This window comes from Diabrotica undecimpunctata, chromosome 1, assembly GCF_040954645.1.
Source record: "Diabrotica undecimpunctata isolate CICGRU chromosome 1, icDiaUnde3, whole genome shotgun sequence".
Taxonomy (NCBI): Eukaryota; Metazoa; Arthropoda; class Insecta; order Coleoptera; family Chrysomelidae; genus Diabrotica; species Diabrotica undecimpunctata.
Window position 1 is genome coordinate 102,027,770 of NC_092803.1, and position 144,179 is coordinate 102,171,948.

The window sequence follows — 144,179 nt, forward strand, 5'->3', positions numbered from 1 at the left end:
GGCTTTACTGACTGATTTTTTGACAGTTAATCTGAAGAATTAGCTTCATATTGGTTATCATTGTTTTTGGCGTGGTAGTCCATTTTCTAACAATCTACTAGTTTACACTGATTATATATTATAAATGCATTAAAAAATATTTTTCAGGTCGATTCCATTTATAGTGAATAGTCTAAAGCATATTTGACAGGGTAGATTATTGCATAAATTGGAATTTTTTTGGAGAGTCTTGCGAACCACTCTACTAGTTGAATAGTTATATGCCAGACTGATATTTGTGTGTCAAACTGAAGAACTATTCTTCAACTGAATACTTTCCTTGCCCTGTAGTACCCATTTTGAGACCTATTCTCTTTACAGTTTTTCTTGGTGATGCTATTAGATCATTGACTGACTGTGAAATCTTAACATATGCAGATGACAAAAAAATTTTTTGTAAATTAAACAAATTTTGTTTTTGTTGTTATAAAATTTGTTTCATATTCGAAACTATTCTGATTGTTTTGGGCTACAGAAATCTTTGGACAGTTTTACGAAATGTTTGGTAATGATCTAATTTAACGATTTCTTGGGCCTATGGTATTTAATTTAAATTTGGATAGTATTTTGATAGAGAGGGTAAATAATGTCATAGATCTAGGTGCGGTTTTTCAGAGAAATTTATCCTTCGATTCGCATATAGATCTTATATTTACTCAATCATGTATCAAAGTAAAAAGAGTTGAAAGAAGATATCTGATCTACTGTTCTTGTAAATTGTGTAGACCATATTTTTATTCTGTTATGATCCAATTTCTTGAATCTGGCCGTAGCCCAGTGGCAAGATATTGGCTTCATAACCAAGAGCGCAAGAGTTTGAATCTCGGCACCAACAACGACATTTTTATTTCTAAAATGATACGAGCCGTTCACCGTGCTTCGGAGGGCACATTAAGCCGTCGGTCCATCATGTTTGCACCGACAATACTACTTGAAGCAGGGTTAAAGATGCAAACAGCGCCGGAACCTGCAATACTATATTATTATTATTACCACATGACATGAATTCGTTTAACTTATGTATCAATAGCTTTAGGTAGTATTTGAAATACTGAAACACAAAATGCAAAATGATACTTTGTGTAAATAAATGTCTACTTATTTATTTTATTCATGTATATTTTATTTTTATCTGTAATTTTATAAATTGTCTATTTCGATAATGTGGCTTTGTGTATAATTTTGACAGTGGAATTATTTATTTATGGAAATAAATGTGTATAATATCTAATGTAATATGTAATGATAACTGTAAATTCCTGTAAACATTTATTTTTTATTTCCCAAAATACATTCCTAATATGAACAGGATGACGCCGTTTTTAGTACTTCGTACGATGGCGTTGGACGTCAAATATACATTCTCAGCGCTAAAATAGATGTCTGAAGGACATCTTAAAAGTCCTTCAAGTAAGTCCACCGGATGTCCGATTAAGGTCCAGATAACGTCCCTATACGTTCGTGTGCTATTAGGGATTTGTGGAACACTGAATAGAAACTCAGATATGAGCTATATTTGGGCTCCAATTAAAAGATTTTACAACCCACAATACTTACACAGTAAAAACTTCCCAACAAACTAATTTCTGAAAGCATCTTCGGAAAGAAAATCGATCGGCTTGCCATATAGACCCAGATTTCAAACTAGAAATTAATAATCATACATCTAAACCATTGTCTATGAGCGAATTACAGCATTGTATTAAATACAAAAATAACACAGCACCTGGCAATGACAAAATCACATATTCAAAGATAAAGTACCTACCAGTCAAAGCACAAAAAAATTTTACTTAACATACAATGATACACTAAAAGGCAAGACCATCCCTTAAAGCTGAAAAACACAAATCATACTACCATTTCTCGAACTGACAAGAAATTCGGAACTAGTAGACATCTTCAGAGCAATAGCTCTTTCATCATGTATGGGTACAGTAATGAAACAGATTATAAAAAATAGACTAAAGTGGATAGTGGAACAAAAAAAAAACAATTAATTTATTTTAATCAGGATTTAGAAAAGGAATGGGAATTTTAGAATAATATTGCAATTCTTAGAACCTACATTCAAGTCGCCCTATCAGAGAACAGAGATGTACTTGGAGTTTTCGTAGACATAAAGGCTGCTTATGACCATGTCACCATTATAAAAAAAATGTTTGAGTTAACCTTACAATTGAACGAGTGGACTGCAATTCCCTAGCTACTCGTGGGAACAATATGAAAAATAATATGGAAACCAATATTCCCGAACAACCCGTAGTAGAAAGCCCTGAAGGCACTACTATACAGATAGCGAAGCCGACCAAAAGGAAGGCGGTCAGAGTCACCTCCCTAGAGGAGGTGGATCCAATGACAGACGAGGAGGTTATTAAGGCCAGGCTGGCCGGGGCCTCCAAGAAGAAAGTAAGGGATCTGGTGGGAAAAGGCCAGGATTACATTGAAGCCAAGCGCTCGGTGATCAAGGCCAACCTCACCAAGGTGCTTGGACGACAAAAGGGCAATCCCCCTAAGTCCAAAGAGAAGGCGGAGCAAAAGCTGGGAATGGCTACGCAAAAGTCTACAAAGAAGCGACAAAGGTCGGACCACAGTACGCCGCCAGCGGAAGCCAAAAAGAGGCCGAGGAAGTCAGAAATGACTTTTACACAAGCCCTTTGCTCGGCAAAGGTGGCTGTAGTATGTGATGGCTTCCCTGGAGTCAGGATGGAACCCACAAAGCTTAAGGCAGTGTAAACATCCATCTTGGAGGCTCTGGAGAGAACGCCAGAAGAAGGGCCGCAAATCAGGCTGCTAAAGAGCACGTTCAAGCCCGGTTAGCTGGTAATGACGTGCGCGGATAGTGCAAGCGCACAATGGCTCAGGGACACTACTCCCACTCTGAAGCCTTGGGAAGGTGCAAGCCTCCAGGCTAAGGACGAGAGTGAAGTCGAGAGGCCGTGTTCTTGCACTGTCTACATCCCAGACGAGGACGGAAAGAGGTTAGAGGCGGAAAGTGTGCTGACTCGATTAAGGGTCAGCAACCGACAGCTCAACACCCTTATATGGACCGTTTTGGGCAAAACACCTGCAGAAAAAGGGCAGGTATGGGTCCTCTCAATGGACAAAGAGTCCTTTGAGGAACTCAACAAACTTCAAATGTGTCCTTACTTTGGCATCGGAAGAATTAAATTCCGTGTCAAGGATGATGGGTACATTAAGAAGGTTGCAGAGGCCGGACCATCGGGGTTGCAAGGCGTAACTGCCGCAACCTCGGCAGTCAAGGCTAAGCAAAAAAGAAAAGAAGTAAAACCTTCAGAGGGGCAAAGCTCTAAAGCAGCGCCAAAGAAGGTTAACACTTCGACCAAACACAAGGCTCGACCTAAGGATGATAAGTCGAGGGAAGGAGCTAAAGAAGGAATAATCCCGAAAGAAGTCCATACCGACTTGCAGGGGAGTGGTACAAACCCGCCCAGAAGGCTAGAAGCCACTGAGCGGGTAGCCGCTCCCATGGAAGGGGTAGAGGACACGGGAAAACCCGAAAGTTAGCCTTCAGTTTAGAGGTTTGAAGTGTAATTACTCATGACAAGACTACTTTTTGCACTGTACGATAGCTCTAAAATGTGCTTCTCCGCGTGTTCTATACCATAGAATAGAAATCTGAAATTTGAAAAAAATTGACATGTCTGGTTTTTTCCCTGTAGTCTTCAAATGATAACATACAAAATGTACATTCTGCGTTCAATTATCATAGCTTGGAGCCTGAGCAAGCTAAACAAACAGTACTTTCGGTTTGAAAAACAATATATTCCAGAGGGTTAACTCCTCGCACTTCTTTTACTAGTAAAAAGTCGTCAGTGTTTGTAAAACGCAAATTGAGTGACAATCAGATCTGTCAATGGCGCGAAATTCAAATAAAAGACTACAATATATGTATATATATGTATATATATACATGATAAGTCGAGGGAAGGAGCTAAAGAAGGAATAATCCCGAAAGAAGTCCATACCGACTTGAAGGGGAGTGGTACAAACCCGCTTAGAAGGCTAGAAGCCACTGAGCGGGTAGCCGCTCCCATGGAAGGGGTAGAGGACACGGGAAAACCCGAAAGTTAGCCTTCAGTTTAGAGGAAGGCAGAGTAAAGGTCCTGCAGGTCAACCTTCATCATGCTAAAGCTGCGTCGGCGGTTTTGTGCAGAAGGTTTGACATGAAAGGCCTGGACTTGGCCCTACTGCAGGAACCATGGCTCCACGGAGGGAAGATTGCAGGCTTGAAGCCGCAACAAGGTAAGTTACTATACGATGCGAAAGGAGAGACACCTCGAGCATGCATTGTATATGGTAACGAAGTAAACTGTACACTGATTCCGGATCTTTGCTCCAGAGACTTTGTTACAGGTATTTTAACCGCTTCCACCAAGGAAGGTAGTAAAAGATGGTTGGTCTGTTCTGCCTACTTCGCTGGAGAGAAGGTCTTCCGCCCAGGCATAGTAGAGGACGTTATAACCTACAGCCGAAGGGAGAACCTTCATCTAATACTGGGATGTGATGCCAATGCCCACCATCTGGCATGGGGGAGTACGAACATCAACAGTCGAGGTGAGTCTTTACTACAGTTCATCTTAAGCATGGGTTTAGAAATAGCCAATATAGGAAATAAACCTACCTTCGTTACGGCCACGCGCAAAGAAGTCTTAGATGTAACACTTTGCAGTGAAAAAACGTACGATACTATAAAGAATTGGCATGTGTCAGAGGAACCTTCATGTTCCGACCATAGGCACATTCGATTTGATTTAATTACTTCGACTCGAATGGTGGCAAGGTTTAGGAACCCGAGAGAGACGGATTGGGAAGGCTATAGAGGCTCACTCGAGAAGTCTCTTGAGGGAGGAATCGGCACCATAAAAGATACGGAAGATCTCGAACTGACAGTCGAAACGGTGAGGGGAGCTGTTCTGGCCGCTTACCAGGAGAATTGTCCAGAGAGAGAAAAGAAAGGAAAGAAAAACACACCCTGGTGGAATGAATACTTACAAAAGCTTAGGGCAGATGTAAGAAGGCTATTCAATAAAGCCAAATTCCACCAGGACTGGGCCATTTATAGAAAAAAACTGACGCAATATAATAAGGAGATCCGAAAAGCCAAAAGAGACTCGTGGCGAAAGTTCTGCGAGGAAGTCGAACAGGCTCCCGCATGTTCCAGAATCCACAAGGTCCTGGCTAAGGATGGTATTGCGAATCAGGTCGGCCTCTTGAAGAAAGAGGACGAAACGTATGTAGAAACCCTGGAGGAAAGCTTAATAAATCCTTCGGTAGAGGTAGCTCATCCCAGAAGGCCTACTAAGGCGGACTGGAAATTAGCTACCGACATCACGAGACCGGAAAAAGTCAGGTGGGCCATCAATAAATTCCAGCCATACAAATCACCTGGAATGGACGGGATTTATCCAGCCTTGCTACAGAAGGGACAGGATGTGATCATCCCGCATCTAACAAAGATCTTCAAAGCTAGTTTGGCATGGAGATATATTCCAACCGCATGGCGAAGGGTGAAAGTCACATATATCCCCAAGGTTGGTAGGGTAATGGACCAGACCCCCAAGTCATACAGACCAATAAGTCTATCCTCTTTCCTAGCAAAAACGCTGGAAAGATTGATAGACAGGTATATTAGGGACGACGTGCTGATGGAGAATCCACTTAGCGATCGCCAATATGCATACCAGCCAGGAAAGTCAACTGACTTGGTGCTGGATGATCTTAACAGACTGCTCTCAAAGTCGCTAGATGACAAGGAGATAGCGGTGGCGACGTTTCTGGACGTGGAGGGAGCGTTTAATAACGTCTCCTTCGAGTCTGTAACGGACGCGCTTAAAAGAAGAGGAGTTCCTGCCTTCATATGCGAGTGGACAAAGGCGACCTTAATAAACAGGATCATTGTGTCCTCGTTAGGTGAAGCCACTATTGAAGCGAAGGCAGGAAGCGGTTGCCCACAAGGAGGAGTTTTATCCCCATTACTGTGGGCTACGCTTATGGACGACCTACTTAATACACTGTCCAGGGAGGGTTTTTACTGTCTGGGTTATGCGGACGATTTGGTAATTGTAGTCCGAGGACGCTTTACCAAAATAATTTCGGAGAGACTTCAAGTCGTTCTGAGGATGGTGGACAGCTGGTGTGAGGAAGAAGGCCTGAAGGTTAACCCTAAAAAAACATTCGACCAGAGGCTGACATGGAATGCACACATTCAGAAAGTCACACAGAAGGCCACTATGGCCCTGAACACATGTAGACGAATGTGTATTAAGAATTGGGGGTTAAATCCTAAAATGAACCTCTGGTTATACACAAGGGTTATAAGGCCCATGATAACTTATGGTTCAGTGGCGTGGTGGAACAAAACGCAACAGTCCGGGGCGATTCGATTGCTCAGTAGCACACAAAGGCTTGCATGCTTGAGTGTTACAGGAGCCATGAGAACAGCCCCAACGGACGCGCTAGAAGTTCTGCTAAACCTACCACATCTGCATATATACATACAGAGTGAAGCCAGATCAACAGTTCATCGGTTGATCCAAGGCCAAGCTCCAATAAGTATGATGCAGGGAGCTGATAACTTAAGGCTATACCAGGACATAAAGGCAGACCCCGTTCTAGGAATGCCTGTAGACCGAATGGTTACGAGGTATAGTTTTAACAAAAATTTTCAAATTACAATAGCAAAAAGAGAGGACTGGGAAACTGGTCCGCCGCTAACAGCAAACTCAATATGGTATACGCTCCAAAACGGATACAGGTACAGGGGCTGGAATATATGGCATAAAACCAAGGACGGAAGTCCGGGTATGTCTAGGAACATACGCGACCGTATTTCAAGCCGAATTAGCTGCTATACACAGGTGCGCTATGGAACTAATTGGCCGAAATGTAGATAACGACTCCATCGTTATCTATTCGGATAGTCAAGCGGCTCTAAAGGCTCTCAGTTCGGTACAGGTCGATTCATGGCTGGTATGGAACTGTTTGGATGTCCTCTCTCAGGTGGGAAGTCAAAACAGGTTGACACTTGCCTGGGTGCCGGGACATAAGGGTCATCGTGGCAACGAGAAGGCCGATGAATTGGCCCGAAAAGGCGCATCTACGCCACTGGTTGGTCCGGAACCCTTCTTTGGAATCGCAAATACGATAAAAAGGGCAGCCATACACAAATGGGTGCAACAGAAGTCTCTTGAGTGGTGGAACAACTCACCAGGACAGAGGCAGGCCAAACAGTTCATCAAAGGACATTCGGCTAAATTTACAGCAGACTTACTTTCGCACAGACGCAGGACTGTCAGAATGATAGTGGGTCTGCTCACTGGGCACTGTAGACTCAATAGACACTTGAGTCTCATAGGCCTGACAGAAGAGGACACCTGTCGTTTCTGTCTGGAAGAAAAGGAAACCGCTCTACACGTTCTGTGCCATTGCGAAGGTCTCGCACGAATGCGGTTTCTAGAACTCGGAGAGGAAAAACCGGAAGCACCAGGCTACATGAAAAGGCCACTACCAAGGCTGTTGAGTCTCATTAAGAGGACCAAGCTAGATGAAGTGCTTTAAAATAAGGGGGAAACACAATAGATCTGCAAAGGTCGCAGTGTATCAGGCTCTATTGGCCGCCCCATTTTCTACATTCTACATTCTACAATTGAACTAATTAATATCATATTCCAATCTTCTTCATAATAGAAAAATATATATTAAAGACATTGAAGAAAACCTTGTAGGACCAGGCTACAGAACAAAAAGGTTACATTAGTGATCACCTCTTAATCCCTTCCTTTTCAACTTCTACATCAACTCAATTTATGACATAATTCCAAATGAATGTGTTCTACTATCATATGCAGATGATCTAGTTTTATTGAGTAAACATTATAACCCTACTCAAGGAACAACACCTACAAATTTAGTCCTAGCTGACATACACAACTGGCTGAATACACACAACTTCTCAATTTCGATAAACAAATTTGGATAAGCAAAAACGAGTAGCATAGATACATAAGTATCCAGATATTCATATAATCAGATTATCCCATACAAACAATTTAAATTGGAACCCATATATTGACAACATTAAAAGTAAAGCCAGTAAAGGAATTAATGTAATGAGATCCTTCTGTAGAGTTTAGTGTGGTGGAGACCCTACAACATTGCTTATAGCCTATTATGGACTGGTAAGATCTAAGTAAACCCTACAAAAACTAGACACCATATAATATCAAGCACTGAGGCTAATTCTAGAATGCATGAAGTCGACCCCCCACTATAGCCGTGTTAGCAGAAATGGGAGATATGACTCCAGAATTTAGAAGGAGATGGCTAGCAAAAAAATCCATATCAAAAATTTATATCTAGCAAAAGCATCCACTGTAGGAGTAAACAAATGAAGTAAACCAGGCATGTAATCACAACTTTGGTTTCTGGAGACAGAAAGAGCGTCCATACTTAGTAGAAACATTAGATTATCTAAAACAATATAAAAAATTGTCCACAAAACAGATGTGATAGCTAAACATCAATAAAACAGGTATCAATCAAAATACAATATTTAAAATAGTAACTGAGAAGTTATCTAGAAAATATATTTTTGTTTACACTGATGCATCAAAATTCGAAATTAATTAGGAAATACAAACTGTTTATGGAGTGTATATCCCTGACATAGGTTTTTCATTTTCATCCAAGCTGACGTCAATAAATATAAGTACAGCAGAAATAGTAGCAATTAACCCATCAAAGCCTGAATTAATTTTTTTGTTAAACTGGTGGTTTTTTACCAAGTTTAGTTTAGGAAAAATACAAATAAGCAGAAAAACCTATTAAATTTTATTTGTTTATCGAATATATGACATTACAAACTGTGACTATATGTTAACACTAGGTCAAAATACTATAAAAATATTATAAGATTTGCTCTTTATGAAATATGACAAAGCATTCAATGCAGACTCCAATATCGCGTTTCTCACACTGCGTACGTCCTACTGAGCAGCACCCTTCTCGTTCTCCTGCACACCGCCTTCGTTTTTTATTAGGAACAAGTATAATGAGATGGTTAATACCATCTTATCATCGTACCTAATGCTGTCAAAGATTCTATTACAAGATAGACTATATCTACTTGTTGTTGGTCTACCAGGTCTAATAGGAAGGTTTCTGAATTTGGTAAGGTAAGTAGTAGCGATTTCACATCGAAAATTTAAATTAGTTGTTGGTCTTCCTGAACACTTATAAAGTGTCCACGAATTTTGCACAGCAGCATCAATTAACCGTGTAAGTATAATAGACCAATACCATTTCTTACTACGAATACTTATACGGTATCTTGTTAAATCCTCATCAATTATATCAGTGCCTCCCATAAACTTGTTATACATTCCATCAATATGTGGGCGAGAAACTTGGACAATTGATTTTTCAGAATGTAAATAACGTTTTACTTGTTAAATAGGATGCACACCATATGAAGTTGATGCCATTGTTACGACGGCGTTATCCATCTATGTTGTCAACATAATACCATCTTCCTTGTCAATTTTTGAAACCAAATAACCTCAAGTTTGCTTGGACATAGTTTTTTATCGACAAGTGGAACATCTTGTGGAATTCTGTTCTCTCTTATTGTTCATGTGACACCATACCCTTTTTCTTTTAAATACACCATTAAATTGAATCCAGTAAAAAGTTTATCTACATAGATTTGGTAAGGCAGCTTTTGTTGTGGCAAAGTGTTTAACATCGAGACAAGGTAAGCGAATCTTTCGAATTTGTACTTTTCCCTTAATAGATCTCAAAATTTACAAGGTAACTAGTTTCGGAGTTAAGGCATCATACTTTATAACCGAATCTTATCGGTTTTCCCCTAATGAATTGTTTACAATTATGGCGACCATAATATTTCACCATCGACTCATCATAATTCATATTTTCAGTTGGTTGATATAATATTTGAGAAAAGAATTTTGTAATTTTTTTATTACTGGTCTCAATTTCCACATTTTATCATTCAAATCCATTTGCGTATTATCAGCACAACGCATTATTTGGATAAACCTGTCGTGACACATTACATCCTTCACCATTGTATTGGAAATGTCTGCTCCAGTGTCCCAATAAAACATATTCCAGGAAGACTGTTGTATCCAGACATAATCAAAATACCCAAAAAACATTTAAGCTCGTCCAAGGTAATCTTCGGATCACGACAATTCACAAAAAGAGCGTATTTTCTGGTTTCGTCTAAAATATGGCCTAACATTTCGTTATCGAAAAACAACTCAAATAAATTTATAGGGCTCATATTTTTAAATTGTGAGTAGCCTGCTTTGGGAAAGTCGGATGTTTTTACAAAATCTCCATCGATCCAAGTTCTTTTAGTATACTTTTTCCCTTTCGTGATTTCAAAAAACTAGTAGTAGGTTCTGAATCAAGTGATGACATACGTGGTGTTTGCTCGTCTTTCATCTCATTAAAAATGCTTCTTATGGTGCACCATCAAAATAACCCAGATTGGATTCTGCTAATAATTGTCTTTGGGACAGGTTATCTACAAATCCACCATTATCCTCGTCAGCCGAATCTTCATCAGTCAAAACATTTAGATTAGGTGGACATATATATATATATATATATATATATATATATATATATATATATATATATATATATATATATATATATATATATATATATATATATTGATTTATAGTATCAGCAATCGGTCAGGAAATAAAACTCTATTTGTTCAGTCTCAATATTTGAAAAATATATATATATATATATATATATAGATCTAGCGGTTAATGTGAGCTCCGTACTAAAACGGTATTATACGAACTCTAGGAGAATATACACCGAGTATATTATTATCTAAGTAGCGCTTTATGTAGACTCCGACCAACGCATAGGATCAAGTAGGCTCCGTAATACGTTAAAACATTTATGGGATCCGTATACACCTATTCGGGTACAAAACTTAGCTCCTGCAATGTTGCCAATAATTTTATTAGTCGTAGATTTTCAAATTTTACAGCAGGTATATTGTGGGACTTGAAATTTATATTAATATTCATCAATTTAGGCATCGAAGAATTTCATAGATACTTGGCTAATGTAGTTAAAATTTTTATAATATAAATTGTTAAACGACATATAACCTTATATTACTTTTATGTTTAATAGGCAAGGTAGTAATTTATATTACTTGCTTTAATTATTTTTAAACTTAAGTAAGCGTCTATTATAAACTTGGAAAGTTTTCATTTTTATTCATTAGTATTTTCTTTTAATGCATCGCACTGAAACATTTATCATATAAATGTACGTATATCGAGTGGAGTTTTCGTGTAACAGTTTAAGAAAGTAGTAATACTCTAATATTTGTTACCACATAAAATTATAGAAAACTCTGTACAGCAGGGAGATCTTAGTAACTTTTCGATTGCTACAGTTTATGACGTGCAATATTTGTTTCATATATTAATAAAATTTAAATTACAATAATTTATAAATCACTTTATACATTGGTCACCGTTAATAGAGGTCATCGTGAGTGCAAAAAGTAACAACGAGTACGAAAGATATCAGGCATCAGGGGTGGTATTTGTAAATCTAAATACCGCTTACGACACCTTAAATTAAAGGGAATTTCTATAAAAACTATATGACATCCCGTTAGATAATAAACTCCCTCATTTTAATATATTAAAACTGCTGTATATAGAGATTCGCGGATATCGGGTAGGAACTCCTTTTTGAACAGTCCTATCAGGGAAAGTGAATCAATCCCTGCCTTCCGCAGATTCCATGTGTTTCCTGGCCCGGGAAACTAGTACCTGTTAAGGGTCCCTTCTCCAGGGTTATGGATGAAGACCACACCGGCATCCAGGGCGGAGAAGAAGTCTTCACAACGTTCTGGAGGGCGGAGGTGGCAGCCCAATGGTTTTAGGGTTTATATAAAATCGAACCTGGAAAGCGGTAGCTGGTCTTTCAGTATTTGTATTAAGCGGAAGTCATGTAGGCCAGAACGGTCAATACATAACAGTACCCGGTGCGGTGGTAACCACTTAAACAGCATGTACACAGCGGTTTAGAAATCCAAGGGAATGACTACTACACTATTTTTCCCAGGTTTATCAATATAGCTGAGGAAAAAAGCTGTAGAATAGGCACATGGAATGTACGGAGTTTATATGAACCCGGAAAAACACAGAATGCCATAAATGAGATGAGAAGACTGCAAATATCAATTCTGGGTATTAGTGAAATGAGATGGCCCCGATCTGGTCAATGCCATGTGGATGATCATGAAGTGTATTATACAGGAGAAGACAGTAATTATCATCGTAATGGTGTAGGATTCATAGTCTCAAAGGAGGTTAGCAAATGTGACAGGGCGATATGCCAGGTATCTGAACGGGTCATAATGATTCAGTTGAACGCGAAACCCAGAAATATAAATTTAATACAAGTGTATGCACCGACAGCGGAAAGTGAACTGGAAGAACTTGAAAAGTTCTACGCCGATGTAAAGACTGTCACTGACCAACTCAAGACTAGATATCTTACTATTATGATGGGTGACCTTAATGCTAAGATAGTAAAAGGCAGACAAAGTAACATTATTGGATGTTATGGACTGGGCGATAGAAATGAAAGAGGAGATTATTTCTCAGATTTTTGCAAAGAACATCATCATCATCATCAATCAGCCCTGAGTTGTCCATTGTTGAACATAGGCCTCCTCTAGACTTTTCCATCTGCTTCTGTTCTGCACCTCTGCTATCCAATTGGTCACGATTCTTTTGAGGTCGTCGGTCCACCGCGTTGGGGGTCTTCCTCGGCTTCGCTTGTCAGTCCGTGGTCTCCACTCAAGCAATTTTTTTGTCCAACTGTCGTCTTTCATTCTTGCAACATGTCCTGCCCATCTCCATTTTTGCCTTGTAATATGTTCGATAATGTCTACCACTCCAGTTCGTCTACGAACTTCCTCGTTTCTTTTTCTATTTCTTAAGCTTATTCCAAGCATTGATCTCTCCATCTTTCGTTGTGTCCTTCTCAATTTTTCGGCTGATGTTTTTGTGAGAGTTAAGGTTTTTGCTCTGATCGGTATATTTGTTTTAAATACGTCTCTCATTTTTCCGAATGCAGCCCAACCCAGACTTATTCTTCTGAGTAGCTCGCATGTTTGGTTATCTCGCGTTAACCCTATTTCGTGACCCAAATACACATATTTTTCCACAAGTTCTATGGGCGACTTTTCGATTTCTATTAGCTCATTGGGGACGAGATTGGTCATCATTTTTGTTTTTCCATAGTTTATTTTTAAACTGACTTTCTGGGTTACTTGCTGTAGTTGTTGTAGCATAACTCTGGCTTCTCCTAAGTTGTCTGTTATAAGAACAACATCATCGCCATATCTAAGATGATTGAATATCTTTCCATCGATGCTAATACCCTTTGCTTCCCACTCTAGCCTTTTAAATGCGTACTCCATAACTGTTATAAATAGTTTTGGCGACAAGGTATCTCCCTGCCGTCCCCCTCTGCCAATTTTTATCTTCTCAGTCATGCAATGGAGGTTAACGGTTGTTGTCGCATTCTAATCTGTTTGTCAGTATTCGAGTAAAGAGCTTGTATAGGTGGTTAAGCAAACTAATTGGAATATAGTTTTTGAGATTTGATTTATCCCCTTTTTTGTGGAGGAGGATTGTAACCAAATTCTTCCATTTACTTGGAATGTTTTCACTATGCAGACATAGATTAAAAAGTGTTTGGATTCGAGACATCAAAAGTGGACCTTCTAGTTTAATTGTCTCAATGACTACACCATCTTCCCCCGGAGCTCTATTATTTTTCATATTTTTGAGGGCATGTTGAATTTCCTCTCGTGATATATCTGGTATATCCTCCGATCCTACATTATGTACCTTTTGTATTGGTTGTTCGATGAGCTCTGAAATAACTTGATTTTTATATAATGTTTCATAGAAACTTTCCACTATATGTAATATGCTTGGTCTATCTGAGATAATATTTCCATTTTTGTCTTTAAGTTGGAAGATTTCTTTTTTGCCATTTTCCATTTTTCTCCTCAATGCTTTCATGCTTTTGTTGTCTTCTATAGTTTTTATAATTTTCTTGTATTTTCTAATATTCCGTCTGATGGCTTTAGAGATTTCTTTATTGGTGCTGTTTATATCTTGTGAGTCAACATTTCCTTGACTTCTCAGCATTCTACGGTCTTCCATTTTTTGTTTCGTTTCTTTACTAATTTTTTGTTCTTTTCCATGTTTAGGGCCAGATTTTTCCTGAGCTTGTGTTAATGTATCCACTATTTCTTCGTTTAGGTTATTTACGTCTTCTCTTGTTGTATTGAGAAATCTCTAAATTGATTTAAGACTGTAACATCTTTGACTATATGTTTTTTGTCAGTGATGATGAAGTCGATCTCATTTTTTGTCTTACCATCGGGGCTCTTCCAAGTCCATCTTCTATGGATCTTCTTATAGAGCAAGCTATTCATTAAATATAGATTGTTTTCTAATAGAAAATTTAAGAGTATTTCGCCCCTTTCGTTTCTACCTGGTGTGCCAAAATTTCCGAGGGCATTTTCAGCTGGGTCAGTGCTTATTCCTATTTTGGCATTAAAGTCGCCACATATTACCGTAAAATGTTCTTGGTCTTCTGAAACAGCTGTGTACAAGTCATCATAGAACTGTTATATTTCTTTATCAGCATGACTCGATGTTGGTGCATAGACTTGAATGATCTTTATGGAGTAACGGGTGTTTAGTTGTAATTTTGCAAGTAACGGGTGTTTTTTTTAGAGGTATAGAACTTTAAAGTGGAATAAAACAAAGATTATTTTTTATATGAACAGGAAATTAACTTTATTTGAAAGATAATTTTTTGACATTATATTTTAAATATGATTTCTGGCATATGACCACCAAGACTGGCTCTGACGTAGTCTAATCTAAAGGTCCAATTTTCGACGACTTTTTCCACTATTTGTGGCCGTATATCGGCAATAATGCGGCGAATGTTGTCCTCCAGTTCGTCAATCGTTTCAGGCTTTTTGGCATAGACTAGCGACTTCACATAACCCCACAGAAAATAGTCTAACGGTGTTAAATCGCACGACCTTGGAGGCCAATTCACGGGTCCTAAACGCGAGATTATGCGGTTACCAAACGTTTCCCTCAATAAATCCATTGTGGCACGAGCTGTGTGACATGTTGCGCCGTCTTGCTGAAACCACAGCTCCTGCACATTATGGTTGTTCAATTCAGGAATAAAAAAGTCAGTAATCATGGCTCTATAGCGGTCACCATTGACTGTAACGTTCTGGCCAGCATTGTTTTTGAAGAAGTACGGACCAATGATTCCACCAGCCCACAAAGCACACCAAACAGTCAATTTTTCTGGATATAGTGGTTTCTCAACATACACTTGAGGATTATCTTCACTCCAAATACGGCAGTTTTGTTTGTTGACGTAGCCATTTAACCAAAAGTGAGCTTCGTCGCTAAACAAAATTCGCTTATGAAAGTCGGGATCAACGGCAATTTCGTTTTGGGCCCATTCACCGAATCTACGCCTTGCTAGGTGATCGTGTGGCTTCAATTCCTGCACGAGTTGAATTTTGTAAGCACGCAAACCAAAATCTTTTCGCAAAATCTTCCATAAAGTGGATGGACACATATCCAACTGCTGTGCACGATGGCGTATAGACTGATTCGGGTCTTCCTCTATACTACGCTCAACAGCAGCAACATCTTCTGTACGCACTGTACGACGTCTCTGTGGATGCGTATTATCATTAAGAGTGAACGTGGTGCGAAAACGTTCCACAGTTGATTGAATTAATTGCTCTGATGGGCGATTATGTATACCATAAAATGGACGTAGTGCGCGATACGTATTCCGAACAGAACTATGATTTTCAAAATAAATTTGCACAATTTGAAAGCGTTGTTCAGGCGTCAGTCTATTCATATTGAAATGTCAAACTAAAGTAAATAATAATCACCTGACAGCTGTCAAAATGGCCGCCCCTTAAAAACGTGTTGCCAACTTCTATTTCTATACCTCTAAAAAAGACACCCGTTATAACTCTTGTGGAAACTGCTTTTACTGATATGATATTCTCAGCTAGTTTTTTATTAATAAAGAGCCCAATACCTCCATTCCCATCGTTTTCTCCGACATGATAGAAAATGTGACCGGATTATGTGGTTAGGCTTTCTCATTTCCTTCTGACCTCAGCGACTCCAACAATGTCCCAATTGATTTTATTAAGTTCAGATTCCATTTCTATGAATTTTTCTTCTGATAGCAGGGTTCTTGCATTGAAAGTTGCAATTTTTAGAGATATATATCTGTTAGATGGTTTTCTAAAATATGTCAGAATTTTGTCCCCCCAGAATCCGTGGGACTGACTGAAAGTCTATCAGTGTAGGATTCTGAATTTTTCTTTCTACTCACCTGGGGTAAATCCGTTTTTGTATTTGTATCTGACATAATAAAGGGGTAATAGCAATTAAAACGTCACGCTTGCTTTGCGTGTTGACGAGTTTTTAGTTCAGCCGCCCATTATGGGTACAGACGCTGTTGACAACCGCCCAATATGGGTCAGACGCTATCGGTTTGATTTTATACCATCCCTAAAATCCAGGGATGCCACTTCCGCCATCCACGTCGTACCGAAGATCTTCTTCTCCGCCGTGCCTACCGTTGTGGTCTTCACCTGTATCCCTAGGTAGGGGTCCGTGTTATACCCCACAGAACTGGGTCCCGATCTGGACTTGACCATCTATTCACTCCGGCCTACTGAAATGATAGATGCCAATCCCCGCGACATGGACGCGCCAGATTGGAGTTACCCACGTAAGCGACAGAGAAGGTGGCTCTGTGCTCCGCAAAGAACATAACCTATGTATAAAGAACACCTTTTTGAAACTACATAAACGGAGATTATATACATGGAAATCTCCAGCAAACACTTCCCGTAATATCGTCAGAAATCAAATTGACTACATAACTATCAGTGAGCGTTACAGAAATGCAGTAAAGTCTGTAAAAACTCTTCCCGGTGCCGATGTTCCATCTGATCACAATCTGTTGTTAGCAGAAATAAAATTAAAACTTAAACGGATAAAGTAACAACGATCCTATAACAAACTGGATATGGATTTTATTAGGAACAATAGCCAGATGATTGCAAACAATTTAGAGAGCAATTTTGAGAATTATGAACAACAGGAATCCATCGAGGATCATTGGAACCAAATCAAAACGATTATAAGCAACTCAACTCCAAACTTAAAAGAGAGCAGTCAAAAAAAGCAACAGTGGATGAACGATGAGATTTTGAATTTGATCGAAAAACGACGCAATTTTAAGAACCAAAACGTAGAAATGTATCAAGTAATTAATAAAGAGATAAGGACTAAAATAAAATCTGCAAAACAAACATACTTCGAAAACAAATGTTTAGAAATTGAAGAATTACAGGGAAAACATGATTCATTTAAAATGTATAAAAAAATAAAAGAACTGACAGGTCAGAACAAAAAACAGGCAAATAATATCGTTGATAGAGACGGAAAATTGACTATCACTAATTCGCATAAAATAGACAGATGGAAAGAGTATATTGAGGAACTGTTTAGTAATGAAAGGTCCGAGCTTGAAACTAACGAAGTAGTTACAGGACCTGACATAACTATGGACGAAATTGAACAAGCAATACGATTAGCAAAGACCCGAAAAGCGACGGGACCAGATGAAATACCGAGTGAAATAATAAAGTGCTTCCAAAGTTCAGGTAAAATATCTCTCCTTCATCTGTTTAATAAAATTTATAAAACTGGCTATATACCAACGGATTGGCGGCTGTCGATTTTTGTGACGATACCTAAAAAAGCAAATGCAAAAAGATGTAGTGACTACCGAACCATCAGTTTGATGAGTCTCAAATTTCAAAAATTCAACTTTTATACCACTTAAAAGAACATAGTGAAGAATGACGGTACGCTGATCTATATCAGGTGTTGAATCAATAATTAGAGAGTAAAATTTCGCTTTCTGTAATTTGTTCACTCTTATGAGTTGCAAATATTTCAATACAATAGAAATAAATTCATCACATTGTAGGGATAAATAATTTATTATACCAATCTTGCAGTTAGATTGAACTCGATAAATATTCCAAAGCACGTATTTAATTACCATTATTTTCACACAAAATCATTTTTACCACGAAACGTTAAAGTGTAAGAAATAAATTTGATTGTCGCTACCATAGGTAAAAGTACTTCCCTTCAATATATTTTTTTCAAATATTATTTTTAAACACGTGCATAGTAAATAAGAATGGGAACAATATACCCTCGCTCAACAGTATTAATACAGCGTATTGGCACGTATGTAATATAATCCAGAATATATTACATACTAAAAAATACTTTGTCTAAGTAGCCATTGTCAAGATCAATAGCGCCGATATAGGTAGTTAAAATTTTGAACACTTATTTTAACTGTTTATTATCCATGTAAACGACTTGTGACTGAAATTACAAACTTATTTACTCTGCATAAAGAGACTCTTTATTACCTACAGTTATTAGTACACAAATCTGATTCGAAATATCGTCGAATAGTATATAAAAATTAAATTTTTTATAAAAAGTAAATGATAAGCCATTACTTAAGGGGTCAAAAGAAGGAGGTTTGACGAAGATTAAAGTACTAATGAGACCATTGTAATCGGACGTACACTAAGGAATGATTAACTAATTAATCGGCTAATTATTCAATCACCCGTTTAATATGATTTTGTCAAATCGAACCTTTTAGGATAACCTATTCTAATTATGTTTATAAAAATTGAGGGCATGGCATATCTAGAGATAAAGAAACTTTACTTCACTAAAACTCATAGGTAAGACATGTGTCTAACACAAATGTGACGTATTTCTAGTGCAGATAAAACCATGTGATAAATAGAAAAGTATTATCTTTGCCGGCAAAGAAGCAAAGAAAAACTCAAAGTGAGAGAGGAAAAAACCAGTCAGCTGAGAGAAGTTTTGGAGAAGCTTGGATCTACCATCTACATCTCTCTTTCTCAAATGGCGCTACAGCCCAAATCGGGCCTTGGTCTCCTCCAAACTATGTCTCTAACCTTGTCGGTCTCGCGCCGATCTTCTCCAGGTTCTCACGTCTAGCAAATTTTGCGCGTCCGCTGCCACTTCATCCTCCCATCTTTTCCGTGGCCTTCCTTTTGGTCTTGCGCCCTGCATTTTACTATCAAGGGCTCTTTTTGGCAATCTTTCTGTCTCCATTTTTACTAGATGACCAGCCCAGCGAAGTCTCTAAAGTTTAACGAATTCTGAGATCGGTGTCTCTTTGAACAGTTGGTAGAGTTCATGGGTATACCTGGATCTTCATATTCCGTTTTCGTTAATAGGTTCAAATATCTTCCTTAGGACTTTTCTTTCGAAGACTTCCAGTTTTCTTTTTGTCTCTTCTGTCATCACCCATGTTTCGCATCCATAACATACTATTGATCTGATAATAGTTTTGTATTTTCGATCTCCAGTGTGCGTTGTTGGAGCGAAACACATGATCGAGTGAGAAATAAGCTTTGTTTCCCTTTACTATTCTTCTTTGGATTTCTGGTTCTTCTGTTCCATCCGTGTTTAATGTAACTCCTAAATATATGAACCTTTCTACCGTTTCATTATCGTCCTCTAATTCAACTGTGCGTCTGTTTCCCCTAGCTCTTGCCTGTGTTAACTTTTTTATCTTTTAAATATTTATTTCTAGTCCGGTCTCTTTTGCCTTTGATTTTAATTGTGAATATATTTCTGCCGCCTCTTCTGTTCTGCGAGACATGATGCTGATATCATCGGCATAGGGCAATCTGTATTGATTTATTTGTTAGGAGATTACCTCTTCCAATAATCAGCTGTCTTATCACATATTCCAAGGTCAGGTTGAATAGTGTCGGTGCTAGCCCGTCTCCTTGCTTTAATCCTTGGGCTATCGTAAAATTTTCAGTGAGCTAATTTTGGACTCTGACAGTTGCTATTGACGAATCCTTTGTTGTTTTTACCAGTCGGATGTATTTTTGGGGGATATTAAAGCTCTGCAATATCTGATATAACTTGTTCCTATTAATTAACTAGTAGGCTTGTTTGAAATCTATGAATATGTTGTGGACGTCAATGTCGTATTCTCACGATTTGTTTAAGATTTGTTTCACTCTGTTCACTAATTCACTAATTTTCGCATTTCAGTTTATCCCCTTTTTTATAAATTGGGCATATAATCCCGGTTTTCCAATCATTAGGGATCTTTTCATCATTCCAAATCTTGTTCATGAGTACATGCATTTTTCCTACTAGGTGATCGCTACCTAATTTATATAGCTCAGGGGGGACGTTGTCAATACCTGGAGCCTTATTGTTCTTTTGTGCTCGTATTGCCTGTTTTACCTCTTCCATCGTTGGGGGTTCTATATTTTTGGTGTCTCCCTCATTGTGATGCATGTCAATATAATCTTCATTTTCTTGTGTCCCTAAAAGAGTTTGAAAATAGGTTTTCCAGACTGATTTTATTTCTTTTGGATCACTGGTTATTTGTCCTTCTTGATTTCTGCATAGATTTGTTCGGGGTCTATATCCTTCTCTTAAATTGCGTAGATATCTGTACGCCTGTCTTATATTGTTGCTTTGAACATTTTCTTCCATTTTCTGTATATTCCATTTTCGTATTTTCTTTTCTCTGTTCGGAATATTTCATCTGTCCTCCGTCTTGAATATTGGTAACTTGCCTTTCTTTCTCTGGTTCTTTTTTTCATATATTTCTTGTGTTCTTCATTTCTTTTCTGTATGGCCTTTTTACACTCGTCATTGAACCATTCCCTTTTTCTATTTTTCTTTTTCATGCCTATGATTTTTCTTGCTGCGTCAATAACTTTTGTTTTGATTTCTTCCCAATGTTCTTCGGTGCCTAGTGCTGTCAGTGTTTGTGTTATTTCTCTTTCATAGTTTTGTTTGGCACCTTGTTGTTTCAATTTTTGTATATCTAGCTGTTCGGGTTTTTAAATCTTGTATGCTTGTTGCGGCCCGTTTGTCTATCAAGACATGATCAATTTGGTTAGCGTTTGTTCCTCCAGGCATAATCCATGTCGCTATGTGTAAATAGGTGACGATAAAAGAAAAGCTTTCTATGATCAGTTAGGTGGTAGACTTAGAAATATTCCAACTAAGAAATGACTCATAATAGAAGGTAACTTCAACGCTAATAGAGGCTAATTAGACAGAGTAAATGAACATATAGATGGAGGATACGGCATTGGAACTAGAAATAACGCAGCAGATAATATACTGGAATTAGCAGTAGCACTAGGTATGGCCACTGTTAGTAAATGCTTTTAGAAGAGAGAAAGCCAACTTACCAACCAATAGAAATATTAGAAAATCAGTTTAAATTCATGCAAGGCAAATCAACAACGGATGCAATTTTTATCATAAGGCAAGTAATGGAAAATTAATGTTAGAACAGGTGAGGGTAAGACTGATAAATTTCATTTAAGAATAGTATTGCATCAGGGGTCAGTGCTAATCCCTTATCTCTTCTAATTAGTGTTGGAAAAATTAACGAAAACATGTCAAGGAGATATCCCATGGTGCCTGATGTATGCTAACGATGTGGTGTTAGTAAGAGATAAGGAGAGAGAATTCAATTAATGATTGAGACAATGAAGATGGGCGCTTGAGCAAAAAGGTACTAAGGAAGACAAAAACAGAGTATCTAAAGTGTGCATTTAAAAATTAACTTCAACTTTACTTTAAATCAAGTTGTAATGTTGACTGGTGAAATTATTGAAAAAAAAATCGTTTTAGGTAGGAATCTAGATTTGATGTTACAAAGCAATGGGGAAATAGATGGAGATATAGTAGACTCAAATAAGGATGGATAAAATGGAAAGAAGCAAGTGATGTCGTGTGTGATAGAAAGGTTCTTACGAAACTGAAAGGTAAATTCCATAATACGGATATAAAACCGTAATTGGACAGTTGAAAAAATAAGAACAATGAATGCATTTGAACGAAATGACAATGCTTAGATGGATGGGTAGCTTAAAAGGAAAATATTAAATTAAAAATTAAAATATTAGGAGAAGTCTAGGCGCAGCACCTCATCTATGCAAAAATGGGGAAGCATAGGTTACGATAATTAGGGCATGTTGATCGTCGACACGAGAGTCATGCAATACATAGGATTCTGGTTTTTCAGGTCCCAGAATGTAGTAGGAGAGAAAGACCGAAAAAGAGATGACGGGAAACGAATAGGAGAAATATGTGTATGAAAGAAATTCATCTTGATATGGCGAAAGATAGAAAGATATCCCTGTATATAAGGATAAGGCATAAAGGGATAAAGGCAAAGAGAATGGTGATGAAGAATCAGTAAATATGGTGATACTTGCATATATACATAATTTTTCAAAATAAATGAATCGCTTATTTTTATTAATTATTCGCTACTCGAGTTATTCAAAATATTATATAACAAATTGTTCATATTTGTTAAATCAGTAATGTTAAAACTGTTTGAGAAACACCTAGTTAAGAACCACCTTAAGTTAATGAAACCAATAATAAAAGAAAAGAGCTGATTCCAAACCGATAATTTTTATTCGAAGATAAAAAATATCCTATGATTAATTGAATATACAGAATTATCGATATAGGTAACTAAGTGAGAAACTTGTTGAGAAATACGTTTTAGAAAAAAAAAATTGTGCTAGTCTTTTTTGACATAGCTTAGGCCTTTGCTAAAGTATAGCATGGGAGTTTAACCTGCAAATAGTATACCTACATGGTCATAGTTGGAAATGACACTGTCATACTCACAGTATTTGACAACAGCAAAGTAGCAGCAAAAAAATTATAACTGTTATTAAATAAAATTCATATGTACTTAAAATTGGAAACCTAAACTAAATGAGTCCAAATTATTGAACGTCAAGTTTATACATCTGAAAATCTAAAACATTAATTTTACAAAAAACGATGTCTAAATACCTTATGCATCTTCCACAAAATACATGGGAACTTTACTTGAGACTTCTATGGTATATGTTAAAAAAAGGGAGGAACTAAGAAAAGTTATCAGAAAATGTATCCGCAACTCCTATAGTCATTAACTTGGTACTGATATCTCTGCTCCCCGATTTTAGCAAGCAGTCACCAAAGCATTAAAGCTGCTACATTCATGCTTCCTATTATCCAACGATTAGTCAGTCCAGGAATATATGCATTATTATGGTACTGATATTGCTGCTGCCCCTCATAATTAAGTAGAATATGCAAGGAAGTTTTTGGCAATTTAATAGGGTTTTTGTGTGTTACAATATAATTTCTTCGAGAAAGTAAAGAATATCTATCCGCTATCCTGATTTATTCCATAGATTAAATATTAGAATACTATACAATAATGCTATTACCAGCAAAAAAAAACGGTTTAATAGTAACGAGAAAACCAAATAAATGTTCATTAACAGACAAAAGAGACGATGTAAAATAGGGCATATAACGTAACAATAGACCCATATAATTTTGAAAAATTTGAGCGTTCTAGATATCGCAGATAACGTTGTCACATAAGAGACAAAAGGGAAAATTCAGGTAGCAAACTGATAGATATGTATAACCTCATAATACTTTTAAATCCAGAAGTGTAATACATACTACTAAAATCAGGATATATAAAACAATGTAAGTAAAACTCAGGTATTAATTACATCAGGATTGCTAGAAAGATTGCCCTCAGTCAGAAGTGTTTTACGACCGGGAACTAATGCTAAGGTCAAACAGGTATATAAAAATTGCACCGTCGTACAAGAAACGAGATCTCAACGATAAAGTTATTGTTTTGCACTTTGTATTGATTTGTGATCTGATTCATAATAGAATTATATATTTCTCTAAGAATTCTTCTTTCTGCGATGCTCAATCGGCTCTTATTTTATTTTTTCATTGTTCGTGTTTTACTTACATACGTAGATTATTATTTTTCTTACTGCGGGATGTATTTTTGGATTTAATTTTTTGCTTATAGTTAAAGTTATACTGGTCTATTGAAATATTATGTCCTATTCTGTTTCTAATGATAGTCTTCTTATGATAGCCATATATTTTTTTATTATCGTTGATTTGGAGGACCCTTTTTCCGATTTTTTCTATTGAATGTATTAATGTTTTTTTCTCACTAATAATTATACTTGCTACTATGTTAAAGTCATCGTCAAAAGTCCCTATAATATGAGGACCTTAATTATTAAACTGTGAGATTTTCTGTATTTGCTTTCCGGGCGATGCTCTTCAAAACGATGGTAAATACGATTGGAGACACGGCATCTTCATGTTTGAGGACACTGGACATTTGAAAGTAAGTTGGCAGTTAATTTCTTTAGGTATGCCTAGTTCTTCCATAGCATTTTAGTTACAATCTTATAAATATATCATATGTTTGTTTAAAATCTATAAATAACTAGCTTAATGTTTTTCTTATTCCCAACATTTTTAATTAAGTATATAATAGTGAATATTTGATCAACGGTTCATTGAATTTTTCTAATTGCACATTAATCTTTCCTAATTTTACATTTGTGGTTGCTGGATGTCAAAGAAGACACCATTTTCCATAGCGGGTGCTATGATTCCAATGGGGTAAAGTACAACCTACATATTTGTTGCCAAAATTACTTTGCTGCTGTCTCGAGTACCGTTTACTGGTATATGAATTTTGTTACGAATTTATCTTGTGTGCTGAACTCTATTAAATCTTTTACCGCGAATTGAAAAGCATGTTTTAACCTTTATTTGTAACATTTATCGTTATTTGTCTAATATGTATACAAAATCGTCCTAATATTTGCGTTATACATTGATATTTATGTGGCAATTAGCTGTAAAGTCATTAGTCTTTCTTGTCGTATCATATTTTCTTGGTTTTTTTTTTGTAGACAAGCGGTTTAGTTTGTGTAATATAATATCCCCAATTCGTTTTATAATATTTAGTTTTCAAAACAGCTGTTCGCTAATTCGTTCACCTTTTTTAAAGCACTTTGGGTTATGATTATTGGATTTTACTTTTTAAATAGAGTTTGGAATGGAATCTTCCTGTTTGAAATCAATGTACATTTGGAAATAAATCGACAGTTTTGCTTGAAGTCTTACTTTACTTGTAGATTATTCCTTGTTAAATTAATTAGTTTATTAGGTAAGCCTAGTTCTGCCATGGTATTTCATAGTTTTATTCTTATGATTATATCAGTGTTTGTTTAAAATTTATAAATAACTAGTTTAATTTTTTTTGTATTCCCAACATTTCTCATTAACTGTCTAATAGTGAATAATTGATCAACGATTTATTAAGTTTTTCTAATTCCACACTAATATTCACCTATTTTATAGTTCACCTATTTACTCAATCGTTTTAGGTGTATTAGAAAAACTACTGTACATTCTAATAATTAATAGATATATATATATATATAGCTTATATCGCTATAGTTTATGCAGTACATTTTATTACATATTCCTTTTGTGTATGGGTATGCTTTTCAGCAAGTTGGTACTTGCTCTTACTTCTAAATTGACGCATCAGCCGTTTAACTGCCTGTACTGAACTTTCTTCTTCATTTTGCAAATATATATAAAAATGATTAAAAACCACTCTGACATACCGCTGATTGAAATGTTGGATACCCTGGCCTATACTATTCAATCAACGAAAATACTAAGATCACACGGGGAGAATATTATGGGTTATTTCTGGTTTCGTCATAATTGACACTGAAATTACTAACAAGAGAGTGCTCTCACTTCCACATGTTGAAATTGATATATAGTACCAACAGATGCCATATTATACCATGAGTACTAATAAAATAAAAACTATCAAATTAATGTCAATTTCATTTAATCAAACGTACTAACCTTAGACATGGTCATTTAAGGAAACACACCTCAAAAATATTGACAATAAATTAAAAATATCTTAAGGGTTATCAAAACCAGAGTACCAGAGTACCAGAGCAGCAAAGCTCACAGCATGAGAATATTGCCTCGTACTTTTATATAGCAATTAGTTCTCACAATTTTATAGTTTTTCGAAAAATAAACTCCGATTCGAAGATTAAAACGTCAAACAAAATGTAAAAACTTATTCATATTTTAAGATATAAAATCTTCAATTTAGATATTGAACATTCTTAATAAATGTATAATCTAATATTTAAGCCTGTTTATCTTTTACAGACTTGGAAAACACTGAACAGGCAAATATTTATTCTTTAATGTACTAGGTTCTAAAAAAAGTGTACTCAAAACGAATAAATATTATCTACCAAGTGTTTTATTCCAGTTTCATATGAAAGCACCAGATATTAGATATTATAAATTTCATAGGTACAAATTTGAGATAAAAACCAAATGATAGAGCATATAGTGAAATATAAATATCTTATAATAGCTGTATCGAGCGAGGATAAGGTTATTGATAAGAAAAAAAAGACCTATCGCTGCGGAAGTGAGAAAGTAATTTTCAAACGCAAAGAGCACTTTAATTACATTAAATGAAATATGCATTACAATCTATTATGATACACATATATTCGTACCGCAGAAACAAGACAATTAATAAACATGTTAAGAGAATCTTAATAATAACCAAAATTTAACTTTTAACACACAGAAGAAATAATGATATACAGAAGATATATAAATTAAAAAACTTTATCCACTTATTGTACGCAAGAGAGATACTTCTAGAAAAACTCAAAACGATCGAAAATATATACCAAAACAACACAATAAAAGTAAAAGTAAAAGAAGAACTAACCGACCCTATTGAAACTGACAATGGCATAAGACAGGGATATTCCCTGAGTCCTTTATTGTTCAACCTGATTATGGATGAAATAATAAAAAAGTAAGAACTAAAAAAGGATACCAAATGGAAGAAAAACAAATTAAAATAATCTGCAATACTACTCTTTCAAAGTAAAGATGATCTACAACGTATCCTGCACCAATTTCATATAAAATTTAACATGTTAATTTCCCCAAAAGAGACAAAATGCATGGTTACAACAGCAAATTTACTAAGATGTTAATTGGAGCTGGAAGGTCAGATAATAGAACAAGTGATGGAGTTTAAATATCTAGGCATTACATTATCTAGCTACGGAAAGCTCGAAACTGAAGTGGAAGATCCAGTGAATAGAGCAAACAGAGCCCCAGGCTGCCTAATAACGATACAACAATACGAAGAAATAAAAATATCGGGAAAGAAACGAAAGGCAGAATTTACAAAACAGTCATCAGACCAATAATGACATACGCGGCAGAAACAAGACCTGACACAGAGAGGACAAAAAGGGTGTTAGAAACAGCAGAGATAAAAGCACTTAGAAAAATTAATGGTAAGACACTATGGGACAGAGCTAGAAGTACAGATATACGACGTAGATGCAAGGTGGAGAACATCAAGAACTGGTTAAGAAATAAAAGAGTAGAATGGAACAATCATATAAGCCGAATGACAACAAATAGAGTAGTAAAGACGGCAAGAGACGGTTAACCCATAGGAAAATGATCAGTAGGAAGACCACGAAAACGATGGAACGGCAACTTACTGGAGGCACATTGAAAAACAGACAGAGTCATGTCTATATAAAAAGAAGAAGAAGAAGATACAAAGGATAATCATTAAAATAGCTGCAAGAAATATAAAATAAATCAGTCGTATTAATGTAGAATAGCAGAGGACAGAGTGTTTAGAGAAAATAATGAATCAGTCATATTAATGTAGAATAGCAGAGGACAGAGTATTTGTCATAGCTTTGGACCCCAAGTGCCCAATTGAAAAAACAAGTTACACAGGTCGTTAAAAAAAGACGGAACTCTAGAAAGAAAATAGAATAGATTTAAAAAAAAAGAAAAAGCATAAACATGTCTTTTCCTACTTTTTTAATATTGAAAATACGTAAATAGAACATTGAATTAAAATGTTACCTTTGATATCTGTGAGAAATCTATCACCTGAACAGTGGCGCCGATGTATGTATTTGAAATTGTTTACACTTATTTTAACTGTTTATTTTTTTATTATCAATAGATGAGTTGCGACCGATGTTACAAACTTATTTATTTTCCACAAAGAGGCCCTTTAATACCTAAAATTATTACTATACAAATCTGATTCGAAATATCGTCAAAAAGTAATACACGGCATGTAAAATTTAAATTTTTAATAAAAAGTAAAGATTAGGCATTACTTCTGTGGTTCAAAGAACGAGCCTTTACGAAGATTGAAGTACTATTAATCGGCTAATTCTTCAGTCACCCCTTTAATATGATTTTGTCAAATTGGTTCTTTTTAGGACCAACTATTCTAATAACATATGTCTATAACTGTTAAGGGTATTTCTAAAGATCAAGAAACTTTACTTTACTTAAACTTATCAGACATATGATCTAAACACGAATCTGACTTATTTCTAGTACAGGAAACACATATAGGGCCTAACCTAGGGTATTTGGTATACAGCTGATCGTTAAAACCACATTATAGATATAGACATGCTATTTCTGTCAAAAAAGAAGCAAAGAATAACTCTAAGAAGAGAGTTATTCTTATATTGTAGAGTAAGAAAGGACAAAACCAGTCAGCTGAGAGAACCTTTTAACGATGTTGAGCTTGAATCCGCCATCTACATATTTAATGAAAAATAATACAACTACCGACATTAAGGATCTGAGCACAAAGCTTATTACGAAATCTGGACCAAAAACACTACAATGGCTTATCCGGATGATGAACAACTGCATTCAAATTATGGAGATACCCAAAGTCTAGAGACAAGCCAAAGTTGTAAACTTGCTTAAACCTGGCAAAAACTCCAACGACCACAAAAACTATCGGCCAATATCTTTATTTTGTCAGCTATTCAAAATATTTTTGCACAAGATCGTTAATATGATATCACCCATATTAGAAGAAAAACTTAAATTAAAAGGCAAAAGTGGCTATAGATAGGGAAGATTATGTACATCACAAATACTAAATCAAAGACCAGTACGACAAATATCGGGTATCAGGGGTGGTCTTTTTCACTCTAACTGCCGCTTAGGACACCTTAAATTACAGAATATTTCTCCAAAAACTATATGATATCCCCTTACATAACAAACTCACTTATTTTGTCTCCGTATACCTACACAAGAGAATATTTTTTGTATCACACAATGGTAAGAATAGCAGTTGAAGAACAGTCTCGCTTGGGGTAGCATAAAGGCACCTACACTGTATAACATTTACACAAACGAACGATCCATACCGGTAGATACTAGGAGTTCTATTAAATAGACGATACCCCTATTATATATAAAAATAAACTATAATTCAATTTTCAGCCAAAACCCCTGAAAAACTAGTGTGTGCTCCTTTAATTTCCCTAACATAGTAGCTTTCACAAAACTGAACATTTTCCTTGAAAATAGTTTGTATCGCACACTACTACCTATTTTAACACAAAAATATCCACTGAAGCACTTAACCGTATTTATTTTGAGATAACCTTCTATCGAGATATCCTATTTAGTACACAAATAAGACCAGAACTAAAATAATAAAAAAGCTTTATACAAGATATTGCAGAAGATTGGATAAAATAAAAGTAGTTTTTATTAATCGGATGCTTACATAAAACGTACAAAGACATACTCACGTAAACAAAATATATTACGAAATTTCTGTAATTACTAAACTAATAAAATAACTAATGTAACTAATAAAATTATATTAAATAAAAAAACAACATTATTTTTAAAAATGCAGAAAAAATAAAATTTTCTATGCAAGCGAACATTCCATTAAATAATAAGCCCAAATCCTTTTGTATCTATATACCTGTTTTTTAAAGAACCAGTTACCTTTTAGTACGTAGTTATACCAGGTAATACGATATCCTCTGTTACACAGTGAAATGCGTATGACATTACACTGTCTGCAAACAGTAGATAAAAATAAGGAGCCCATATAAACCGTTCAGAGTATATGTTGAAAATATACGGTATAATCGCACAGTTGCCAAACTCTCAGAGCTTACTTAAACCGATAAACGTATGGTTGAAATATACAATGAAGAAGATCTGAACGACCCCTATAATATATACACGTGAACTTAACGATATACATTTATGATACAGGGGAATTTACGGGCTCCAAAAAATTTTTACAAATTATTAAACTCTACATGTTGATGAATCGACAGAACCAATATTATGGAATGGTCAAGTGAGCTCCGTATATCGGTATCCACTTGACCACGGAGCTCAATTGAACCTGAATTTTAACATGGGCGGAGTTCACTTTATGCCGTAGATATATATATATATATATATAATATATATATACATATATACATATAGGTATACATACATATACATATATATATATATATATATATATATGTCCACCTAATCTAAATGTTTTGACTGATGAAGATTCGGCTGACGAGGATAATGGTGGATTTGTAGATAACCTGTCCCAAAGACAATTATTAGCAGAAGCCAATCTGGGTTATTTTGATGGTGCACCATAAGAAGCATTTTTAATGAGATGAAAGACGAGCAAACACCACGTATGTCATCACTTGATTCAGAACCTACTACTAGTTTTTTGAAATCACGAAAGGGAAAAAGTATACTAAAAGAACTTGGATCGATGGAGATTTTGTAAAAACATCCGACTTTCCCAAAGCAGGCTACTCACAATTTAAAAATATGAGCCCTATAAATTTATTTGAGTTGTTTTTCGATAACGAAATGTTAGGCCATATTTTAGACGAAACCAGAAAATACGCTCTTTTTGTGAATTGTCGTGATCCGAAGATTACCTTGGACGAGCTTAAATGTTTTTTGGGTATTTTGATTATGTCTGGATACAACAGTCTTCCTGGAATATGTTTTATTGGGACACTGGAGCAGACATTTCCAATACAATGGTGAAGGATGTAATGTGTCACGACAGGTTTATCCAAATAATGCGTTGTGCTGATAATACGCAAATGGATTTAAATGATAAAATGTGGAAATTGAGACCAGTAATAAAAAAATTACAAAATTCTTTTCTCAAATATTATATCAACCAACTGAAAATATGAATTATGATGAGTCGATGGTGAAATATTATGGTCGCCATAATTGTAAACAATTCATTAGGGGAAAACCGATAAGATTCGGTTATAAAGTATGATGCCTTAACTCCGAAACTAGTTACCTTGTAAATTTTGAGATCTATTAAGGGAAAAGTACAAATTCGAAAGATTCGCTTACCTTGTCTCGATGTTAAACACTTTGCCACAACAAAAGCTGCCTTACCAAATCTATGTAGATAAACTTTTTACTGGATTCAATTTAATGGTACAATACTTACCTTACCAAATTCAGAAACCTTCCTATTAGACCTGGTAGACCAACAACAAGTAGATATAGTCTATCTTGTAATAGAATCTTTGACAGCATTAGGTACGATGATAAGATGGTATTAACCATCTCATTATACTTGTTCCTAATAAAAAACGAAGGCGGTGTGCAGGAGAACGAGAAGGGTGCTGCTCAGTAGGACGTACGCAGTGTGAGAAACGCGATATTGGAGTCTGCATTGAATGCTTTGTCATATTTCATAAAGAGCAAATCTTATAATATTTTTATAGTATTTTGACCTAGTGTTAACATATAGTCACAGTTTGTAATGTCATATATTCGATAAACAAATAAAATTTAATAGGTTTTTCTGCTTATTTGTATTTTTCCTAAACTAAACTTGGTAAAAAACCACCAGTTTAACAAAAAAATTAATTCAGGCTTTGATGGGTTAATTGCTACTATTTCTGCTGTACTTATATTTATTGACGTCAGCTTGGATGAAAATGAAAAACCTATGTCAGGGATATACACTCCATAAACAGTTTGTATTTCCTAATTAATTTCGAATTTTGATGCATCAGTGTAAACAAAAATATATTTTCTAGATAACTTCTCAGTTACTATTTTAAATATTGTATTTTGATTGATACCTGTTTTATTGATGTTTAGCTATCACATCTGTTTTGTGGACAATTTTTTATATTGTTTTAGATAATCTAATGTTTCTACTAAGTATGGACGCTCTTTCTGTCTCCAGAAACCAAAGTTGTGATTACATGCCTGGTTTACTTCATTTGTTTACTCCTACAGTGGATGCTTTTGCTAGATATAAATTTTTGATATGGATTTTTTTGCTAGCCATCTCCTTCTAAATTCTGGAGTCATATCTCCCATTTCTGCTAACACGGCTATAGTGGGGGGTCGACTTCATGCATTCTAGAATTAGCCTCAGTGCTTGATATTGTATGGTGTCTAGTTTTTGTAGGGTTTACTTAGATCTTACCAGTCCATAATAGGCTATAAGCAATGTTGTAGGGTCTCCACCACACTAAACTCTACAGAAGGATCTCATTACATTAATTCCTTTACTGGCTTTACTTTTAATGTTGTCAATATATGGGTTCCAATTTAAATTGTTTGTATGGGATAATCTGATTATATGAATATCTGGATACTTATGTATCTATGCTACTCGTTTTTGCTTATCCAAATTTGTTTATCGAAATTGAGAAGTTGTGTGTATTCAGCCAGTTGTGTATGTCAGCTAGGACTAAATTTGTAGGTGTTGTTCCTTGAGTAGGGTTATAATGTTTACTCAATAAAACTAGATCATCTGCATATGATAGTAGAACACATTCATTTGGAATTATGTCATAAATGGAGTTGATGTAGAAGTTGAAAAGGAAGGGATTAAGAGGTGATCACTAATGTAACCTTTTTGTTCTGTAGCCTGGTCCTACAAGGTTTTCTTCAATGTCTTTAATATATATTTTTCTATTATGAAGAAGATTGGAATATGATATTAATTAGTTCAATTGTAGAATGTAGAATGTAGAAAATGGGGCGGCCAATAGAGCCTGATACACTGCGACCTTTGCAGATCTATTGTGTTTCCCCCTTATTTTAAAGCACTTCATCTAGCTTGGTCCTCTTAATGAGACTCATCAGCCTTGGTAGTGGCCTTTTCATGTAGCCTGGTGCTTCCGGTTTTTCCTCTCCGAGTTCTAGAAACCGCATTCGTGCGAGACCTTCGCAATGGCACAGAACGTGTAGAGCGGTTTCCTTTTCTTCCAGACAGAAACGACAGGTGTCCTCTTCTGTCAGGCCTATGAGACTCAAGTGTCTATTGAGTCTACAGTGCCCAGTGAGCAGACCCACTATCATTCTGACAGTCCTGCGTCTGTGCGAAAGTAAGTCTGCTGTAAATTTAGCCGAATGTCCTTTGATGAACTGTTTGGCCTGCCTCTGTCCTGGTGAGTTGTTCCACCACTCAAGAGACTTCTGTTGCACCCATTTGTGTATGGCTGCCCTTTTTATCGTATTTGCGATTCCAAAGAAGGGTTCCGGACCAACCAGTGGCGTAGATGCGCCTTTTCGGGCCAATTCATCGGCCTTCTCGTTGCCACGATGACCCTTATGTCCCGGCACCCAGGCAAGTGTCAACCTGTTTTGACTTCCCACCTGAGAGAGGACATCCAAACAGTTCCATACCAGCCATGAATCGACCTGTACCGAACTGAGAGCCTTTAGAGCCGCTTGACTATCCGAATAGATAACGATGGAGTCGTTATCTACATTTCGGCCAATTAGTTCCATAGCGCACCTGTGTATAGCAGCTAATTCGGCTTGAAATACGGTCGCGTATGTTCCTAGACATACCCGGACTTCCGTCCTTGGTTTTATGCCATATATTCCAGCCCCTGTACCTGTATCCGTTTTGGAGCCGTCCGTATACCATATTGAGTTTGCTGTTAGCGGCGGACCAGTTTCCCAGTCCTCTCTTTTTGCTATTGTAATTTGAAAATTTTTGTTAAAACTATACCTCGTAACCATTCGGTCTACAGGCATTCCTAGAACGGGGTCTGCCTTTATGTCCTGGTATAGCCTTAAGTTATCAGCTCCCTGCATCATACTTATTGGAGCTTGGCCTTGGATCAACCGATGAACTGTTGATCTGGCTTCACTCTGTATGTATATATGCAGATGTGGTAGGTTTAGCAGAACTTCTAGCGCGTCCGTTGGGGCTGTTCTCATGGCTCCTGTAACACTCAAGCATGCAAGCCTTTGTGTGCTACTGAGCAATCGAATCGCCCCGGACTGTTGCGTTTTGTTCCACCACGCCACTGAACCATAAGTTATCATGGGCCTTATAACCCTTGTGTATAACCAGAGGTTCATTTTAGGATTTAACCCCCAATTCTTAATACACATTCGTCTACATGTGTTCAGGGCCATAGTGGCCTTCTGTGTGACTTTCTGAATGTGTGCATTCCATGTCAGCCTCTGGTCGAATATTACACCTAAGTACTTGGCCTGACTTGTGAATGGGATTTCTACTCCCTTGAGCACTAGTGGCTGTAAGCCTTGCAGTGCTCTTTTTCTGGTGAAGGGAACAACAGATGTTTTTTTAGGGTTAACCTTCAGGCCTTCTTCCTCACACCAGCTGTCCACCATCCTCAGAGCGACTTGAAGTCTCTCCGAAATTATTTTGGTAAAGCGTCCTCGGACTACAATTACCAAATCGTCCGCATAACCCAGACAGTAAAAACCCTCCCTGGACAGTGTATTAAGTAGGTCGTCCATAAGCGTAGCCCACAGTAATGGGGATAAAACTCCTCCTTGTGGGCAACCGCTTCCTGCCTTCGCTTCAATAGTGGCTTCACCTAACGAGGACACAATGATCCTGTTTATTAAGGTCGCCTTTGTCCACTCGCATATGAAGGCAGGAACTCCTCTTCTTTTAAGCGCGTCCGTTACAGACTCGAAGGAGACGTTATTAAACGCTCCCTCCACGTCCAGAAACGTCGCCACCGCTATCTCCTTGTCATCTAGCGACTTTGAGAGCAGTCTGTTAAGATCATCCAGCACCAAGTCAGTTGACTTTCCTGGCTGGTATGCATATTGGCGATCGCTAAGTGGATTCTCCATCAGCACGTCGTCCCTAATATACCTGTCTATCAATCTTTCCAGCGTTTTTGCTAGGAAAGAGGATAGACTTATTGGTCTGTATGACTTGGGGGTCTGGTCCATTACCCTACCAACCTTAGGGATATATGTGACTTTCACCCTTCGCCATGCGGTTGGAATATATCTCCATGCCAAACTAGCTTTGAAGATCTTTGTTAGATGCGGGATGATCACATCCTGTCCCTTCTGTAGCAAGGCTGGATAAATCCCGTCCATTCCAGGTGATTTGTATGGCTGGAATTTATTGATGGCCCACCTGACTTTTTCCGGTCTCGTGATGTCGGTAGCTAATTTCCAGTCCGCCTTAGTAGGCCTTCTGGGATGAGCTACCTCTACCGAAGGATTATTGTCAATGGATGAGCTGGGAAAATGTACCTTGGTGAGCATTATTAAGCTTTCCTCCAGGGTTTCTACATACGTTTCGTCCTCTTTCTTCAAGAGGCCGACCTGATTCGCAATACCATCCTTAGCCAGGACCTTGTGGATTCTGGAACATGCGGGAGCCTGTTCGACTTCCTCGCAGAACTTTCGCCACGAGTCTCTTTTGGCTTTTCGGATCTCCTTATTATATTGCGTCAGTTTTTTTCTATAAATGGCCCAGTCCTGGTGGAATTTGGCTTTATTGAATAGCCTTCTTACATCTGCCCTAAGCTTTTGTAAGTATTCATTCCACCAGGGTGTGTTTTTCTTTCCTTTCTTTTCTCTCTCTGGACAATTCTCCTGGTAAGCGGCCAGAACAGCTCCCCTCACCGTTTCGACTGTCAGTTCGAGATCTTCCGTATCTTTTATGGTGCCGATTCCTCCCTCAAGAGACTTCTCGAGTGAGCCTCTATAGCCTTCCCAATCCGTCTCTCTCGGGTTCCTAAACCTTGCCACCATTCGAGTCGAAGTAATTAAATCAAATCGAATGTGCCTATGGTCGGAACATGAAGGTTCCTCTGACACATGCCAATTCTTTATAGTATCGTACGTTTTTTCACTGCAAAGTGTTACATCTAAGACTTCTTTGCGCGTGGCCGTAACGAAGGTAGGTTTATTTCCTATATTGGCTATTTCTAAACCCATGCTTAAGATGAACTGTAGTAAAGACTCACCTCGACTGTTGATGTTCGTACTCCCCCATGCCAGATGGTGGGCATTGGCATCACATCCCAGTATTAGATGAAGGTTCTCCCTTCGGCTGTAGGTTATAACGTCCTCTACTATGCCTGGGCGGAAGACCTTCTCTCCAGCGAAGTAGGCAGAACAGACCAACCATCTTTTACTACCTTCCTTGGTGGAAGCGGTTAAAATACCTGTAACAAAGTCTCTGGAGCAAAGATCCGGAATCAGTGTACAGTTTACTTCGTTACCATATACAATGCATGCTCGAGGTGTCTCTCCTTTCGCATCGTATAGTAACTTACCTTGTTGCGGCTTCAAGCCTGCAATCTTCCCTCCGTGGAGCCATGGTTCCTGCAGTAGGGCCAAGTCCAGGCCTTTCATGTCAAACCTTCTGCACAAAACCGCCGACGCAGCTTTAGCATGATGAAGGTTGACCTGCAGGACCTTTACTCTGCCTTCCTCTAAACTGAAGGCTAACTTTCGGGTTTTCCCGTGTCCTCTACCCCTTCCATGGGAGCGGCTACCCGCTCAGTGGCTTCTAGCCTTCTGGGCGGGTTTGTACCACTCCCCTGCAAGTCGGTATGGACTTCTTTCGGGATTATTCCTTCTTTAGCTCCTTCCCTCGACTTATCATGTATATATATACATATATATACATATATTGTAGTCTTTTATTTGAATTTCGCGCCATTGACAGATCTGATTGTCACTCAATTTGCGTTTTACAAACACTGACGACTTTTTACTAGTAAAAGAAGTGCGAGGAGTTAACCCTCTGGAATATCCTGTTTTTCAAACCGAAAGTACTGTTTGTTTAGCTTGCTCAGGCTCCAAGCTATGATAATTGAACGCAGAATGTACATTTTGTATGTTATCATTTGAAGACTACAGGGAAAAAACCAGACATGTCAATTTTTTTCAAATTTCAGATTTCTATTCTATGGTATAGAACACGCGGAGAAGCACATTTTAGAGCTATCGTACAGTGCAAAAAGTAGTCTTGTCATGAGTAATTACACTTCAAAGTTTCGGGGTACTGGGAAAAAACCAGCTTTGTCCATGCGTCCAGTGAAAGAACCAGATATGTCACAAGTTTCACGGTAGATAGCGTTCGATTGATTTAAAAATTATTATTAAACAATGCGTGTTTCAATAATAGAAAGTTTTTTTGTAAGAACAAACATTTGTGAAAATCGAATATAATTATTTTTCTGAATGATTAAATGTTCAACAAGACATTTATGCATTGATATAACATAACGTAATAGAAAGACTCGTTTTGTTTCTTGTAAAAATATTAACAGGCAGGTATAAAAAGTTCGCATTATTCACACATTAATTTCACAATATTCCGATTCATACATTATATCGTAAACAATAAAATCCATGGGCTTCGTGAAAAAAAAATTACATATCCCATCCGTGGACATTCATACTTAGAGTGTGACAAGAATGTTGGACTGTGGAATCTAAAAATGCCTTTTGAAATACCAAAAGAGTTTAGAGACATGATCAAGGTGTCCCGCGTAAAGCCGTCTCCATTCATCGTTGTGAAAGTAACACGAAAAATAGTTTTGGAATGGAAATCATTTTTGGACAATAAGTATGTTCCAAAATGCCCTTTCAAAACTCAGGTTTTGAAAGAGGTTGTTGCCACATCAGAGCACAGTCGACTTATAAATAATCGATCTTCTTACAATGGACCATTCTTTTCAAGCATCTTGAAGAAACGAATGACCTTAACAACTCCGGAGTTGAAGAATGGAGAATTTGAATTACCATTACCAGCCTACTCAGGTAAGGTATAAGGTATCACAAAAAATTATAATATTATTCCCTGTATGTTGTTTCAGGACCCCTCGCAATTTCAAAAGCCAAGCACAGCGATTTAATGAGCCTTATGAGATTCTGTGGTCCTGCAGCTGTGGACTTTTTCTCCGTCTTACCTTATAATTAGTCGTAACAGGTAAATTATCATTATTATAATTACTCTTTTTTTATTTCTTTATTTAACGTCGGCGTCGATCTACTTCTGCGATTAAAACTAAACACCGACGCCCGGAGCACGCTTCCACCAACGGAAAATTTTGACGAATGCCTTGGTGTTCCAACCAAAGGTAGGGCTCTTTAACGAACCATGTTACAGTAAAACCTGTGTTAACGGCCACCTGTCAAAACCAGCCACTTGTACTAGCCGGCTAGTTTCAAAGTTCCCCAAACCAAAATTTGTGGACTACAAAACCTGGTATTAGCGGCCACCTTTTTATATCGGCCAATAGTTCTGTCATTTTTAGTGACCGTTATTGACAGGTTTTGCTGTATTTATTATTATTGTTCTGAAGCTATCATTCACAATAGAAATACTAATCAAAATGAAACCTATTTTCATTATTGAAAGTATTGACAATTTTCTGTTTCAGATAACTAAGCTGGTTCTTTCAATGGACAAATTGCGGTTGACAAGAATTTCCTGGATTTTTAAAGAGTGTAACACATTTTTCTGAATAAAAACAGTGCAATGCCGTTCATGTGTTTTTATGGAGCAATTTTGACTCCCTAGTTTTATTATACGTTTCAATGTAAGACACATTATGGTCTTCAAAGTTAAATATGCGTTTTTCTCGGTTTTATGAAGTTTTGACATATCTGGTTTTTTCCCTGTAGTCTTCATTTAAAATATGATTTAGTATTAAATCTTCTATAACTTCACCATTTGCTTCCACTGATAATGCTTGTTCTAAAATGTCTTCCAGATTTCTGTAGAAAAAATTTGAAACCCAAAATGTACAAAACCAGACAAAATATATAGCTTGGGTGAAAGAAAACAAAAAAAAATTATTTATTTTGCTGTCACATACGACATTTGACTGACAGTTGCCAACTATTAACGTGAAGCACCAATTCGACCATTTGATAACCTTATAATTACATATCCGTTAAAACTTTATACCGTAAACAATAGCGTTTACGTGTCAAAATAACGGAAGGATAAAATTTTACTTGATAACTCTCTATTATACGCTGATTATATGACATATGACAGAAGCTGGAAACAAATGAGAAGCGTTGTAAAGTGCTATTGGTGGCACTGACAGACATAGTAATTGTTTCTGACATTATTGACAGTATGACAGTTATTATATAGAATGGACCGTAGGAGTGATGACGTAGATTTTATTGACATCTGTCAGTTTCACTTTCCAAACAAACCTTGTTTAGTGTGGATAATTTGTATTTTTCGTTATTTTTTCATTTTTTTTTACAGAATCTTTCCGCTTTTTTCAATATCTAAGTATTCTAATAGTTACTACAACAATTTTACAAGGTTGTGTAAATAATAAAGCATGTTGTTTTATAAAAATAGCAATAAAATGCATGTATCAATAAAGTAAGGTTAGAAAGTCTTTAATTTAAACTTTTAAACTATATTTCATAGAAATAGAACACTGAATTATGATGGTATTATCCTAAAAAACACTATACTTAAAAAAAAGCAGCAGAGGAAGCAAAATGTTAACTTTATAGAATTTAAAAAGTCTTGAGATTGCGTTACCCTAATATTACAAGGTTCTATGTAACATTTTTTACTAAATTAAGTTTTCAATATTACAAAGTTCTATGTGACTACCACTACATCACAATTTGTATGGAAATTAGTTTGCTCACATACAACTCTGGTAATAATAAAAAAAACAAGGGTGTATGTACAAAATTATGCTTTATATGAATAGCAAAGTTCTATGGTAAACATAGAACTTTGGAATTTAAAATTTGATTAAAATCTAAATATTACATGGTTCTATGTTGTAACATACAACCTTGTTATTGTATTTTTTGTAAAAGTGAGGTTATGTTCCTGTATTTATAATACAAATCGCAAGCGTTTTCGAGAGTGTTATTTGTGTCTAGATTTAAAAAAAAATGAGTAATTTAAGTGATGACTATGTCCAAGACTCTGATGATGATGAGGATTACGTATTACCAGTTCAAAAATCATCGAAGATGAAAGAATGCAGGTAAGATTTTTCTATATCTTATATTGTGAGGTTAGGTTTTTATTTTTTATTTCTTTTTTTACAAAAAGTTCTTTGTTTCAGACTTAAAATTCGTGGACGTGTTATTAATATTCCCGTGTCAAGAAGTAGCAGCGAAAGTGATGACGAAACTAACTCAGAAACGGATTCAAGCAGGTAGGCATGATTTGCTAAACAAAAAAAATTAAACAACGTAACATTTTATTAATTTCTTTTTATAATTTAGCTTGTTGTTACTATTTAAAAACTAATTTGTTTTAGAAAAGCTCCTAGTTCGTCTTCCACCTCAATCATTCACACTCCAAAGAATAAAACGGCCTCAATCATAGTTGTTAGCAATATTAAGATTAAAAATGCATCTAACTCTGGTTCTGGTGACTTGCAGTCTAACTTAAATAGGTAATATTTTTGACAATTATTTTGTTTAACTAAATCGCGAAAACATTTTTTTTTATTTTTATTTTAGAAATGTACCTAGCAGTTCTACAACTTTAGTTCCAGAATTCACCAAGAAAATCCCGTCTTCAGAAGATAACAAAATTAAGATTCTAGAACCAGACCATTCTGATTTCGATGATACAAATAATATTGGACATATTTCCGAAGAAATTTTACTAGAAGAAGCAACTCATAATATAATAAAAGATAAAAAGATATTTACTAGAAAACGACAGAAAAACACTTCTGAATGGACATGTAACAAAAGAAAATCTTTATTTGATCAAGGTCTAGAGTATATTTCTTCTCGAAAAAGGTAGTACCTGCTAGAAAGATTAGGAATAAAAAAGATTGTGTACAAAAGTGCAGAATGAAGTGCTCGCGTCAAATTAGCGACGAACAAAGGAAGGAAATTTTTAAAAACTGTTATTTACTCTTAGCCATCGAAAAGAAAAACTATATTTTGCATACCACAGAAGCTGAGACTCCTTGGAGACAAAGAAAAGGCAAAAATCCAGAAAATTCGAGAAAAAGCAGAAGTTTTAGGTTTTATTTTGAGATAAATAATCAATAGATCCAAGTTTGCAAGGCTTTTTACACTGGGACTTTATGCATAAGCCAGAAACCAATTTATACGGTGCACAACAATAAAACTTCCACCAAAACCTTACCCGAAAGTAAACAAGGCAAACATCAAAAACGGGTAACATCACTCGAAGATAGTAACTTGGTCAAGGAGCACATTAACATGATTCCAAGAGTGGAATCCCATTACTGTCGCAAAAAAACTAATAAAGAGTATTTAGAAAGCGGATTAAGTATCAAAAAATTGTATGAGCTTTATTTGGATTTTGCTGGAGAATGCAAAAAAAATCCAGTTTCTTTTGCTGTCTACAGAAAAATATTTTGCAACTATTTTAATATAGCTTTTCACAAACCAAGAAAAGATAGATGTGATACCTGCGAAGAAATAAAATTAAGAAAAATGGAGAAGAGGGAAGACGAAAAATCACAACGAAGATATACTGATCATTTGAAAGAGAAAGAGTATATGAGAGAAGAAAAACAAAGAGATAAAGAAAGCGGAATACCTTTATTATGTATTGATCTGGAAAATGTTTCGACATGTCCAAAAGCAGACATAAAAAATTTCTTTTATAAGAGCAAATTAAATGTGTACAATATGACCGGTCACCTTTCGGTTGGGAAAAAGGTGTATTGTGCCGTGTGGACAGAAACTTTACATGGAAGCCAATTTTCCAGCCAACTGAACTACAACGCTGTACCATTTTCAAAAGTAGTAGCATTAGAATTTTCTAAATATTTTTTTGAACTGAAGTATAAAGATACTTTTGATCCAACCAAAGAGCTAAAAACTGTAAATTTACATCAAAGAAAATTACGAAAAGGTCATGTTAAAACCGAAACAGAACCACTCATTCCGCTTCAATTAAAAAAATGTGATAAGGCTGTTGTACTTCCCCCAAATAAGATAGATGCCCTAAAATCTATGTTCAAGTATATCCCTGAAGTTGATAAGGAATACTACGAGTGTATTTTCCTCCAAAAATAAGATTTAATTTGTTTTTTTTTTTTTTGTAGTTAACAAAGTTCTATGTTAATTTTTTAAATAAGTAAAATTTTCTTGCTATATCAAGGTTCTATGTTTTTTTTTTCAAATACCTTTTCTTCTAATACAAAAACCAATTTTTTGTTAATTTTTTCTTTAAATCACCTTTAATACATATGTACATTTTTAATTTAAATTCAAATTTAAAATATATAAAACAATTTGATTTTTATGAAAGCTCATTTTTTTAAATCGATTTTTCTCAAATTAGCAATATTGTTACATACAACCTTGTAATATTAGGGTAACGATTGGGCATTTCTACTTTTGTTTGGAAAGTAATTAACAGTTGTGACGTCACACTTCCACTGTCCATTACAGGAAATGACAAATGACAATGCCTCATGAATCCTAACTTAGACAAGCTCTCTTTCCTTGTCTAAGACTAAGACTCCTAAGAAGTCTTGATAATTTTATTTGTTTTTTGTAAGTCAGGCAACCCCGGACCTACACAGGTGGTTCATAATAGATGACAGTGTCACGGGACCCCAGGCAATATAATTGTTCGCGTTATGATACTACGACTAACAAGATAGGATCTTCCCGTAGCACAAACTCGGTTGTGTTCGCGCATGCCGTTATTGGAGAGTAGAATTTGAATTCTTGTTAAAGTTAAATGGGATTTTTATGCATTCTGTGATGAAATTATTCAATTAGCAAAATAATAATATTAAATAAAGGTTTAATAATTACAATAATCGTACACAAAAGGATATCCCCAAACTACTTATTATAGATTATTTATTAACACATACAAAAAACTGACATTACGAACGTGCAACTCTCCAATTACGTCACGACTTATGCGCAATATCTTATCTTCTTAATCATAGTATCATGGTTCGCGGTAGCGCCAATTTACCAAACTGTATTGAGTGTGGCCTATATGTCGAATCAGTCAGCCCGTTCTTATCTTGTCCTTGTAGTACATTTAATATTCACATAATTACTGGACTTTCACAAATAATAATTTTTTACTAAATTTAATAAAATTAAAAACTGGCTAAAACATATTTTAGCCAGTTTTATTTTTAAAGATATTAGTCATTTTAAATCCCCAGTCCCCAAAGATTCTCAATTTTCCCCAGTTATGAGAAAAAATTCCCAGACCTGGCATTCCTGGCTGGCAGTGCCAGATGCACGACTGCACGAGTATGCAAGCCTATAAACAGAAAAAAGAAGAAGAAGAATAATACACAGAACAGAGATCTCTGACTATACATAAGACATAACCCTAAATACAATGAACAAGTCAGAAAATAAATAAAAGCCGAAAATAGAGAATAAGTAGGATGGGAGTAACAATTTTAAGTCAATTTCCAATTGATAACAAAACAGGACCTCAAACTATTGAGCTTTTATCTAAACGAATTTTAGCTTTAGGGGCCACTCAGCAAGGTCAATTTTTAGTAGACTGTGAAACATACACTTCTGTACAACAGTTAGGACACCCTAGGACAGTTCATGTTCTACATAATTCAGAACAACCTGCCACTGTATTTTCTTTGCTTGAAACTGGCACCAAAACAATTCCATTAGCCACTGATGGATTGTTTGATTTACTAATGATGAAAATGTCCCATTTTTATACTTCCAAAAAACAAACCAAGGCAGAGTCAAAGGGACCAAGGTAAGTAGAGTAGATTCAATTTTCATTTGCATAATTTTTTTAACATAATTGAGCAAATAATGTCACATTATTAACCACAGATTAAAAAAATATATATTGACATCACAGATTAAAATATATTAACATTACAAATTAAATATGCTGATCAAGGATATATTGTAAAATTTAACACATGCATACAAAGGACTTCTCTCTGTTATTCATAGACAATCTATGAAGTGGGAAATTCAAATTAAGGCTTCTTATATTATATTTGTAATTCTGAAGCAGGTGATAAAACAAATAACATTTTTAAAAAGGAACATAATACATTCAAATATATAGATGGCTGAGAAAGTGAATAAGTATATTGTGTAATTTGAATCTGCCTCTACAGGATTCTCCCGCCTTTAGTCCTAAGATCACCCATCATCATCATCAGTGGTGCTACAGCTCTAGTTGAGCCTTGACCTTCCCCAGTCTATTTCGCCAGTCGTTTCTGTTCATCGCCAACCGTTGCCAATTTGCCGCGCCGATTTTCCTTGCGTCCTCGTCCACACCGTCCCTCCATCTCAGTCGTGGTCTGCCTCTACTCCTATTTCCCACTGGGACCGATAATAGAGTTTGTCTGGGTGGGTAATTTTCATTTGCTCTTGACACATGTCCAGCCCATCTAAGCCTACCTATTTTTATGAAGGATATTACATCTCTATACCATTTACTATTTTTTTATACTTCTCGTACAATTCGAAATTATATCGCCTTCTCCAAATACCATTCTCACAGAATGCGCCCATTATTCTTCTTAGTATATTCCTTTCGAAGACGAGCAGAAGATTTGCGTCTGTTTTGGAGGTGGTCCATGTTTCTGACCCATATGTCAGCACTGGTAGGATGAGTGTTCTATATATTATTAGTTTGGTTTTCTGGCTTAAATTTCTGTTTTTTAGCTGGTTGCTTAGTCCAAAATAACATTTGTTTGCTAGCAGTACCCTCCGTTTTACTTCTTTAGATGTGTCATTATCGTTTGTTATGAGAGAACCCAAATATGTAAACTTATTTACTACATATATATATATATATATATATATATATATATATATATATATATATATATATATATATATATATAGATAGATAGATAGAATAGATGCTAACATTTTGGTTTTTTCCTCGTTTATTTTAAGGCCCATATTTTGTGCGACTGTCAAGAAGGTGGAAGTCATCTCTTTAAGTGCTCGTGTAGTATGTGCGATCAAATCCAGATCGTCAGTGTAAGCCATAATCTGCGTTGATTTATTAAAGATTGTTTAATATTTTTTCCCAGAAAAGCACATTTGAGTCATCTGCGAAATTTACAAGGTTTGAGGAACTACTAACTACCGCATTTGGAAGGTCGTTCATGTAGACCAAAAAGAGAAAAGGCCCCAAGATGCTCCCCTATGATATGCCTAATTTTAAATTGGCCGGTTCAGAGTAAACCTTACATCCCTTTTTCTTTAAGCATACTTTTTGTGACCTATCTGTGAGAAATGATTTTATCCATTTTAATGCTGGTCCAATTATTCCATAACAATATAATTTTTGTAATAAACAAACATGATCTAGGCTATCGAAAGTCTTAGATAGACTCTTGCTCCCTGCAAGAAAACCATTACTAAATAAGTAAGTTGTTTGTAGTAAAAAAGTTTTGTAGTCTGGAATATATTGCTTTTTCGAATATTTTTGAGAATGCTGGAAGAAGGCTTATTGGTCTATAGTTCTCCATCTTAGTAACATCACCCTTTTTATGTGGTGGCTTAACAATTGCCAGTTTTAAACTTTGAGGAAATGTACCTTCCCTGAGTGCTAATTGCCATGATGGTTGCCAACCTTCTTAGAGGAAATAGCACATGAAGAAGAAGACCTTCTCTGAAAGAAGCATTAGGTAACTATAAAAGAAAGAGGAAGAGAAATCCCTGATGAAACATATTTACTTAATTGGTTTAAGTTGGTTGATATTTCATCATAACCAGAGCTATTCTTGTTTTTTAAGTTATTTATTTAGTGGCCTATTTCTTTCTCTGAAATAGGAGTTAGAAACATACAATGATTATTTTGTTCGATATTAATTTGAAAATTTTTTACATGCTTTATTTCCTTTACAGCTTCTGGTGCTGCATTTGCTATAAATTGATTTATTTCTTTAGAAAGCACCTGAGAGGCACTCTAAACAGAAATTACCTTGAATTTTAGAATCACCCTTAACCTCTTTTACCAATTGCCAAGCCATTTAGTCAACTGCTTCTACAATATGAAGATATCAGTTTAAAATTCCTCACATTGTAGTGCCTCAGTTGTTCTTCTGCTTTCCAGTGCTCAGTTAAACAAAGAGCAAAGTATTCATCATGATCTTCTAGGATAAAATTAATGACATCAATACTTGTTCTATATGATTGCGTATTTAAGTGGAGAACTGATAAATTTTTTTGGAGGGTGCTGTAGACTATCTTTTGACACTGGGGTGCCTCTGTACATTCTGAAAATGGTTAAAAATTACACTATTCGGCCATAATCCTTTCTGCATTACAGGAGGTATTTTAGTTTTGGAACAGTAATTATAAATGAACATTTGTACTTATCTGTCCTGGATTTCATTTTTTTGCAGATAATATTTTCATCCAGTTCTTTTTTCTTTTAGGTAGCTAAGTATTTTATGAGCTTCCGTTTTTGGATCGAAACCTGACAGGAAAATCATTGTATGTTTTGTGACCTCATGCAGGATGCTTCCATTCAGCATTCTCATTTATTCCCTGAAGTGGATCTGGCCTTTTAATGTGTGTTGGATGAGTTGTTTTGTAAGAACCTCTTTTGTTTGGGTTTCCCATTTACCTTTAATCAGCTGAAGGTTGATATCTTTAACAGGCGTCACAGATACAATTGAATTACTTGATATTCTTGGTTTAGGTGGCAGCTCAGACAAATCCACCATGGAATTTTTTGGTAACTTTTTCTCTATGCTTTTAATTTTTTTCTCATAGCATCTAATTATTTTCCTCTTATATTTGATTTTTACTTCTCAACTCACCAATGAGTTCATTTACAAGATGAATGATTGTAATTTAGATCATAAACAAGAAAAACAGCAGTAAGATAGTAGCAACAGAGATGGAATGCCTGCGAAGATGCTGCAGAGTAACAAGAATGGATAGGAGAAGTAATGATGAAATAAAGCAAAGAACATCAATAGAAACAGACATAATAACATATATAGAACAAAAAATACTTAAGTGGTATGGACATGTAAGAAGAACTAGTGACAGCAGATGGATAAAGACAACCAAATGGAGCCCCATAGGAAGGAGGAAAAGAGGACGACCACGAAAATCCTAGAGGAACGAAGTAGATGACGCCATGAGTAAAAGAGGCCCAAACGATGGAGAATGGGACAACAGAGAGAAATGGAAACAGTTGAGCGAGGGAAGGCAGTGAATACTGTAGAATAATGTAGAAAATATATATATATATATATATATATATATATATATATATATATACCGTTTCTTACCAATGAACCTTAACGACATAAAGATTCATACGAACTAATAATGAAGTTGTCAGCGCTTGCGTTCTGGCTCAAACAGAACCTCACTTTTAACTGTCTGAAAATCAAAAATTTAGTTATTGCCGACAATTCAAAGAATTACCTCCTTTTAAATGTAGTTACATTGGGTTTTTCGATTAACCTTGGGTAAGCCTTTACGTGTCAAGTTCAAAGCTACCATACATTTCGAACCTTATAAAAAAACTTTTTTTGCACATACATAGTAACAAAAAACACCACTATGTTACTAGCAAAGTTTTTTAATATTCTAACTCTACAAGTTACGGTAAGATCAATAATGTTTTAATAGATAATATATGGTAGCTAATTATAATTTATTCTCTTTCAGCCCTGAAGAAGCCAAATTAATTCTCTTTGGCGAAAACGTTCGGCGAAACAATTGATACACATTAGAGTCTTTCTTGCAGATTTCCCCAATATTTAAGAGTTTACTATTTAACTAATCTGCAAAGATTAAATTTCTTTTCTCTATATATATATATATATATATATATATATATATATATATATATATATATATATATATATATATATATATATATATAGGATTGTAATTTCCATGCCATCCCCACTATTTAAGGACCTTAGAATCTCACGCATTTCATCTAAAATTTAAAGTTTTCTGGACTAATCTCGTGCCGTGCATGAGTTATGGAACGCTTTTCCACACTTTACACATATTATTGGGCTTATTTTCTTAGTTTTGCAAAAAGTAAACATATAAATTAATAATATTTTTTAAGCAACTTATTAGTTCTGTTGTGTTCATATTACAGACCTCATGCCTATTCTAGTATATTTCTCCAAAATAAAACTGTCTATCCTATTGTGCAGTTTTGTCTTCCTACTATCAGTTAACATGAGGTTCATTTTAAGTAATTGTTAAATTCAAATATATATAAGTATATATTATGTATAATAACCCAGGCTAAAGTGTCTATCTTGGGCCATATCAATATTAATACCCTTTACCGACATGTTCTGCCTAAGCGTCTTCTGCCAGGTCTATATATGTATATATGTATATATATATATATATATATATGTATATATATATATATATATATATATATATATATATATATATATATATATTATTGTGATATTTAAAGTCTTGGTGCGCCAAGCAATAATTAGCTAATTAATTTTTGATTAATTAAAATTATTTAAATGATATGATTATGACTCTATCACAATTTTTAATTCTTTTATCTCAGGGTTAAATTCGTGCTTCAATATCTATGCTATTACATGTGAAAGGTAAGGTCCAGAGAATACCGGAATAATAAAAAACACATATGATCTAACACTATATATTGAAATAAAAATAATGAAATAATTCACACTCAAAAGTTTTCAATAAACAAATCTCATATAAGGATTCTCAAAATTTTGTTCTCCGTACGTGAACAATCAAAATTTATGGTACAAACAATATTAATTGAAAACTCAAAATCCCAAACTATTCTAACTCTCCTAATCAAAATATTTATATCCTTTCTAAATTACGAGTAAAAATTGTGTTATCAATAAAAGAAAAAAAAAACTGCAGAAAACAAAAATATCTCTCTCTGATGATGAGTGGTCCAAATCCTTGTTCCTTGTAGACTGTATTATCTCCTCTCAACCGCTCCCTATGTAATCAGCAATCTTACAACAGATTGTTGCAAGTATATCGTCCTTAATGATCTCCTTCAAAAGCAAAAATCATTCAAATTATGATAGCCTTTCTCCTCTCGATAAACTGAATCTCTCGTTGGCCCGAGTGAAAAATGACTCTTGAAATATCTTCTCTTTACGATAAACTGAATCTCTCGTTGGCCTGAACAGTGACTCTTGGAATATATGTAGGAAAATATGACTTACAATATTTTGCTGCTTCAGCTCCTGTCAGATACACTAACTCCACAAAAACTCACTAACATTCAACACTACTGCTTGCTACTTCTTTGGAACCACCAGAGAACAATCACTGTTCCTCTTACAGACTTGGAAAATCAACTGACTATATCTTTTCTCTCTCCTCAATCTCGCTAAACTTTTTTCTACATACTTATCCCGCCTTTTTCAATCTCCGCCAATCACAACTCGTCACAATTCCCCCATTTTTTCATTTCGATAACAAACAAATTTTTACCTATACTTATAAATTTCCTAAAACTTATTTACAAATAATATTTTTCTATAATTCTTAAAAACTAACAAAAACCACTTTCTATAATCCCTTCTATTGTCTTTAATCACTGCATTAATGTATTTTGAAAAACCCCGTTCAATTGTCTGTGGCTTTCACTTAAACTTATGCGGGTCACTCAAGTATAACAAAGAAATAAATGCAAAGCTTACACTTTGTTTAGTACAGGAAATCCAAGGATTTAATAACTTTCCTTCTCCGAAATGTTTGTTGGATATTATCCTACTTATCTGAATTATTTTAATGTTATTGAATTTTGAAATATTTTTAAACAAACCAATATTTTTCTCGATTTTACATATCATAACAAATCCCCGCCATTTGATCTGCCGAAAACTCTTTGTTAAATTTTAAAAATGACAAAAGTTTTCTAGGATCAAATTATTTCACTATGTTATTAAAATCTACTTATGATACTGACAAATGTCGTGAATGTTAAAATACCCCGTATATTGCCTGTCTTTATACGGGATTGGATATATCTTCGTTTTAAATTTTTCCAAGTATTTTCCATTAAAAGAAAGTTCATAATTTTTAACCACTTGATTTACTTTATTAACAAAATCTCCATGGTTTCCTAAAATCTTCTCTATTTCCTTCTCCATGTTTTTTTCACAATTTATTTTTCTTTCATCCACCTTTTGTTCACATGTGTTCACTGTCCATAATACTTCTTCACAAAATTCTGGATTCTCGTCCATCAGTGCCATTTTTTCTTCTGTTTTCTTTTTATCCTCTAATTCCCTTTGGTATTCCGAGCACCATGTTTCTATTCCTTTCACTTCTCTGATGATACCTTCTTTTTCTTCCTGCTTCCATTCTGTTTTATCGTCGGTTGCCAACAATTCTTCTGTACCTTCTATTTCCTGTTTTTCTCTGGTCTCCATCTTATTTTCCTGCTTTCTTTTCGAACTCTTCTTCTTTTTCTTCCTTCTCTTTTTCTTTTCTGTTAGATCTTGTTCTTGTACTTTCGGTTTATCCTCTACAGTCATATCGATTTCTTTGCGTTTTTTCTGTGCATTGATCCTTCCAGAATTTGTTTTCCTATCTGTTTGCTTTTCTTCTCCTGCGTTGTCTGGTTCTGCTCTGATTTCCAGTTTATTTTCCGAAAAATTTATGGTGATATCTTTTTTTCTCAATTCATCAATTCCCGCTATCATATCATGATTTAAATCTTCAATCACCACACATTTCATAATATGGAATTTGTTTCCCACTCTTATCTGTACTCCCAAGCCTTCGTTTACTGTCGTCAAATTTTTATTGTTTGCACCCACTAAATCAACCCTAGGAATCTTATACACAAATCTGTCCAAATTTAATTCTTTTACTAGTTTTTTATTGATTAGCGATATCTCCGATCCGGAATCAATCACAATTTTAATCGCTTTATGTTTTATAAATGCATCTAAAAATATTAGATTAGAATTAGAAATTTGTCTGTAGTTTCCTATTGCTACATGACTCATCTCCCTTTTATTTTGTTGTTGGAAGCTCTGGTTATTTCTATCGTCCCTTTGTTCGTTAGTATTCCTATTCGGAGGATTTTGTGCATCTCTATTCCTGTTGTGATTTTCATATGTTCTCTGTTGTGTGTCATTCCTGTTATCGTAATTTTGTTGTCTATTGTAATTATTGTAATTTCTCGGCCTATATTCGTTTGTTGATCTGGGATGTCGGTTTCTCTGGTCATAATTTGATGAATACCTTCTTTCCGGTCCATTATATTGGTCATGTTGTCTTCTATTTCTCATTTCTTTTCTTTTCGCTTCTTTTAATTGAAGGAATTGGCACAAACTATCAATATCTTGATAGTTTCTCAAAATCACGTGATCTTCCAACGTTTCCTCAAAATGTCTGCTGATCATTTCTACCAGCTGTTCGGTAGAATATTTGTATTCTAGATATTTTGAATTGTTATATATCTGCAAAGCATATCTTTCTTCAGATATTCCCATTTTTTCGTGATATTTTCCATTCTGTAGCTCTTGGTTGATTTCTCTCTGTTTATTTTTCCCCCAGAAATAGTTGAGAAATTTTTTTTCAAAATCTGTCCAATTTTCAAACTCATCTTCCTTGCTTTCATACCATAACGCTGCTCCTTCTTTCAAATGGTTTCTTATTGTTTCTTTGCAATCGTCAAAATATCTAATATGTTGTAATTTGGTTTTCAAATTTTTAACAAACGGTACTGGGTGTGTTTTCCGAATATCCCCACCAAATTGTATTTTCGACTCGCTTGTTCCATGGATGATAACTTCTTTTCTCTCTACCCCTCTTAGTTCAATTTCTGCCATTTGTTTTTCATTTTGCTTTAATCTTCTTTCTATTTCCTTCCTGTCTTCTTGTAGCGCCATTTCAAATTTTTCTTCTAACTGTTCTAATTCTTTTTTCTGTACAGTCTTAATATCTTTCATTTTAGTTTCTATTTCTTCTCTCTGCATCTCTAGTTTCCTCTCTGTTTCTTCTCTGACTTTTTCTAAACAGACTTTTACCTCATTTTCATATTTGTCAAAACGCTTTTCCATTTTTCTATCATTTTCTTCTAATTTTTGTTCTATTGCTAGCCTTGTTTCCCGTTGGTTTTCTTCCATTGTCTGTTTTGTTTCTAGTTGATTTTTATCCATTTTTTGTGACTGGAGTTGCATTAGTTGTAATATTTTATCTATTCCTGATAGTTCTTTTCTCTCCTCAACTATTGTCACATTTCCTTCATTATCCGATATTTCTTCCAAAATTGTTTCATCTTCTCTGTTATCCTCCTTCCTTTCTTGCATTTTGCTTTGACTCCTTGTGGTCGACATGTTGTTTCTTTTCGTTACTGTTTTTGTCCCCGCCAAATGTGAAATTTTACAACACTCTATATGTTTCAGAACACGACAATATTTCTCCCCAAATGTATTAAATTTTCACGACAAATATCAAATATGCAATCAGTAAAATTCAAATAATTCAAAATAAATATCAAATGTACGATTGGTAAAGAAAATAAAATCAAATAATTCAATAGCAGTAAATATCCACTAACTACGATCAATCAATAAATCAAATTTATATTCCCTGGAAAAATTGTCAAAATACTTTCAAATTCAAATTCCCTCAATGTTCTATGTCTTTATCTCTGGATTACCTGTACTTATTCCAGATCTCTTTCCCTTCCTTCAAATGTAAAGCTGCGATATTTTCAAGCCCCACGTTTTGGAAGCCAGTTATTGTGATATTTAAAGTCTTGGTGCGCCAAGCAATAATTAGCTAATTAATTTTTGATTAATTAAAATTATTTAAATGATATGATTATGACTCTATCACAATTTTTAATTCTTTTATCTCAGGGTTAAATTCGTGCTTCAATATCTATGCTATTACATGTGAAAGGTAAGGTCCAGAGAATACCGGAATAATAAAAAACACATATGATCTAACACTATATATTGAAATAAAAATAATGAAATAATTCACACTCAAAAGTTTTCAATAAACAAATCTCATATAAGGATTCTCAAAATTTTGTTCTCCGTACGTGAACAATCAAAATTTATGGTACAAACAATATTAATTGAAAACTCAAAATCCCAAACTATTCTAACTCTCCTAATCAAAATATTTATATCCTTTCTAAATTACGAGTAAAAATTGTGTTATCAATAAAAGAAAAAAAAAACTGCAGAAAACAAAAATATCTCTCTCTGATGATGAGTGGTCCAAATCCTTGTTCCTTGTAGACTGTATTATCTCCTCTCAACCGCTCCCTATGTAATCAGCAATCTTACAACAGATTGTTGCAAGTATATCGTCCTTAATGATCTCCTTCAAAAGCAAAAATCATTCAAATTATGATAGCCTTTCTCCTCTCGATAAACTGAATCTCTCGTTGGCCCGAGTGAAAAATGACTCTTGAAATATCTTCTCTTTACGATAAACTGAATCTCTCGTTGGCCTGAACAGTGACTCTTGGAATATATGTAGGAAAATATGACTTACAATATTTTGCTGCTTCAGCTCCTGTCAGATACACTAACTCCACAAAAACTCACTAACATTCAACACTACTGCTTGCTACTTCTTTGGAACCACCAGAGAACAATCACTGTTCCTCTTACAGACTTGGAAAATCAACTGACTATATCTTTTCTCTCTCCTCAATCTCGCTAAACTTTTTTCTACATACTTATCCCGCCTTTTTCAATCTCCGCCAATCACAACTCGTCACAATTCCCCCATTTTTTCATTTCGATAACAAACAAATTTTTACCTATACTTATAAATTTCCTAAAACTTATTTACAAATAATATTTTTCTATAATTCTTAAAAACTAACAAAAACCACTTTCTATAATCCCTTCTATTGTCTTTAATCACTGCATTAATGTATTTTGAAAAACCCCGTTCAATTGTCTGTGGCTTTCACTTAAACTTATGCGGGTCACTCAAGTATAACAAAGAAATAAATGCAAAGCTTACACTTTGTTTAGTACAGGAAATCCAAGGATTTAATAACTTTCCTTCTCCGAAATGTTTGTTGGATATTATCCTACTTATCTGAATTATTTTAATGTTATTGAATTTTGAAATATTTTTAAACAAACCAATATTTTTCTCGATTTTACATATCATAACAATATATATATATATATATATATATATATATATATATATATATATATATATATATATATATCTACGGCATTAAGTGAACTCCGCCCATGTTAAAATTCAGGTTCAATTGAGCTCCGTGGTCAAGTGGATACCGATATACGGAGCTCACTTGACAATTCCGTAATATTGGTTCAGTCGATTCATCAACATGTAGAGTTTAATAATTTATAAAAATTTTTTGGAGCCCGTAAATACCCCTGTATCATAAATGTATATCGCTTAGTTCACGTGTATATATTATAGGGGTCGTTCAGATCTTCTTCATTGTATATTTGAACCATACGTTTATCGGTTTAAGTAAGCTCTGAGAGTTTGGCAACTGTGCGATTATGCCGTATATTTTCAACATATACCCTGAACGGTTTATATGGGCTCCTTATTTTTATCTACTGTTTGTAGACAGTGGAATGTCATACGCATTACACTGTGTAACAGAGGATATCATATTACCTGGTATAACTAAGTACTAAAATGTAACTGGTTCTTTAAAAAACAGGTATGTAGATACAAAAGGATTTTGAGCTTATTATTGAATGGAATGTTCGTTTGCATAGAAAATTTTATTTTTTCTGTATTTTTAAAGATGTTGTTTTTTTATTTAATATAATTTTATTAGTTCAATGCCGAACTTGATGTTTTTTTTAATTACAGAAATTTCGTAATATATTTTGTTTACGTGAGTATGTCTTTGTACATTTTATGTAAGCATCTGATTAATAAAAACTACTTTTATTTTATCCAATCTTCTGCGATATATTGTATAAAGCTTTTTTAATATTTTAGTTCTGGTCTTATTTGTGTACTACATATGATATCTCGATAAAAGGCTATCTCAAAATAAATATGGTTAAGTGCTACAATAGATATTTTTGTGTTAAAATGGGTAGTAGTGTGCACAAAAAGAAAGAATGGTTAATTTGTCTAACAAGGTATATTCGGCAGCAGAAGCATATAGTACAAGCGTCTATGTTTTAAGGGCGGAAGGACGTGCGCCTCATTTTTAGCTGACAAGCTTGCGAAGAATATTATTTCTGGTCCTCAATTTACCTTTTAGTTTTAAACAATAATCTGTGACTGACCCGGTGTGATACAAACTATTTTCAAGGAATTTATAGGAAGTCTACAGTTCAATGATTTTATGACAAGATTGGATGTTCAGTTTGGTATGGATCGTTTGTTTGTGTAAATGTTATACAGTGTAGGTGCCTTTATGCTACCCCAAGCGAGACCGTTCTTCATCTGCTATTCTTACCAGTGAGTGATACAAAAAATATTCTCTTATGTTGGCATACGCAGACAATGTAAGTGAGCTTGTTATCTAAGGGGATATCATATAGTTTTTGGAGAAATATTCTGTAATTTAAGGTGTCGTAAGCGGCATTTAGATTGAAAAATACCACCCCTGATACCGGATATTTTTCGTACCCGGTCTTTTTTTTGCCAGGTTTAAGCAAGGTAACAACTTTGGCTTGTCTCTAAATTTTGGGTATCTTCATAATTTGAATACAGTTGTTCATCATCCGGATAAGCCATTGTAGAGTGTTTTTGGTCCAGGTTTCGTAATAAGCTTTGTGCTCAACTCCTCAATGTCGGTAGTTGTATTATTTTTCATTAAATATGTAGATGGTGGATCCAAGCTCAACATCGTTAAAAGGTTCTCTCGGCTGACTGGTTTTGTCCTTTCTTACTTTAAGTTATCCTTTGCTTCTTTTCCGACAGAAATAGCATGTCTATATCTATGATGTGGTTTTCAGCGATCAGCTATATACCAAATACCCTAGGTTAGGCCCTATATGTGTTTCCTGCACTAGAAGTAAGTTACATTCGTGTTTAGCTCATATGTCTGATAAGTTTAAGTAAAGTAAAGTTTCTTGATCTCTAGATATACCCTTAACAGTTATAGACATATGTTATTAGAATATTTGGTCCTAAAAAGGACCAATTTGACAAAATCATATTAAAGGGGTGACTGAAGAATTAACCGATTAATTAATTCATCATTACCCGGAGTATGCCCGATTGCGGTGATCTTATTAGTACTTCAATCTTCCTTAACGCTCGTTCTTTGAATCCCATAAGTAATGCCTAATCTTTTACTTTTTATTAAAAATTTAAATTTTACATGCCGTGTATTACTTTTTGACGATATTTCGAATCAGATTTGTATAGTAATAATTTTAGGTATTAAAGAGCCTCTTTATGAAAATTAAATAAGTTTGTGATATCGGTCGCAACTCATATCTAGATAATAACAAAATAAACAGTTAAAATAAGTGTAAACAATTTCAACTACATATATCGGCGCCACTGTTCAGATGATGGGTTTATCACAGATTATCAAAGATTACATTTTAATTCAATGTTCTATTTACGTATTTTCAATATTAAAAAAGTAGGAAAAGACATGTTTATGCTTTTATTTTTTTAAATCTATTCTATTTTCTTTTTAGAGTTCCATCTTTTTTGGACGACCTGTGTTCTTTTTTTAATTGGGCACTTGTCCAAAGCTATGACAAATACTCTGTCCTCTACTATTCTACATTAATATGACTGATTCATTATTTTCTCTAAACACTCTGTCCTCTGCTATTCTACATTAATATGACTGATTTATTTTATCTTTCTTGCAGCAATTTTAATGTTTATCCTATGTCTTCTTCTTCTTCTTCTTCTTTTTATATAGACATGACTGTCATTTTTCAATGTGCCTCCAGTAAGTTGCCGTTCCATCGTTTTCGTGATCTTCCTACTGATCGTCTTCCTACGGGTTAACCGTCTCTTGCCGTCTTTACTACTCTATTTGTTGTCATTCGGCTTATATGATCGTTCCATTCTACTCTTCTATTTCTTAACCAGTTCTTGATGTTCTCCACCTTGCATCTACGTCGTATATCTGTACTTCTAGCTCTGTCCCATAGTGTCTTACCATCAATTTTTCCAAGTGTTTTCATCTCTGATGTTTCTAATATCCTTTTTGTCCTCTCTGTGTCAGGTCTTGTTTCTGCCGCGTATGTCATTGGTCTGATGACTGTTTTGTAAATTCTGCCTTTCGTTTCTTTCCCGATAGTTTTATTGCTTCATATTGTTTCATTTAGGCAGCCTGCGGCTCTGTTTGCTCTATTCACTGGATCTTCCACTTTAGTTTCGAGCTTTTCGTAGCTAGATAATATGATGGCTAGATATTTAAACTCCATCACTTGTTCTATTATCTGACCTTTCAGCTCCAATTAACATCTTAGTAAATTTGCTGTTGTAACCATGAATTTTGTCTCTTTTGGGGAAATTAACATGTTAAATTTTCTGGCAGTTATATGAAATTGGTGCAGCATACGTTGTAAATCATCTTCATTTTGAAAGAGTAGTATTGCGTCGTTTGCACAGCAGATTATTTTAATTTGTTTTTCTTCCATTTGGTATCTTTTTTTAGTTCTTACTTTTTTATTATTTTATCTATAATCAGGTTGAACAATAGAGGACTCAGGAAATATCCCTGTCTTATCCCATTATCAGCTTTATTAGGGTCGGTTGGTTCTTCTTCTACTTTTACTTTTATTGTGTTATTTTGGTATATATTTTCGGTCGTTTTGATTTTTCCTAGAGGTATCTCTCTTGCGTACAATAAGTGGATAACGTTTTTTAATTTGTGTTTTTTCTGCATATAATTATTTCTTCTGTGTATTAAAAGTTACATTTTTGGAGCTTTTGGAAGTTTTTGATTTTATTATTGAATGCGACGATTTTCAAAGTGATGATATCTCGATCTGTGAAGCAATCGGTTTGAAAACTTTATTAAATGATTATTCTTTTAACATACTTTTAAATATTTTTAAGAAAGTGTTTACCCAAACCGATTTGATATTTAATGTTGTTCAAAATCAGTTAACTGACATTATTCATTCCAAAAATAGAATAACAAGACTGGTGCAAAATCTCAGAGATTTTCGTAATGATAGTAATTTCCAGTATATACGCAGTGAAGTTTTGGACTCGCTTGATATTTCCGAACCCCCAAAAAAAAAGACAAAGGCATGACACAGAAACAGATATCGAAAAACGAGTATATTTTGAAATTTTGGATACTATTATTATGCAAATAGATACTCGCTTTTCGAATTTTGAAGATTTGCAAATTTTTGACCTCTTTGACGATTCAAAATTTAAAAGTTACGCCAAAGAATTTCCAAGATATTTATTAGACAGGTTAATTAAAAATTATCCATCATTCTTTAATAAAATAAAATTAGAAAATGAATTAAAAGTTTTATATGCTGATCCAAATATTTTCGGAAGATGGGATAAGTTACAAGATATATATAATTTTATATACTGCAATTCATTACAACAAACTGTTACCGAAATTAATAAATTATTGTCATTAATTCTCTCATTACCACCAACGTCTGCCTCAAATGAACGAGATTTATCTTGCCTCAAAAGAATCAAAACTTATTGTCGAAATACCATGAAACAAGAGAGAATGTCAAGCTTGTCTCAAATGTCAATAGAAAAAAAAACTTTTAAAATCTCTCCAAAACTCTAATAAATTTTACGATGACGTTATAACCCATTTTGTTACTTCCAAACAACGTAGACTTGAGTTAATTTATAAACATGTTTAGGTTCTAAATTTCTAGAAAAAAAAAACAAAAAACAAGAAAACAAAAAATCTCCTATGATGATTTACTTAAGTCTTTATTAGACGGTATACCTATCTGAGGAGACAAAAAATACCTTGCCGACCTTGTCTCTCAAGCCACAAGCCGCCACTGAATAGGAGGCATGAATGTAGCAGTTTTAATAGTTTGGTGACTGCTTGCTGAAATCGGGGAGTAGAGATATCAGTACCAAGTTAATGACTATAGGAAGTGTTGCTTGATCGGCAAAATCTTAAATACCAGAAGGTATAATGGTAGCAGTCTCACTGCGACCTCGATGGAGAAAGCAAAGTGAAACAACTTTATTATTATTAAAAAACATTATATTTTCTAGTAAAATAATCATGATTTTACAGCAGGACAAATTTTCTACTGTTGGTAATCAAAACATCTTGTACGTACCACCAGGTTCCCTAAGTCGGTATCCAGCAAAATCCTTGTAGTAACGATACAGGAAACAAAACATCAGACATATAAAATAAATAAACCAGAGATCTAATAAAATACAAATTCTCGATTCAAATAGTTAAAAAATTAACGAACAGCTTACCAAAATAGATATAACGTCCATTTAACATGTAATTCGTTAACGGTCCAATGTACAAAGCAGCTCCTAACATAATGCTGATGATATCGATTTCATAAGAAACTAAAACATCAACGAAGTGAAAACCAAATACAAGCAAATACACAGAAGACACCAATTAAATAAATCTAGATAAAACAAAAAAGTCTACAACTGCAATTTCGAAAGTATGAAACACTTAAATATTATTGGATCAATAATCACAGTTAATAATACCGTCACTAAAGGAATAAAGAGCATGATACAAACTTCAGACCTATTTTAATATATTGATGCAAATTAGGAAGAATGAATAAAACAAATAAGGCCTTATTAGTATACTGCTACAAATCCGTATAGATTAAGAACAGATACTGAATGAAGAAAGCTCTTATAATAATATTCGGATATCTCAAAAAGTTAATATTTCATTTGATTGCAGATATGTAGAAGACCGATCAACGTGGAGAAAAGTTGTAGTTAAAAGAAAGGAGAAACAGTGACAAAAGCAACAAAAATGGGCCAACAGTTCAGAGCTGCTCGAAAATCTTGATTGGAAAGAATTAATATTGAAAATATAAGAAATACAATGGAATTAACATACACTATATACGCTATAATAACTAGAAAACTTATATGATACGGATATAAACAGAAAAAGTTTAATGAAACAATAAACTACCCAATATGTGTTATGAGTGAGAACGATATGAATAAATAAAATGACGCAAGCCATAGTAAAAAGAGTAGTGAATAAAAAATGAAGAAGTACCTTGTGGATAACATGTGCTTAGATAGGAACGAATGGAAATGAAGATTCAGAAGACGACAAAGAAATAGGTAAAGAAAAAGTACTTTTACTTGCTGTTGAATTATTTCATATTATGTCGCGATTTCAACCTTTGAATTGAACGTTATTTTACTGTCGTTTTGAAATTATAAACTTTCTAGTGGGTATCTTTATGTCTTTATTACCAATTGTTATTAACATGCGTTTATGAATCATCATATATATCATTATTATATTATATGAACAAATTCCCTTCGTTGGCTCAGTGAAGATGTTCGTTCTGTTGTAATGGAAACACCAAATAATAGTAGCAGAGTTTATTGTTGAGACGTACACTATGGGTGTAGACCCGGGATTACTTTGAGTAGAGACTGATGAAGTTGATCGTTGAAGACTATATGTTCGTTGAGTGAATATTGATTGAATGCTTCTCTAGTCAAGAGATATTAGTTTTATATAAATTCTATTTGGGTCAATATTTTTCGCGTACCTAGCGTGATATGTGTATTTAATTTATGTAAATTGTTTAACTTTGTCAGTACTTTTGACTGATGTCCAAATTATTATTTATAATTGACCAAATGTGTATGTAACCTAATTAACTACGTGTGTGTATTTAATAACAAATAGATTCATTCTGTCTACTGGGTGATAAAATTATACTGTCCAATTTCGGATATGAATTCTGAAGATTTGATATTGGACATACTGCGGAATCGGGCAATCTGGCCCAAGTGTCAATACTCAAAGTTTACATATAAGTATTACATAACATAGTAAAATTCAAACATGATAAATTATAAATAGTTTAAGAATAATCAACAATCTTCCAACCGTACCCTAGCTATCAATGTCCGACTCTATCTCTAGATTAAAATTAGGGCAATTGGATGAAAATGTGGAAAGTGGGATGTCAACTTGGGAAGTCGACCGTACATTGTTGTGCCGATTACTAACTAATACAGGTACTTCCTGTTCGTTAGTCTGAGTTTGTGGATTCCCTGAACGACATAGTCGTGCAACAGGACGGTACTTCCATAACGTGAGTATCCCAATTATTACCATTATAGTAATGATCCCGGTGGCCACAAAATAATGCCAATTAGATTCGTGAATCGATCGCCACTGCGTATGCGTCATTTCTTGTTCCAGACTCTCCTCCTCAAGTAACACATGACGTAGCTCTCCTCCTGGTATGTCAAGGTAGGTGTTTAGAGGCGTGTTAAACTTGCGGGGTGTCCTCGCCACCAGTTGGGCCACGGGAGTGATTGGCGACTTCAGGTAACTCGTCACTGCTCTGTCCACCCCACTGCTAGTGGGGAGTAATGTAATATTTTTCGTTTGGGCGATACATTTGGGTGAAAGCTTCAGGAATGTGACTCGTTCCAGTACTCTTTCGCTCCGATTTCCATCGCAAATAATGGATATGTGTATCGTGACTGGCGTGATAACTAGCCAGAGGTTGGGAGTACCCATCTTAATCCATTGAGCTGTCTGTATTGTCCTGGCTACCACTGGACATGTGCTATTCTTAGATCGCTCATAAATTTCTTCTAGTATGCAGTTTGGTTGGGTATCCATGTTTCTTATAGCCGTTGGTGAGCACGCTATCTGCGCCTTTGTCAACAGTAAGCACCTTTCTCTATCTTCCGTGGTCAATTCGAAGTAGTGCAGTGTGTTATAATCTACGACCAGTAGATTCCTTGGGGCGACAAATGTGCGCAACATCGACCCCTCAACGTTAAGTGGTATGGCCGTGACTTTGAGCATGCTGTACTTATTTTTCCCTGTCACTATGAAGTAGCCGATGACTGTTATATATCTGTCGTCATGACTGACTTCTGTTTCTATAATGGGTTGTCGTCGTATTTCGACCCCTTGAGGCAGTATCTGCCCTGCTTTCCCTATTAATTTGGTTATTTCACCCGGTTTCACTATATCAATGAAGTGTCCGTGGTTATAGTGAAGGTTTAATATTCCCTCGTAAAATTGAGTATATTCGTTTATGAAGTCCATAACTTGTAATGCTATCGTTTGTATTCGTAACGTGCTATATTCGGTTTCTAGTTTTTGTGCTTTGTCTTCTACTTCGTTAAGTCCTTTAGATATTTCTTGTAGACCTGTGATTAGTGCTTTGTTAAACTTGTTCATTTGCTCGTTTATTCTGTTCTCTGTGTGATTGATTGATGTTATTGTTTCTAACATTATCTTCGCCTGGTGCTGTGATTCCTTTATTAGCTCCTTTTGGTTATTATCTAATGCTTCAATGTTACTGTAGGCTTCGTCATTGACTCCAAATACTGAGGTTAATATTGTTCCTAATATTCCTCTTCTTTCCCTTCCTTTTATTTCTACTGTCAACCCCTCGCTTACTGACTCCGCCTTTCTTTGTCCTTCCTCCAATTTCTCTATTATATCCTTACAATTCACGATTTTTATCTCATGACACAGTTCTCGTACGCCTTGTATCATATTTCCTATTAGTTGGTGCTCTGTTCGAATTCTTCCTTTTTCGAGTAACACCTTTATTCGAAATGTTCCCCGGTCTATGACGACCTCTCCAAGGTCTTCTGTGAAAAATCCTGGTACCGGATTATATATTTTATACGGTTCTGCCTTTATGGGTTTTAACATCGTTAAAAACATTATAGCTACTAGTATTTTCTTCCATCTTAGTGCTGCTGCCTTTTTCGGCTTTTCCTGTTTCTCTTCTTCCAGTCGTATTAGCTTATGTATGGGTCTTTTAGTCAGTTTCCCGTTTGCCTTTCTCACTGTTACTACTCTGGTTAATCCCTCCGCTCCAGGGTGTGTTTCTGTTACCCTCGCTAATGGCCATCTGCCTGGAGGTGTATCCTCTTCTTTAATTATAACTATTTCTTCTTCTTTTATGTTAGGGTGCGCCTTATGCCATCTATTTCTCTGTTGTAATTGGTGCAGGTATTCCTGTTTCCAAATTTTCCAGAAGTCTCTTTTTATTTTCTCCACTAATCTCCACCTCGTCGGCATCTTCAAATAAGTCGTAAGCTCTTCTTCCCGATTTGGTGATATAATTTCTCTCCCTATAAGGAAGTGAGCTGGTGTCAGGGCTATTTTCCCTTCAGGGTCTTCTGATGACCCACATAATGGTCTCGAGTTCATACATGCTTCTATTTGTGCCAGCACCGTACTCAATTCTTCATATGTTAGAACTGTTTCCCCGATGATTCTTTTCAAGTGATATTTCATTATTCGCACTGCGCTCTCCCATAATCCTCCGAAATGTGGTGCATATGCAGGTATGACATGCCACTGGGTACCTAGTGCCCGTAATCCTTGTTTTATCTCGTCATCTATTTTTTGATTTTCTTTTTTCAACAAATTTGCTGTTCCTACGAATGTGGTTCCGTTATCGCTGTATCCGTTGTTGCACTGTCCTCTGCGTGCCGTAAATCTCTTGAACGCTGCGATGAAAGCATCCGTAGGCATATCGCTTACTACCTCAAGGTGTACTGCCTTCGTTGACAGACACACAAATACTGAGATGTAGCCCTTATAGCTCCTCTGTCCTCTGCCTCTCGTGGTACTTATTTTTATTGGCCCGGCATAATCTATCCCTGTGTTAGTAAAGGGATGACTCGGGTTCACTCTGTCTTTCGGTAGATCTCCCATTAATTGTTGTGCTGCTTGGCTTTTATACCTCCTGCACCTTAAACATTTTGCTAGATGATCTTTCACGGTTCTTCTGCCGTTGATTATCCAGTATTTCCTTTTTATGTACTGTAGTGTTTGTTGTAATCCGCTTTGTAGATTTCTTGCGTGACTATCTGTTATAAGTAACTTTGTTAATGCACTATCCTTTGGCAAAATTATCGGATGTTTTTCTCCGTACTTTAGATTCGTGTGTCTCAGTCTTCCGGTGACTCTTAGAATTCCTTGTCTATCCAGGAATGGTACCAATGACGCTAATTTATTTTTCTTGTCTAATTGCTGTTTCTTCTCCAGCTTATTTATTTCTTGTTTGAAGTAGGCGTGCTGTGTGTGCTTTATCACCTTTAATAGCGTTTCCTCTAATTCTTGGACTGTAAGCTGACTTTGTCCATTGTCCTTCTTTTTTCTGCATTTGTCTGCAAATCTCCTACAATCTGAAAGTACTCTTCTCATTCTTTCTAAATTTGAGAATCTCTCGCATATGTCCTCCTTTATCGTTGTCGTGTGCACCGTTATTTTCGTTTTGACTTCCTCCTCATTTGTCTCTGGTATTTCTTCTGATTCCTGAGTTAAAGTTTTGTTACTAGTCAGCCAAGTTGGTCCCTTCCACCATAGCTCTGCTTCTAATAATTCTGATGCGGTACTTCCACGTGAGAGGATGTCCGCTGGATTTTCCTTTGTATCTACCTTATGCCAATTTTTCGGTCCTATAACGCGTCTTATTTCCTCTACTCTGTTGGCGACGAACATTTTCCACCTTTTTGATGATCCCCTTATCCAAGCCAGGGTTATCGTTGAGTCCGACCATGCATATACCTCAATGTTTTCCCTGTTCAATGCTTGTAGGGTTTTCTTCATTAAATTTGCTAGTAGTACCGCGGCACACAGCTCGAGCCTCGGTAACGTCGTTTTCCCTTTCAATGGTGCGACTTTCGATTTTGCTATCATTAGATTCGTTTTAATTTCTGGGCCTAATACCCTTGAGTAGATTACCGCTCCATATCCTTTCATAGACGCATCTGCAAATCCATGCAGTTCTACTCTGTTTATCTTGCTTAAGTTGTTCCACCTGGGCAATGTTATTTTCTCCAGATTTACTAATTGCGCCTGGTATGTATTCCACCTGCTTTGTTGGTTGCTAGTTAATTCTTTATCCTAACTGGTCTTTTGCTCCCATAATTCCTGTATGAACATTTTCGCCTGAATTACTACAGGTGCTATCCATCCCAGTGGGTCGTATAGTTTTGCTACTTCTGACAGTACGTGTCTTTTCGTTATTTTCTTTGCCGTCGTTATCCCTATTTTGAATGTGATTATATCCTCTTTAGGTGACCAGTGTATTCCTAACGTTTTCCGTACTTCTTCTTGTTTGAATGCCTTCGAGTCTACGTTCCTCATATCCTCCGGTACGTTCTCCATTATTTTTTCTTCGTTGCTCAACCATTTTCTAAGAGTGAAACCTCCTTTTCTGAACAGTTGTATTAATTCCTTTTGGGCTGTTTCTGCTTCCTGCACTGTCTCAGCTCCTCCTAGTATATCGTCTACATACATGTTTTCTTTTACAATTTTCGATGCCAACGGGAACCTCGCTCCTTCGTCTTCTTGTAATTGTTGTATTGTTCTTAACGCTAAAAAGGGTGCTGCGGCCGTGCCGTATGTCACCGTCGTTAAGTTATACTCTTGTATGTGGTCCTTTGTGTCCTTTCTCCACAAAATGTTTTGATATTTTTGGTCTTCTTCTGCCATTCTGATTTGTCTAAACATTTTTTCCAGATCCGCTGAGTATGCTACCTTATTGGATCTCCATCGTAATAGTATATTTGTCAAGTCTTGTTGTAATTTCGGCCCTGTGTGCATAATATCATTCAGGCTTACTGCCGATGAGCTTTTGCTTGATGCGTCAAACACGGCTCTTATTTTCGTTGTAGTACTGTCCTCTTTTCTCACTGGATGATGAGGTAAGTAGTACCCATCTCCCTGGTTTTCTGCTATTACCATATGACCTTGGTTTTCATAATCTTCCATGAATTGTCTGTAATTCGCTTCTAACTGTTTGTCTTTTGCAAACTTCCTTTCTAGTTGCATCAATCTGGCGAATGCTTGCTGTTTAGATTCTCCTAACTTTGCGACGTCTTCCCTAAACGGAATTTTTACTTCGTATCTCCCTTCTTCATTCCTTTTTACAGTCTGTCGATACAGTTCTTCACATTCTTGTTCTTCCACTGAGAAACTTGTATCCTGATTTACTTCTTCTAATTCCCAGAAGTTCTTTATTTGTACGTCCATTTCTTGTCTTGATATCATACAGCATACTTCTGCTTTTATATTCTCCCTTTCTCGTGCTATTCCCGAAACTATCCATCCTAGTTTGGTGTTTTGACTCAGGAGTCCATTACTTATTCTGTGCATCCCTTCTGTCAATATGTAACTGTATTCTTTTACTCCTAGTAGTAAGTCTATCTTCCCTACCTTGTAATATCTTGGATCTGCCAGTATTGCATTTTTCTCGTTATAGTCCGGTAGAATTATATCCTTTTCCGGTAAATTCCTTGTTATCTTCGGTAGTACTAGTGCTTCTAGTTCCATCTCGAAGTCACTTTCGTAATGAGTTTCGATTAAAAGTTTCATACTCCAGTTGGCTGTTTTTTCTCCTGACGAGCCTATCCCGGATATGGTCGCCTGTATGGGCTTCCTTGTTGTTCCTAGCGTCGTCGCAGCTTGTTCCGTTATAAATGCGCATTGTGACCCTTGGTCGATTAGTGCTCTCATTATGTGTGAATCTCCTTTCGCATCTCTTATGCGTACCACAGCTGTCGCTAGTAATGCTTCACCTTCCTTATGGCTTGCACAGTTTACTGAATTCTGCCCTCTTTGCTGGTCGTTGCTATTCCTAGGCCCATTGGTATCTTGTGTATTTTCTCGCCTTCCGTTATTTTGTTCTCTGGCGTTGTATGGATTATTATTTCCTCCTCTGTACCTATCAGCTTGGTACCCGTTTCTTCTATTGTTTGAATCTCTTCCATTTCTTTCTTGTGTTTGTTCTCGTTTCGTTTCATTGGAGTTTCTTTTGTTGCTTGTGTTTCCTTTTTCATAATGCAACATATGGTGGTGGTCTCCGCCACAGTGTCTGCACCTATATTGTGAATAACATTGTTTTTCTTTTTTATGTGCTAGGCAGTTTGTACACAATCCTTTTTCTTTTATCATCCTGTTCCGGTCTCTTACATTGAGTTCCTGAAATTCTCTGCAGTTCGGTACTCCGTGATCTCCGTTGCATATCACGCAATGTGTTCTTGGTTTCCTAAGAGATCCTCCTTGCTTCTCTTGTCTTTTTTCTGACTCCAGCAGTTCCAGTGTCTGAAATCTTCGCTGTAGGAATGTTTGTGTCGATTTGTACGTCGGTATCTCTCTACTGTCTCCAATGTGGTTTTCGTACAGCCTCCTAGTTTCATTGTCCCATTTCGTTATGATAATTCGGGCTATCAATGGGCTCCACGCTTCCGTGTCTGTTCCTAACCCTCCTATGGCTTCCAGACTTTCGTGGAAGGTGTCATGTAGTGATTTCAATGCTCTAGCAGAAGATTCCTTTACTTCCTGCGCTAGTAGCATCCTGTCTATTAATTTAAACAATATCATCCTTGGGTTCTCATACCTATCTTTTAGCATGTTCCAGGCCACTTCGTAGTTGGCCTCGGATATGTTTAAGTGTTGTATCATTCTGCTGGCTTCCCCTCTTACTTGAGTTTTTAGGTACTGCATTTTTTCTGCGTTTGATAACTGGTCGTTTTCATGTATTACTTTAGTAAACAGATCGTGGAAAGTTCTCCACGTTTCATATCTGCCTTCATACACAGGGATTTTTACCTGCGGCAATGTCACACCGTCCCTCCTCTGTGTGCTTTCTGGCCGTTGCATTCCTGGCCTTATTTTCTTTAAAACTTCCCTGACTTTCCTCTTTAGATGATTTATTCTCTCTACTTCTCCAATATCTGTAGCGTCCAGTTCTTCATTTACTGCTGCTTCAATCATTAGTGTATTCACCTTTTCCATGTATTCTCTTAACTCTGACTGCAATTCTTCATCCTCCTGCAAGTCTTGTTCATTTTCTGGCCGTAATAATTCCTCGATTCTTTGTTTTCTTATCTGTATCTCCTTTACTTTCGGTGCTTTTCCTCTTTTCAGCACCCTTCCATATTCTTCCAACAGGGTTTTCCCCTCAATGTATGTCTTAAATACCTGATCATAGTATTTTGTTTCAAAATATTTTTCTTTCGTTATACCCCCTTCTAGCAGCTTTTCGTGGTTATTTAAAAATTTTGCCCAATATTCTTCTAATTTTTCCTGTCTATCCCGGATGTATTGTTGATTTTTCCGAGATTGGGAATCCTTTTTTGTATTTGAAACGAGTTTCACTATTTCTGTTCCTATTTCCGCTTGCTTAACGTATAGACTCTCCATGATTATTTTAAAATTTTTACATTCAGCGGTAAATATATTAGACAATACTAAATGTACGTTATGTATTAAATAAGTATACCTGTATTATAACACTTTCTTTTCTATCGGAATGTGCAATTTAGCGAAATATGAGTTTGACCTTGCCTGCTCTGCTATTCTTTGCATTGAGGTAGGTCAAGATGTAATCCACACACTCTTATAATGATATATATATATATATATATATATATATATATATATATATATATATATTGTTATCAAAATAAATGAAATTATTTGCTACGTAATTATTTTAATTTTTTTCGAAATAAAATATTTAATTGTAATTAAAAGCAAGCTATATGTATGAACGTTTCTTTTTTCAAATTGTCATACAAAATTACTGTTTAGTTAATTATAGTTGTGAATGACGTTTATTTTTGTTTTATCAATTCTCTGTATTATTTAAATGGTATGCATTCTAAAGTACATTATTATACGATTGATAGAGTGGAGATTGTTGTTCTAAATTGTTAAATTGTAATAAAAAAAAAACTTGTTAAATTGTAAGATTGTAAAAGTTGGAAGATTTTGTAATTTTTCAAAAACTTACGGTTTTTTGTGTTCTTAGACGTTGAGGATCCCTCGCTTCTGATGGGTTCTGCAATCGGTCCTGTCCTTTGGCTGCTCTGCGGCTCTAGTATGGCTCTCGGCTTTGGTACTGCTCTCGGCTCTAATATGGCTCTCGGCTTTGGTACTGCTCTCGGCTCTAGTATGGCTCTCGGCTTTGGTACTGCTCTCGGCTCTGGTACCGCTCTCGGCTCTAGTATGGCTCTCGGCTTTGGTACTGCTCTCGGCTCTAGTATGGCTCTCGGCTTTGGTACTGCTCTCGGCTCTGGTACCGCTCTCGGCTCTAGTATGGCTCTCGGCTTTGGTACCGCTCTCGGCTCTAGTATGGCTCTCGGCTTTGGTACCGCTCTCGGCTCTAGTACCGCTCTCGGCTCTAGTATGGCTCTCGGCTTTGGTACTGCTCTCGGCTCTGGTACTGCTCTCGGCTCTAGTATGGCTCTTGGCTTTGGTACTGCTCTCGTTCTCCCGGGTCTAGTGGTCTCTCTCTGCTACTGAGGGTGTTGCTGGCGTGGACTGTATAGGCTCTCTCAAACTTCCTTGAAGTATTCTGTTTCTCGATAGGACCATGAACAAATTCCCTTCGTTGGCTCAGTGAAGATGTTCGTTCTGTTGTAATGGAAACACCAAATAATAGTAGCAGAGTTTATTGTTGAGACGTACACTATGGGTGTAGACCCGGGATTACTTTGAGTAGAGACTGTGAAAGATCATCTAGCAAAATGTTTAAGGTGCAGGAGGTATAAAAGCCAAGCAGCACAACAATTAATGGGAGATCTACCGAAAGACAGAGTGAACCCGAGTCATCCCTTTACTAACACAGGGATAGATTATGCCGGGCCAATAAAAATAAGTACCACGAGAGGCAGAGGACAGAGGAGCTATAAGGGCTACATCTCAGTATTTGTGTGTCTGTCAACGAAGGCAGTACACCTTGAGGTAGTAAGCGATATGTCTACGGATGCTTTCATCGCAGCGTTCAAGAGATCCGGCTCGAAGGACCATGAACAAATTCCCTTCGTTGGCTCAGTGAAGATGTTCGTTCTGTTGTAATGGAAACACCAAATAATAGTAGCAGAGTTTATTGTTGAGACGTACACTATGGGTGTAGACCCGGGATTACTTTGAGTAGAGACTGATGAAGTTGATCGTTGAAGACTATATGTTCGTTGAGTGAATATTGATTGAATGCTTCTCTAGTCAAGAGATATTAGTTTTATATAAATTCTATTTGGGTCAATATTTTTCGCGTACCTAGCGTGATATGTGTATTTAATTTATGTAAATTGTTTAACTTTGTCAGTACTTTTGACTGATGTCCAAATTATTATTTATAATTGACCAAATGTGTATGTAACCTAATTAACTACGTGTGTGTATTTAATAACAAATAGATTCATTCTGTCTACTGGGTGATAAAATTATACTGTCCAATTTCGGATATGAATTCTGAAGATTTGATATTGGACATTATATGTATATCTTTTTATAGTTTCGTTGTTATTATATTATATGTATACCTTTATAACGTTGTGTATTATAAAAGTATTCTATTTCTTTTTATCGTAGTAAGTCATTACTCAGACAAAATATTTCGGTGTCTCTAGTTATGGTTATAACTTGATTCTGTAATAAAATTCATGGCAGACGACAAGCGGTTTCATAACCACTAAACATATCTATTTCTTTATTGTTTCCGTATATATTATGTTTTACAGTTATGATATTATGTTCGGTCTAATTGTTTTAAAAATTTTGTCGCTTGTATAAGCTTTAACTGTAATAATAATTTTATAGACGTTAATCATTTAGAAGTAAATGTATATATAATTTTTTTTCTGTCACTTGGTTTAAATATAGTTCTTATTATATTATATATATATATATATATATATATATATATATATATATATATATATATATATATATATATATATATATATATATATGTGCAGAAAATAACACTTATTTCAGTTCGTACGATTTGCGGTAATTTATTTAATGTTAATTCTGGAATTTCACGTTTATACTCAGTTTCTGTTGTTCCGCTTATTTATCTGAGAGATGTTACTTTTTTTTCTTGTTATTATTTCTCTTTATAAGCAATTTTACTTGTTCATTGGCGGAATAATACCTCTATGGAAGGTTATCACTTCATCTTTTGCGCGATCGTCCGATACTTCTTCTGCCGATTCGTGACTTATCTCTTGCAATTTTGACGTCACGGGTCTCCTCCATTCTGCTTATGTGATTATTCCATTCTTTTTTTCTATTTTGTGTCAATTCATTTATACACTTTACGTTACATTTTCTTCTAATGTCTTCACTTCTCTTTTGATTTCTCAGCGTATTTCCTATAATTGTTCTCAGTACTCTCATCTCTGCCTTTTCCATTATTCTTTGCGTTGTGGCTGTGTCGGGTCTTGTTTCTGAGGCATATGTCATTATATGTCTTACACTGGCTTTATAAATTGATATCATCTCAGTGTTAATGTGTCTGTTTAGCCATATAGTGTTAATAAGGCATTCTGCCAGTCTATTTGCTTTTAGTACTTGATCTTTCACTTCTTTGTCCAGGTCTCCGTAGCTAGACAGTGTAATTCCCAGGTATTTTATTTCCATTATTTGTGCAATACTGATGCCATCAATTTCTATTTTACATCTAGTTGGTTCTTTGCTGACAACTATTGTTTTAGTTTTCTGAGATGAAATTGTCATAATAAATTCATAATGCCAGGTATTTTATTTCCATTACCTATGTGGTTATTCCATTCTTTTTTTCTATTTTGTATCCATTCATTTATACACTATACGTTACATTTTCTTTTCGATTTCTCAGAGTATTTCCTGTAATTCTTCTCAGTACTCTCATCTCTGCCGCGTCCATTATTCTTTACGTTGTGGCTGTGTCGGGTCTTGTTTCTGCTAATGTCATCAATTTCTATTTTATATCTGTGGTCCTTTGCTGACTACTTTTGTTTTAGTTTTCTGAGATGAGATTGTCATATTAAATTCTTTTGCTCTTATGTTAAATTTGTGGACCAGTCTTTACAAACTATCTTCATATTGGGCTATTAATATTGCGTCATCTGCGTAACGGAGTATTTTAATTTCTTTGTTTCCCATTCTGTATCCTCTTCGTTTGTTAACGCTTTTGATGATTTGATCCATGATCAAATTAAAGAGCATGGGGCTAAATCTCAACGAATCCCCTTATCTTATTCTGCTGCCTATTTCTATAGATTCTGTAAGTTGTCCCTCTATTCTGACTTCAATTTTGTTGTTTTGGTCGATGTTTTCGATAGTTTTTATAATATTTAGGGGAGCTTCTCTATTATACAGAAGATGGATTACATCTTTCAGTCTTACTCTGTAAAACGCTTTCTTTAGGTCAATCAGACACAGGAATGCTGGTCTATTATACTTCAGTGATTTCTCAGTAATTTGCTTTATCACGAATTTTGCATCTGTACACGATCTACCACTAAAAAAACCCTGTTGTTCATCTGTTAAACTTATATTGTGATTAATTAGCACTTGTAAAATTTTAGTTGTAAGTTTTAGCGTAGTATTTAACAAGTTTATACCTCTGTAGTTTTTTGTCTGTTTTTATCTCCTTTTTTAAATAGTAGAGTTAGTTCGCTCCTTCTCCATTCTTCCGGCATTTTATTGTGTTTTATAATTTTATTAATTAATGTTGTTAATTTTTCATTCATTTGTCATTGCTGCTCCACAATATTTCAGTATTCGTTTGGTATCCCGTCTTTACCTGCTGCTTTTCTGTTCCTCAGGTTTTCAAGTATTTTTCGAACTTCCTGTACATTTATATTAAGTTCTTTATATGTTGTAATTTCTGATGTTTCCGGTTCTAGCGTCGTTTGTTTTTCTCCTGTATATAGCTTTTTTAGGTAGTCAATCCACGTATCATTTTCTATGTATTTTAGTTCTATTAGTTACTTTACCTCCGTTCTTTGACGTCTGATGAAGCGCTATATTTCCTTTTTCAGACGAGAAAAATTATGTTCCATTTCTTTCGAAAAACGTTCCCAGTGACCATTTTTTATTTTTCTTATAAGTGCATGTGTTTCGTTTCTAATTGTCTTGTAATTATGTTATGCCTCTTGTGTTTTGGTTGACATGTATTTCAGGTAAGCTTTTTTGTTTTCTTTACATTTTTCCTTCACTTTATTTATATTTCTTTTACCAAGAACTTTCTTGGCCGAGGCTAAGATATTAGACTTAACTTTTGCCCAGTTTTCTTCGACTCCATCACTTTCTGTGATATATGTTTTTCTGTTTTTTTTTTCGGTTCTTCTTTTCTGGAATAGGTATCTTGTGGAGTCATTATCACATATATGTGTTTTCATTCGGCATAATACCAATTTGTGATCGCTTTCTATTTCTGCTGATGTTAGTGCTCTCTATTCAACAGAATATAGTCTATAATAGATCTTTGTCCTCTACTGTTTTCAAAAATGTATTGTTCTTTGTGAGGGAAAAATGTATTATTATTACGTATCTGGTTTTTGCTGCAGAGGTCCGTTAGAAGGTTTCCGTTTTCATTTCTGATATTTTCGTTATATCGCTGTTTTATCCCTGGAACTAAATCATTGCCAACACGGGCGTTAAAATCACCCATAATGATTATATATTTATCATTTGGGGTCTCGTTTATTACAGTCTGAAGGTGTTCGTAGAAGTTTTCCCTTGTGGTGGTATCTTGGTTGTTATCTGGTGCATGAATTGCTATCACATTCAGAGGTTTGACATCCAGTTTAATTTTTACACTTACTATTTTTATACTTGGTGTAAAAATTTTTTGTGTACTAACAGAGCGACTCCTTCTTTGGCTCTGGTTTCTTTGGCAACACCACTGTAAATCATGAGATGGTCATCTATAATAATTTGACCCTCTTCCTTTTTTCTTTGTATCTTTTAGCGCACACATGTCTATATTTTTTTTCTATAAGCTCTTTTGTAATTGTCTGCTCTCTTGTAGAGACTTTACGTTCAAAGCACCGATGCGAAGTGTATTTCTCGTTTACCACAAATTCGTTGTCTTCTTTCTCCCGTTAGTCGTCGTAATGAAATCATTCCTGTCCCGAGGCATAATTCTGTTTCTATGAGCTGTATGGTTTTAAAGTCTATCAGTAGAGTGCTAAACGGGCTGTAGACCCCCTCCTCCTTTATTTGGGCTTGGGACCGGCAACAGTTCTGTCGAGCTACTCGATCTACCCAACAAAACTGCAGGCGGATTTGAGATATGTTACTTAAGGATGTACTTAATCTGTATTAATTCTTTGATCTGTTTTTTGTTCTCTTTCAGATCTGTTATATATTAGGTAAATTCTTATTTCATTCCTTAGGTAAATTCTTATTTCAAACCCTCCGGCGCACTTTCAGGTCTACATATTATATAAGTGTTTTATTTTTCTTTTCATTTTACTTTTACCTCTTTTTATACTTACTTTACTTTCCGTGTCCGGAACACCAACAGCTTTAAATTTTGTATTTCCAATGGTTGGTTACATAGATGGTCCTGTCATTCGCTAAAAATAGATCTTCTCTTGTGTAGGTCTCTCCCATCTCTGTGCATGCTAGTAGATTTTTTGTGGTAACAAACTTTATAATCTTACCGAAGGGGCTTCTAATTTCAGAAACTGTTACACGAATACTCTATTTGATATACGTACATTTATGTACTAAATGTTTTAATGCCAATGCATTTTAATAAAAAATACTAATTAATAAAAACGGAAATTTTCGCTTTTCCAAGTTTATAATACACACTTTCTTATGTTTGAAAATATATAAAGCAAATAATATAAATTACCGCCTTGCTTATTAAAACTAAAATGTAAAATAAAGGTATATGTCGGTTAACAATTTATATTTAACTACATAAATTAGCCAAGTAGTCCTCAAATTCCTCCATGATTAAATTGATGGATATTGAAATAAATTTCAAGTTCCAGAATGTACCTGCTGTAAAATTTGAAAATCTACTACTAATACAATTATTGGCAACATCGCAGGAGTTTGGAAGTATATGCAATATCGTAAATACGGATCCCAAAAATGGTTTATCCTTTTGTGGAGTCCACTTAATCCTACGTGTTGGTCGGAGTCTACATAAAGCGCTACTCAGATAATAAAATACACGGTGTATATTCGAGTTAGTATAATACCGTTTTAGAACGGAGCTTACATTAACCGCTAGATGTATATATATATATATATATATATATATATATATATATATATATATATATATATATATATATGTTAATGTGATATAAGTCAGAGGTGCGCCAAGCAATTAATGAGCTAATTAATTAATTAATTAAGCTTATTTAAATGATGCAATTATGATTTTATCACACTATTTAATTATCTTATCTGAGGGTTATATTCGTGCTTCAATATCTATGCTTTACATATAATAGGTAAGGTCCAAAGAATACCGGAATAATAAAAACATATATGATACAACATTATATATTGAAATAAAATTCACACTCAAATATCTTCAACAAAAAGTATCTCATATAATGATTATCAAAATTTTGTTCTATGTACGTGAACCTTCAAAAATTAATGTTATATGCAATATAAATTAAAATTTCAAATCAAAATTGTTGTTCTAAATCTCCTGATCAAAATATTTCTATCTTTTCTAACGCAAATAAAAAAAACTTTGTTAATAAAGAAAAACTGACGAATGGTAAAAAAAACTATTTCTCTGATGATGAGTTGTCCAAATCCTTGTTCCTTGTAGCCTACACTATCTATTCTTAGCAGTTCCCTAGGTAATCAGCAATCTTACAACAAATTATTGCGAGCCTCTCGTCTTTAATGATATCCTTCAAATGCACGTATCGTTCAAAAGATGCTAGTCTCTTCTCCTCTCGATAAACTGAATCTCTCGTTCCGGCCTGAACAGTGACTCTGGAAATATATAAGTAGAAAAGTATAACTTACAATATTTTACTGGATCAGCTTCCGTCAGATACACTTACTCCAAGAAAACTCACAAACATTCACTTCTAATACTTACTATCACTTGGGAACCACCAGAGAACAACGACTGTTCGCCTTGCACCCTTGGAAAACAACTGATTATCTTTTTCCCCTCAAAAATCTAGCTAAACTCTCATTCTTACATACCTATCCCACTTTTTTCAATCTCCTCCAATCAAAGCTCGTCATACGTATCCCCATCTCTTCATTTAGATAACAAACAACAATTTTACCTACAATTATAAATTTCCTAAAAACTATTAACATGCTAATCGGTTTCTACAAATTCTTAAGAACTAACGGAGAAATATAATTTCTAAATATTCTATTCTATTGTCTTATTCAGTGTACAAGTCCATTTATAAAAACCGCTCGCATTGTTCATGACTTCTCTTAAGCTCACTCACGTCACTCGAATATATTTTACAAAGAAAATAATTTATGCATATCTTAAATTTTGTTTACTACAGGTCATACAGGATAATGGATTTTCATTTCTTCGAAATATCTTTTATAGTTTATTAGTTGCATTATTTAAATTATTATATTTTGTACTTTGAAATTTATTAAGAGCAAACCAATATTATTTTCAGTTTTACATAGCTTAACAACTTTCCAGGATATCTTGAAAATTTATTTAAATGGTCTATTTAGTAATTTTTAATTTTATCTTTGGCTGATAAAATGAATCATTACAATATATATATATATATATATATATATATATATATATATATATATACATATATATATATATACAGGGTGGTCCTTAAGTAATTGATATAATACAAAAAGAAACAGTAGATTCTACACTTTAAAATATTACGATTTAAGCCAAATTGCTTGAATAAAATGTTGATATTAAGGAAGATACAGGGTGTTAAAGTGCAAATTTAAAATTTTATTTTTCACTATAACTTTCATGTTTATAATCATTTATATATAAAAATTTACAACTGGGTACATTTAAATATGAGAAATTATAAGTTGATGCACACTTTGATGTAACTGATAGAGGGCGCCACTTATGCGGTATACATATATGTGGTATAAATTTGCACTTAACTTTTTTGCTCTTTAAGTTACCTGTATTTGGGATTAAAAATATTAAAGATACATTATTTGAACAAAAAAAAGGTATACTTGTTAATAACTTCAAAACTCAACAGTTTTCGAGATAATCGCATTTTAAAAATCAGCTCCATAATTCTGACCTAAGGCAATTACTCCAGGTAACGAAGAAAAAATAGACAAAAACATTAATACTTCTGAATTTTGGTATAAAATACCTTTAACTAAAGTTAATAGTTACGAAATATTAAATAAAATAAATATATCAGCAGGATAATTAATAATAGGATTTGACAAAATAACAGAATAGTAGGATTTTACATCAAACATTTTACATTTTATGTTAAATTAAAGTCATAAACAATATATCATGTTTACAAACCAAATTAAGAAATAGTTAAACTAAATAACATAACTTTTTGTCAAAGTATGTGTTCGATATGTCCACCATTTTCTTTAATTCATTTGTCAATATATTCCATAAAAGATCGTCTCATATTAAATGGCATCATTTCTTCTAAAGAAACTGCTGCAGTATTTATTTCTTCCCATAGTTGGTTGCGAATGTTTATGGGATTCGTATAAACCCGTTGTTTTAATGCGCCCCATACACCAAAATCAAGCGGATTAAATTCGGGGCTACGTGGTGGCTATAATGTATAATGGATGAATATATTATTTTGGATATATATCCAAATCTTATGGTATATTATGGAACTACATCTTATTTGTCGCAGAAGTTAAATAATGTATTAAACTGTGATGTATGTTGGTATTTATGTATCAGTAAAAGATGCCATAAACTAAGTTTTACTATCTTTACGTAAATTTTAAAAATTTCAGAATGTATTTTGTCCATTATTTTATATGTGTGGTTTTAATGTTGAGTGTCAATGCTTTTATAAATAATCTCAACGACTATGTCTTGAAAACGGAATGAAACCATTCCGAAAGTTAGACAAAAAGTCAAAAGAGTGTTTGATTAACTTCCCGGCCAATTATCTGACTGCAACCCTAATAAACTGTTGTTTGTATATATATATATATATATATATATATATATATATATATATATATATATATATATATATATATAAGAAAAAAGAAGTACTTGTGACTCGTTTGGAACAAATATAAACTGTTTTGGATGGGTTGGAGTCAATAATAGGGCTATTGGTTAACTATTTTTTTATTCTCGAGCTTTCAATTGTGTTTACAATTATTATCAAGAGCTAAAAAAGACAAAATACTTATAAGGTTGAACTAAAAAGAAAAAACAATTTTTGTTAACTTACCAAATAAAAATTAGTTTGGTAAGTAAAAATCACTGCTTACATGTTCAAAATATTTAATATAAAAATGCTTTTATCTAACAAATGTTTCTCTGAAAAATTTTTTTATAATTTTGAAAACATTTTTTTTAATATAAGAATAATTGAATTTATAAATAAGTTCAAATAGCAACCAATTACAAATAGCCTCAATGTCATAAATGCCAACATAAAATTTTTATTTTTGACAATTATATTGCCAAAAGTAAAACTTCGTTTAAACATTCTTTTTTGTTTAGTAACAAAAAGAAGAAGATTTATTCACCCTTGACAGATGTCTGAAAGAATGTGATAGATATATGGAGAATTAAATATGACATTTTACAAGTTTTATATATAAATCATAAAGAAAGAATATAATTATAAATTTTGCTTAAACTTTGAATTTCAGATCTTTTGTTTAAACTCTTATCATTTTTGCTAATACAAACCATTTCCAAAAAAGTCCTTTTAAATTTATTACTTTCACTACATAAAATTTTAATGTTATCAAAATCCATAATATGGTCTTTATCGATTACATGTTCTGCCAAAGCACAAGATGGTTTTTTTTTTTTTAATTCTGCAATCACAAAGTGATTGCAGAATTAAAAAACCATCTTGTGCTTTGGCAGAACATGTAATCGATAAAGACCATATTATGGATTTTGATAACATTAAAATTTTATGTAGTGAAAGTAATAAATTTAAAAGGACTTTTTTGGAAATGGTTTGTATTAGCAAAAATGATAAGAGTTTAAACAAAAGATCTGAAATTCAAAGTTTAAGCAAAATTTATAATTATATTCTTTCTTTATGATTTATATATAAAACTTGTAAAATGTCATATTTAATTCTCCATATATCTATCACATTCTTTCAGACATCTGTCAAGGGTGAATAAATCTTCTTCTTTTTGTTACTAAACAAAAAAGAATGTTTAAACGAAGTTTTACTTTTGGCAATATAATTGTCAAAAATAAAAATTTTATGTTGGCATTTATGACATTGAGGCTATTTGTAATTGGTTGCTATTTGAACTTATTTATAAATTCAATTATTCTTATATTAAAAAAAATGTTTTCAAAATTATAAAAAAATTTTTCAGAGAAACATTTGTTAGATAAAAGCATTTTTATATTAAATATTTTGAACATGTAAGCAGTGATTTTTACTTACCAAACTAATTTTTATTTGGTAAGTTAACAAAAATTGTTTTTTCTTTTTAGTTCAACCTTGTAAGTATTTTGTCTTTTTTAGCTCTTGATAATAATTGTAAACACAATTGAAAGCTCGAGAATAAAAAAATAGTTAACCAATAGCCCTATTATTGACTCCAACCCATCCAAAACAGTTTATATTTATATATATATATATATATATATATATATATATATATATATATATATATATATATATATATATATATATATATATATATATGATATTCCGTTACCGTAAACGTTGCAATAAACAATTCGCCAATGGTAGATAATTTTTATTTCTTAATAGCCTATACAGCTTTCCATTACTCATGTATCTCTATTATCCTGCATTGTTGATACCAATTTGTTAATAATGAACAACTGCTTATCTAAGCTTGTTTTAGGTATGAAATAGGAGATTTTTGTGTTAAATTGGGAAGTGTAACAGTAAGCAGTAATTTCAAAGGAATTTTAGTGGAGGTAGAATACAGACCTTGTGTAGTACCTGCTTTATGTTGGGATTTGATCAAAGAATTTTTACAAGGATTTTTGGGTTTATCAGCACCTACCAATCCCCCAAACTATTTACAAAATAGAATGCAAGAAGTTTATTCACCAATAGATACCATACATCAATATTTAGATCATTTTACAGTATTTAGAAAGTCTCCTGGGGTAGGCCTGAGACCCTAAAACTTCTGATATTAGTTTGTAGTTCTTATTTTTAAGCCTACACATACGAACAATATTTTATATTATAATTTATGATTAATTTTTTGAATATAGGAAGTATGCCACATTTAAGAAAAAATAAAGAGACCTTAAATATACAGACAGAAGTGTAGTAACACAAAGAGGGATATAAGAAAGTATAAAACAAAAACATTGGCTTTAAAATAGTTATTAATATCAAGATAATGATGTTCATTTATGGGTTTAATAACAATTAGTAAATACCTCAATATACCAGCAAATTAAAATATCTAATATTGTTCTTGTGAAATTAGATTCAGTAACTGTGGCAAATATTTATATTTTGTATTTTAATAAAACATTTTTTTAAGAAAGTCTATATAATAATTATTACAACAAATGCTTAACTCTAAATATCTCTAAAAAAGAAAAAACCGTTTCTAGTTTGTCATGTTCATCATCATCAGTGGTGCTACAGCTCTAGTTGAGCCTTGACCTTCCCCAGTCTATTTCGCCAGTCGTTTCTGTTCATCGCCAACCGTTGCCAATTTGCCGCGCCGATTTTCCTTGCGTCCTCGTCCACACCGTCCCTCCATCTCAGTCGTGGTCTGCCTCTACTCCTATTTCCCACTGGGACCGATAATAGAGTTCGTCTGGGTGGGTAATTTTCATTTGCTCTTGACACATGTCCAGCCCATCTAAGCCTACCTATTTTTATGAAGGATATTACATCTCTATACCATTTACTATTTTTTTATACTTCTCGTACAATTCGAAATTATATCGCCTTCTCCAAATACCATTCTCACAGAATGCGCCCATTATTCTTCTTAGTATATTCCTTTCGAAGACGAGCAGAAGATTTGCGTCTGTTTTGGAGGTGGTCCATGTTTCTGACCCATATGTCAGCACTGGTAGGATGAGTGTTCTATATATTATTAGTTTGGTTTTCTGGCTTAAATTTCTGTTTTTTAGCTGGTTGCTTAGTCCAAAATAACATTTGTTTGCTAGCAGTACCCTCCGTTTTACTTCTTCAGATGTGTCCTTATCGTTTTTTATGAGAGAACCCAAATATGTAAACTTACTTACTACCTCAAAATTATATTGGTCTATACTGAAGTTTTCTTCGGCGTTTCTAGCTCTATCTCTGTTATTTGGAATAGATGCTAACATTTTGGTTTTTTCCTCGTTTATTTTAAGGCCCATATTTAGTGCGGCTGTCAAGAAGGTGGAAGTCATCTCTTTAAGTCCTCGTGTAGTACGTGCGATCAAATCCAGATCGTCAGCGTAAGCCATAATCTGCGTTGATTTATTAAAGATTGTTCCCCTATTGTGTAACTCGGCATCTCTTATAGTCTTTTCTAACGCTATATTAAAGAGAAGGCACGCCAGCGCGTCTCCCTTCCTTAACCCTGCATATGTTTCAAACGCTTGTGACATATCGCCTTGTATTTGCACTCTGCAGATCACTTTACTCATAGTTGTTTTTACGAGCCTTATTAATTTATGGGGAATGTTAAGTTCATTCATGGCTTCGTATAATTTACCTCTTAGGACGCTATCATACGCTGACTTAAAGTCCACAAAGAGATGGAACGTGTCAATATTAAATTCATTGGTTTTTTCTAAGATTTGACGTAGCACAAAAATCTGGTCAATTGTTGTCTACCCTTTTTCATCTTGGTCAAGTTGATTCTGAATGATTCTGAAATTATTTCCTTATATACTTAACAATAATTACATTTTTTGTTCTATTTTGATGTTTGGATTTCCAATCTGAAAATCGTTTTAAAAAACATTCTGAAATAAAATTGTAAAAATAATGAAAACAGGATGTGGCACAGGAGTGATAGAGGAGGGGAAGCACAGCTTCTTATCATCTATTCACGAAGCGCTGGATATATATATATATATATATATATATATATATATATATATATATATATATATATATATATATATATATATATATATATATATATATAAACCTTGAAAATAGTAACCTTGAACCAGCCAAAGGTTTCTGACTTGAAAGTTTCACAATACTAATGTCCTATTGCATCATACCTACAACGGCAGTTCCCATAGAAATAGCTGAGCCATGCAACGCCACAAACTCGAAGCAGTCGTTAGCTACCGTGGGAATGCCAAATCATTAGTTTTAGCAATATTATAAATAGAGAATCATTTTAGGACACTCGTCAAGCTCGATACAACGTAGTTATTGTTTTTTCATTTTTGTATCTTGTCAGTTTAACTTATAAAAAATAATTGTAATAAAATTTTTTTAATAAAGTGTTTTTTAAAAAGTCAAAGAAGAAATAAGTGATATAACAATTGGTGCAGTAAGTAGGATCCGGTTAAGGTTGATAGAACAGGGAAACCAACTAGCAACGGCGGATCCCTATCCCTTAACGGAAAAAGAATCTACGAGCCGTCCTCATTCAACAGGATTCTACGGAAGGAACACCCAGTGAAGCCCCTGGTAGCACCCTGATTGAAAACAAGGCGACCTCGATAATTTTGTTAATGTAAGTAATTGAATAATCTCGTTTTGATATTTCAATATTTTTGCAACATTATTTTCATATCAAATTGACTTCATAGCAAGCCAATTTGATTATCTAATAAGGAAATATTTTATTTTATTGCTATATTTTACTTTTCGTATTGTTTATTTATTTCGTTTCATACCATTTTTATACTTTGGTTACTTTGTTATACTCTGCTTTCATACCATTCCCATTAACATTTCAAAATGCCCGAAACACGTTCCCAAACTCAAGCGGAAATCGAACCATATATGTAGACCTTCCGAAATATTTTCTATAGTTCTAGAGTTCGAAGGAGACCCAATCTCTCTTGCATTCCTAGATGCATGTGATCGTGCATTTAAAATGCCGACCAACGAATCCTTTTAACAATTCACATAAAAAATAAACTTATAGGTAAGGCAGCCCAACTAATAAATTCGAGAAAACCAAGTTCCTACTCTGAAATAAAAAATTTATTAAACCTTCATTTTGGAGATAGCAGAGACCTTACTTCTTTAATACATGACCTACAAAGATTTCGACAGTTATCAAATTAATCCCCTTTAACCTTCTTTAATAGACTACAAGTCCTGAATGCAAAAATGCACGCCTCAATCCAAAAATCAAGCCTAACCTCAGACCAAAAGATCGCCCAATGCAATTTAATCAATTATATGGCATTAAATACTCTTTTACGGGGTTAGAGCCCCGTTTAGGACAGACTATTAGGGCTAGTAACCCTCCTGATCTTATCGAAGCTAGCAACCGTATACAACGGGAGCTTCAACTGTCATATTTCGAACCACAAAAATCAGATAAAGATATTACTCAAAAAAATTCCCAACCGATGAGAAAACCCTCATCTAATTTTTCTAAATGCACAAAGTGTGGTCGTATTGGCCATTTAAGTAACGAATGCCGTTCCTCACGTCCACCTTACCAAAATCAATATAATAGACCGCAAAACTACCAAAATAATCAAAACCAATACTCTTCCAATCAAAAAATTTAGATCCAAATCTAAATTTCCCCGAACAGACATTCATGTACGCCACTTTCACATAATGACCTCCAAAAATTTATACTATATCAATGACGCTACAAATACCTTTAAACTTTTAATTGATACCGTTGCAGGAATCACAGTTTTTAAAGAGAATACTGCACGAAATTATCGAAATAGATTCCCTGAGAAAGTAACCATACAAAGCATAACCGACGAAAAACTGCTAATTACAGAATCTGTCCTTATTCCTTTTACTGAAGATAACCCTCATAATAGACGACTTGGAGCCGATTTTTTCTTACAACCAAAAGCACAGTGAATATCCAATTATAGACAGAGAACAAATTATAAAAGAACAACTGAGAATTGACCATTTGAATCCCGAAGAAAAGGAACGAGTTTTAAATATTTTTACAGAATTTTCAGATATATTAACAAATTAAATTAAACGCGCAATTAAGACAAACAACTCAAAACCTGTCTACACAAAATCTTACAGATATCCACAGATACATAAAGAGGAAGTAAAGACACAAATCAACAAAATACTAGAGCAAGGAATAATTCAGCACTCCATCTCCCCTTTGTCATCTCTAGTTTGGGTTGTGCCCAAGAAACTTGATGCATCCGGAAAACAGAAATGGCGAGTTGTTATTGACTATCGCAAGCTTAACGAACTCACAGTAGAAGACCGATATCCACTTCCACAAATTTCAGAACTACTGGACCGATTAGGAAAATGTCACTATTTCACAACACTAGACTTGGCATCCGGATTTCACCAAATTGAAATTGATCCAAAAGATATTCAAAAAACAGCATTTTCAGTTGAAAATGGACATTATGAATTTGTGCGTATGCCTTTTGGTTTAATAAATGCCCCTTCTACTTTTCAACGAGTAATGGACAACATTATCATGGCAATTCAAAACGAACGATGTTTAGTATATATGGACGACATTATAATCTATTCAGTCAAAATTTATGAGCACATGTCAAGACTGACAGAACTTTTTAAAAGATTAAGGAAGACAAATCTGAAGATACAACCAGATAAATGTGAGTTCTTGAGAAAAGAAGTCGCATACCTTTGTCATCTTGTAACAGAACACGGAGTAGAAACAAACCCTGCCAAAGTGTCATGCATTAAAATTTTCCCGAAACCAAAGAACTCCAAGGAAATTAAATCATTGTAGTTTAGTCGGTTACTACCGAAGATTTATTCCAAATTTTGCCAAAATTTCGAAGCCACTCACTAAATTGCTTCAAAAAGATGCCCCTTTTGTCTTTAATGTCGAATATAAAGAAGCATTCAAAGAACTCAAAAATATTCTAATGTCAGACCCAATCCTCATATATCTAAATTTCGAAGAACCCTATTTTACTTACTACCGACGCTAGTGCATTCGCAATTAGAGATGTTTTGTCACAGGGTCCATTAGGATAAGACCTGCCCATCGCTTGTGCCTCAAGAACATTATGCAGTGCCGAAACAAAATACTCCACAATAGAGAGAGAATTGTTAGCTATCGTATGGGCAGTAAAACATTTTAGACCATATCTTTTCGGTGATTGTCAAATGGCAAATTCACTCTTATTACTGATCATCGGCCTCTCACATGGCTTTTTCAATCAAAGACCCCGGGAGCCGCTTAGCGCGCTGGCGCCTAAAACTTGAAGAATATAATTACAAAATAGAACACCGATCAGGAAAAATCAACCGAAACGCAGATGCTCTCTCGAGAATAAAAATAAATCATTTTAAGGACTGTGCGAACTTCCAGTCAAGACTTTCATTGCACGCATCTAACAAAGATGACACAGAGATTCAAGAAGACGAAGACGAGAACACAGACGAAGACATAGAAAAAATGTCGAAGAGTTCGAAAAATTTCTTGATTTATATAGAACAAAATCAATAATCGATTACTCCAAAATAGAAACATTAAATGCAGAACTGTTAGACAAATCCTATAAGAACATCGTTACCTTTTTCTGGCAGAACAAACTCGAGGATTTGCACGAAAAAATAATAGAGGACATATTCAAAGAAAATGTAGAATATAGTAACCGAAGAATAAATATCGTATCCAGTAAAACCGTAAAAAACCAGATTTTTTTGATCCTTTTGATCCAGAAAAAGTAATGTCGTAGGTACTTATTTCTCACACTTTTTTCAAACTAGGAACAATTCGATGAATCAAAAACTTATTGCATAGAAAATAACCTCGAACTTCTGATTCTAGAAATATTTTCCTATATATTTGTGGACAAAGAACTTAAATTAAAAATCTGCCAAAATGTAATTAAACAGTCAAGTGAAGACGAAATCCCACAATTATTAGAACATTACCATAATGGCAAAAATAACTTACACCGAGGGATGCGCAAAACTGTCAGACGCATAAAAGAAAAATATAATTGGAAAAATTTAACAAAGGACGTAGAAAATATATAAAAGCCTGCGAAATTTGTCAAAAGGTTAAGATTTACAGAAAAAATTTAAGTGGACCACTCGTTATAACAAACTTCAAAATCACCATTCGAAAGGATCAACATGGACATTTTTGAATATCCTACCAGAAATTATGCACTAACCATTCAAGATGAACTAACGAAATTCACTCAAGCCTACCCTATAGATGATAAAAAGGCCGTTACCGTAACAAATACACTTCTCCTATTTTTCTAATCTCCTATATTCCGCAATAACACAGTTAAAGGATGGCAAAGCGGCAGGCCCTAATATACAAGCAGAACTACTCAAACTAATGGACAACGAATCAATAGCAATAATCGCAAAGATATTCAACAACATATACAACTCTGGAGAAATACCAACAGAATGGCTGAAATCTGAGTTTATTGCACTTCCAAAAAAACCAGGAGCCAAAAAATGCGAAGATTATCGTACTATAAGCCTCATCTCCTAAAATTGTTCCTAAAGATAATTTATGAGAATCTACAAGCTGTGTGAAAGTCAAATTTCCCCTAACCCGTTCGGGTTCACAAATGGTGTTGGTACTAGAGAGGCTTTGTTCTCAGTACAAGTCTTATTCCAGAGATGCAGAAACGTCAACTGCGACGTATATGCATGTCTGGTTGATTATGAGAAAGCGTTTGATCGAGTACAGCACGCCAAGATGATGCAAATACTAAAAGAAACAGGAATTAACAACCAAGATCTGAAAATAATTATAATTCTTTACTAGAATCACACAGCAAATCTCAGAGTTGAAAGTGAACACACTGACTATGTGAAAATCATGCGTGGAGTGAGGCAAGGCTGTATTTTGTCTCCTCTAATCTTCAATCTGTACTCTGAAATTCTGAATTCTGAAAGAATATTTATCGAAGCTTTGCACAAAACTGAAAAAGGTATTCAACTAAATGGTTACCGGCTAAACAACATCAGATATGCAGATGACACCATAGTATTTGCGGACAACTTAGAAGACCTACAAGTTCTTAGGAACAAAATCACGTATTACAGTCAACAATATGGACTCAATACAAACGTTAAGAAGACAATAATAATTAGCAAGAAAAGGATAACAGAAGGTCAACTTTACGTCAACCAATTCCCTGTAGAAAGAGTGACGCACTGTAACTACCTCGACACCATAATAAATAAAGAATGGACCAACAACCATGAGATTAGAGCACGCATCGGAAAAGCTAGATCCACCTTCAATCGGATGGGGCCCTTCTTCAAGAGTCACAACCTTTCTCTTGATACAAAAGTAAGAATGCTGCGATGCTACGTCTTCTCTGTCCTTTTTTAAGGTGTTGAATCGTGAACCTTAAACGAATATATGTGCAGAAAACTGGAAGCATTTGAGATGTGGCTATAACGGAGAAGATCCCGTGGACTAAGCGAGTCACAAATGAGGAGGTCCTCAGAAGAATGAATAAGAACCGAGAGGTACTGACCACCATCAAATCTCGAAAGTTACAGTTCTTTTGACATATTATGCGAAATGAATCCAGATATGCTCTACTTCAAGCCATCCTGCAAGGAAAAATATTTGGAAAACGAGGTCCAGGAAGAAGAAGAACATCTTGGTTAAAGAACCTCAGAATCTGGTTCAATACAACATATGTGCAGCTTTTCTGCGCTGCTGCAGATAAGATAAAGATTGCCATGATGATCGCCAACATTCGTAACGGATAGGCACATCAAAAAGATTTTTCCAACATTACGGAACACCTTTTAGAATACACTGCGACTGTGGCCGAAAATTAATATTTTCTAGTGTCCGCAATCTAATGGATCCATAGAACGATTTCATGCCACACTCTCAGAAATGATCCGAGCAAATCAAGCCGAGAATCCCAATGATCACCTATTCACGATCTATCCTTATGCAGTGATATGTTACAACAATACCAAAAACAAAACACACTGTTTCACACCATATGAGCTCATCTTTGGGCATACTGCAGGACGACCACCCGAAACTTTATATAATCAAAAAAGCCTAATTAGTAAGTACGATAGAGACCTCAATAACCGTATGGAATATTTTTATAAAGTAGCCAGAGCAAAAACAGAAAGAGGAAAAGAAAAAGCCAAAATAAGATTTGATGAAAATATTTCAACACAACGACCTAACTTTAAAATCGGTGACAAGGTATTATGTAAAAGAACCCCAAATTAAATCAAAATCGGATAATTTACTTACAAATTCTGCTATTATCCTAAATCTACAAATCAATCAAACTTCTAAAGTAAATTTTGACAGACTTAAACCATACTTTAAATAAATTTCTTCTTTGCAGATTCTATGGACTTCTTTCAGCCGCAAAATCTCAATTACACCTCTCTCCCATAAATAACACAGTCGGAATCTTCTGTCACGAAGAAGGTATATCCAACAACAAATGGACGTTACTCGTTTATAAGGAATTGTTCCCTATAAAAACTGCATTATCCAGCAACGACAGAATTCTAAGAAACCTGTTAGATAAATTTACTAATGCCGATACACCCAGTGTTCAATCACAAATTAATCCCTTAATTTGTAATCTCACATTATTCTTAACTTCTTAACATTTTATAGTTTCACCGTGTATAATTCAAACATTGTGAAAATGATATCGAGTAATATTTTAATAATTAAAGTCCATTCACCTGTTAATGAATTGTCGAATAATATATTTTTTCTAATTGAACTTCCTAAGTGTTGCAATGATGGCCTAGATTAAATTGTAATGTAAGCTAATAGTTCAAAGTTGGTTAGTATGATAGAAGCAATAACCTCTGTGCTGAGGTATGAATTATTTGTGAGATTATAAATTGGGGATTTGAGCTCATGTGAGCACAGTCTATTATAGAGAGTTACCTTAACATCATCATATAGTGTAATTTGTAGTAGCTGTCAATTAAATCAACAGTTTTTCTCCACAACTTCAACTTTTTCTTATATTTATCATCGTCGATCGACAAGAAGCGGACAAAGGGGCATTATAAAACGATTCGATCCTTATATCTACATTCGAATCTGTCCATTTAAGACTCACCTTCCAAGCAGAAGTACAAGCATAATATATCAGCTTGATCAGACAAATTTCAAATTCTGTGAATCTAAAATATAGAGAAGTAATTGCCGACACAAGTACCTATACTTCACGTCAAAAACGCGGATTAATCAACGGTCTTGGAACTGTCTGGAAATGTATTAGTGGAAATTTAGACGCATCCGACGCTCGACGGTGAATACTTTAATCAATGTATAAATAGAATAACCACAGATGAGCATCAAATCGAAACCCTCTTGAAAAATCAAATCTCTGTTACGACTTCAGTCATAAAATCTTTTAACAATCCTCCTCCTCCTAAGTTCTTTCTCTGTTGAGGTTGGCGATCAATATGGCAAATTTCTCTCTGTTCTGGGCTTGATGAATTCATTCATTTCCTTTTGTGTGGGTCCAATCTCTGATCGTAGTCAAGATTTTTTCTTTCGTCCTATGCCACTTTTACCTTCTATCTTGCATTCTAATATTACCAGGAGCTGTTAAAATTCCATATGGCGCATTATGTGTCCTAGATATGACGTCTTTCTAATTTTGATAGTATTGACCAGATGAGGGCGTGTGTTCATTGCTCTCAGTACTTCTTCATTCGTAATTCTGCTGGTCCAGCTTATTCTTAGCATTCGGCGGTACATCCACATTTCAAATTAATTTAATTTGTTGACGTCATACTGTTTTAATGTCCAGGTCTCACAGCCATATAGTATTAGAGACCACACATAACACTTTAGTGTTCTCAATCTTATTGAGACTGATAGCTTGGGTTTACAGAGCATTTTACGCATATTCATGAAACCAGATCTTGCTATTTCAATGCGTCTTCTAATTTCTTTTGAGTGATCTAGTTGACTATTTATTTCTCTGCCCAGGTATATGAAGCTTTGGGAACTCTGAAGGGTGATACCATTTATTTGTATGTTAGGTGTAACTTGTTCATGGGGGTTTTTGTGGAATACCAGAATTTTGGTTTTGGAAAAGTTAATGTCTAAGCCCAGCCTGTGACTGTCTTCTGATAATATGTTCATCAATATTTTTAGTTGGTCTTCTGTTTCTGCTAATACTACGGTGTCATCGGCATATCTTATATTGTTAATGATGATTCCATTGGCTCTGGCACCTTCAGGACGATCTTCAAGAGAAGCTGTAATTATATGTGCGGCATATATATTAAATAATAGGGGGGATAAAAAGCACTTTTGAACTAAAACCCTTGGCGCACTCCTCGTTCTATGTTGATGTACTTGGTGTTTCCGTTCTCTGTTCGAACGCATCCTGTGTGGTTTCAGTATATATTACTTATGATAGCTATGTCGTGTCCGTCCAACCCTACTTCTTTTAGCACCTCGATCAATTTTCCGTGTTTGATGCAGTCAAAGGCCTTTCTATAATCGACAAAGCACACATACAGCTGTTTTTGAACCTCAAGATACCTTTCTGCCATCAGTGTCAATCCCATAATTGCTTCTTTAGTGCCTGTACCCTTTCTAAAGCCATATTAAGAACGACTCAGGTATTCTTCACACTTATTTTGAATTCGGTTATAAATTATTCGCATAAAAATCTTAGCGGCATGACTCATTAGGGATACAGTTCGATAGTCTTCACATTTCCTTGCTTTTTGTTTTTTAGTTAGAGCTATATATGTGGATGTTAGCCAGTCATGCGGTATTATGCCATGTTCATATATAATGTTGTAAAGGGATGTTAATTTCCTAACAGCATTATCACTTAGGTGTTTAAAATGTTCGGCTGTTATTAGGTCTTCGCCGGTTGCCTTGTTGTTCTATGCGTCTTTTATTGCCTGCAAAACTTCTTCGGTGAGAATGTTTAATTTTTCATCTGTATCTATTTGTGGGGGCTCTTCTGTTCTCTGATCACCAAACAAATCTTTAAGATATTGCTCCCATATTTCTTTCTGTTTTTCAGGGTCCAATTCCATTTGGTTTGTCTTGTTTGTTACAATCGATAAGTGTTTGGGTTTCCATATTTTAGCTACTTCTTTAACCTTTCTGTGTAGTTCTCTATCTTTATGCTTCATATGTAGATCTTCTACCTCTTTACATTTCTCTTTCATCCACTCTTCCTTAGCTACATTTATTTTTTCTCAATTTCCCTGTTGAGTTCTTTGTATCTTGTTAGGTTTTTGTTTTTTACCATCCGTCTCCTCTCCATAGTTTGTAATATTTCGTTTGTCATCCATGGTTTTCTATGTTTACGGTTTTCTTTCTGTATACTTTGGTCTGCTGCCTCCAAGACAGTATTTTTAATTTTCCTCCACATGTCTTCAATCTTTTCTTTTATTGTCTTCTCCTTAGTGGGAGCTATTGTCTTAGACTCTAACTGCGTGTCTACCATGTCTTCATACTTCTGTTGCTGTCCTTGGTTAGCACTACTCCATGCTATTTTCTGACTGGGTTTAGCCTTGTCTATTTTTTTAAGTTTTAATCGGATGGTTGCGACATTCCTAAGAATAACGTTGAATGCTTATACCGGCAAACACTCGGTCCCCATCTGCGTCAGCCACCTAAGGTATCTACTTAAGTGTTGCCCGTCTTCTACCGCGTGGAGGTGCAGCTTGGGGGTTTCCCTTCATTGAGATAAAGACCATAAAGGCATTTTTTGATACTCTCCAGTACTTTTAAAAGACTTTTAACAATACTATCCAAAAATTGCAATTAGACGAAGAAACCTTTAACAATGATCTAAATGATATTGAAACCACCCTCATGGATATTGGTGACGACATATCATTTTATCGGGCGCAATTATAAATATTAGATTTGTGTAAATCATCAATGGAAGCTACATATTTTTACAAAATTACCTCAATGACATTTTAAACGCCATTGCATTTTCTCGCTTGAAAATATTACACAGTTCAATTATTTCCCCCAATGACTTAATGGATTCCCTAAAGACAATCTTACAATCATTACAAAATAATGTATTGGCATTGCCTATTTATACATCAAATATAGCCCAGTATATTGACATAATAAAACACCAAGCATATCGACTTGATTCAAAAATTGTATTCGTCCTTACCATCCAATTAGTCGACCCCCAAATGTATACCTTATATCACCTATATTCGATACCAATATTAGATAACCAAACTGGCCTGTATCATATACTTTCTACTGAACATAAATATATAGCGCGATATGATGATTCAATTTCATATATTTTACCCCGAAATACAGGAGAATGCAAACCAATTAGCCAAAGCCAAAGAATGTGTTCAGACATTCTTTCGTATCCAATAGTCAGCGACGCCATGTGTGAAACCCAGCTGTTAAAACCAGTTAGCATTTTACCAAAAACTTGTCAGACGTCTACATTTTTAGCAGAAGGTTACAATGTCCAAGAAATTGATCGAAATTTATGGTTAATAACAGTTTACGATCCATTACCAATTACTATTAAGTGTGGAAGAAAAGACGTCACTACTCAGATCATCAAATTAAACACGATTTTAAGATTATTACCCGATTGTACAGCATTTATTGGAAGTACTAGAGTCCATGCCAGAGATCAAATAGATAAATACTCAAATATCACCTACAAAAGTCATCCAGTTAATGTCCCATACAGATACTGTGACCATTTCGAAGGAAAAAACCGCATACCAAAACTAAAACCATTAAAACTCAATAAAATCAATGCAGACAATTTAAACATCGCACAATATAAGCTGGACCAATATTCAGAAAAGCTCGACCAAATTATGAACCAACCATTGATTGACAAACATTTGAATTTGTACACCGTATTTTTGTTACTAATTTTCATTTTAGCTTTGATTTACATTTGCTGTAAATGTTGACGCAAAATATTCCAGAGAATTGCAGTCAACCATCCACAAAACTCACCTCCATCTCCAGCTACATATTTTTAGAAAATTACCGCAATGACGTTTTAAATGCCATTGCATTTTCTCGCTTGAAAATCTTACACAGTTCAATTATTTCCCCCCAACGACTCAATCAAATCAATGCAGACGATTTAAACATCGCACAACACAAGCTGGATCAATATTCAGAAGAGCTCGACCAAATTATGAACCAACCATTGATTGACGAACATTTGAATTTGTACACCGTATTGTCCTTATTACTAATTTTCATTTTAGCTTTGATTTACATATGCTGTAAATGTCTACGCAAAATATTGCAGAGAGCTGCAGTCAATCATCCACAAAACTCACCTTCATCTGCACTATCTCGCCGAAATTCCATTAAATAAAAACTCAAAGGATTAACTTTAAAAAGAAGACCAGATATACAACAAGACATTGAAGAAATATCGGAATCGCCAATTGAACTTTAAAAGTCGAAGCAAGGCATCGACTTTTCACTAATGAGGGGAGTTGTTATATGTGAAAATAGTAATCTTGAACCAGCCAAAGGTTTCTGACTTAAAAGTTTCACAATACTAGTTTCCTATTGCATCATACCTACAACAGCAGTTCCCATAGAAATAGCTGAGCCATGCAAGCCACAAACTCGAAGCAGCCGTTAGCTACCGTGGGAATGCCAAATCATTACTTTTAGCAATATTATAAATAGAGAATCATTAGCATTTTAGGACACTCGTGAAAACCTCGTCAATGTCGATACAACGTAGTTATTGTTATTTCATTTTTATACCTTGTCAAGTCAGTTTAACTTAAAAAATAATTGTAATAAAATTTTTCTAATAAAGTGTTTTTTAAAAAGTAAAAGAAGAAATAAGTGATATAACAATTGGCGCAGTAAGTACGATCCGGTTAACGTTGATAGAACAAGGAAACCAACTAGCAACGGCGGATCCCTATCCCTTAACGGAATTCCTCAATAGTCTTCCGATTCAAGCTTAAGCTTTCGACATCCTCTTCGATTTCTTCTTCAGGACTTTCGAGGTTTCAGTCTCCCGAGCCCCCAGACACTAGTACACTGATCACTAATCAATACAGTACTGGTACTGAGAATAGATGACGGTTGATTTATACCGTGAATGGTGACGTGGTTTGGGTGGAGGTTGCCGTGGGGATTGGCGCGAACATTTCCAACAGTAGGATTTTGACAGGCGGGTAGAATGAACGATATTTTCTATATGAGAGGTCTCCAAGTCGAAGGTAACCGTATGTCGTAATCTTTTTTATTGAGACAGTTTGGACTTTTTTCTATAGCTTCTCGGATAACTCTTGGTTTATAGAAGCGGGTGGAGGCTATGGTTCTGGAGATTTCAAAATCAATTTTGTGACCTGTTTGAAGATGGTGTTGACCTAGAGCTGAAATTGAATCGAAATTGCGAACAGAGATGGAATGTTCATAAATCCCATTTTTAATTATACGATTTGTTTGGCCTATATAGGATCGGGGATACTCTTCACAAGGAATTTCATAAACTTCGTGTTGTTCATTTGGAATGTTGTCTTTGATAGGACAAGAGATGAAATTTTTTGTTGGGGGGTAAATATTATCCTTATTTCTCTTGATTTAAGAAGTTTGTCAGTGACACCTTTGATGTAAGGAAAAAAAGTTTTCGTATGATGAGGGTCTGAGTCTTTGGGTTAAGATTCAGTGGGAGATTTGATGTCTGTGGATGCTCCTATTAATGTGATTTTCGCGAAAACCGCTTTGGATGAGGGCTTGTTTTAAACTAGAGAGCTCAGCGGGTCTACTTGCATCATAGTAAAGCGTAATAATCTGGAGACAAGAGTATTAATGACTGAATTAATTTGTGAAGGTGGATGATGAGAGTTAGTATGTAAGTGACGATTGGTATGGGTGGGTTTTCGATAAACAGAGTGATAAATTTCTTGGGATTGGTTTTTCTTTATACTATACATTGGCATCTCTGTCATGGGGCCAAATGAGTAATGTATCGTCAACATATCGTAGCCAACATGTGACTTTGAGCATTGATGTGGATAGTGCTGGGGTCCGAAGTCTTTCATAAATATTTTATATTGCTGGAGATAGTGAGGAGCCCGTTGGGGCACCATTTATTTGTCTGTTGAAATGATTGTGGAAGATGAAATAAGTGTTGGATATCCAATGTTTAATGAGAGATAAGTGATCTTGCTGGATACTGTATTTAGTTTTCAGAATGTTTAGAGTTTCGTCTATCTTTGTAAAGGGTGAAACGATATCGAAACCTACTAGAATGTCTGATGGTAAGATAGGATATTGTTTAAGAAGTTCGATGAAATGAAAATAATTTTTGTGTTTGTGTACGGCAGTTGTATGCACTGACAATGGGACGTAGAGAAATATCCGGTTTGTGAATTTTGGATAGGTCATATATTCGAGGTGTTCTGGTAGACTTTTCACGAGAAATTAGAGATTGTTTTATGTGAACAGGAAGAGAGGTATTATTTGATAATGGCTTTTGTTGTTGTTATATCTTCTATAACATTACAAACTGCTGTTCCGACCTACACCTACGGAACACACCAAATGTCATAAAAGGACATGCTGTCATTTTTCTGCGGGTTAGTTAACCTATGACCTATACTCTGCCGTGTTAACTCAAAAGGGCGTATCTGCTTTAAACTAGTTTGCGAGAAAAATCAGTTTTAGTGATTTTGATTAGGCAATCGTGATTTTTTAAAAATTTGTGACTTGTACCATATAGAAGTTAACAAATAGGTTTATACTATCATGTGACAGATTTTGGTAGAGTATCAACTTGGGAAAACAACACTTTTGACAGATACGCCTTTTTCACTTAACATGAGGTACTTATATAATTAAGAACGTAACTACATGATTTTTTGAAAATATTTATTGCATTAAACAAATGAACGTTACAATATTCATGTTGTATTAATTTCGTAAGTTATTCTTAATAATTAGGAAAAGTTAAAAAAGTAAGCAAGAATACAGACTAACTAAAATATCATACTCAGTCAAACAAATATAAATAATTAATACTTAATTTTCTACTCCGAACTAGTTATTATATTATATTAATCATCAATTATTGTGTCCACATTTTCGCTGACAAAAATATTTTTCCAAAATGTAATGCGATTTGGGGGCATTATTTGACCAATTTTAGTGATTATATTCTGTTTTCTTTCCATTGTAATACCTCTTGGTTGAGAGATAGAGAGTGGTTTTGCAATGCCATTTTTTTGGATATTAGCCTTTAAAAAATTGGCACTTATAACTTCTCCTTCAAAACTAGTTTTATAATCTAATGTATGGAAACCTCTCATGAACTGAACTTCCACCATTTGTTGAAGGTACGGACGAGGGACCAACCTTGTTATTTTATATTGAGATGATTCGTCTTTCCAGTTGTAAAAATCATTAAAAGCCATGTCGATAACTTCGACATTACGTGTTGACGTTTTAACCGCATTTACAAAATCAACGAAGTCATAAACTTTACCTTGTCGATTTAGTGATTGCTCGACTCTATGGTGAAATGAGTCAGCTGCCATAAATGTATGACCTGACTCAAAATATCTTAGAGTTATTTTCCTAATGTTCAATTCTAATGAGTTTACAGCATACACAAAAAATGTGTACAAGCACCAATTTTTGATCTGACCGGAACAATTATCCAGCCAAATAACAACTTCTTCGGAATCCCTAATTTTGTTTAAAAATGCATAAAATTTGCTAACAATATCCGCCTTTTTTCGTCCAGAAATAGCTTCATGCCATAGAACAGCAACTGTAGAAGTTTTAGAAGTACCAACTGGAACAAAGCTCTCATTAAAGGCTATCAGTCTAGGAGTAAATATAATTTCTTTGAAAGTATCGCATCTTGGGAGCATAATCACCTACAAAAAGATTTTGTAAGGTCAAATATAACAGATATTATTTAAAATAAAATTCATACCTTCTGCAGATCAGCTGTATAAACTCTAGAATCGCCCGACGATCTGGAATCAGCGTTGTACATCTCTCGGGCCTTTATAAATTTTTCTCGATGATTTTTATATGTTTCGCATTCAGGACAAACTAGACCGTCATCTAACACGTGTGAGCTTTCTTTTTTATGAATTTCGTATTTTTCACAAGTGAAACACTCTTCGTTTCCAAGCTTTGCAAATGAAATATTAAGCTCACTAACGATTTGACGATATAAATAATACGAACATTGAATACTGTACTTTGCTTTAAATGATTCATACATTAGTTTTATAGTTATGTCGCTAGGCAAGTATAAACGGTTCGGAGCATGTGCTCGTCTATAATGCGATGTCGTAGGGTTGAAGGACTGTATATGACTAATGATTAAATCTCTGTCAAATTTTTTTAAGCTGCCTCCTCGTTTATCTTTGTTAGGTTTAAGCGATAATTGGGAACTCCTTAAAGCTGTTCTAACTGGCTTATCATTTTTTTCATGATGTCCTAAAGTTGTCAGATAAAATACTTTACAAATATTTTGAGGTATTCCTTCTTCATCTTTAAACTGATAGATAAATGTAAAAGAGCGCCGAGAACTATCTGAATTTCTAGTTGCGCATCTTTTTTTGGGAATCTTTAAAATGGAACTTAAATAAAACACTTTCTGTTCCTCGGAGGAAAGATTCCAAAACTGCCTATTTATATCTTGCCGTCGAAGAGTTGAAACTTTATTACTGCAATTTTTCTTGCAAGTAGCCAAACAGCTTCCAGATATTTTGTGTTTATTGACTAACTTTTGCATTTTTATTGAACGCCGTTCACTTAAACTTTCTTCTATCTTTTTCCGTTTTCTTAACTGTCCCTTTTTAGTATATTTTTTGCTCTCTGATTTGTCTATTGCGCTTTGTATATTACTGTAAATTAAATTATTAAAATAGTTATAAATATTGGTAGTACGATGTTCTTCCGTATCTGTCAATAAGTTGTTTAAATTTAATTCCGAAATAGCTGATGAGCTCGTTGTTGAAGCAGGTTGTAATAGGATATTGCTAATAATATGTATATTTTGGTCGCTAACGTTATTATCTCTGTCCCAAAATTCTTCACTTGAGGTAGATGTTGAAGGAAGATAGTCTCTATCTCTGTCATCAGACACGTCAGATTCAATATCTGACTGAGCTATATTCAACAGCTCCTTATTTGTTTCTGTGGAATTTAAAGCCAGGTCCACCAACATTTTACCTCGTCCTCTAAATTCTGCTGAAACAAATTTTTTCATCAAGTAATTTGACAAAACAATAATTATTTTTATAGTTTTTAACAGAATATACATAATATAAATACATATTTGGTGTGAAAACCAAAGTGACATAACCTTATTTTCAAGATAATCAATTTACAATAACTTCAGAACCAAAAATATTTACCTTGACACATAGGTACAAGGTAACAATTTGTATTTGTTTAGCCTTTTATATAAATTAGTAGAAAATATACTTACTAGTTGTTTCTGCAAAATTACTATCCATATTTATTATGAAGAACAAACTAAACACATTCTATGAAAACACGAAAAAGTAAGGTTAGGAATAAAGTAAATTGACAGTTTACTACTTTTCGCGCCAACATAATAATATTTTGAAATGTTAAGTGAATAGGCCGTATCTGCCGAAAACTTTTTAGTTACGGCTTTTTGTGTTAACATTTACAGTTGCGGCTTTTAAAGCTAACATTTTAGTAGAAAATTCAGATACGACTATTAATTTAAGCAGTATATATCCGGTTTTATTGCAGATACGGTTATGAAGCCCAGGTAGATTTGTAGAAAAGATGACTAAATAACGCGTGGGATATGAAACTCGTTTTTAATAAAAGTTGCAGTTACGCCCTTTTGAGTTAACACGGCAGTACTATATTCATTGTACTACCAAAGAATATAGACGCGTCTATTACGAGTACATTCATTTCAATCCTGAAGACATCAACCAAGATAGTCAAGATATCTACAAAGTGTGTACGAACACAACAGTTGGCGACGAGGACGGTGCGAATTACGTTTATATTTTTTATAAATTCCCCAGTGCAAAACAACCTGGAAATGCCAAATAGTGTAGACATGCCAATTACCCCAAACCAAGGTGGACTAGCTGAGACGGTCCATCATACAGTACAGACCGTATTTTCCATAGAATCGTACGACGTATCAAAGAAATTCGATAGATGGCTGATGAGGTTGGAAAGTGCGTTTAAAGTATTCGGCATCCCACAGGGTAAGCAATCAGCTTACTTATTACATTATATGGGACCAGAAGCGTACGATATATTATGTGATAAGTTATCTCCTCAAACACCAAAATCATATGATGAAGTAGAAGAGTATTACAATCCAGAGCCCCTAGAAACAGCAGAAATTTTTCGTTTCCTACAGAGAAAACAAATTGAAGGGGAAAGTGCAAAAGATTACCTAACAGTCGTACAAAGATTGGCAATTACTTGCAACTTTGGTGAGTACCAAAAGAAAGCGTTACGAAATCAATTTGTATTTGGCCTATGTAATGAACGTATACAGAGTAGATTGCTGGAGATAAAAGATCTAACCATCGAAAGGGCCATTGAAGTAGCCTTGAGTATGGAAACATCACCAAGAGATGCTGCCCAGTTACATCAATCACATGCAGGGATGGTGAATAAAGTTAGTGTGGAAAAGAAAACTGAAAAATCAGCTAATACAACATCAAGAAACGTGTCAAATAGTGGAAATCATGTAAATAAAGTCTTAACTGTTTTAGGTGTGGGTCTGAGCAACACTTAGCAAATAAATGCCCTAAAAAAGAGTTACAATGCAATAGATGTAAGAGGAAGGGACATTTGAGCAAGGTATGCATGAGGAGGAACGATACTAGTCAGGTAAATGAGGTGGATGAAGGTCAATTGGATGAAGTTTTATATATTTCAAGCGAACGGTCCCAATACAGAGAAAAATTTATCATAAAATTACAGGTAAATAATGTTATGAAATTAAATGCAAATTCATTTTATTCGGATCTACTCTGTATGAGTACAAGAAACAAATTCGTTAAGGATTTCTGCTTAGTTGGTAGACATGTCGTGGAATGCAAATTTTAGATTCCCCACGTCTCTATTAACATCTTTATCAACGTCTGTTATACCTTGCATTTATAGAAGGTTCAGATTAAAGCAGAAATCTGAATTTGTTTCGAAACTATCTTACCGATTTTTAAATAATGTTAATTTAAATTTTGTTGACTCAGGAGCAGCAGTTACATTAATAAATAATACAGATTACCAATATTATTTTCCAAATTTGTATTGCTATACAATACAAATTTAAAATTAGTTTCTTATGGAGGTCAGCCACTAAATATTTTAGGCATAGCGGGGGTACAGGTCAAGTACAGGAAAGTAATTAAAAACTTTAAACATTTATGTAGTAGAGTCAAATAAACATCCACTGCTAGCCAGGGAGTGGATTAGGCAATTACAGTTGAATTTACAAAATGAAATCTTTAGTGTAGATTTAAATGTGCAATCAAAATTACATAGTTTATTTGAAAAATACACTGGAATTTTCAAAAAGATATAGGAAAGATTGTGGGCCTACAGGCAAAACTTCAGGTAAAATCCAATATTCAACTATTTTTTATTAAAGCAAGAAAGGTACCACATACATTACTAACAGAAGTAGAAAAAGAGATACCACATTTACAAAATGAAGGTGTATTGTTATGTTATTATAAGTCTTCTAATTTATTGTTTTTATTTATTTATTAAAGGTTCTATTTATAACACTTACAAATTTATTAAAGTCTTTATTACTAATTTATCTTACACGAACAATTATACAATTTATTATAATACGGGCGTTACGTTTAAAAAAAAACGCGATCTTCCAAAATTAACTCCCCCTAAATAAAATGTCCCATATATATATATATATATATATATATATATATATATATATATATATATATATATATATGAGGAGTAGGCAGATTGAGACCTCACTCAGGGCCGAGAGACAGTTCTTGCAATACAGAACACGATACTGGTACGTCTCGAGTGAGGGGAGTAGGCAGATTGAGACCCCGAACTCGAACCGAACCGTATCACTCTTGATAATGGCTCCAAAATGGGTGCCGAAACGTCGAGTAATAAATTCTCAACGCGGTTCTTCCCGAGAACTAAGTAATTTTCATATATATATATATATATATATATATATATATATATATATATATATATATATATATATATATATATATATATATATATATTGAAATGATATTATTTAAAAAAATTAATTTATAAGTTATATACTACATAATATTAGATATAAAAAAGTATTTGATTATTTTAAATAAGTTATATACTAGAGAATTTAATAAAAATATATTTATGTGAGGGCATTTTTAATAAATTAGCATATAATAAGTGTAAAAAGTTGTATTTTAATGTTGTAAATATATTTAAGTGAGCCATACAGTAAATTGACAGATAGAAATTAATCATAATACGAATATAAGTGGGGTTATAATAATAATGTTAGTTTAAAATGTTTAATTTATATATATTTAATGATTTAAATGTTTATTCTGATCTGAAAAGCCTAAATGTCAACAAAATTATCAATGGAACATTAACGAATTCTCCAGAGTGCAGAGTGTGACCATTGTTTACGGTCGAATATTCTGGAATAATGATTATGTCGGTGGATGGAACAGATACTTTTTTCGAGAACATCCATATCGAAGAAATAGAACATGATTTCTTACCAGATGGTTCTGGAATATCCAAAAAGATATAAATACCCGTGATTTGGATTCAAGATGGCAGTTTTTAGTCAGAAGTCAGGCCAGTTCATTATGAAAGTTAGTAGACACATTTAGTTAGTGTTGTAAATTGTTCAGAATTTTCAAGAAGTCAGTCAGAAAAGTTTAGTAAGAAATATGAAAGTTAGTTGGAGTCAGTGAATCAAGTACAAATAGTCCAATTGTTTAATATAATTAAAAAAGGTATATTGGAAGAAATTAAATTATGTTATGGTTGGAGATTAGTATAAATCAACTTATAATAATTGGTTATTGGTATATTGAAAAGAAGAATAAATATAAATGGTGTTTGCTGGTTTGATTGGTGGTGTATAAATGCTGGTGAAGAAAAATATATCTTAAATTGGTAGAAGCTGATAATTGAAAAAAGTAATTTCACAAAAACAAGGATAACCGAAGTACGAAGACATTCAGTGGTGATTAGAATATATATAGTGGAAAACAGTTCATTTAGGCATTCAGTGAAAGAAAGGTACAAAATTTTGTTAATATAATTTAGTTAGTGTCATAACAATTTCAATTTTGAAGATAGTTTGTTTAAATTTTACATTGTCTATAGAATTTAATTAGTTTTATAAGAATATCAATTTAAAGATAGTTTATTTTAAATTTATATTGGCTAGGTTAGATATATACGTGTGTTTCATAATAGTTATAATAAAGATAATTTAAAAAAGTACTTACAAACTAATTCTTTGAGAACCGCGATAAAAACCCTATATTATTAAAAATACTCATTGCTCATCATTCAAACAAACAACACATCATAACAATATATATATATATATATATATATATATATATATATATATATATATATATATATATATATATATTTAACGGCATTATATATATATATATATATATATATATATATATATATATATATATATATATATATATATATATATATATATAATGCCGTTTTCTAGAAGGATCGACGACCTTCTCCATTAGAACGGGATCCCATCGAATGGACGAGAACGTCCCTCAAGGACTGGTCTTTCGGCGAATTTACTAGAAGTCGGTCGACGGCTGAAACTGGTTTTTCAACTAAGCGCCGAAATAACTAGAACAGAAAAGATATTAGCAATAAATATGTTTACAGTTTTGAAGTTTTGAGTCATGACACGTCATTATTTATCGTAACATTGCCCCCCTCTTAAAAGATGGTTCCTCCTGGAACCTCGTCGGGACTGGAACTGGAGCAGCATGCAGGTAGGCAACTGGACCCTCTTTTACAACTTCCAGTTGTATAAAAATGACAAAGGACGGTTTTCTCTCCGCACCAGTAACTATGCGGATTGCAACAGACTAACACCTGGACTTCGGTGTCTTTAAAGATCTCCTCCACCATACTTCGGATAACCCCCCAATCTAATTGGCGGCACTCTAACTTTGGCATGGCTAACTTTTGCACGTCGGACTCTAGTACGTGCTCTCTCAATTGAAGTAAGGCTTCCCATACATCTCTGTAGGTAGGTTGGTCACGGGCAGTGTCTTTTGTTACCAGGTAGAAAAGGTAACGTGATGCTTCTTGGAGTTTCAAGGCTTTCCCAGGAGCTGGCACTTGGCATTGAAGTTCTGCAACTCGACCGAACTTCCTTCGAAAGACGGATGCCAACCCTGGTGCGTCTTTGATACTGGCCGGGATGGTAAGGGCCAGCGAGTGGTCATCGGGGAGCGCGAGTAGATCTTGCTTTTCTTCAGTGGTAACACCATGTCTTGCTTTACCGGTACCTCCATAGGCACCCATGAATTCCTCAAACGTGAGGTCAGACACATCTTGGACTTGGTTTACTTCCACGTCTTCATCTACGTCGTGGTCACCTTCGAAAGACGCCAGCCGGTTATGGTGTACTATCATCGGCTTTCCCCTCGGAATCTTGCTTATTCGGTAGATGACATCGTTGATCTTCTCCATAATTAAGGCATTCGATATGTGGTGTTACAGGAGAATGGGGAAAATACCATGGACAGAAAGAGTAACAAATCAAGATGTTCTGCTGAAGATGAGGAAGGAATGCGAAGTCATAAAAACCATACAAACGAAAAAACTGGAATATCTGGGACACATAATGAGAGGAGAAACGTACTCTCTGCTTAGACTCAAAATCTAAGGAAAAATCTCGGGAAAGAGAAATGTGGGACGTAGGAGGATTTCCTGGTTGCGAAATTTAAGGGAGTGGTATGGGTGCAGTTCAATACAGTTGTTCAGAGCTGCAGCCAACAAAGCTTAGATTGCTGTGATGGTAGCCAACCTCCGATAGGAGACGGTACTGCAAGAAGAAGAAGATAATTAAGTATGGGCCTTCCCAAAACTGCTGCAATTTGGGAGAACAACCTTTTCGCTTCTTGGGATTATAGAGCCAGACTTTGTCGTTCTTCTTAAAGCAACCCTTTTCGGCTTGTGTATCGTACCGTTTCTTCATTCGGTCGCTAGCGATCTGAACATAGCGATGACATAATCTTCACCTGCTACATCTTCTCCAGGTCGACACCCAAACTCTAGATCACAAGGTAGTCGCATTTCGCGTCCGAATAGGACTTTGGCTGGTGTCTGGCCTGGCTGGTGTCTGTCTAATCAATTACTACCAACATGTACTTGCCTCCATTTTCACTTTCTGGAAATGGCCCAGCGATGTCCAAAGCTATTCTTTCAAACGGGCTTCCAACATTATATTGTCTCATAGGTGTAATGTTTTATTGAGACAACTATTGTTAGTTTAATCTTTATTATTTAGACTTCTACATATCTTTTACAATGTCTGTTATCTAGTGACAAGTGACAGACGTAAGACCGACAGGTGAACCAACTCATGTTAAGGTTGGTTCACCCTAAGCTGTTTATGTTACATCTCCCTCTTTTACAAAACTTAAAAACAACTGAAAACACTAAACTAAAAAATACAATATTTAAAATATGATTAATCTCTATATCTAGCTGGTTTTATAATGCAACGACCAGAGCGGGTTTTGTTAGGGCCTGTTACTGGTATAATTGTTTTACTTTGAGTTTTATCTGATTTTTCATTACTAATAGATGTTTCTGTTTGAATCTCAAATTTTGATTTAGAAACATCAGTTTTGCACATAGGTAAAAAATCCTCATTATTGGATTCCAGAGACACCGGATTTGGATTTAGTCTCAAGAACGATGAATTCCGTCTTAGAACCTTATCCCTATCCTCCCTCACCAAATATGATCTAGGAGTACTATGTTCTTGAACCACTTCACCTGGTACCCAATAATTGTCTTTCTTTATCATTACACTCTGCCCTTCTACAAATGAAGGTCTTTCGTGAGCTTGCTTGTCATATAAAGTTTTCGTTTTAATCCTCTTTTCTTTAATTTTTTCAAAGTCAAAATCAGCTGTTTCTGTTAATAACATCCTAGTAACAGGTAAATTGGTTCGAAGCAATCGTTTGTTCAATAGCTCTGATGGGGAGATATTTAGACCAGAGAGGGGGATGTTCTATACTCTAATAAGGCTTTATAAATGTCATTACCTGAATCATAACATTTTTTAAGGATATTTTTACAAATACTAACAGCTTTTTCACTTAGTCCATTTGATTTTGGGTATTTTGGACTGGAGGTTATCAAATTTATTTCCCAACTTTTAGCAAAGTCTTTAAATTTCTTACTGTTAAATGGTTGGTTATCGGACACAAATTTAGTTGGTATGCTATGAGTAGAGAAAACAACTTTAAGCTTGTCAATTACTTCCTCTGCAGTTTTATTTTTTAAAGGAATAAGTTGTATCCAATTACTAAAGTAATCAACCAAAGTCAAATAATCTTGACCTGCATAAGTTAAAATATTAGCCCCCACTTTTTCAAAGAGAATATTTGATCTTTCATGCTGAATGAGTGGTTCTCTAGGAATTTTCCGACTGTATTTTAAGCATGTTTTACATTTCGATACAAAATTCTGTACATCTTGTGATATACCAGGCCAATAAAATATTTTCCTGGCTCTAGCTTTGGACTTTTCTATTCCAAAATGCCCTACATGTAATTTATTTAACATTTGCTGTCTTAACAATTTAGGGATGACCAATTTAAAGTTATGAAAAATTAGATCATTGTTAATATGTATGTAGTCCTTAATATTGTAAAATGCTTTGATATCACGTTCTAAAATCGATTTTCTATTTGGCCATTCTGTTTGACAAAACTTTTTTATCTGTGACAAAATCTGATCATTGTTGGTTGCAGCTCTGATTTCTTCAATTCTCTCCACAGATATGGGTAGATCAAACTCAACTGAGTGAACAATTTCTCTCATCTCTTTATCATCTTTAACTGGGATCTTTATAAATGATATTGATAGGAGATCTGCTATGTACATATGTTTTCCAGGCAAGTATTGTACTTCAAAATCATATTTAAGCATTTTTAATTTTAATCTTTGTAAACGAGAACTTATTTTACAAATGTCTTTTTTGTTAATTGCCACCAATGGTTTGTGATCAGATTTTATTATTACTTTTCTACCATGCGCAAACTGATGGAACTTATTTAAACTATAGCAAATTGCCAGATACTCCTTTTCAATCTGAGCCCATCTAGTTTCTGTGTCAGTCAGACCTCTAGAAGCAAATGCTACTGGCCTACATAGGGCAACATAGGATCAAATATTTTTAATATAGGTATTTTAGAGACTATATTTTTAATTTTTTCGAAGACTGCCAAGTGATCTTCTGTCCACTTATATTCTACATTATTTTTAATCAAATTTCTTAACGGTGACAACAATTCAGAGAGATTCGGTAAGTATTTAGACAAGTAATTAAACATACCTAATATTCTTAACAATTCTTTTTTATTGTTAGGTTCTTTAAGCATCAGAACAGCTTTTATATATTCAGTGTCAGGTTTAACACCTTCAGAGGAAAAAACCTGACCAAGATAACTAACTGCAGAGACTTTGTATTGAATTTTATTTTTATTAAATCTAATACCAGACCTCTCTGCTCTCTTAATTACATCTTTAATGATTTCATCATGTTCTTCTTCTGTTGAAGCACTTATGATGAAGTCATAAAAGTAGATCCCAATCGGCAAATCCCCAAATATTTCCTCATTCATGCGCTGAAATACCTTAGGACTAATATTTAAACCGAAAGGCAATCGATTAAAGCAAAATTTTCCAAATGGTGTTATAAATGTACATAGTTTACGACTTTTAGAATTAAGAGGAACCTGGTAAAACCCTTCTTTTAAATCAAGCACAGTAAATATTCTTTTGTCTTTTAGCTTAATTGATAACTCATCAATTGTAGGAATAGGAAACTGGTCTAAACATATCCACTTATTTAAATGAACTGGATCTAAGCATATATGTAGGGCCCCTGATGGTTTCTCCACTATAACTATATTGTTGACCCATTCTGTTGGCTCTTCAACTTTAGAAATTATTCCTCTTTTCTCAAGATCTTTTAAAGCTTCTTTAAGACGTGGTTTTAAAGCATCAGGTACCCTTCGACAACTACTAGTTACAGGCTCGGCTTTTTTATGCAACACAATCTTATACTGATAGGGAATTTTGCCAGTGCCTTGAAAAACATTAGAATATTTTGTTAACAGTTCACTTTTTCCTTTAGAGTAAGTACTTACTGTATCTACTTTTTTTATTAGACCAATTTTTGTACAAGTGTTTAAACCTAAGATGGGCATAGTGTTGTTGCAATCTATTACCACAAATTTAATATTATAACTTTTACCTTTGATAAAACAACTTAAAATAATGTTACCTATGGCTATCACTCTATTGTTTCTATAACTTTTAAGCTTTTTACAAACTTTAACGGTAGGCAGTTACAATTAGCCCCTGAATCCAGCTTAAAATTTACAAACTCATTATTTATTAATATATCAATAGTCCAAATATTACCTTTATTATTGTTTTTTACATTATCCAATGTTAATTCATCTATGTAGGGTTCACCATCACTCTCTGAAGTTGAGGTTTCAGCGCTAATGTTATAAACAGTGCTTGACCTCTTTTTCGAATAGTCTAACTTAATGTCACGCCTTTTATTTTTTTGTTTGCAACTTGAAGAAAAATGATTAGGTTTTCTGCAATTGTTACAAATTTTCCCAAAGGCTGGACAAGTTCTTGGGCCATGCTTTGTGCCACATTTAAAACAGTTATATTGGTTGTTACAGACAGCTTCTGCATGTCGTTCTAGAGTTTTGCTCCTGGAGGGTCTATTGTATCTAATTTCATCAACTTCTGCATTTTTTCTGAGGCTTTTGACTTGGAAGCTACTCACTTCTGCTATTCTGCATTGATTTTCGGCTTCTGCAGCAGTTAGGTTTGGAATTCTTAAAAGTCTTTTTTGCAAAACTTGCTCTCAAATCCCACTAACTAGTCTATCTCTTATTAGGGAGTCTTCAAGAGAATCAAAATTGCAATTTTTTGCCAGCAATTTTACATCCTTCATAAAGTTATCAAACTCTTCGTCTTCTTCCTGTACCCTAGTGAAGAAGAGGTACCTATCATAAGTTTCATTTTTCAGTGGTGAGCAGTATGTTTTAAACGCATTTATTACAACATTATACTGTTTCCTCCCCTCATCACTGAGCTTAAATGTTTTAAATATGTCTTGGGCTTCTTCCCCTGCTAGATTTAAAAATATTGCAATCTTTCTGCTCTCTTGTTTGCTGGCCAAATCCTCTGCTTCCATGTATATTTTAAAGCTATCTAGAAACTTCTCAAAGTTTTGACTTGCATTTTGATCAAAACGGATCCCGTTAGGAGGTTTAAAATTAGAATCCATTGTATTTAACTTCGGGTTCAGACACCTGACACCATGTAATGTTTTATTGATACAACTATTGTTAGTTTAATCTTTATTATTTAGACTTCTACATATCTTTTACAATGTCTGTTCTCTAGTGACAAGTGACAGACGTAACACCGACAGGTGAACCAACTCATGTTAAGGTTGGTTCACACTAAGCTGTTTATGTTACAATAGGAGCTCTCCTTTTTCGGTAAGGCCCGTTACTCGTAGCACAAATAGTACATTTCTTACACCAGTCTTTTACATCGTCGGAACTGTTCATCCAATAAAACCGTTCCCGAGTTCGCTGAAGGGTTTTCTTTACACCAAAATACCCTCCTGATGGACTGTCGTGTAACTGACGAAATACTTCAGCTATTCTGCTCTTTGGGATCACCAACTGTCTTCTCTTCTCTGAACCATCATCATTTTCCAGTACTCGTTTGAGCAAGCCATCTTCCATGATAAATGAGTCCCACTGGGCCCAATACGTCTTAACTACTGAGCATAGGTTTGATATTTCTTGCCAAGGCGGTCGACGGTTTTCCTCTTTCCATTTTCGAATTTTCTGTATAACTGGATCTCTTTCTTGTTCTTCCCTGATCTTAGTAGGCGTCCAGTCGTCGTTGACCATCGTTGTTCTTAGCACTGCTGCTTCCTTGGATTCCGTTTTGTTGCAGTGGGAACACTTTGCTGGGCATGGCCTTCTGGAAAGAGAATCAGCGTTTTTTGGACCATATTTGGACGCGCATACGCGTCACCGGAGCTACGACATATAGACAATAGGTAGAAATAAAATTCATATTTGTACATAAAAGATTTAATATTTTATTTCAACAATAAACTATAGACAATTAACAATGAAACCAGAAAGAATCAAAATCAGGCAACAAAAAAGAAAAATACATAAAAAAATATCTGGCAGCATATTTTATATACTTCCATAGTTCCATCATGAAGACTTTTTTGTGTATAATTAAGCTAAATTGTCATAATAATACATCATGGAAGTTGAGCTCATATAGGAAACAACTGTTTATATAAAATTCTAATTTATGTTACATATTTCATACTTTTAACTATCAAAAAATCATTTTCGATATAATATAGTATTTATTTCATAAAAAACTAAGTACTCTTTCAGGGAAGGAAGGTTTGATATTCAAAGTCTAATTTAATAAAAGATCTTATGAATTTGATAATATAATATAATATAATTACCGTTCCTATAAACAAACATTAACTTCATTCTACACAAAGACTTACGAAATCTAAATGATGGAACAAAATCACAAATTAAAACTGGAAATTATCTCAAAAATTCATGATCAATTCAGGAGTACGTTAAGGCTTGTATAAAATAAGTGTTGTGAAAGCACTGAAAGAGTATGTGTGTGTTTAGCTGAAATATTGACTGAAAAACCGAATGTGACCAGTTTATCATACAGAAAATTGAGAATGGAAATATACATAACTTGAAGTGGCTTGTGTGACAACAGGAAAATAGGACCAAGAAATAAAACGCTAGAAAACCAAAACCAAGAAAAATAATACAAGCTAGAAGAATAACAGGCTTATATGTATTAAATAGAAAAAAGCATGGACGACTACAGAGGTTTTCGAAAAATGAGTTAAAGAATTGGATACGACAATGAAAAAACAAAAACGAAAGATTTTGATGTTAACGGACAACTGTGCTGCACATCAAGTTATTGAGGGTAAAAAATTAACCAATATTGAATTGATATTTTTTCCATCATAAATAATTACCAAACTTCAACCCATGGACCAGGGTAATATAACTATAAAGCTATACCATAAACTATAAAGCATCAATATCGCAATGGGATTGTCCACAAAATTGTTAATACAATGGATAATAATCTTATTCAAAAATTGATTACCCTAAAACAATGTATCTTGTTCTTAGTGTGTCCTATCCTCATCGGAGGTTGGCGATCATCAATTAGAATTCTCTATTTTGTGCTGGTCGTATAATTGTAATGGCTTCCTTGATGTCGAGCCATTAGCGTAAGTTTCGCAGCCAAGAGAACTTCTTTCCTCCGATGCCTCGTCTTCATTCAACCATCAACTACAGAATCGTAGTACTTATCGTTTCTAAAGATATGGCCAAAATATGCCACTTTTCTTCCATTAACTGATGTCAAAAGTCAAAAGATGTGGGGTGTATTGTGCTGTATCTTTTAATGATAGATATAAGATGATGATTTTTAAGTATTTATTTAACAAAAATTCTTCTGATTATTAAGTATTTTATTTATTATTTTACCATATGAAATCATTATCAATATAATGGATTTTTAAAATTTTTAGATAGTGAAAAACTGTTTTCCTACGCCATATACGCCTATATATATATATATATATATATATATATATATATATATATATATATATATATATATATATATATATATATATGCATATGTATGTGTGCGAGAGAGAGGGAGAGAGCATATGTGTGTGAATATAAACAGGAAAGGGTCGTAGACGTTTTAACAAAATAACATTTGTCATTATCTATAAGTTTTATTTGAGCTTTGAAATAATACTAAATTTTGTCGCTAGTGGGTCAATAAAACAGCAGCATATATAACTAGCTGTTGGTTTTAAGTAGATAATTTTATCAATTAATTATCCCATTAATTGATAAAATGGACAATGCATTTCTTTATATTGATTTGGTAGAACTCTAAAGACTGAGATCTAAGGATAACAGTGAATTAAAAGAAATTAATCTGGCGTGCGTATACACAATCTCTTAAAAATTTCCAGGTCTATGGTATTTTAACCCCGCTATTCTGTTCGCGTCTATTTGACCCAAATAGAATTTTATTTAGTGGTAAAAAAATATAAAATGTTGATGTTATTCACTAACTTTATTAATCTGGAAGTATTTTATTCTGATACTTTTACTGTATATACATAAAACGGTTAGTTAGAGATGGAGTTATGAACATGCATGAGGATTTCAGTCGGCAAAAATTAAGAAAGGAACACAAAAAAGTTTCAATAATTTTAAATAATTTTGGTCCATAATGTTTCTGTAAAATTTCTTATCTGATGATGTAAAATAACCAATAAGTTTAAGTACTTAATTAAAATGTCGATTTATATTTTTCATCTCATAAACAAATTTTTTTTAGAAATAATAGAATTGGGTGTGGTAATTCATGATTAGAGTCATATAGAACTGAAAGATATACCTGTAGAGTAAATTTGAATAGTACAGCACGGAAAATGCATATATCTTAAAAATAAACTCTTAATGTAAAAAACATTAAAATTTAGTATTAAATACTATATCTTTTAAACATGCATTCCTCATAGCACATACCTAAATTACCGATCACGATCACGCAGAAAATAGTTTCCAGAATTAAAATTACAGAGGTTTTGTCGTTTTATTTAAATTAAATACTATTGTTTATATCTCAAAACATTTTAAAACTTAAAATATAAATAGAAATAATTATACCCAGCCAAAAAAAGAAACTACATGTAGCTCCTTCCTACAGTGCCTATAAATATTGTAACTAAAAAACTAACTAGAAGTTACTACTGGGACTGACTGTTGACTGTGTATAATTGCTTGAGCCTTTGACATAACTTCCAATGCTCCTTTTGCTATTAAATCATTGGCTAACTTTTCTCCTAATTTCTTCGCTGCTAACATTCCCTCATAGGTGGCATCTTTGTGAATTACCAATCCACAAAATAAATTCTTATCATCACCAGAAGTCGACTGTTCCAACGCATTATTTTCGGAATACTTCATAATTTCTCCTTGGAGAAACGGGCACTTTGTATATTCCACTTCAGTTGGTTCAAAACCTTCCGACGTTGCTAGTTTATTTTCTAGATAGGGACATTTACCCATAAAGTCCGAACCTACAGGTAACTGAATTGGACACTTGTCATGTGGGTCATTTTTTAATAATTCAGTCGGAATGTCATCCAATTTAGGTTTTTTTGTTGAAGATTCTCCACTATAAAAAAATAAATCATATAAATATAAAATAAAAATAAAAAAGATCAGTTAATGAGATTTATAAAAGAAACCTACCACGTCGTCTGTACACATGAAAATCGCCTTGAGACTTCCAGAAAATAGATTACATCTTAATAAATAACAGATTTAAACACAGTTATACGATTGGAAAGACTTATCTCAGTGCAGACTTCACCTTTGATCATAACTTACTAGTGGTTAGCTTTAACATGATGTTGAAGTTTTCACAAGAAAACAATTTTCACCTGCTTGATTGCCTGTTATTTCAAAACAGATGTATCAATGGTCTGAACAAGACACCTAACCTGGCTACTAATCACGTGAATTACGGCCAATTTTATATCAATTACGTTCTTTAGTTGAGTAGTTACGAAAGTTGGTTTGTTTCCTACATTTAGTATGTCTAAATCATGTAGTAATAACTATCTTTCTTTGGTGTTTGCGCTGCTCCAGGTTAGATGGTGCGCATTCGCATAACATCCAATGATCAGTTACAGTTAATTACTAGCCGTTTCATCTCACTTGGTGGTGACTGTTTGGAGTTATGATACGGAAGGTATGCTGATTCAAGAATTATTTCCTTCATACTCCCACACCCTGTGATTTTCTTTTTACAGTCATTAAATCCCTACAACAAAAATTCCTCAACGGCAGTATTTGAATATGTCCTTTGACTATTCTAGATGTCCTCGGCTCTTTGAGAGATCGGATACACATAATCTCTGCAATGATGGCTCTGATTTAACTCTGGTAAATCCAAGACTCTTGTATTAAAGATTCATCTAACATTCTCATAACAATAGTAAGTTCTGCCTTACTGGGCTGGAGGTTCGCCTGCAGGACTCTACCCTCCATAGCTCTCACCACGTTAAGGTTGATCTGCACCCCCCAAAAGACAAACCCCAAATTCAAAAAATTTGAAAAAATTTGAGAAGGTATATGTGATGACTAGAAGTATTTTGACAACTTTTAAACAAACTTCATGTTTTCGTTTTTGAAAAACTCAAAAAAACTACTTTTTTCCAAGTATAAAGCGGGAAAACCAAACATAGGATTTTGTTAATTTTTTTACAGCATCAAGATATGATTATAAGAAATAGTTATGAATTTTTTGAAAATTTTTGAATTTACAGTTTTGCCCCAATAGGCAAAAATAATATGTTTCGGCTTATAATAAAGTTACCGGTAAGAAACCGAAAAATTTTTTAATAACAACATATATAAAACATATGTAAAAGTAGAAAATATTTGCAATAAAACGTTAAATATTTTTTCCTAAACATATGAAAAATCTCGTTAAACAAGAATTATGTCTTGAACTGCCGCCTTCAAATTGTAATGTAGGGAGATGGCTCCATCTGAAGCAATGGTAGTATTTATCATCAATAGATAGCATTACGTTCGGCTTCGAAACGCTTCAAACGAAACGCCATACTAACAGGGTTGCCATATTAATTACTTTGTACAACACTTTGGCAGATTACAACAAAATTTAATAGGAATGTTAATGAATTTAATAGGAATTTATGTTTGAACTTTGAACCGGTCATGCTGAAACTTACAGAGTAGTAGATACTGCAACTTTTATTTTGAAAGTACGAGATCATAAAATTTACACCCTATAAGTACTTAATATATCTATAAAAAACCTATTTAGTTTTAAAAACCTATTTAGGCGTTTTTAGTTAATTATTTTAGTATTTATAAACATTAGTGTTCCTTGCATAACCAGTAGCGTACCCAGAATTTGTCTGAGGGGAATTTTTTTATGCTACCTCCATTTTGGGTCCCCAAAATTTGGGTTTTAGTTTAATTTAAAGTACTAAAGATAGCAGTGCCAAAGATTCAGGTATCTATTATCCTGCCTACCAACTAAAACCACCCTCTCTTACTTGTCTGCATTTGACTGTCGCACGTACCGTACTCCGAAAGTGCGGTGGCGACATTTTTGGAACACTCCCTTCTCTTATCTAAATCTTATCTATTGTTCTGAAGCTATTTTCTTGTGACATTTTAAAGTAATTACTATTTTAATGGAAATAAGCCAAAATTGAATGTTAAAATAAGTTTATTCACGTTTGACATTAATCCAACTTGTAAATACAATACATTTTGGAGACGGCTATCGCCGTATTCCCGTTCTTCTTCGCCAATCCTGCCGGTTTAAGGCATGCTCCTCCTCTAAATCTTTCGATTCCATCGCTCTTCTAATTCCTTCATTCCATGAGCGTCAAGTTCTACCTCTTTTTCTTCTTCCAGGGGCTTCTATTTGTGAAGTTTTTGGGGCCAACGTTCATCAGGCATTCTCAATAGGTGTCCAAACCATTTTGAACCTCTTTTTTTCTATTCTGTCAATGACCGTTTCTGTAGCGTTGGTCTTCCTTTCCTGCCTTGATGTTCTAGCACTTCTTCTCAAATAATCCATTTCAACTGCTAACAATCTTCTCTTCAGGTCTGCATTGACAATTGTCCATACTTCAGAGCCATAACAAAGAACTGATTCAACCATGGTTTGCCCTATTCTTTTTTTGTTCCTTTTGGAAATGTTGCGATCCCACCATAAGGAGTTCAGACATCCTACAATTTTACGTCCCTGAGTAATTCGGTGTTTAATTTCGGTTTGTCCTAAGCCGTTCTTAGCAATGAGTGCACTTAAATATTAAAATTTTTCCACTTGTTTGATATCCACGTCCTCATCGATCAACACTTCAAACCTTGCATCTGAATTGATAACTAAATATTCTGTTTTCTTCATGCTGACTTGTAACCCACATTTTACATATTCTGTGTATAGACGCTTCATCATAAATTTTAGATATTAAGAATCTTGAGCTAGGACGACTTGGTCATCCGCAAAGTTCAAGGAGAACAGTACGTCATTTCCTATGGGGATTCCCATTCCCTGGCAGTGGTTTTTCCAATTATGGAGGGCTGCCTCAATATATAAATTAAACAGTAAGTGTGACATACTGCATCCTTGTTTTAGCCCTTTAGTTACTTTTATTGGCTCCGATAGTCTTTTTCCGATTTTTAGGTAAGTAGTATTCTCCCTGTATACTTCTGTAATTATTTCTAAAAGGTATGGACTAATGTCGAGTTGTTGCCACAATTTAAGTCTTGGAACTGTATCATACGCCTTTTCTAGGTCGATAAAGGCTAGATGTACTTTGGTATCAACTACTATTCTTTTTTTTTATTAATTGTTGGAGTATAAACAAGTTATCAGTGCAAGATCAAAGATAAAAGATTCAAACGTCAATAAACTTATTTTAACCTTTAATTGTGGCTTATTTCCATTAAAATAGTAATTAGATCGTATCTCTGTCGTTGGCCCGGTTGGTGTTTCTCTTCTTCTTCTTTCTTTGTAATGACTGCTCGGATGTAATTGTGGACACTATTCCATCCCTCCGTACTTCCAGTCGTCTTCAAGATCATCTCTCTTATAGTCACAGGGTTCATACCTATTTCTTTTTCTGTTTCTCTCCACTGTACATCTATTACACTCCAGCATTGTGTGAGTAACAATGTCGGAATATTCGCAGTATAGGCATTTATCTGTATCTGTCTTTCTGAACCTATGAAGATACGCCCTAAAACAGACAATCTAACCAGTCCCCTTAAGCTCGGGATCAGCATCTTGGTCCACTGGGCAACATCTTCCTTGTTGTTCTCCTCTTCTTGCCATCTTTCCATTGATCTTTTCCTTTCTTCTTTTTTTTATAGCTGTTGTCAAATGCTCTCTTCTCTCATAGAGATGTCTCTTTTCTACTGCTAGCACATGCAGACGAACACAACCCGTGATAGTCAACAATGTCTACCACCTGTCTACTTTTGTCATAAGCCTAATATTAGATATGCATATCTAAATATAATGAAAAATATTATTAATTCTTCTTCTTCTTAGCCTTCTATCGTCCATGTTTGGACATAGGCCTCTCCCAACTCCTTCCATCGGTCTCTATCCTGAGCAACATATTTCCAATTTGTTCCGGCTATTCTTTTAATATCATCAACCCATCTCATCTGTGGTCTTCCTCTTGATCGTTTACTTTCGTAAGGTCTCCAATGTTGTATTGTAGTATTCCAACGTAGGTCTGTTTGTCTAGCAGTATGGCCCGCGAAGCTCCATTTAAGTTTGGCAATTTTTGTTGCTATGTCCTCGACTTTTGTATTGGATCTTACCCAGTCGTTCCTCTTTTTATCTGACAGTCGTATACCTAACATTGCTCTTTCTGTTGTGGCTAGTTTATTCATGTTTGCCTTGGTTAGGGTCCAGGTTTGACATCCATATGTCATATATATATATATATATATATATATATATATATATATATATATCGCTACTTCAATCCAAAGGGCTACAAACCGGTACTAATTGTAAAATTAAGTACATTTACTTTCGAAATATTATAAACACTTTTTCTTTTTCTGATCTTGAAAAGATTTTCTCTTTCATGTGGCTTTTATGTTTCGCTTGTAAACTTGGTTTAACGTCAGCATTATTAAAGAATGTAGATTCTTTACACTGGTCTTTCTTGGGCTGACAGGAGGTATTAAAGTCTATCATAAAAATGTGATAATGCATTTGGTATGTAGTATATTGTTTATCCTCAGAAACACATTTATTAACATAATTTCTGTGTAAAGCAGCAATGGTAAGACCGCCTTATATATATATATATATATATATATATATATATATATATATATATATATATATATATATATATATATATATATATATATATATATATATATATTCGCGTTTAGAACGAGATCTACAATAATGCCTCTCGATTCTCGGAATGGAGTTAATATGATTCCTGACGTCGTCATAGAGATGGATTCATCTGGTGATGATTATATTGTGTTCCTCTAAGGTCTTCATTCTGAATGCCTTTGACAGTACAGTTGTTATTCTTTTTCACAACAGTTCTGATGGTTTTCTCAGAAATATCTAGGGTATTCATAAAGAATATTTTGCATACGCTCTTACGTTCAGTACCTTAAGGCAAATAGTATGCGTTGTTAAAATTTTTGCGTGTACTGTCAACGCGTATAATATAAAGATACTTTGGTATAACTTATATATACTTATACAATATAGACTTTTTATTAGATATCAGAGCTGGGAACAAATTAATTACAATTAAAAATTAGGTATGCACTTTACTTAAAAAGTAAAAATTTCCCTCTGTAGCTGTGATGTGAAAGAATGTGGGACATGCGCTATGGAGGCGTATCCATAAACTAATCGACCGCATATGGACACTAGAAGTCATCCCAGAAGATTGGAAAGTGGGAATCATACTTCCTATGTACAAAGGGGGAGACAAACGACTCTGCAAAAATTATAGGGGCATAACAGTTTTAAATGTCATCTACAAGATATTATCAGGAATTATATATAGCCGCCTGAAATCGTTTTCGGAGGAGATTATTGGTGAATACCAATGTGGCTTCAGACCAAAGAGGTCAACTATAGACCAAATACATATGTTAAGAGGTATACATGAAAAATGTGTTGAATATAACATACCTATTTACAACTTGTATATCGATTTCAAACAGGCGTTTGATGGAGTAGATCGACAAAAGATGTTAAATCAACTATCTATGTTAGGGATACCCAATAAGTTGGTTAAACGTATACGAATGACTCTGGAGGGTTCCAAAGCTATGGTGAGAATAGATGGAGATATGACGCAGGCCTTTGATATTGAAAATGGAGTTAGACAAGGGGATGCCTTATCAACAACACATTTTAATCTAACTTTAGAAGCTGTTGTTAGAAAACTGGATGTAAACGGCTGTATTAATACAAGATATATGCAAATATGCGCATATGCGGATGATGTTGCCATAATAAGCCGCAACAAAAGGGTATTGAGCGAAAAAGTAATAGAACTGAAACGAGAAGCTGCTACGTTTGGTCTATATATAAATGAAAACAAAACAAAATATATGGAGTGCACAAAATCGAATGAACATGAGAATCTGAAGGTAGACAACCATATCTACAAATATGCCTCCACTTTTCCCTACCTAGGCTCAATAATAAATGACAACAACAACATCAGTCAAGAAATACAAGCACGGATTCTTAGCGGTAATAAGTGCTTTTATGCATACAAAGACTTAATGAAAAGTAAGTTACTGAATCGTGAGTCTAAGCTGAGAATCTACAAAACAGTAATTAGACCAGTGGTCACATATGGATGTGAAACGTGGACCCTCTCAACCACTGATGAAAATCAACTGAGAATATTTGAGCGCAAAATACTAAGGAAGATATTTGGACCAACCCAATGCAGCGATAGTTCGTGGAAAATTAAAATGAACCACGAGCTGGATGAACTAATGCAGAGCGCAGATATTGTCAGATTTGTAAAATCACAAAGACTAAACTGGCTTGGTCACCTAGAAAGAATGCCAGATAATCGAGCTGTAAAAGTAGTCCAGAGATGGAAGCCCCAAGGAAACAGAACAAGAGGAAGGCCCCGTAAAAGATGGATAGACGACGTAGAGAGGGATCTTAAAACCATGAACATCAGGCAGTGGCGAAGGAAAGTATCCGACAGGGCAGAATGGAAGAACATTGTTAAGCAGGCCAAGACTCACAAAGAGTTGTAGCGCCATTAGAAGAAGAAGAAGAAGAGCTGTGATGTGATCGTTATATTTTCTTTTTCGAGATAAAAATGTGATTATTAAAAGAAAAATTATAAGAATAAACAGAGCATATAAAAGACTAATAAAGCACGAAATAGGAAATATAAACGAACATTTTTGTTATTTCCGACTAAAATATTACATAATACCAGATCATTTAATTTTTAACTATCAACAAAAATGTAATATAATTATTATGATGTACGAATTTAATGGTAATACGATATTCACAGATATAACGGCAAGTACCTACATAATTTCTTTGCCGATAAAATTGTTTAGATAATATGATTTATTTGGTATGTTATATTTCGAATGACACAGCAGAGCAGTAAAGTATTATACATAAAGATGTTGTTAAAGATATATTTGCTTACTTGGTCTACTAGTAAGCAGATAAGTTATAGCGTATTTGATAAAATTACTGTTTATACAACTTGGCAACTCAGCCAATGGATATAATGATAGAAAACTGCAATTTATGTTAGGGTTTGAAAATATTACAGAGTCATCATGTAGAAATCTACAATTAAGTTAAAAAATTTACCATAGTAGCATGCCGCAGTAGAGCCATCTCTAGGATCAGAAACAAATTAATCGAGGGTGAAGATCAACCTTAATAGTCCATTTCTTGGTATACTCCTTAGCATATTACACCCACAGTTCTGAAACTGATTCTACAGGGAAAAGAAATAGAAAGTGAGAGATCAAAAGACGAATGAATTCATGGATTGTTCAGAGTAGCTGCGAATAAAATAAAAAATAGCCATTATGCTCACCAATATCCGCAACAGATAGATACTAAAAGAAGAAGCAAGAGGGGAGAAATACGCATAACACACTCCACCAATGTGCCTGCACCAATTTACCAGCGACTTTTTATGCTTTTATCCACTGGTAGGCTTCTTTAGACATGAATGGTCATCATGTCTAAATGCGTTTCCTTGTGGTATGTCGGCTTTTATTCAATATCAATTTAGGTAGGTTTAATTAGGTAGTTTCCCAGTATCATCACAACATTAGACATACATTTTATGTACGGTGTACAGATCTCTCATCATCTACTAAGATGTTTGTAAATATTTACAGTAACAGATTGGTGTTAAGTGTATTGCAATAGAGAATAATAAAAGAGTATGAAATATGTTTGAAGTGGTATGGACAATGTTCAGTAATACAAAGGATAATATAAGGTGAATATCCATTCTAAATTTAGATCGATAAATGACTAAATTAAAAAAAAATCATTACAGTAAATGTACATACCTATTAACAGGACATTTAATACATTCCAAGTTTTCTATATCTTTTACTTTAATATTTCTATATGGACACTGTGCACACCGCAAATCTTTTTTCACTCCAATACTTATACTGTCACTGTTTACTACTTCTTCCTTGCCATCTAGGGACCAAACAGCACCCTTTAAGTATAAGTCCAGCTCGTTTTCTTTAACCACCTTAAGGTTTGATACTACAGCTACAGGGGCACTACACCCGCCACCTAAAATGCAGTTTTAATGATTTAATAAACGATTTCAACAGGATTCTAATTTTTGTATGTTTTTTATTTAATAAAAAATAAAATCACATTTTTTTACATTTGTGGATCTATAACAGATGTGAATATTCACAAAATATACCAAAAATGAGTTGTTATTCGAGAATTAGATAAGTGATCTGACTAATACATTTATAATGTACTAAGAAAGAAAATAGTTGTTTTGGGTAACGGGTTCGCCAGTGAAACGGGAAGATTTGAGATGGAGCTTGCATTGCGCGATGAAGTAGTGTGGAAGAAAGTCGCCGACCCGCCAGGTACCAGGGCATCATGACTTTCGCTGGCATTTCAATATACCACGTAACCAACCTGTCCCGTCAGATAATGCTGTTAAAAAGTGGGTAAGAAATCTTGAGCAAACTGGATCGATGTCTAAAAAAAGAGGTGGTAGTGCCAGAACAGTTCGAACCGTTGTTAATATCGAAAATGTCGACAACTCATCTTAAGAAATCCACATGGATCGAAGATCCATCACGCCACACGTCTTGGAATAAGTGACACATCGTTGGGAAGGATTATCCATCAGGATCTTCGACATCATCCTTACAGAATACAAATTGTACCTTGAGTCTTAATTCGGATGATTTTCAATAATGAAATTGAAAGACAATTGTTACCTCTAATTCGTTATTTAAGCGAATATCCTTTTAACGTGGATAAGACAATAGCATTATCCTATAAAGGATCTCTTCAACCATTGCTTGTTAATAACAGCCAGATCAGTATCATTGATGTCCTGTACGACGGGGTGTTGAGGCTACAGATGCCAAGGGGATGCACTCTTGTAGCTTATGCCGATGATCTCGCACTAACATGGCTAATGCGGCTAATACAGCCCTGCGTCGCATTAGTAGGTGGATCAGAGACAACGATCTACAGCTAGCGCCTTAGAAAACTGATGTGTTAGTTCTCAAAGGGAGTCGGGAAAAATCCTCTCTTCGCTTTATAGTGGAATCGATTAAGTATCTGGGAGTCTTGTTGTCGAAAGGACTAAGGTTCGGAGTACACATCCAAAAGACGGTAGAGAAGGTGAACCGAAATCTGGAGGCGTTGATACGGTCGATGCCAAACATTGGAGGCCCAGGTAGCACCAAAAGAAAGGTGTTAAATGGAGTTTTCCAGTCGGTGGTAATCTACGCTGCCCCCGTGTGGTGTAGCGTACTAAACACTGTGAAATACTCTAAACTGATGAAGACTTCGCAAAGGCGAATGCTCCTCAGGGTATCTAGCGCATATAGAACAGTTTCAAATAAGGCTCTATATGTCATTGGAGCGGTGATACCGATCGTTTTGTTGTGCAAAGAGCGAGCGAGGGTGTATGCGAGGAGGATGGATGTTAATATAGATGAAAATGAGAGAGAAAGAACGATAGTAGAGTGGCAGAGAGAATGGGCGAATGATAGCGGAAAGGCAAGGTAGACGGAGGAGTTTATTCCCGATCTGAGGCAGTGGTGGGAATGTAAGTTCAGGAAACTAGACTACTTCCTGACCGGACATGGTAGGTTTGGCACCTTCACAAATAGAATAGGCAAATCTGCCTCGGCAGACTGTACTGTTTGTGGGGTACCGGACGCTCCCGCCCACATTTTTAACTGCCAGGGATGGGCAAATGAGAGGGGAGATTTCGAGAGGCGAATGGGTTTCGGGCTGGATGAAAGAAACGTTGTAAACATAATGTTGAGAGGAGAGAAAGAATGGAGAGAAGTACACTGTCTGATTTCTGGGGTAATGAAGAAAAAGGAGCAGGAGGGCAGAGTAGGAAATTGAGCCAGGGATCTAAAATTTATTGTTAATATTATTTATTGATTTATGGCCTAACGTCTGAAACATTTTCTGATTTACGGTAATAGGTATGGTTATTTATAAATTTTTAGTTTTTTATTTTAGTTGTTCATTGAGTGGCAAGACCACCTCTCTGGAACGGTGGTTAAGGTTTTAGCCGGAACACGGTTAATCTGGCACTAACCTGGGATCTTCTGACCTAGTATCCCACTCGGCCGAAAGATGCCAGAGTGTATTGTTCCGTGACGTAAATGATGTTATTTTTAAATTACAAAAAGAGCAATATGGTATCTTTTTGGCCTCAATAGAATAACACATTGCAGAAGCTACTTCAAAAATCACGGGATTTTAACTCTTTCCTCCTAACAAATTGCATCCCCATTATTATTTTTAATTTCATAGGCACCTCGACTTATAATCCTTCAGACGACTTCTAAATCATTTTTCGAAGTTGTTTTGAATAAATTTCCGGCATATTAGACTGCGCTCTGGCTATTTTTTTTAAGTTAATTAATAGTTTGTAAGACGGTGTTAATTTATGTTAATTTCAATAAAAAAACGTGGAATTTTCTGCGTGTATTTTAAAGAATAAGTTACATTTCTCTACATAATTTTTTTTCAGCATTCAACTATATGCTAGAACTATTAACCTATGACTATAGAAGGATAGCAGACTTATAATAAAACTAATAAGCGTTGCTAACATTTTATCAATATCAAAATTTTTAAGTTTTCCCTCTATAACTTTTTCAGCTTTTGTGATGTAAAAATTTTGCAAACAGCATTTTATTCGTTGTTCAAAAACAAAAAAATCTAGGGTTTGTAGAAGTCTGTGCCATCAAAAAGAAACACTAGGTAACATTATTTTCGTTGCAGCCTTATTCGTGATTACTTTTGTTAAATTACATTTTTTTGAAGTACACTATGCATAATCATATGCACAGCTTCGAAACTTGGCGTGATCATTAGTATTTGTGTTACACAACAATATCCCGAAAAGCTAAATCGCAAACTTGACCGCTGAAAAAAAATATGATATTTATTGTGTTTGTCGAGGTGTTAATTTCTTTTATGAGTGCAACAACTGCATCGGAAACCAAACAAATCTAACAAACATAATCAATGGAAACCGACTCAAATTAAAAAACGAAGTAATAATACAGACGTATTAAAGAGAGTAACAGCAAGAAGAAAAGTTACAAAAAAAGAGTTGAATTTATAAAAAAATGTGCATAAAAATTTATATTGTGGAATTTATTGTATACTTTATACATTATTTATTTTATTTTGTACATTTTGGTCATTGAATAGTTTACACCCTTACGTATCTAGTAGCCGATTTTTTTAAATATTTAAATCATTTAAACGCATATTTTACGTCAAAAACGTTAACAGTGGCGGACCCAGACAAAATAGTTGAATTTTCAGTGACAATAAAGCATATTTCTATTCTATTCTCTCCAGGTTTGTTAATAAACAAAATTAGATACTGGGCACGGGAAAACCCACGTTTGCTTCATGAAACAACTCTTCATGCTCAAAAAGTGGCATAATAGTAAGCACTCTCGGCAAATGAGTCCATATCAGTCCATATTTTTTCCCTCATTTTCAGGCAATAATCTAAAAAAAGCCCGTTTAAAAGGCAAGCCGTTATTTTGAAAATCTTAGTTTTTTTTTAAATGAAAAATAATGGGGATTTACCCACATATTTAGGTATCACATGAAGCAACTTAAACTTGTTAGTTCGTAAGGTTTTATTATGCAATATGCAACTTATTTAAATTTTATAATGGATTGTGTATCTTATAATCTTTTATTTTGTGATATTGACGATTTATGTAATTTTAGTAAATTTTAAATTGGTATTGTTATTCTATTCTCTCCAGTTTTGTTAAGAAACAAAATTAGCGTTATCATTATTTCTGAGCATTACGTTACAATGTTTCAGAATTTCCTCGCACTACAGCTTGACCGTTTTCCAGTTAATAAAAACACACTACTTCAGTAGGACGGGGCAACAAGCCACATTGCAAGAATTTCAATGAATGGTCTTATTACTTTGTTACAGGCGTATTGTTTCTCGAAACGGGAATATCAGTTGGCCCCATCGGTCTCCTGACTGAATTGTCTGCGACTTCTTTTCAACGGAAATCATTTGGCGGATTTTGTATTTAAAAAATATTTTTTTTTTAATTGGAATTCAAATGGCCATTCTCTTACTTCCTATTAATGTATTAAAAGGTACGAGCGTTGTCTTTTCAGTTTTGCATATAGCCATAAAGACAAAAAAAAAACTATCACTTAAAGTATTTTATTGCTTTTCAAAATGTGTCACCAAGATCGACATACTTTTGCATACGTTCAAACCAATTGGTAAAACAGTTATTCCAGTCTTCAGTTGACATCTGCAAAATCGCTGTTTTAAAGGACATTGAATTCTTGATCTTTGAGAATGTGAAGAAGTCGTTGGGACTTAGGTCGGGACATAAGGTGGATGATTTAACAATTCGATGTTTTGAAGCACCAAAAACTCTATTGTCTTTTGGCCAGTGTGATCCTTGCATTGTCCTAAGGTAGGATTTTAAAGCAATTGTTGCCACATGACCAGATTTTGACACAAAAGTTGTCTTGACACACTTCGAGAACGGATCACTTTTGTTGGTTTTTCTTCATCATGAAACACCCATACAGCGGATTTGCGTTTATTTTCCGGTTCGTAGGAGTAAATCGCCGTAAAGATTCATCGCCACCAACAATACTATAAACGTTTTTTGAGCGTCCTTTGTTAAACCGTTCCAATGTGTTTCGATACCAATTGACGGGAACCGCTTTTTGCTCTTCTGTCGGCAAATGAGAGATCCAACGGGAAACCAATTTCGTAACGCCCAGTTCTTCATGTAAGATCTTTTAAATAGAGGTCTTTGAAATGTTCAAAAATGTCTCCATATCCCGGTATGTTACATGGCGGTCATCCTTAATTGGCTGACGAATTTTTTGCTGTGTGACTGCTGTTTTGGATGGACATGGCATCTTTCTTATGTGCTGTTGGGTTTGGTTTTGGACAAAATGGACCTCAGTGTGTTGGTTGTTTTGAAAGTTGTTGTGGTGTTGCACTTGTTTCCTATCCTCTTAAGTTTTTCTGAAAAGCCCTTTACATATGGTATTGTTGTCATCCTTGAATCCCTTCGTGTGAGTCTTTCTGGGTTGCCTGTTGTGTTTTGTTGTTTTCTTTTTTTTTTAATCTTCTAGAATTCCTTGTTTATAAATGACAATAGATAGTCATTTTTGGTCAGAACCTTTGTTAGCAGGTGCAGATGCACTAAGGTCCATCCTGTCCAAAACCAAATTCAACAACACACAAGAAAGATAAAAACTGTATTTATAAAATACCCTGTGAATGCAACAATTTCTACGTGGGAGAAACCGCAAGACCATTGAGTGTTAAGATAAACGAGCATGAAACATACATCAAGAACAGACACTTCAATAAATCCCAGATATGTAAATATGCGTGAGACAACCAACACAGATCACAATAGAAAGGTGTCTCAATAATCATGAAAGAAACATACATGAAAAAGAGAAAACCCAAAGAAGCAGCCTTAATCCTACGCAAAGAAAGAAAAATGTGTAGTAAACCCATCAGCAGAATGTAGCAGGATTTGGTTGCAAATACTAAAAGAAGAGGTCAACAACACGAATATACCAACAATAGCGGAATAATAGGAGATCGGAAAACATCATCTACAATCTTACACACAACAAACATGCAACACACATAAATACAAAATCATTTTGCTCAATTTACCCACTCAACCACAATTACGATACAGTCTTTTTACACAAACATATAATACAAAATACACAAAAACAGACAGAATTTGATAGTCCTACAAGATCGAGGTCCAACATATCAATTTTGAAATGATATAACTAGTAAAAAAACTTTGGTAATCCATTTTTCAGAATTTGTGTAATAATCTTATTTGAAAACGATTTCCGGAGTGGAAATCAAAACATCAAACATTTGTTAATTAAGTATGTGATTTTTATTATAAATAATAATTATAGCTTAATTCAGAACCACACAATTAACACAAAAATGTAGATTCAGAACCTTAATTTCTTTACTTGCCGTGTCCAATGCAGCAATGACTCGCTGAAATGGTTTCTGTGTTTGGGAATTAAGCACATCACACCAGTCAACTATTTCCCGATGGTATTGAGAATTTCAACGTGGTTGCTCCAGTCTTAGTGACTAATCCAGGCTAGGTCCACCCAAAACAGCAGTCACGCGGCAAAACTTGATACGGTTCATCAGCTAATTAATGATGACCGCCGTGTAAAATACTTGGACATAGTAGAGTAAAGAACTGTGTGTTACAAAGTTGGTTTTCCGTTTGGATCCCTCATTTACTGACAGAAGAGTAAACAATGGTTCGCGTCAATTGGTGTCGAAATACATTGGAACGGTTCAATAAAGGAAGCTCAAAAAACGTTTATAGTATTGTTAGTGGCGACGAATCTTCGATTTGCTCCTACGAACCGGAAAATAAACGCCAATCCGCTGTGTGGGTGTTTCACGATGAGGAAAAACCAATAAAAGTGATCTGTTCTCGAAGTGTGCCAAAGAAAATGGTCGCAACTGTTGTGTCAAAATCTGATCATGTGACAACAACTGCTTTAGAAGATCGAAGAAGTGTTAGTTACTTTTGACTGGTGTATAACCGTTTTTTTACCAGAAGTTATCGCGAAACTTCGACAAAGCAACACAAAACAGCGAATCATTCTACATTAGGACAATGCAAGTGCTCACACTACCAAAAGACAATAGAGTTTTTGGAACTTCAGAACATCGAATTGTTGAACCATCCACCCTATAGCTCCGACCTATAGTGTACCGATCTTGGTGGGCGATATTTTGCAATAAAGTACTTTAAGTGTATATATTTTTGGTCTTTATGGCTAAATGCAAATAAAGAAAGAAAACAACTTAACACCACAAACAATCCAGAAATACTCACAATGCAGGACTCGAAAGATGAAAAAAAACCAACACAATGAGGTATTGAGATTTTTCTTTTCGCTCTTGCTATTTATTGGAAAACTAAGAAGCAAAATGTAGTGCCACTATCTGGTGCAGAAGCAGAATATATGGCAATATCTTCATGTATCACAGAAAGTTTGTTCTTTAGTCAGATGTTGGAAGAGATTTTTACAACTATGTATAATGTACATGTGTATGAAGATAACCAATCATGTATTAGAAGATGGCTTCTACATTGGAAACAAAAAAAACCAAATGTATTGATGTTAGACATCATTTTATCAAAGATTGTTTGGAAAAGGAACTTATTACTTTAGAATATGTACAGTCTGATCAGCAACAAGCCAACATTTTTACAGTCATTGTCAAAAACTAAATTCACCTATTTTAGAGAACTTTTAAATTTTGTTGAGTTGTAATAGTTTTGTTGTTACGCTAATATAGAATTGCAGAAGTGTGGTGGTATTACAATTCTATATTGTTTATTTTTATGTGTTAAGTGTTGGCACCACCTGTCAGTGACACTAGTGAGTATGTCAAGAACTTGAACCTAGAGAGATTGTATGTAATCAGGAATTTGTGTTAAAATAAGAACATTTATTTTGTCAATGTATTCTTTAGTATTCCATCTATAAGCAGACTTTTTCCATCACGCATCCCTAAATGATTTGCATGTTGAAGACTTATTTCCTTTCATTATTAAGCTTTTACTGACAAAAACGTTTATACAGGATGTCAACAAAACAATATGTACCTAGAGTTTTTAAAAAACTTCTTTCTGCTGCAACTTGTAATGCTGTTTCTAAGTCATAAAGTGGTTGAAGTAGGTTAATGATTTCTTCATTATCAGCTCTACACTCTACAGCTAGTGCTCCTTGACCAACGGCATACAGTAGATCATCTTCTATTAAAATTTTTGATATTCTCTCTTCCCAACCTATTCTTTTAAGACCAGCAGCAGCTAAAATATTAAAATAGGTTATTAGAAAAAATTTATTACTTACTATAAAAGACTAATATAAGAAAAAGACAAGATAAGTTTCTTCCTCTTTCAGAGCAAATAATGATGATAACTATTAAAACTAAGATTAATATAAACTTAATACAAGTATATGCTCGTACAAGTAACAGTGCAAATAATGAAGTGAATGCATTTTATTGTGAATTAAAACAAGCACTGAATAACACAAAAAACATGAATTTTATTTAATAATGGGAGACTTAATTGCTAAAGTAGGAGAAGACAAAACTCTCAGAAGGACTGGAGGCTTCTGTTTATAGGAAAGAACTGAAAAGAGAAACAGACTAGTTCATTTCTGCCAAGAAGAAAACTTTGTTATCACCAAATATATAAATAAGGTCATGCACTATCTTTGGTAGGTGAAGTAATGGACGAATCAGAAAACTGCACTGAAACTTGTTTAAGGATGACTGAAAGTCACTACCAAACTTAAGTTCAAATATGAGGCTATTAATCTTAAAAGCAGAAGTGGAAAAAGCCATAAGCCAAGCCAAAAACAATAAAGCCAGTGAACCACTGTCAATAAACATCCACAAAACTAAAGATATGGTGACCAGTAAAAAGGATATCAGACCAACCCAACTGGTATTAAACCACCAAATCCTGGAAAGAGTACCATTCAAATAACTTGGATAATGGATCACTTAAAAATTTCAATGTGTACTTCAAAATCACATGTCAAATTAAACATGCAAGGGGCACATTTTGAAAATTCAGGCCTTTATTAATCAATAACTCAATTAATTTGGAAATCCGTGAAAAGTTTCTAAGATGGTGTGTATGGTCTAGTGATGGCCGAAATGACTCATATGAATGTTTCGAATCATTTGAATTAACTCACTGTGATGTTTCGAAACAATGATTCGAAACATTGAAACAATTGACACATTTTACCTGATACTGTAACTTCATATGTTTCATATCATAACAATTCATTGTCGGTCGCTATGCAAAGATAATAAGATAAGACAATATTTCGTGCAGATTCATTTTCTGTAAGGCACGTGACAGTAATGTAATTGTTAAAGAATTGTTATAAGGATTGTTGAAGGATTAGAGATTTGAGCTGGCTAAGCACAAATTTATTGTCTTAGGTGTAGCATAGATATGTTTAGTCTGGTTTTATTTAATTAGTTTTTTCTCGGTAGTATAGATTTTCAATATCATTTTTAAATGAATACTTATCATTATCAGATGACATGTACTGACTCGATGTTTCGAAACAATAAACGTTTAATGTATCGAAACATTGAAACAGTTCTGTGACTCAACTCATTGCTTCGAAACATCGACTAACTAGCCAACAGTAGTATGGTCTCTAATTGTGTATGAATGTGAAACTAAGACTAAATGTTGATACCACAAATAGAAATCATTAAAATCAAGACATCTGAAATGTGGTTGTATTGAAGAATAGTCAAATCAATGAACTCTATTAGATATCATTAGGAGACATAAAATCTAGAATATCTTTTACATATAATCAGAAGAATAAAATATGAGTTCCTTTGGCTAATTCTAAATGGTAAAATTAAAGAAAAGAAATGGATAGGGCAGACGAAACTCTCCTGGTTAAGAAATTTGCAACAGTGGACTGGTATTTAACTTGTATGTCGCTAAAAGTATAAAATACAGGATTTCTTGTACTGCTCAATGTGATATATTGTTCTAGGCATATTTCTACATTGACAATATTTTCTGTTCTGCAATACTCAAACACATAATGCTTGTCTTTGTAACAAAAATTGTAACTTTTCAACATTCATCATTCAGCTAAAATGGTAAGTGTGTTTTGTTTTTCTAGAAAATTCATTGATAATATTTAATTATCTATAACATTTTATCGATACTTAATATGAAAAAATAAAATGATATGTAAGTATCTGTACACTATAATCTCAACTTTCATATAAATCTAAATGTTTAAAAGAATAGCTACTTGACATGTGGCACCTATTAAATAAACATTGACTTACATAACCATCATATAATATAAGTGGGGTGATAATTTTAAATAGGAGTGTCATTAACAGATAAAATAGCATATAAAATTTATTAGATATAATATTCACAAGAAACAAGGATAACAACTAAAATAAAAATTGAGAATGGAGATTGGAAAAGGGATATAATAAAATATATATAAGATAAGGCCCAAATACAATGTACCATTATAAAACACTGAATGGAAAAGCCTATACTTAAAAAATAGAGATTTAGTATTGAAATACTCAATGCTAAATACAATAAAGCACATGTTTTCTAACATTAAAGAATTTACAATGAAAACCAAAATAAAATTATAGTACCTTGACTTACAAACACATTTTGGAAGACTTGAGTTTAATTTTAAATTTAAAATAGTTTTCATACCTTCAAAAAGGTATCAAATAACATTTCATATTATTTCAACTGGTTAAAAATATAACATAAAGCTCTTTAAACAATTCCTTCAAACATGGAAGTATGAGGACACTATAATATGACCATAAACATACAATATTTTTTACACAATTTTGTGTATTAGCTATAGCAGGTACAGAGACAACATAAGGTACCTTAAACTAAACTCTAATAAAATTTAAATGAGGCTGTACACAAAGTGAATTAAGTCTAAGAAATGTTTATAAAATATGGAAAACTGAAATTAATTATAATTAGAAATGGGTTGATATGAATATATTTCAGGTAAGAATAAAGTAACTAACTTAATTGAGGGTATTTAAAAGAAAACCTACAACAGATCAATAGGAGGGGAAAATATAAAATGAGATAAAAAACTTAAGGAAATGTGGTATTCTGAAAAAGAATTTATGTGTAAGAACATCGACTTAAAGCAATAAGAATCAAAACTAATAACCATCTATTAATTATTGAGAGGTAGTTTATAATTTTGTATGACCTACCTAAAATTATAGCTTGATAATGCTCCAAATCATCCAACTTTTTCAGTCTGGTATTAAGATTCCCTCTTATGTTTTCTACTATTAGATGGGGATACTTTTTTGCTAATTGAGCAGTTCTTCTTAAGCTAGATGTGCCTATAATACTATTTTCTGGTAATGTTTCGAGAGAAAGACCTGTTAAACCTTTACGAAGAACTAATGCATCTCTGGGATCTTCTCTAGAATATATAAACATTGGTAAACAACTAAAAATTTAATAAAACATTTGTACCTTGTTAAAACAGCACCAATAGCCATGCCTAATGGCAAAGAAGTTGGAAGATCCTTTAATGAATGTACAACAAAATCTACACAGCCTGTTGCTAATGCTGTTTCTAGTTCTTTTGTAAAGAGAGACTTCTCACCTATTTTTGGTAATGCAATATCTAGTACTTTGTCACCTAGTGTGCTCATAGTAACTAAAAACAAACCAAATGAAACACTGAAATAGATGTATAAACAATGTTTTTACCTATTTCAAATTCTCTGTCAGGAAAACAGTCTTTAAGTAAGGAAATAACATGTCTGGTTTGGATAAGAGCTAGCTAAAATTAAACATATGTTACTAAATGTAAGGTAAAGTTTCATTAAATTAAATTACCTCGCTTTTTCGTGAACCAACACGAATAACTTTCTGGTCTCCACTCATGTTGTCTATAACTTTAATCTTAATACAGAAAAAATGCTATATCATGTAGAACACTATTAGATACAATTTGAATTTAAAATACCTATAATTTATTTATTTACAGTTGTTATCCTAAAATACAACTTTATTATAACTTCATGTTTCAGTATTCTTTAATAAAATAATCTAATTTAATAAAAAATAAATAACAAATAATACTTAATCACAAATCACAAAAAAAATTTTAGTTATATCATGTTTTATTGTAGGTTAGAGTTTGACATATCGTCACCCTAGAGACGAGAAGCTAATTAACCCAAGCGATGCCGACGTTGCCAGATTTTCTTTACCTAGATTTTAGCGCGATTTTTAAATAATGGAGGCGTATTACGCGTATATCCTCTTTCGGGAAACACATCTTAACCATCAAAATGAAAAATTTTTATGAAGACTATTCAAAATATTGATTTGTTTTGAATAAAGTCTTCATTGTTTTGAATGAAGTCTTCCCTGTTAATAAAAGAATGAAATATTTTTGTAGTTATTTTTTAAAAGAAATAAATACTTTGAGTATTTGATTCGTTAATAGCAAGGAATACATACTTTATGTAAAACAAAACTTCACTTGTAAAATTTTTATATTGATGGTTACGATGTTATTATTTGTTATTATAAGGAAAAGGTCAATATTTTCCTAACGTTTCTGTTTGACTCTAGAATTAATTGTACATTTTTTTATTATTTTAAAGCAACTGTTGCAAAATATAATTAGTATATTAAATTAATACATTCGTACATAAAAACTACACAACAATTCTATTTAAGAAATTTTAATTTGCAAGTTGCAACACAATAAAAATTCCACATTTTAGAAAATGTATATATAAGTATTTAATATTGATATACTCATGTCGTGATGGCTATATAGATTTAAATATAAAAAATGATTCCTCATTGGAATGTTATAAATTTTCATTAATATCGCTGAGTTCTTGTTTAATAGATCTCATAAGACTGGAGTTTACTTGCACTCTCTTCTTTTTTATGGAAAAAATCTGATTTGTGAATCAATATGTCTTTTTAGTTTCTAGAATTTTAAAACGACCAGAAATAAATGTTTAATACACTCGGAGAGAATTTTGTAAGTCAGAAAAAAAAGAAAGACAATTTTTTTACCTTCGCTGTGGGACTCAGATTATTAGCTTTGAACCTATTATGTTCTTATCTTTCTTTTCTAAATTAATATGTTGTGAATCAAAACTATGACTAAAGAAATTCTCTGGTATGACCATAATGATGTTTTTGCCATTCTACAAGAATTGTGTTGTTTCCTATAATTACTTTAATTGTACTTGTACATGAATTGCTATCTTACGTGATCTTTGACCCTTTTGTAATCTAGATCTTTGTTGTATTTTTTGGGACATAACTTATAAAGAAAATCTATGAATATTTAATTATTCAGTTAAATATTTTAACATATTTGATTTACTTCTATTACAATTAAAATAAAGTATATCTACAGTGGTACTGTTACATTTACTTTTTAAAATGTCAGAGCAATTGTTTGCAAGTTCGATTTCTCATTTCCAGTTTTCAAAGTCTGTTTTTTTTTTCAAATGAAATCACATACCTTCACATTTCACAGTGATTTCACATTGCCTTGTGGTTGTGACTGACAGAAGACCAACACATTACCATTTGGCAACGTCGGCATCACTTGGGCGAATTAGCCTCTCGTGATGTTTGGACCCACGTATTTATTCATATTTAGGTTCCATCAGTATATTATATCGATGATATAGTTCGTCCCAAACCCTTCTTTCAGTGCGTCATAGTTGATCGTATTCTCTCTAACACATTAAGCTAGAAGTGACAGAAAAAAATGTGAGTCTGTAATTATTATACATAGAACTTAGAAAATTGTTTATCGTAAAGCTAATTCTACTTACGAGTGTATAATTGGTTGGAGTTTAGAATACGCTAAATAGATATTCAATCGATGATGCGCATAAATATAATTTGACGCAGAAGGTCTCGATCTTGACAGTACGTTCACAACGTCAACTGATAAAATAATTGTCATTCCAGGTTAGTATTATCAGACATTTTACAGTGAAAATTTAATTTTGTATTTATTGTCATAAAAATATTTTAAATATGCCGAGATATATCGAGAAAGAACAAAGACTAATATTAAAATTATTAAATTATTTTCAATTAGAAAAAGAGGGATTACGATCCTGCAACTGTCAAATTTAACTAAAATGACATGCAATAATTCTCGACATTCTTAAAATCCTATATTATGTCAAAATTAGTGACGCACTGAAAGAAGGGTTTGGGACAGACTGTATGTCAAAATTAATGACGCACTGAAAGAAGGGTTTGGGACAGACTGTAGTTATATACCTATGGTATTTTTTATATAACAATGCGTGCACGTCACAATTTATATAGAGTGACGTCACTTATATTTAAAATTTCTATAACGTTAACCAATGTGATCATAATATTTTATATATTAATAAATTGTATTTATAAATACATATTAAATTTAGATTAATAGCTTTAAAAACTAATTATTGTTGTGTATTGTGATTGTGCTATGTCAAAACAACTAAATAGTCTGTAGAAAGCTAATAAGCTTTCATATAACATAGATTATTTTGAACAAGAAATAATGGCGGGACGTTTTTATTATTAATGCTCTAAAAGCGGTAAGTTTCAAATTTAGAATAATATAATTTTGTATTAAAATGTTTTCTTATGTATTTTAGCGTGTTGCAGTAATCTACAACTAAGTGTATTTATTGTTAATATAGGAGTTTGACAAATAGTTGCCATTTAAAAATTCCTCACTTACTAACTATTCTGATGTTTTGGCAGCGCTGTGAGGTTCTGACGTCGTAAATCTTGAATGACGTGCACGCATTTTTATATGAAAAATACTATATACTTCATCTAATTCTTTTACCGTTACACGTCATCCGCGTCATAGCCCGTGACGTCACCTGATTCCAACACGAAATATTTAGGCGATAGGTGTGTTCTTTTTAACTTCGTGCTCTCGGCAATCACTTTGCCGAGTATACTGGCATTACAGCCACTAGACATATTTTATTATCTTCGCGTAGAAATAATATTTAAAGATTTCTATTAATGTTAATGCTATTTGTGCTTTGTGGATTTTAGAAAAGCATTTGACAATGTCAATCATGAACAATTGATAGATATTCTGCGAAAGACAGGTATTGACCACAAGGACATTCGAATTGTGGCAAACCTATACTGGGGTCAAACATCAAGAGCAAAAATTGGCAACGAACTCACTGAAAGTGTAGAGATTAAAAGAGGTGTCCGCCAGGGGTGTATATTATCCCCACTCCTATTCAATATTAATTCAGAAGAAATATTTAACTAACAAATGTATGGAAAATGCAAATGAGGGCATAAAAATAAACGGCGAGTTAACGAACAATATAAGATATGCCGACGACACGGTGATCCTTGCCAGTACCATAGACGAATTACACCAGGTAATGGAAAGAGTTTATTCAGTTAGTGAGGAATACGGCCTGAGCCTCAACTTCAAGAAGACAAAGTGGATGCTGATAAGCAGGAAGCAACAGCCTGCTCGACAGTTACGGATAAGTAACATACTAATTGACCATGTAGAATCTTATGTGTATCTTGGCACCAACGTAAATGCAAAATGGGAACAGGCCACAGAAATTAAGGCGAGAATAGAACGAGCTAGAGCAGCATTTAGCAATATGAAAAAGCTCTTCATAAGCAGGGATTTGTCTCTTCCCCTAAAACTACGTCTAGTTAAATGCTACATTTTTCCGATCTTACTGTATGGTATGGAGGCCTGGACGCTGACGGAGACGCTCACGAGAAAACTAGAAGCATTCGAAATGTGGGTGTACCGACGCATTCTTCGTATATCCTGGACCGAAAATGTTTCCAACATAGAGGTAATCCAAAGAATTGGAAAGCAGAAAGAAATCGTGAATACAATTAAACAAAGAAAGCTTGAATATCTAGGCCACATATTGAGACACGATAAGTACCGTCTACTGCAATTGATTGTCCAGGAAAAAATAGACAGTAAGCGAGGGCCAGGCAGGAGAAGACACTCGTGAGTAAACGGACAGCACGGGTTCTGGCTATTTTCCCATGTTAAATCCCATAAGAAATCGCTAAGGTCCATTCTGCTCATTTTTGGTTCTTTTTGTGGTGGAGGCGCGACCTGTCGTCGGATCGCGACGTATGAGGTATTGTTGGAACCGTACGCGCAACGGGTTTCGCGCAGCTATGGGTAACACTGTTTTGGCTACGGGGTGGTGGTGGTAGGGCGACGGAGGGGCGAGTGGGGCCGTCGAGGGGTGCGGGGGGACGGGGGTACTCGAGGGGACGTATACATGAAAATAGCGTTAATTCTTCTTCTTTTGTGAAAAATCGTCCAAACGTGAAGATAGCGTGAATTCTTCTTCTTTTCTTATCGTTCTAACTTGAAAATAGCGTCAATTCTTTTAAAGTGTAACAGGAGTTGTTGGAAAAAGGGGCGTTGGCGTGGCGGATCGCGACGTATGAGGTGTCAAACGAACGGAAAGGGGACGGGGAACACGTAGAGAGAAAAAACAAAGATGGCGGTATAGTCAAAACGCCAGTATAACGTATCTCCGGGTCTATTGGTCCGATTGCAACGTATGAGGCGTCAAACGAAAGGTGAGAGAATAATGTATACATCAAGATGAAAACATAAAACAAAATCAATGTCAAAAAGGCGCTATAACGTATCTCCGGGTCTATTGGTCCGATTGCAACGTATCAGGCGTCAAATGAAAGAGGAGGGGGTAATGAATACATGGAGATGAAAAACAAGCAACAAAATCAATGCAGAAACGACACTATAACGTATTTCCGTTTGTATTGTCCCGATTACTACGTATCAGGCGTCAAATGAAAGAGGAGGGGGTAATGAATACATGAAGATGAAAAACAAGCAACAAAATCAATGCCAAAAACGGCACTATAACGTATCTCAGGGTCTATTAGCCTAATTACTGCATATGAGGTATCAAATGAATATAACGTACAGCGGCGGCTATCGCCAGAAATGAAAAGAATAGGAATGTACAACATCGTGACGTGTGAGATATCGTTGGAAAGGGGAGGAGGTAACGAATACGTTAAAGCAAAAACAAAACAAAGATGGCGTCATTACCAAAAGGATACTAAGCTTGTAATGTCTAAACGAATCAACGTTCAACAATGTGCAAGGTATCGATGGAAAGGGAAGGAGGTAACGAATACGTTAAAGAAAAAAAAACAAAGATGGCGGCATTGCCAAAAGGACACTAAGCTTGTAGCGTCTAAACGGCTCAACGTATAATAATGTGTAAGGTATCGATGGAAAGGGGAGCAGCAAACGAATACGTTGACATGAAAATAAAAATGACGTCATTGTCAAAAGGACACTAAGCTTGTAAAGCCTAAACAGCTCAACGTACAACAACGTGCAAGGTATCAATGGAATTGGGAGGTGGTAACGAATATGTTAAGACAAAAAAAGCAAACGCAAAGACAATGCCAAAACGGCACCATATCGTTTCTCGCTTGTTATTAGTTAGATTACTACGTGTAACACGTTAAATAAAAGAGGAGGGGATATCCAATACTTTTACACAAAAACAAAGACAAGACATTGCCAAAAAGGCACTACACCATATCTTCGTTTCTATTGGTCCGATCTTCGCGAATGAGGGCTCGTTGGAAAGAGGAGAAGATATCAAAATATGTTATCATAAAATCAAAGACAAAGACATTGTCAAAATGGCACTATATCGGATCTTTGTTGCTATTGATCGAATTTTAGCATAATAAACGTTGAAGGAATGGAGAGTAGTCACTGAGGCTAACAGAGAAACAAACATAACAACATTGTGAAAACGACGCTAAATCATATCTTTGTTGCTATTGGACCTATTTAGAAGGGGATTCCACGTACATTACAGTTCATCGAAACAATCGACCAATGGTGGTATAGGAACATCCACAAGTAAACGCCTGAATGGTGACATGTAAACGCCCCAAACCGTGGTGTTACGTATTCTCGTATCACCAGGCCCTAACCAATACGTACCCTCATGCACCACACCCCAACATATATCGACCACTGATGACATAGGAACGGTAAGTAAACGCCTGAATGGTAACATGTAAACGCCCTTCAACACAATGAGAATGAAGTCATGACCAAAGAGATTCCACCCCGAGGCGCGCAGTCGTGTGGGATAAAAGTCGACCTGATAGAAGTTACATGATTGAATAAAATTCAGTATGTATCAAGCCTTCTAAGAAGTAAGATGGATAAATCAAGTTGTTCAGAGGTCCGAACGCAGTCAGAAAAATAAAACGCTTAAATTTAGATGACATACTTATTGATCAATGGATGACAAACACAGAAGTTACCTGATATATCTTTTACATCAGCGAAGAACCAGTATCGTTTGTTCTATTATCAAAATGCGCCTTTGATCCACTCACACAGCATGATGTACCAAGAGTATTAGATTACGTATATACATTACCTCATCATCGAAAAAGAGGATACGCATGCAAACTTATAGAACATGTAAAGAAAAATAACCAATTCACAGCATTTTGCTCCAACAAAGAATCGGAACGGTTGTTTGATAAATGTAAATGTGTTAATCATGGAATAACGAATTATACTGTAATGTTTAGATATCCATAATAAAATTGAAATAAACATATAAATAACATATTGTGCTTTATTTCTTCCAAACTTATTTCAGTCTACCACACTGTACTCTGTAATAACGGAATAGGTAATAGAATATTGAAAAACGTGATATTCTCAAAGGACATACGATGGGTATATCGCATCAGAATGACTAGAAAATAATTCACAGGTAACTTATCGATGTTTAGCAATTTTATACTTCGGACAACAACATGCAACGTACCCTAACTGTAAAGAACTGTAACAGATATCTAACGCGATCGAACATATGGCAGACGTATACCTGACACTATCTAACACATATGAGATATATAGCAGACGCGTTCTAACTCATATCAGACGTATAACAGTTGTATACTAGACTCAAGATAGGACAATCGCTAAAGAAAATCTGTCGGAAAAAAAAACGAAATTTGTCAGAGTAAGAAATGAAAGAATCGCAAGAAATTATGTGCGTTAATCACAGAATAACGAAGGACATCGCAACCACACTGGTATGGACACGTTCACAAAATGGGCTACAACAAAATAACAAAAAAAAGTATTATATTGGACACAACAGGAAAGACGGAAATGTAGGTCATCAACTACTATACATAAATATATAAATCTCATCTGAGCAGTCATTACAAGTATCCGAACAGTAACTACTATACACAACTCACAAATACGATTATTGGTAGGCAATAACGTTTTATTGCATAATATATTTTATCTACAACAATTACTATTTTACAACGATATTCAGATATAATCCAATTATAACGAGGACTAAAAACGAATTTATCATTCTTCCAGTATGTTCAAACAACTAACGTATATTACTCGACATAGATATGAGTTGGATGATCACAAACCGACAAGGACCTAAACGTTCTCTATAAGCCACATCTGAACGACCACTTCTTCTTCTTCTTCTTCAGTGCCTTATCCGGTCCGGATGTTGGCGATCATCAAGGCTGTCATGGTGAACGACCACTACTATACACAAATCTCCACTGAACGTACAATTGGACAAGAGTCTCCGCTGAACACTCACTAATACACACAGATCTCATCTAAACGTATAATTAGTCAAGAGTCTTATCTACATATCCACTACTATACATAAATCTCCAAGATGACTATTTATCGATTTGATGCATATTATATTTTATCTACAACAATTACCATTTTACAATGATATTCAGATATAATCCAATTATCACGAAGACTAACCAACGAATGAGTACCATCCATAAATTATGTTCAAATAAACTAACGTGCCGAAAGACCATTACAATATATCTTCGTTGTTATTTATCCGATTTTGACGTACAAGGCGTTAAATGAAAGGCGAAAGGAAAGCGTAAATATGTGCATACTATAGTTTATCTACTACGAGCAAGTAATTTATTGTTTTAAAGTGGATAATGAACATTGGTCTCTGTAAGAATATATGTTGGTCATAGACGGTTCTTCGATAGCCATCAGGCAACAATTTCCCCTGATCATGTTTATAAAACATACGGAATGCACTGTATATACCTAACCCTAGTTGACAGCGCACTTTGCAGGTCCCGTTTCACGATCAACTAATAGGTTTAAGTACAACTCCCTTCGTGAAGGTACACAAGCGTGAATCCGTGCAGGAAAATGTCGACCATCCTTTTTATACTCCGTAAAGGACCATCAAATATTCAACGTTAAAATATTTCAGGTGTATTAACAAAGAAAAATTAAATTAAATTCATTTTTACAGTATATATAATTATAGAGTATATATAGTTTTAGAGTATATACTTTGGATGTGAAAATTGAAAGTAAATATATTATGTTATATAAAAGAAAAACTCAGCAATCGAGTAAAGACATGACTACCACAATACGCTACGGTAACTCTAAGACAGAAATGATGTACATGAAATGATAGAAAAACATGTATAAAATATCTGATATAGAACCATGTAAGACAGAAAGAATGGACAATAATGATGGAAAATGTATAAAATATCCGACGTAGAAACACATAAAAAATAAACGCTGTACATAAAATGATAGAAAATGTGTGAAATATCTGAAATACAAACACGTAAGGCAGAAAGCATTGACAATAATGATAGAAAATGTATAAAATATCTGACATAGAAACATGTAAGCCAGAAAAGCTGTACATAAAATGATGGAAAATATATAAAATATTTGACGTAGAAACACGTAAGAAAGAAATGCTGTACATAAAGATGTATGAAATACCTGACATAGAAACACATAAGGCAGAAAGCATGGACAATAATGAATGAAAATGTATAAAATATATGACATAGAAACACGTAAGGCAGAAAGCATGGATAATAATGATAGAAAATGTATAAAATTGCATGTTTTAAATAATACATAAATTAATAAACAATATAAAAAAACCTGGAAAAAAATAATGGATAACAGATGTGGTATAAAACCAAAATTTTAAAATATTTTTTGTATGTCTCCATTTTTTTTAATCAACAATTACTTTATTATTTGTGAAATGCACTGTTCCATTTTAAAAACGAGAAAATTAAACAACATATTTTCAAATAATATTGCATGTTTTAAATAATGCAGAAATAAATTACATACATAATGACAAACTTAGAATGATGGTGTATAAAATCAAATACAAGCCCTCTAAAATATATAAAATAGTACATACTTTGTTTAAATTGTTTTACTTGTAGCACAAATTTTTTGTAACACAAAACGAACACGTTATTACAAAGGTGAACTGCAGACTGAGTATAACAGAATGGATTCGTTCATTAAATAGGCAGGCTGGTATGACGTAACTCGACTGGAAATTACCGAGAACTGCAAGATCAAGCTTGTTTACACGTGCACCGGATATTGTCGACTGTGAAAACGCTGAATCGTGAGAGAATGTTAAAAAGGAATGTAATAATATCCGCTAAAGTTCTCGTTAGCAGTATTTCGCATCATATTACGTCCAGCCGTATATGTATACCTATATGACTAACAAGCTGATTCTTGAAAAAAATTATTGCACGTGTTTCCGACGACCGTGTGAGAAATGTTAAAAGGAAATGCACATCCGCTGGTTGGAATATTTATAAAGATTTATAAGTTTAATTATATAATATACGAAGTTACTCGCAAATTACTTGTAATATATAAATTGAAAAATCAACGAATTTTTGGTATTAGACTATTCGTTGTGGATAAAATATATACGAGGTTGATCGTAAAGTTACTCGTAAAATATAAATTGAGAAAATTTAAAAGTTCTTAGAAACACGTAAAAAAGAAATGTTGTACATAAAATGATAGAAAATGTATAAATTATTTAATATAGAAACACGTAAGAAAGAAATGCTGTACATAAAAATGTATGAAATATCTGACATAGAAACACGTAAGAGAGAAAGCATGGACAATAATGATGGAAAATGTATAAAATATCGAATAAAAATTGAGAAGTACTGGAAAGCATGATAGAAAATGTATAAAATATCTAACATAGAAACACGTAAGAATGAAAGCATGGACAATAATGATGTAAAATGTAGAAAATATGTGACATAAGAACACGTAAGAAAAAAATGCTGTACATAAAATGATAGAAAATGTGTAAAATATCTGACATACAATCACGTAGGGCAGAATGCATGGACAATAATGATAGAAAATGCATAAAATATAACTGCTGTACATAAAATGATAGAAAAAAATCTGACATAGAAACACGTAAGGCAGAAGGCATCGGCAATAATGATAAAAAAAATATATAAAATATCTGACATAAAAACACGTAAGGCAGAAAGCATGGACAATATTAATGGAAAATGTATAAAATATCTGACGTAGAAACATGTAAGACAGAAAAGCTATACATAAAATGATAGAAAAATGTATAAAATATCTGACATAGAAACACGTAAGAATGAAAGCATGGACAATAATGATGTAAAATGTATAAAATATCTGACATAGGAACACGTAAGAAAGAAAATGTCTAAAATATATGGCATAGAAACACTTAAGGCAGAAAGCATGGGTAATAATGAACGATTTACATGTAAAATTTGCTGAATAGAGAATAATTATATGTCGAAACCAGCAGAGTCTAACATATTATTCAATTGCCAACAATGAGCATAGATGTAAACAACAACAAAATCTTTATTATCCCTACACAAACATGGCTAACACTGAATATTACCAACAGGCGAAGGTCTACTCGGATGGTGTTACGATAAAAAAAGGAGTGTGTAAAAGTAAATCGACGTCGGCATATTGTAATGTTACTCTAGAGTTCAAATACGACAAGAAAAAATGGTTATTGCTGTAATACAGATGCTAGGATATAAATAAAAGTAATGTTTAAAGTATTTGTTTTTTTTTGTTTATAACTCAGTTGTTGAAATGACCTATTGTAAATACGAAGAAAATGTTATATTAGAATACATGCGGGAACACTTAACAACAATATTTTTAACACAATATGGTGTGTACAAAAATATTATTCAGCAAAAGAGTGAGAATTTTAAACGTAATACGAGAAAATTAAACATATT

At 34.4% G+C, this 144,179-nt stretch overlaps 4 protein-coding genes and 1 long non-coding RNA gene across 5 annotated transcripts; 3 read left to right on the forward strand and 2 right to left on the reverse strand.

The window, feature by feature from the left end:
• The first annotated feature begins 4,226 nt into the window (after window positions 1–4,226).
• On the forward strand, window positions 4,227–25,622 carry LOC140434102 (uncharacterized). Its single transcript, XM_072522138.1, has 2 exons — window positions 4,227–5,293; window positions 25,586–25,622. The coding sequence occupies exons 1-2, from the start codon at window positions 4,227–4,229 to the stop codon at window positions 25,620–25,622; spliced, it is 1,104 nt and encodes a 367-aa protein (XP_072378239.1).
• A 2,413-nt stretch (window positions 25,623–28,035) lies between these two features.
• On the reverse strand, window positions 28,036–36,752 carry LOC140434111 (uncharacterized). Its single transcript, XM_072522150.1, has 2 exons — window positions 35,643–36,752; window positions 28,036–28,053 (listed from the first exon to the last, which is right to left on the reverse strand). The coding sequence occupies exons 1-2, from the start codon at window positions 36,750–36,752 to the stop codon at window positions 28,036–28,038; spliced, it is 1,128 nt and encodes a 375-aa protein (XP_072378251.1).
• Window positions 36,753–40,729: 3,977 nt separating this feature from the next.
• Window positions 40,730–41,130, forward strand: LOC140439776 (uncharacterized). The gene is made up of 2 exons (XR_011950728.1): window positions 40,730–40,804; window positions 40,872–41,130. It is a non-coding gene; the product is annotated as an uncharacterized lncRNA (long non-coding RNA).
• A 2,545-nt stretch (window positions 41,131–43,675) lies between these two features.
• Window positions 43,676–80,970, forward strand: MED20 (Mediator complex subunit 20). Its single transcript, XM_072545567.1, has 2 exons — window positions 43,676–44,103; window positions 80,308–80,970. Exons 1-2 carry the CDS (start codon window positions 43,766–43,768, stop codon window positions 80,594–80,596), a joined length of 627 nt encoding a protein of 208 aa, XP_072401668.1. The 5' UTR covers window positions 43,676–43,765; the 3' UTR covers window positions 80,597–80,970.
• Window positions 80,971–109,969: 28,999 nt separating this feature from the next.
• On the reverse strand, window positions 109,970–133,136 carry Hmbs (porphobilinogen deaminase-like protein l(3)02640). Its single transcript, XM_072545569.1, has 7 exons — window positions 132,825–133,136; window positions 132,696–132,768; window positions 132,456–132,642; window positions 132,185–132,402; window positions 129,012–129,218; window positions 121,134–121,371; window positions 109,970–113,175 (listed from the first exon to the last, which is right to left on the reverse strand). Exons 1-7 carry the CDS (start codon window positions 132,870–132,872, stop codon window positions 112,731–112,733), a joined length of 1,416 nt encoding a protein of 471 aa, XP_072401670.1. The 5' UTR covers window positions 132,873–133,136; the 3' UTR covers window positions 109,970–112,730.
• Window positions 133,137–144,179: the final 11,043 nt, after the last annotated feature.

Bases quoted from the DNA above. Each gene is read 5' to 3' on its own strand.
- LOC140434111 (XM_072522150.1), bottom strand. From the start codon at position 36,752: ATGAAAGGCCTGGACTTGGCCCTACTGCAGGAACCATGGCTCCACGGA.
- LOC140434102 (XM_072522138.1), top strand. From the start codon at position 4,227: ATGAAAGGCCTGGACTTGGCCCTACTGCAGGAACCATGGCTCCACGGA. The intron at 5,294-25,585 runs GTATGTAGAAAC...CAATCGTTTTAG, and splicing joins TTGAAGAAAGAGGACGAAAC to GTGTATTAGAAAAACTACTG.
- Hmbs (XM_072545569.1), bottom strand. From the start codon at position 132,872: ATGAGTGGAGACCAGAAAGTTATTCGTGTTGGTTCACGAAAAAGCGAG. The intron at 132,769-132,824 runs GTAATTTAATTT...GTTTAATTTTAG, and splicing joins TTGGTTCACGAAAAAGCGAG to CTAGCTCTTATCCAAACCAG. The intron at 129,219-132,184 runs GTAGGTCATACA...TTAATATTTTAG, and splicing joins TTATCAAGCTATAATTTTAG to CTGCTGCTGGTCTTAAAAGA.
- MED20 (XM_072545567.1), top strand. From the start codon at position 43,766: ATGGGAGTAACAATTTTAAGTCAATTTCCAATTGATAACAAAACAGGA. The intron at 44,104-80,307 runs GTAAGTAGAGTA...AGCTTGTTTTAG, and splicing joins GCAGAGTCAAAGGGACCAAG to GTATGAAATAGGAGATTTTT.